The sequence below is a fragment of the Hevea brasiliensis genome, chromosome 7 (assembly GCF_030052815.1).
Source record: "Hevea brasiliensis isolate MT/VB/25A 57/8 chromosome 7, ASM3005281v1, whole genome shotgun sequence".
Classification (NCBI taxonomy): Eukaryota; Viridiplantae; Streptophyta; class Magnoliopsida; order Malpighiales; family Euphorbiaceae; genus Hevea; species Hevea brasiliensis.
In genome coordinates this window covers 36,721,052-36,865,230 of record NC_079499.1, presented here as the reverse complement: position 1 = coordinate 36,865,230, position 144,179 = coordinate 36,721,052, and the positions used below count along the sequence as shown (strand labels likewise).

Below are 144,179 nucleotides of genomic sequence, written 5' to 3'. Positions count from 1 at the left end.
ACAGGAGGAAATCTCCTTGTGTTATTTGTTCAAGAGGTGTAATATCCTTTAATTGACTATGGAAGAAGGGGACCGTTCAGTCGATCAATCAATAGAGGCTGAGGTACAACGGGAAGCCCCAGCCCTTCATAATGTGATTGGATCAGCCGCACTAGCCCCCTCAGTATCGCAGTTTCCTGCTCAATTTGCTCAACAGATAGCTGCAATGTTCCAACAGATGGCTGGTAACATGCCTACTCAAGCCCCACTGCAGATACCAGTGGTACAACCACAGCTTTCAGCTAGGCGGTATGACAAGCTGATTAAATATGGGGCTACTGAGTTCAAGGGGATAGGAGATCCACTAGAGGTAGAACAATGGTTGGAGAAAATGGATAGGGTGTTCAAGAAACTACACTATATAGAGGAGCTCAGATTTGAGTATTCAGTGTCACTACTATAGGGGGATGCATATGACTGGTGAAAAACCATTCCTCATAGTTTGGTGGAACCTCCAGTGCTAACCTGGGATGACTTTCTTTGAGAGTTCGGAAAAAAATATGTCTTAGATGCCTATGTGGACTAGAAGTTACAGGAGTTCTTAAGTCTGAAACAAAGAAGTAAATTAGTGCCAGAATATGAAAGGGAGTTTTTGTCACACTCTACTTCCCTGTAAGATGTAACATAATCCCGTAGTATACCTAATGAATTACCGTACTTCGCCTACCGATATCTCATTAGATATACTACAAGGGATTTTAAAACAATTTTCGTGAAATTTAAATCATCGATTAAAATCTGGTGCTATAAAATTTTTTTCAAAATTTCGGCAAAGTACCGGCTGTGTTTTGAGAAAACAGTTCTTCAAACCTGAAAAGGAAAACACTCCCAACATGTTTTCTCAAATACAACTTCAATAACTTCATTTCAACTCACAATTCAAATCTCAATAATCAAATCAATTCACTTTCAAACCAATCTCATCATAAAGAACATTTCATTGATTACAAGACTCAACATTAATATTACAAAACTATTCATGTAAATGAAATCTCAAATTTTCATTTACAATAATTTACATTTAATTATATACCAAAATATTTTACAAGAGTTTTTATACAACTGCTTAAATAATTTACATACATATTATTACATGCATACATCAAAACCTGTGTACATGGGTATACTTGGAGCTGATCTGAATGTCTCTTTAAAGAAGCTTACTCAATTGCACTATGCTCTTTTCACCAACGACAGCATACAAAGCTATCGCTGAGTGGTGAACTTAGTGGTGCACAACTATAATTTAAAACATAATACAATATACCTTAACAAAAATTATAGCAATTAATTTGGAAATCTAGATGCTCATCAAATTCTAAAACTCAAAATATTCATTGCCAATAATATAAATCATTGGTATAAAATGAATTTGATCACGAAATTCAATTTATCAAATTATAACTAACCATTTAAGGTAATTCCAACAAAATCAATTATACATAAATCATAATTGAAATCACAATTCTTTACTATTCAAAACCATTCTTTATCTTGAAAACCGTTCTTTATCTCAAAAACTATTCTTTATCTCACTAACTATGCAAGACTAATCCGAAAGGGCCATCTTCGGAGTGATTCTAACTCCCTATGGTCGGGGAGGTCGAATCATCGTGCACAATACACATCACAATAATGAATCTTCCGAAAGGGCCATAACAAATAAGAACTTAGATCTAACCTCTAATAAGAGGAAAATCTAAGCCTGTGCACGTACCATGGTAATCAAAACACAACTAACTCCATTGTCTTCTCAACAAATGAGAGAGACGAGTAATAACCTAGTCAAGCATCTATAGTGAGATATAAAACAATATCACAATCCTTTTAGTGAGCATAAATCACAATACAATTCGATTCAAAATCAATTCCAATATCCAATCATTTTTATGCTCATCACAATTCAAATCATAAATTTGCATTTTTCCATGCAAATTGCCCATCACAATTCAAAACATGTTCTATCACAATTTTCCAAAACATAATTTATTCAATCCACAACAATGCTTAATACTTGTGAAAATACCATTTCACAAAGCTAAATTCATACATACTATAACAATTTCAATAATCATTGAATTAAATCCAATGCTTGTTAAACATAATACATAAGAAAAATATGTCATTTAATCATATGAAATTTTTAGAACAAAATCAGTTAAAACCTAGTTGTGTACAAACCTCTGATAAATGCCTCTTGGCTCTGACTTAGTGTTTCCTTCCCCTTCCCTGAGTCTTTGCTAACTAAAACACACAATTTGAAGTGTTTCAGTACTCATTTAAACCGTCTCTAACAATAAGGCTTAATAATTAATTTATTGAATTCTATTATTTCCTTAGTCAACTTAAGATGTTGATCCTCGATGCATTCTAGGTGAATTAGGTTTAATGTTACTAATATGTCACATTTTATAGCCCTTTAGTGTTGGTATATATTACCAATTTCATTTTCAAGTATATTGCATTTTATTGCAATTTGCTGAATTTCGGTATACTAATTTCACCTAGCCGGATGACCTAGTTCCCTCGGTTTTCGGGTTTCTGTCCAAACTACAAACTTGTAGATCTATGTCTTATTGCACACAGGGAAAATTTTCAAATCATTCTGAGTTGTGTAGATCAAGTTATGGTCAATTTACCAATGCTGGATAGAATGCATCAAAATGGTAACTTTAGGTCATTTTTAGGTCACTTTTGGTTCGGCCAGTTTTGGTACCTGAACTTGTGCAAGCTATTTGGCTTGGTTCTGGCCATTTCTGGGCTGTGGTGTCTTCATAAGAATTGTCGATATATGTCTAAACTATTCATGGTAAAAATTTCAGGTCATTTGGACCTATTTTGAGTGAGTTATGGCCAAAACACTAACTACTGCCCAAATGGTCAATTTTCAGGCTTTCAAGTCACTAATCCGAATTTGGTCATTTTCAAGTCACCTTCTAGGCAGAATTTTGGTAAGCTTCCTTCATGAAAGTTGGCACATTTTGTGCCTAGTTTCACCTCCAATTGGTCTCATACCAATTGGAGTCACACACTTAAGGTTCTAAGCTAAAACATATATTGTCCTACTACACACTTCTCATCACTTACCAATTACATATTCAACACTTACCAACTTACTTCCTTCATGCCAATTCTGGTTTGTACCTTACCATTAACACCTTTAACAACACATTTTAGGTCATTTTGGACAGCTTGTAACCATTCTCAATAAGCACACTATAACTCAGAATTTTCCAAAGTCCATTTACATCATTAACCACATGAACATACCTAATTCTAAACCATTATACACATATCCATGCTGCCATCAATAACAACATCTTAAACAAACATAAACAAGTAAAAACAAGCTACATATACTGAATTTCCATGGCTGCCAAAATGTACATCTTTATTAAAACATCAAACTTCAAAAATTCTTCCATAAATCAACTACCCACAACCTTGGTTACACTTTTAATGAAACAAGAATTGAAAACACTCACTTCCCACTTTTGAAGTTCTTCAAAACCTCACCCAAACTTCTTCTTTTTGCTGCCAATGTTTTCCCCAAGCTGAGTATACAAGGTTTAATGAAGGATTTATGGTGAAAGGAAGCTTGAATCATGGACGCATGGCTGTGGATGTGAGTTTGGCCATGGAGTCTCCCATGGAGTTCATTTCGACCACTCTTCCAAAGGTTGAAGATGACAGAATTTTCTATCCAAAGGTTAATTAAAGGTCCACTTAAGTGATGTTAGTGGAGCACTAATTGATTAAAAATCTATTTTAGTGTTAAACTTTCCAATTTTTGCAATTTGGCCACCACACTTTCACTATTTACATAATGTATCTCATTTTAATTTTTCATGATATTTTCAAAGTTTAATATCATTTATTTTTAATGGACATTTAGGTCAAAAGACAACTCGGGGTGTCAAATGACCACAATGCCCCTATTCGGATTGCATTCCCGATTTTTCGGTAACACCGAGTTTTGTCATTTTCTCAATTTCTCGTTTTTCTTTGTACTAATTAATTAATTTTTCTTTGATATTTCTAATGACATTTATACTTCAATAGATGTTTATTTAAGTCTTAAAAATATTTTCCAAGATTCCCCGCAATCCAGGGCTGGTCAACGATCCACGCTGCAACTTCCTAGTGCGGTCACCCATCGCTATGGTTTTCGGCTCGTTTAACTTGGTTACATTCCATTGCTATTATTTTTTCTTTGTTTTTCTTGTATTTTCTTTTCTTGTATTTCATTATTTTATGTCTCCTCACCCATATCTAAGTGTAGTTCTAGGCATCCTAGGTATGCAGATGCACAACATCCGAAATGATGAGAACGCACTACCGAACATAGGAGTGTTACGATTCTCCCCCCTTTAAAATAAATTTCATCTTGAAATTTTACCTGGCATCGGTTTCTAAATAACTGTGGGTGTTGTCTCCTCATGTCCTCTTCCAAGGAGAAACTTTAAGGAATACCTTATTACCCACTACATATTCAATATCTCTTCTCTTCAAATGAACATAGGACTTCTGACGGTCTGATGCAGCCTTGAGTCTATCTTTGATCAATTTGATCTTTTCCTCTGTCTGCTAAACAATTTCTAGCCCAATCATCTTTCTTTCACCTACTTCATCCCAACATAGGGGATTCTGCACTTTCTGCCATATAAAGCTTCATATGGAGGCATCCCAATGCTTGATTGGTAGCTGTTGTTATAAGCAAACTCAATCAAAGGCAAGTGTATATCCCAACTACCTTCAAACTTAATCACACAAGCCTGTAGCATATCCTCCAATATCTGAATTGCCCTCTCAGACTGGCCATCTGTCTGTGGGTGGAATGCCGTGCTGAAGTTCAATCTAGTTCCTAGGGCTCTCTAAAGACTACCGTAGAATCTAGAAGTGAACCTAGGATCTTTGTCTGATACAATGGATACTGGCACTCCATGCAGTTTTACAATCTCATTTATATACAATCTGGCCAATCTCTCCAACTATAGTCCATCCAGACTGGCAAAAAGTGAGCAGACTTGGTTATTATTATCATTTCATTTCATTAGAGTTTCAGAATTTACTTGAATTACTTATTTCGACTGTCCATCCGTCTGAGGATGATAAGTCATACTGATATCTCTAAACTTATAGCAATTACTGTGGTACAGGTAGTTCACATTATTGTAACCGAGTTATTGACTTTAGCTACCTTACAAGTGTAGTCTTTCAATAGGCTAGTTCTGAAGTTTTAAATTTCTGACTAAAATTTTCACATTTATTTCCCATAATAGTACTCTATTCTGGCGTAACTCTATCAATTTATAGATTACTTACAAATATTCTTATTTTGTTGTACCATGAGGAAGCATGTAGCTCTACATAATAATCTCGTGTCGGTACTGTAATCTGCAGCTTACAATACAAACATCTAGAACATTACATAGTCACTACGTTATAACCTCATGGACTAGGTTTTCTAACATCTTATCTTTCTCGAATCCACTAATATCCTAAACCGATTCTGATTACAATATCCCTTGAAAATTACTAATAGTAACATCTTTGCCCTCATCTAGAGCAATTCTATTACTGTAACTTACTTTTAGGTCCTCTTGCCTTACATTAAGTAAGCTCGCTAATTAGCTTTATAATTTATGGTGTGTTAGAAAATACTTTTAGCTAACAATTCTTCCAAAATTAATGTCAATCATACTTGTTATTATAGTTTTTATCCTAAAGGACTAGTCACTAACACATCAAAATTCACTCCCATGTAAAGGAATAGCAACAGAACATATAGTTCTAACACTAGCACACAACTAAGTAGTGCTGGGATAAAATAATAACTAATTGTTTCTTTCAAAAATTAAGAACTTACCAACAGCTACATCCAAAGTTTCTGTTCTTTCCCCTTAGCGCACAGTGGATGCTCTGACTGGTGCGCTACTATATTCTGGTTGATTCACTGTGTTATAGTGGTGAGGAGTACCAACTCTATTTCTATCTCGACTCTGACTGACTATCTGTGAACTCCGGAGAGCAGATCAAGGTACTCTAGTACAATCTCTAACAAAGTGTCCAAGTTTTCCAAAATTGTAGCAGGCTTCAGAGGCCTTACGACAAATATCTCCATGTAGCTTACCACAAACATGGCAGAAACAGGCAGAATAGGAACTTCCGGTTGTTCGACGAATAGATTTTGGTGTTCTCTGCCCTGATGATCTGTCTCTGTCATATCCCTAAGCTCCGGGTTCCTCAAATTTTTTTCTCTTCCCCAAATTACTGCTTGAGCTCTGACCCATATATTTCTCCCTCTTCTTCATTTCATACTGCCTTTGTGGGGGTTGGGTTTATACTTGAGCTTGAGCTGACAGAGTATCAGCCATTTGTTGAAAGAAAGTGGCCATTTACTGGGCCATTTGTGCAGTAATTTGTACCGGTAAAACTGGTCCAGTCGAGCCTTTGACACTTTGTGGGGCTGGGGCCTCAACTTGTACTTCTGCCATCACAGACTGTTCTATTGTCTCATTCTTCTCTTCCATATCTTTTCACAGGATTTTCTATTCCTGTACAACTAACACAAGGAGATTCCTCTCCATTAGTTCATATTTATGATGTAAATGTACTATATGTATCAAACATTTGAGCAGTTGTAGCTACCGACAAAAGGATTTCAAATTCATAGTTCGAAATTTACTTTAAAACCATTGCTCTGATACCACAAAACATGTCACACCCTACTCCCCCGTAAGATATAACATGATCCCGTAGTACACCTAATAAATTACCGTACTTCGCCTACCGATAACCCATTAGATATACTACAAGGGATTTTAAAACAATTTTCGTGAAATTTAAATCATCAATTAAAATCTGGTGTTATAAAATTTTTTTTAAAATTTCAGCAAAGTGCCGACTGTATTTTGAGAAATATGTTTTCTCAAATACAACTCCAATAACTTCATTTCAACTCATAATTCAAATCTCAATAATCAAAATCAATTCACTTTCAAACCAATCTCATCATAAAGAACATTTCATTGATTACAAGACTCAACATTAATATTACAAAACTATTCATGTAAATGAAATCTCAAATTTTCATTTATAATAATTTACATTTAATTACATACCAAAATATTTTACAAGAGTTTTTATACAACAGTTCAAATAATTTACATACATATTATTACATGCATACATCAAAACCTGTGTACATGTGTAACACCCCTCACCCGACTACAGTGTAGCCGAGCAAAGTGTGCTACAATCGGTGCCGGAGCACCCTAACTTATCTTACCTTATTTTTCTTAAATAATTTTGAATTCATTTAATTTAATATCAATTATTTTTCAACAGAGAAACCAGCGGAGTTTCCCCTATTTTATTATCGTTTGGCATATTTCAATATTCACCTATTTGAAATTCACCAATATTTCTAAAATAAAATCTTATCCATGCTAATCATAATTATCTCATCAATCATTCTCATAATTTTCTCATATTTCAAATCTCATCCATACATTTTAATTTCATAATCATTTCCATACTCATATCATCATTTGAAAAATCATTATATAATTCAAATCTATACTCATTTGTACAAATTCATTTATGCTCCATTCTTATAGCAAAATTCTCAAATTTGTATTAATTTACATCATTTGAAATAATTAAATAAATCCTTAATTTACATGATATACAAATTAATTACAATTTGCTAATTTATATTACAATATAAGAAATAAATAACATACACAAAATACATGATATGCTTAATGTGAGCCCTATCTACATGCATTGCTGAGAAGGTGACAACCTTGAATACTTCAGATACTTCTGCAGATCAAAACTCCCAAAATTCCCAGTCAAACGTCCATTGGGTTCTAGCTTCAGTACCTGCGCGAAGGAAACAATTCCATCGCGCTAAGCATTGCTGCTTAGTGGTGCAATAATATAACAAGGAAATAATATACAAATAAAGATAAAAATAAAACATAATTCAAATAATTAAGATTTATTTATACTTCACATACGGTTTCTAAAATTTAATATGTTTTATCCTAATTTAGTCTTTTTGAAAGTGTTTATTTCGCCAATGTACAGTAATAATGTACAAAGAAAAATGATCTGAAAATAATAAATTTATGCTTATATTATTATATAAGTCACATTTGCAATATTTATTTATGTTATAATTTTTTTTGCTAATCTTTTAGCATTTTCTCTATACTTGCTAGGTTGTCTCAGATTGTTTCATAATAAGTAAATTTTGATATCGGTCCAGTTCATTTCGATTCTTTCTAATAAATAACTATTCTAATTTATTTTAGGTCATCTTACTCATTTATTTAATTTATAATATTTTTTTATTACTAATATTCTTATCTTATTTCAATAAATTTCACTGCCCAAGTAACCTATGACAGGCTGACTAAACTGGATAACGGATCGTTGGCACTGGACACCGCGGTGCCTCGGGCCGTCATACTATGGGACGCAGAACGTCAACCACGTATGCAGTCAGTATGGCTAAAAAGCCATGATAACACATAGTGGGGCATAAAAGCCATGAATGTTGGCATAAAGCCATGAATGCGGGCGTATAGCCATGAATACGGGCACAAAGCCATGAATACAGGCATAAAGCCTTTCGCAGTACTGCTAAAACAATACCCTATTGGCATGCCAAACTATCCAATCTGACACACATGTCTAGGCAATACAAGGGCACATAACATCATTAAATATTAATATATTGTGTTTTATGACTTTATTATTTCATGATAAATTTCAATTATAATTCATACATTCATTTGATCATTTATATTATCACAATTTACATCAATTATCCTTTTATACCATTTTACTCAAAATACTCCTCCTCTCTACAATAATGAGAACTAATGTCTCATTCATACATTAATATGGTTTATTTATTTATTCATTATGTTATTCATATTGATCACAATTCTAAACAATGGTTCACATGTACCATTGTATTCAAAACATTTTCCCTTTTCTCATTTATACATTCAAGAATCTACTTATGTAATTACAAATTTTATATTTCAAGTTGAATTATTAATATTTTATGAATTCCATTTGTGATCGGCATATAAGCCCTAACTATCTATTCACATCAATTAGGTGACTTATTTTTCATGTTTCAAGTAATCCATAAACATTTCATGGATTTCAAATTTATGGCCTTAATTCCTTTTTAACAATTTTGACTAGGATGCATAGTCTATATTTGTCATACAATTCTAAGCATTTAAGCTTAGAATTGGTTCTAGGTCTTCATATTAGTTCGCTAATTATTTTGATTACTATTCACCTTACTAGTCAACCAAAATGTTGACTTTTTAATTTTTGATTACTATTCACCTTACTAGTCAACCAAAATGTTGACTTTTTAATACATAATAAATTTATTGAACCTAAGTTCTCCAAGATACCACATTTTGAGTTTTACATTTGCTAGTATTAATTGCCAATTGCAATTTAAAGTCCCCTAGATGCATTTCTAATTTCAAATTTTGAATTTTAAGTTTTGGTGTCACTATTCACCTCATTGGTCAACAAAAATGTTGACTTTTGGATAGAAAATAGGTACATTGGTTTTAGCACCCCCAATGTACCACATTTTACATTTAAAACTTGTTGGAATTAACCACCAAATCCATTTCCAAACCTAAAACCAAGAGAGCAGAATTTTCAGTTTTTGTGACCCAACTTTACTGTTCCATTGGGTCCTGTTGCAGTGGGAATTTGAGGAAATGGTAAACATGAAAGTTGTTCCTTATTTTGTCTAGTTGAATTTATTTTTTTGAATTACTCCATTTGGAGTTTTGTAACTCCAGATATGGTCCAAAAACCACAGCTGGCCGGATTGCAAATCTGCAGAATTTACCAAATCTACAGTACCATGAACAGTGACTGTGACTGCCATTTGGGTTAGGTTCTGGTCATAATTTGGGATAGGTTTCTTCACGAAAGTTGTTTTTCTATGTCTTAACTTGTTTCTGTAAAAATTTCACTTCAATTGACCATTTCTACAGTGAGTTATGGCCAAATGAACAGTTACTGTTCATTTGGTCATTCTGCAGAATTGGCTTACAGGGTACCCGGATTGGGGCCAACTTTTGGTCCACTTACTTTGGTATTTTGGGCATGGTTTCTTCAGCAAAAATGTGCCATTATAAGTCTAGTTTCATGTCCAATTGGCCAAACACCAATTGAACCTACACAGCCAAAGTTATGGCTGTCCAAGTGGGCTAGAATCACAGCCACCCTGCTGGTTACCCTAGGCAGCATACCAAACCAGTTTGCAATGCTATAATTCACTCTAAGTCATGGTCAACTTACCTCAAATGGTCACTAATTGACCATTAAAATGTTCATTCACCATTACTTAAGCAAGGTCCAAGTTTCTCTCCAGAACCCTAACCCTAATTGACCAAGCCTCCAATTCATGCATCCCACTCCTAATTTGCTATACTAATCATATAATTTATAAGAGGGGCAGTAATATGTCACTTTAAACCAAAGATTTCTCCTAACCCTAACTCATGTCAAGGCTGCCAAAACTTCATGGAATATAACCATGCTTCATTAATTCAATTTTTGTCAAATTTTTAACTTAACTTAGCTCAAATTCATGATTAGAAAGATGTAAAAGCAAAGGTTATGGCACTAACCTCTTTGGTGATTTTCTAAGCTTGTTCACACCTCACTTTCTTCCACTTTCTCTTCTTCTAATTTCTGCCCAAGTCTTGCTCTAGTGGTAAGGGAAATTTTTAGTGAAGGGAGGACAAGGTTTTGAGGTGGTTTGAAGTGGGAAATGAAGCTTAAGGGAGCTTTAATGGTGGAACCTCTTCTCTCTCTCTCTCTCAACGGTTTTTAGGCTGCCCAAAGGTTGAAGATGCAGATTGGTTTTTCAAATTTTTGGTCACTTTTATCTCTTTTAATGAGTTTAACAAATTGTGATTGGTGGATAGGTTTTTAATGACATGATATGATGTCATTATTAGGTATTTTCTTTCATTTTCTTTTCTTTTCATCTCTACTCATTTTCAATTTAATTTTTAGTAATGTTTATTCATATTTTATGTCATAATAATTATTTACTTAACTGGACAAGTCGGCCAAAAATCGTCTCTGAAGGCGAAATGACCAAAATGCCCTCCGTTTGGCTTAACGGGTCAAAATTGTCTGTACCAATTGAAAATTTTTTCTAAATATTTTCTTGGCATTCTAATTCCATAGAAACCTCAATGACCCTTCTCTGGAGTCCCAAAAATTATTTTATGAATTTTTCCCCGGGTCTAGGGCTCCTCGTTGCGAGAACCACAACTTCCCTCTGGTTACCCATCGCTTGGGCACCGGCTCATTTAACTTGGTTGTATTTTATTTCAAAAATTTTTACTAAATTTTTCTTATTAATATTTGAGTTAATTATGGTTCCTGACTTTAGTTTAAATATTTTTCTGGACGTTCTAGCTGTCCGGACCGACACCGGTCACCGGAACAGTAGAATGTACGGAGTTGCTACCGAGAGGGTGTTACAACATGGGTATACCTGGAGCTTATCTGAATGTCTCTTCAAAGAAGCTTACTCAATTGCTCTATGCTCCTTTCACCTGCGACAGCATACAAAGCTATCGCTAAGTGGTGAACTCAGTGGTGCACAACTATAATTTAAAACATAGTACAATATACCTTGTCGCAAGGGATTTTGCGGTCGCCTGAACGAACCCTCACCGAAGTGGGAAAGAGTGAGGAGTCGCCACCTTAGTTTTGAGGGAAACTAAAGAAAACCATTTGTGAAAATAAATTGAAATGAAACCACTTCAAGACAGAGATTCTTGGTTCGGGGTCCGTAAACGGGTGGGGAAGGTGTTAGGCACCCCACCTCGTCCCTTAATAAGGGTAAGTAGATTTAATTTTGTATTAGTTAGGAGGGCTTGAATGGATATGTTGATCCTTTTGACTAAAGGAGCATTTGATTTTTCACTAAATTTGGATCACCCAGATACATAAGTAAATGAGACAACCTTAGTGACTTGACGTAGTGAATCATCTTTGGTTTTGGGATTATCTCGCGTACAAGTTAAGATTTGGTGTGAGAATCGGATAAGAACTCTCCTCCGATCTCTCTTTGGGGTATTTAAAATTTAGGATTGAGATCGGATAAGAACTCTCCTCCGATCTCTTTTAAGTATTCATAAAAATTTTAGCTTAGGGATCGGATAAGAATTTTCCTTCGATCTCTATTAAGTATTTATTTAAATTTTGATTTGAGACCGGATAAGAACTCTCCTCCGATCCCTATTTAATGTTTATTAAAATTTTGAGTTGAGACCGGATAAGAACTCTCTTCCGATCTCTATTAAGTATTTATTTAAATTTTGATTTGAGACCGGATAAGAACTCTCCTCCGATCCCTATTTAATTAAAGTTTTTAATTGAGAATCGGATAAGAACCCTCTTCCGATCTCCTTTTAAATTAACAGGAACCTTAATGGGATCTTTCCGATCTCCCAAATTTTAATTCCAACTACATGTCATAAGGTCCTAAAGCTAAAGATTCTGGCGTTCTAAGGTGCTGGGGATAAGGCTTCTTTTAACTAATTGATATTTTGTGACTAAAAAAGAAAAGCTGGAATAAATTTTGCTGACCTCCCCTAAGGTCACTTTACCAGTACCTATGAATGTCCGATCTATTCTGTTTCGTTTACTTTGATTTTATCCCACTTTATGGCATCTTGCCGAATTTCCGTTTACGTCAGTCTAATAGTTTGGCTATTTTCCTGACGTGTTATTCAGGCTCTCTCTCTTAAAAGAGACCCTTAAGTTGCAGTTACCTACGTTTTACCCGACCACTTGCACGCTACTAGGAGATAGAAAACTTGCTTTCCGAAATGATGAAGATTAATAAAATGATGGACTGATCACTAAAGAGACAACTCAAGAGAATAACATTCTTTGGGGTTCTTTTACACAAAATAAACTTAGAGAAAATTACATACGTAAGAAGAACAAAGAAAATGCGAAAAGTAAACGTAAACAGTTAATAAAACAACAGTATGAGCTCTTACCTGTAAGGAGCCAAATCTATTGAAATAACTATGGGGTGACAAATAGTAATAAGACAGCGGACTGATTAGCTTGAGAGCTGATGTTCGTTGTGGAATGAAAGGTACTTAGCTAAAATGCAATCAAGTTAAGATAAAAACCGAGTGAAATGAAGTTGAGCTCGGATAGTGGGAATGAAGGCAGAGATAATAAAGGGCTGAAAGTGAGAGTGTGACCAGATAATGAACAAACTGAAAATGTAGAGTTTCAGTATTCAGAATCCTTTTCAAGAAAATACTTCGGAAAATTAGTTTCAAAGGTCTTTCTAATCAAAACTTCAAAGTAGCAGAGTAACAAACTGAATCAAGTTCAGAGTTCTTCCGCTATAATAACTGCCTCTCTTTTTTTTTGCCCGTCCCTTGAACAGTTTTTCATGCAGGTATTTATAGGAATCGGGTGCTCCCTATGAAGGGTCAGGATTTATTTTGAGGGAAATGGAGGGTCAAGATTTCGAAGGACATGATCGGATGTTCAGGAATTAAAGAGAATCAAAATGAATGGCTGAGATCACTCTTCAGAATATTTGTCCTTTTCTTCTTTCAATCTGACGGTCCCAAATCTTCTCGTCCGAACGACCGAGGGCTAAGAGCGAAAGACGCTGGTATTGTCGTCTTCTCTCTTGATCCAAGGGTTCCGGGTTTGTCCTTACCAGTGAGATCAACGGTGGAGATTGGGATGTACAGGACTGTCATGACATACCCTGGCACCTGTCAGCATTGCGGGCGATTCTTAGGCGTGCGGTGGAGATCTCGTCTGCCACGCTTTAACTACGTCGGCTCTGATTCTGACGACGGTTATTTGGGATTTGTCTTATTCTTTTTGCCTTCCGATCCCTCCAATGCTCTTATTCCGATCTCTCATGATGATCTCCCATCTTCCGATCTCTTATTCCGATCTTTCCCTTTCTCAGGTCCGGTCTGGTCAAAGCATTAATTTCCCCTCGATTCCCGAGGCGTTCGCTTCGTTTTCTGCTCAGCAATAAATGCCCGTTTTCCCCTATATATACCCCCCGACGACAGAGACATTTCCTTCATCTGATTTTTCTCTCTTCCTTCTTTCTTTTCCAGTTCTAGCTGCTCCGGCGGTCGTTCCGGCCATGATGGTGGTTTTTGATCCCTCTCCGATGGACTTCCTCATTCCTCGACTGAAAATTTACGACCCCGGTGATGCTCCACTGACCCTTGGCGGTTGCTTCCTCAAGTTCATTCGGCTTCTCTCCACATTGAGTGTTCCGACAGCGGTTTCCTCCCACATTGGGTGTTCCGACAGCGGATTAAGCTCCGATCGGCGACACCCTTGGGATCAGTTATAAACCTGGGACTCTTTAGATAGGATGTCCCGCCGGTCTCTAGAGATCGCCCAAATGATGTAATCCTTCAATGTAATCAGATCTCTAGAGATCGCCCAAATGATGTAGTTAGAACTTTATTGTAATCCGATCCCTAGAGATCGCCCAAATGATGTAATCCGATCTTTTGGAAATAAAAATTTTGTTTCTCCAATTATTATCTTATTGATTATTTTCCGATCTCTGATATATTTGTCCGATCTGGTTCCTAACAAAACGACTCTTAACTAATCCTTCATTCAAAATATTCAACTTATTATGCCAATCTCCATTTAACCGATCTCTTTGGAATGTTCGAGAGACGTGTCAGAACAGCTGGCGAGCCCCACCAATCGATGCGTTGCCTAGAACCTCGCGAACATTAAATGCTCGGACAAGTATAAATAGGGGTGAGGGGTTAGCCATTTGCTCCTGTATGTCATTTTCAATCTCTCGTTCACGACCTCAAAGTTCTCTCGTTTGCTCAAGTTCTTCCGACGCCGATCAGACTCCGGTAAGGGCTTTGATCTTCTTTTTAGTTTAAGTTCTTTATTTTCTTTGAAAATGAGCGGTGCCGAGGGTCAAAGAGCGGCGAGTCCTCCTTCCATTCAGTTCTCGTGGTCGTCTGACGAAGAAGAGGTGGTCGGGCCAAACGTGCAAACAGAACCTCCTAGGGTCTCCATTCCAGGTCGGGGGCGGATCGTACCATCAAGGCACGTATCTTCTTCAGGGAGGGAGAATCTCCCTATGGACGAGCTGCCATCGATCTTACAAGAGTCCGATCTACAATCGTTTAGCCAGGAGTACGATATTCGCCCTGATTCATACGAACTTATCCGGTGCCACGGTGATCACCGAGCCGATCACTTCTTTGAAGAGAATGACCTGGTTATGGTATACGAGGAACAGTTAAAGGCCGGTCTTCGGTTCCCTCTGGACGACTTCTTCAAGGAGGTCCTAAAACTTCACCGGGTGTGCATTGCTCAAATTCACCCTAACTCGTGGAGGATCTTAGTAGCTTTCCGAGGCCTATGCCGATCTAAGGGAATCAGACCTACGGCTAAGGTGTTCGCCGAACTGCACAGGCTAACTCGCCGAAAGGACGATGATCACTGGTTCTTTCAGGCGAAGCCTCATTGCGGGCTCTTCACCGACCTGCCCTCCTCCCTTAAAAATTGGAAGAACCGCTTCTTCATTCTGAGGAGCAAAAATCCGACCTGCTTTGAGGACTTCCCTCGTAGCTGGTGGCACCAGGGGCCCTTGCTTCCGAAGCACATTAACCTGAACCAGGAAGAAAGCTTAATAGTGATGGATCTGAAAAATCATGCTGCCACTCAAAAGTATTCCTGTTTAGACGCAGTGACCGCCGAGCTGCACCATTGGACCCTACAGCTGCTCATCGGCCAAGATCGCGAACTTCCACTCTCTGACCTCGGCACTGGTATTTTCTACATCTCAGATCTCAGGACCTTAGCGATCTCACTGACCTCTTCTTTGTGCAGGTATGGCTGGTGATGAGGGTTCTAGGAAGCGGAAGAAAGAAAAGGAGATCTCCCGGAAAGTAAAGGAGATGAAGCGTTCGGAAAAGTTTCGAACTCCCGGCTGTGAACCAGGGGAGACGCAAGGAGGCCCGTCCCGACCTTCGGGTATGCCGATCACTGAAGCTGTCCGATCTCCTCCTCAACAGGAAGAGCCGGCTCCACCCCCTCCAGTTGCTCTAAGCACAGAAAGGGGTCCTTCTCAATCTTCTGTGAAATCCTCTTCTCGTGGCGCTCAAACGTTGATGGAGTCCCTGAAGAATAACCGGAATGTTCGGGAGAACCCCGGTTTTGCCAAAGTCTTGGGGTCTTCCATCTGCCTTCGGGAGGATCGGGACAGGCTATCCCCGGACAGTCTTGACGATATCCTGACTCGCGCCATGAGCCTGAACGTGGAGTGCCTGGTGAACCAGACCATAGTTCGGGAAAAGGCTCATCGCCTGGGCAAGGAGGTTGAGAAGAAGAATCAGGAAATGGCTTCCCTCCGATCCCAACTCGCATCCACTCAGGATTACATATCTCAAGTTGAGGGGCGGGCGAAGTTTTATGAAGACAGAGTGGCCGAACAGAATCATGTTCTGGCTGAAAGGGATCGTGCTCTCAGGGAAGTCGAGGCGCTCCGGGCCAACGAAGCTTCTCAGGTCGCTCAACTTATCGAGGAGCTTAAGGCGAAGGACGAAGAAATGGTGACAGGGATAGCTGGTGCCTATGTGAATGCTCACAAGGACCTCTTGGCCGAGCTCCAGAAGCGTTACCCAGAAGAGGACTTCTCTTGGATGGTCGACCTGGCTCCCGGGGGCGAGGGTAAGGATAGTGAAGAGGAAGGAGAGGATGAGCAAAATGTGGATCAGGCTGGGGGATCACCCCCAGCCGAATAACTTGTACAAATTTGCAATGAAATGAAATGAAATGACTCTTTTGTTCAATGAATGGTTATGATCGAAAAATTTCTAAACACTTGATTGTCTGAGTATATTGAAACAACTGAAAGCGATTATTATCCCAAGTGTGAGAGATCGGAAAACATGATATGCATGAAACTGGTAAGGAACCAACGCTGAACGGAACTCAATTGAAAATTTGAACATCTAAGGTCGGGATCTTCATTAAACCGGATTAGAACCTTGGCTTGGTTATTTCTAAACTTTTAAAAGAGAGGTCGATTATAAATACTGGCAGCAAGGCTCTAGTGTTAATTCGATTTCGGCTGACAAGAGAGATCGAGAATATAGTTAACTGGTCAGGATATTTGATAATTGGCTTGAGAGATCGGTAAATGACTTGAGAGACCGGTAAGGCTTAGCATTGACTCAATTCTCTGTGAAGAGAGATCGGAACTGTGGTTAAATAGCAAGGAGAGACTTAGTGCTAGGGATCGGTTTCGAAGTTTATAGATTCTGGGGATCGGCCAAAATATGGTGTCGACATACCTTAACAAAAATTACAGCAATTAATTTAGAAATCTAGATACTCATCAAATTCCAAAACTCAAAATATTCATTGCCAATAATATAAATCATTTGTATAAAATGACTTTGATCACAAAATTCAATTTATCGAATCATAACTAACCAGTTAAGGTAATTCCAACAAAATTAATTATACATAAATCATAATTGAAATCACAATTCTTTACTATTCAAAACCATTCTTTATCTCGAAAACCTTCTTTATCTCAAAAACTATTCTTTATCTCACTAACTATACAATACTAATCCGAAAGGGCCATCTTCGGGGTGATTCTAACTCCCTATGGTCGGGGAGGTCGAATCGGATTCTAACTCCCTGTGGTCGGGGAGGTCGAATCATCGTGCACAGTACACATCACAATAATAAATCTTCCGAAAGGGCCAAAACAAATAAGAACTTAGATCTAACCTCTAATAATAGGAGAATCTAAGCCTGTGCACGTACCATGGTAATCAAAACACAACTAACTCCATTGTCTTCTCAACAAATGAGAGAGACAGGTAATAACCTAGTCAAGCATCTATAGTGAGATATAAAATAATATCACAATCCTTTTAGTGAGCATAAATCACAATACAATTCGATTCAAAGTCAATTCCAATATCCAATAATTTTTATGCTCATTACAATTCAAATCATAAATTTGCATTTTTCCATGCAAATAGCCCATCATAATTCAAAACATGTTCTATCATAATTTTCCAAAACATAATTTATTTAATCCACAATAATGCTTAATACTTGTGGAAATACCGTTTCACAAAGCTAAATTCATACATACTATAATAAATTCAATAATCATTAAATTAAATCCAATGCTTGTTAAACATAATACGTAAGAAAAATATGTCATTTAATCATATGAAATATTCAGAACAAAATCAGTTAAAAACTAGTTGTGCACAAATCTCTGATAAATGCCTCTTGGATCCGACTAGTGTTTTCTTCTCCTTCCCTGAATCTTTGCTAATTGAAACACACAATTTGAAGCGTTTCAGTATTCATTTAAACCGTCTTTAACAATAAGGCTTAATAATTAATTTATTGAATTCTATTATTTTCTTAGTCAACCTAAGATGTTGATCCTCGATGCATTCTAGGTGAATTAGGTTTAATATTACCAATATGTCACATTTTATAGCCCTTTAGTGTTGGTATATGTTACCAATTTCATTTTCAAGTATATTGCCTTTTATTGCAATTTGCCGAATTTCGGTATACTAATTTGACCTAGCCGGATGACCTAGTTCCCTCAGTTTTCGAGTTTTGGTCCAAACAACAAACTTGTAAGTTTATGTCTTATTGCATGCGGGGCAAAATTTCAGGTCATTCTGAGTTGTGTAGACCAAGTTATGGTCAATTTACCAATGCTGGATAGAATGTATCAAAATGGTAACTTTAGGTCATTTTTAGGTCACTTTTGGTTCGGCCAGTTTTGGTACTTGAACTTGTGCAAACTATTTTGCTTGGTTCTGGCCATTTCTGGGCTTTGGTGTCTTCATAAGAATTGTAGATATATGTCTAAACTATTCATGGTAAAATTTTCAGGTCATTTGGACCTGCTTTGAGTGGGTTATGGCCAAAATACTAACTACTACCCAAATGGTCAATTTTCAGGCTTTCAAGTCACTAATCCGGATTTGGTCATTTTTCAAGTCACCGTCTAGATTTTTGGTAAGCTTCCTTCATGAAAGTTGACATATTTTGTGCCTAGTTTCACCTCCAATTGGTCTCATACCAATTGGAGTCACACAATTAAGGTTCTAAGCCAAAACATACACTGCTCTACTACACACTTCTCATCACTTACCAATTACATATTCAACACTTACCAACTTACTTCTTTCATGCCAATTCTGGTTTGTACCTTACCATTAACACATTTAACAACACATTTTAGGTCATTTTGAATAGCTTGTAACCATTCTCAGTATGCACACTATGACACAGAATTTTCCAAAGTCCATTTACATCATTTAACCACATGAACATACCCAATTCCAAACCATTATACACATATCCATGCTCTCATCAACAACATCTTAAACAACCATAAACAAGTAAAAACAAGCTACATATGCTGAATTTCCATGGCTACTAAAATTTACATCTCTATTAAAATATCAAACTTCAAAAATTCTTCCATAAATCAATTACCCACAACCTTGGTTACAATTTTAATGAAACAAGAATTGAAAACACTCACTTACCACTTTTGAAGTTCTTCAAAACCTCATCCAAACTTCTTCTTTTTGCTGCCAATGTTTTCCCCAAGCTGAGTATGCAAGGTTTAATAAAGGATTTATGGTGAAAGGAAGCTTGAATCATGGATGCATGGGTGTAGATGTGAGTTTGTCCATGAAGTCTCCCATGGAGTTCATTTCGGCCACTCTTGCAAAGGTTGAAGATGACAGAATTTTCTGTCCAAAGGTTGATTAAAGGTCCACTTAAGTGATGTTAGTGGAGCACTAATTGATTAAAAATCTATTTTAATGTTAAACTTTCCAATTTTTGCAATTTGGCCACTACACTTTTACTATTTACATAATGTATCTCATTTTAATTTTTCATGGTATTTTCAAAGTTTAATATCATTTATTTTTAATGGACATTTAGGTCAAAAGACAACTCGGGGTGTCAAATGACCACAATGCCCCTATTCGGGTTGCATTCTCTATTTTTCGGTAACACTGAGTTTTGTCGTTTTCTCGATTTCTTGTTTTTCTTTGTACTAATTAATTAATTTTTCTTTGATATTTCTAATGACATTTATACTTCAATAGATGCTTATTTAAGTCTTAAAATTATTTTTTAGGGTTTTCCGTGATCCAGGGCTAGTCAACGGTCCATGTCGCAACTTCCTAGTGTGGTCACCCATCGCTATGGTTTTCGGCTCATTTAACTTGGTTACATTCCATTGCTATTATTTTTCCTTTTATTTTTCTTGTATTTTCTTTTCTTGTATTTCATTATTTTATGTCTCCTCACCCATATCTAAGTGTAGTTCTAGGCATCCTAGCTGTCCGGACAGACACTCTCACCGGAACAGTAGAATGCACTACCGAACATAGGGGTATTACAGTTTTCCCACCTGAGCCACTATGCACGAAGTCTCCTTTCCACCAGCAGAGAAAGATGTAATAGGTTTGAAATCGGCTTGAAGCCTAGTCTCATACTACAAGTGGTCAGATTCAAATATAATAACTTCTCTGAGCTTAGTTCTCAAGCACTTGAATTAGAAAGAATTGAATCAGAAGTGGCCCTAGATAAAAAGAAATCAGAGAAGACAGAAAAAGAGAAGGAGGGGAAGTCAGTAGATCAGAGTTCCAGTAGTCCTTCTGGGAAGTGAAAGAACTTTGGGGGACACAACAGGAGTGGTAAAAAGTCTGGTAGGGGAAGATTTTTAGGATAGAGACCTCCTCCATCTAGTCAGCAGACTACCAGAAGTTCCTACCTTCCCGTCAATGTGAAACTTGTGGAAGAAATCGTGGTGGAGTGTGCTACAAGGCCACAGGAGCCTGTTATAACTGCAGAGGCACAGGACACTTTGCCAAAGACTACACCAGTGCCCATAGAATTAGGCCACCTCCTACTACCACAGAAAGATCAGTTCAGAATCCTGCCACCAAAGGTTCACAACCACCTAGCAAAGGTAGAGGTAGGGGTAGAGGTAGTCCATCAGGCAGCCAAGGCACAGTAAATCAGTCAAAGCAAGGCAGTACTTTAGTCGAAGTCTACGCAATGAGACAGAGAGAAGAGGCTGAGACATCTGATATTGTATGTGACACCCCTTACCCGTCTACAGTATATCCGAGTAAGATATGTCACACGGTGTACTGGAACACTCTACTTTATCTCAATCATTTTTATTCTTCCTTAATTTACTTTTATCATAGTTTTGAATATAATTTATGAAATATAATTCATTTAAGCCATTTATTGAAATTATAATTTATTTGAGGTTCCGAAAATTTTATAGAAAATCCGACAGAGTACCGGCTAAAAATGGAGAAAACAGTTCTTCAGAACCTGTGAAAAACACTTCCAATAATCATATTCAATCATTCTCAAACTCCAATATCAAAATCTCAATATGTTTTTCAACAACATTTCCATTTCTCAATCATTCATCTCATGTAATAATCATATAAAAGTCATAAATAAATATTCACTTTTCCATTCACAAACACAATTTCCATTATTTACATGAACATCAAAATAAATTACATAAGTTTCAATTATACAAAAGAAAATAAAAGTTAGTTACAAAATACCAAAATGAGACCTAGTGTCCTACCAATGCACTGAAGATGGTGAGGTGACACGGACACTATGCAGAACTGCACGAGGTCTCACCCAGCCTGTAGTCTACTTGGCTCTCGGTCAGTATCTCCAGAACCTACGCGTGGCAAAAGTAACGCGCTAAGCAATAATTCTTAGTGGTGCCAATAATAAAATAAAAAGAAATAACAGGAAGTAAATATGCAGTGAATGTATCGGTGTCTTATTGCAAATAAATTTTCGATGAGTATTTGTAGTCTTACTTATTTTGTACTTGTTATATTCATTATTTCATTAAATTTATCCACTTTCATTTTTGGTTGCCCAAGTAACCTATACTGGATGACTGGACTGGATAAACGGGTAAACTGGCACTGGGTATCTAGTACCTCGAGCCATCACACCATCGGTCACATATGCATCTCCGGCAGGCAATGTAATAATAAGTCAGAATAACAATATGCACAAGGCCAAATATCAACACAATGTCGAATGGCTAAAAGCCATGAAATCACGTAATGGCATAATGCCATGTGCGATCGCTAACTGAACCCTATTGGCATGCCAAACTATCCAAACCAATCTTGTTAGGTATACTAGGGCATTTGATACTTTTGAATTTTACAATTTTTGAATTTCAAGTTTTGGTGTTACTATTCCCTTCATTCTTCAACAAAAATGTTGACTTTTGCATAGAAAATAGGTACATTGGTTTTAACACTCTCAACATACGACATTTTGCATTCAAAATTTGTTGGTATTGGTTAACAATACCATTTCTAAGCTTAAAATTAATGGAGCAGAATTTTCAGTTTTCATACCCAATCTTTACTATTCCATTAGTTGCTGTTGCAGTGGGAATTTGGGAAAATGATAAACATGAAAGTTGTTCTTTTTTTTGTCTAGTTGAATTTCTTTTTTTGAATCACTCCATTTGGAGTTTTGTAGCTCAAGTTATGGTCCAAAAACCACAACTGGTCGGATTGAAATATTTCAGAACTGACCATATCTACAGTACAGTAAACAGTAACTTCCACTCTCTTGTTGAATAGGTCTGGTCATAATTTGGGATAGGTTCCTTCATGAAAGTTGTTGGTCTATATCTCAGCTTGTTACTGGTAAAATTTCAGGTCAATTGGGCCATTCTACACTGAGTTATGGCCAAATGAACAATCACTATTCATTTGGTCATTCTGCAGAAACTGGTTGCAGGACACCGGGATTGAGGCAAGTTTTTGGTCCACTTGGTTTGGTCTTTGGGCATGGTTTCTTCACCAAAGTTGTGCCATTATGTGTCTAGTTTCATGTTCAATTGGCCAAATACCAATTGAACCTACATAGCCCAAGTTGTGGCTTTCCAAACAGGCTGGACTTACATCCAAACCTGCTGCTCTCACTAGGCAGCATACCAAATCAATTTTCTAATGCTATAATTCACTCCAAGTTATGGTCAATCTCCCTCAAATGGTCACTAATTGACCCTTAGAATGTTCATTCAACATTACATAAACAAAGTCCAAATTTCTCTTCAAAACCCTAATTCCCTATTCCAATTCACACAACATGCATTAGTTAAACACACTAATTCATTATCAATATGTATATACACTTCAAACACCATCTCTAATCCATTCTAAGCCCATCAAAACAATCAAATCCCCACTCCCAATAGGCTGCCAAAATTTACCTCTACCCTAGCATGCATAATTCCCTTCAAATCCCACAATTTCTTAGCCTAACTTAGTGCCTTAACATGATTATCCAAAGAAAAAAAAGAAAGATGGCACTAACCTCACTTGTGACCTAACTTGGACTTGCCCAACTTCAAAATTTCCTCAAATTTCTGCTGCCTTATGCTTCCTCAAGGTTTAGGGATAATTTTTTGTGAAGAAAGTTTAGGGTTTTGGGGTGGAGAGCTTAGGGAAAATCAAGCTTGAACAAGAGCTTTCATGGAGTTTTTTTTCTCCTCTCTCTCTCTCTCAACGTTTCTGCAGCCCAAAGATTGAAGATGGCTGTCCACTTTTTCAATTTTTATCTCCTTTTATTCATATTTAAGTAGTTTTTAATGATGTGTCAAAATTTAGTTGGGTGAAAATATTTTAATTGCATCATGCTCATGTCATAAATATGACTTTTATTTCATTTTCTTTTCTTTTCTTTTCTACTCATTTTTAATTTAATTTTTAGCAATATTTATTAATATTTTATATCATAATAATTATTTACTTAACTGGACAAGTCGGCCAAAAATCGCCTCTGAAGGCGAAATGACCAAAATGCCCTCCGTTTGGCTTAACGGGTCAAAATTGTCTGTACCAATTGAAAAATTTTTTTAAATATTTTCTTGGCATTCTAATGCCATAGGAACCTCAATGACCCTTCTATGGAGTCCCAAAAATTATTTTATAATTTTTCTCTCGGGTCTAGGGCTCCTAGTTGCGAGAACCGCAACTTCTCACTAGGTTACCCATCACTTGGGCACCGGCTCATTTAACTTGGTTGTATTTTATTTCTAAAATTTTTTCTAAATTTTTCTTATCAATATTTGAGTTAATTATGGTTCCTCACTTTAGTTTAATTATTTTTCTAGACGTTCTAGCTGTCCGGACCGACACCGATCACCGGAACAGTAGAATGTACGGAATTGCTACAGACATTGTAACTGGTACCTTCTCAACTTTTAATCAAGATGTGTTTGTATTATTTGATCTAGGTTCTACCCACTCCTATGTGAGTGCTAGCATCATTGATTGCATTGTTGTTCCGTGTACAAAAATGGACTTTGAGATGCTAATAACAAGTCCGCTAGGACAAGAGGTCAGGGTTAATAAAATGTATAGGGATTGTCCTTTGGTGATCCAAAGACATACTTTTCTATCTGATCTCATTGAAATGCCCTTCAGAGATTATGATATCATCTTGGGCATGGATTGGTTAGCCAAGCATCACGCCATGATTAACTGTAGACTGAAGATAGTCACTTTTGGTCTCCCTCATTATAGTGATGTGGCAATACATGGGGAGAGGCAGCTATTGCCATCAAACATCATTTCGGCTACACTAGGCAGAAAAATAATCAGAAAGGGGTGTGAAGTATACTTGGCACATGTGGTAGACACCCAAGTGGGGAGTCCAACATTGAGGGACATCCCTACAGTATATGACTTTCCAGATGTGTTTCCTGATGAATTGCCAGGATTACCTCCAGAAAGAGAAGTACAGTTTGAGATTGATGTTATGCCTGGTGTGGATCCAATCTCCATAACACCATCTGGAATGGCATCAGCAGAATTGAAGGAGTTGAAGGTACAGTTGCAAGAACTACTTGAAAAGGGCTTCATCCGCCCTAGTGTGTCACCTTGGGGAGCACCAGTATTGTTTGTTAAGAAGAAAGATGGCACTCTCCGCTTATGTATTGACTACCGACAATTGAATAAGGTGACAATAAAGAATAAATATCCGTTGCCTCGCATTGATGATCTGTTTGATCAATTGAAGGGTACAGCTGTGTTCTCCAAAATTGATTTGTGATCTGGTTATTATCAGTTGAAAGTGCAAGAGCAGAGTATTCCAAAAACTGCTTTCAAAACTCGATATGGCCACTATAAGTTTCTGGTAATGCCATTTGGGTTAACTAATGCTCCAGCTGCTTTATGGATCTGATGAACACTATCTTTAGACGATATCTCGACCAATTTGTGGTGGTATTTATTGATGATATTTTGATATATTCAAAGAATGCAGAGGAGCATGATAGACATCTATGGATTATGCTGCAGACTTTGAGGGAGAAACAGCTATACGCTAAATTGTCGAAATGTGAATTTTGGCTGAAAGAAATCTCTTTCTTGGGACATGTTGTGTCAGTTGAAGAAATCAAGGTAGATTCCAGCAAGGTAGAAGCTATCCTTAATTGGAGGCCACCCAGGAATATCACTGAAATTTGTAGTTTTCTGGGTTTAGCTGGATACTACAGTCGATTTGTGAAAGGGTTTTCTATGTTGGCTTCTCCACTGACCAAGCTACTTCGGAAAGATGTGAAATTTTAGTGGACGGATAAATGCCAACAAAGTTTTGATGAGTTGAAGAGGTATTTGACTGAAGCTCCAGTCCTTACTTTACCTACCCCGGGTAAAGAACATATAGTTTATAGTGATGCTTCTCACAATGGGTTAGGCTGTGTACTGATGCAAGATCGGAATGTCATTGCTTATGCATCACGCCAGCTGAAACCGCATGAGAGGAACTTTCCAACACATGACTTGGAACTAGTAGCTATTGTTTTTGCTTTGAAGATCTGGAGACATTACTTATATGGGGAGAAGTGTTATATCTACATAGATCACAAGAGCATAATGATTATGATGTTATACTTGGCTTTATGCCTTATTGCTTTTATGGCTTACCAGCCATTCTGTCTGCACACCGGGAGACACATTGTGACCAATGGTGTGACGGCCCAAGGTACCTGGTACTCAGTGCTAGTTTACCTGTTTATCCAGTCCGATCAATTTGTGTAGGTTACTTGGGCATGGAAAAGTATAATTGTAATTGAATTGATTTTTAAAGGACGTAAGGAAATTAAATATCAAAATAAAGAACAAGAATGATTACAATGAAAAGAGGCTCAAAAATTATCGAGAAAATGATCAATAAATCCTAGAAAGAGTTAATATCATAAAATGTAATTAGCTTTCGACTAAACAATAAGTTAGTAATTATTAATTATTCATTTCTTATAAACACAATAACTAGAAAATTTTTACTTTTATTTGTATATTATATTTCCTTTTATTATTGGCACCACTAAGCTTTATGCAATGCGTAGGTACTGAAGATTTGGACAGAGAGCCAAGTAGACCACAGACTGGGTGAGGCCGTTCACAATTCTGCATAGTGTCCGTGTCACCTCACAGACTACAGTGCATTGGTAGGATACTAGGTCCCATTTTGGTATTTTGGTATTGTTTGTATTTTATAATTAAACTTTTATTTTCTCATGTATAAATTGAAACTCATGTAATATATTTTAGTATTAATGAAAATATTTATAATTTGTGTTTATTAATAAAAATTTAGTATTTATTGATGATTTGAACATGATTATCATATGAAATGAATGAATGTCAAATAGAAGAAGTTGTGAGAAATGATTGAGAATATTGAGATTATGTTGATACACATGGAGTTTGAGAATGATTAGAAATGTATTGGAAGTGTTTTCCACAGGTTCTGTAACACTCCTCACCCGTCTACAGTATAGCCGAGCAAGGCATGCTACACGGCGTGCCGGAACACCTAATCTGTGATTATTTCATTTCCTGAACTCAATTTGATTTTAAGAAGTCTTTTATGTAATATTCATATCATTCTTATACTATTTTCATACTTTGATAAAATCAGTGTTTCAAAAATTGTAATAAAAATTTTGCAAGGTGCCGTCTGTATTTCGGACAAACTGTACTTCCAAACCTGTTGAAAACAGTTTAATATAATAATATTAAAATCTCAAATATTTCACAGTCTCTATTTCTCAGTAAAGTCAATAGACTTTTACAGTCATTAAACAGTTCCATAGTACAGTCCATAATAATTTAAATATATCCAGAAAATCTTCATGTTATTTAATATGTACAAAATATTACAAACTTTAGAGCTTTCATAACATTACAAAATACAAGGCCGAATTCCAAAAATACAACAAAAGTACAAAATACAAGATATCTTAAGTCCTACCATATATGCAATGCAATGCAGATGACTCTGGACTCCTGTGCAGATCAGATGTCTCACCCAGTCGTAGGTCTGCTAGGCTCCCCAGCTGTGTCTCCAATACCTACGCATTACAAAAGCAACACGCTAAGTAATTTTGCTTAGTAGTGCCAAATATAAAGAAATATACACTAAAATAAAGTAAATAAAGTGTTTACGAATTTTTGGTGGTGCTGTATGTCAGTAGACTGGATTTAGCTATTTGAATTTAATAGTACTTGAATTATTGCCCATGTAGCCTATATACTGACCAAACTGGATAAACGGATATACTGGCACTGGGTACCTAGTACCTAGGGCCGTCACAACATCAGTCACAAAGTGTCTCCCGGTGTGCAAATAGTGTGGCTAAAAGGCCATATAGTCAATCTGGCAATAAGTCAATAATAAATATACAATATGTATAGCCATAGGCTATTAAAGTCACAGTGCGGCATAATAAGCCATAAAAACACAGTATGGCATAAAGCCATTTATAGAATAGCTGTCAGAATCCTATTGGCATGCCAACCTATCCAAAATAGTCAACTAGGCAAACCATGGCACATAATAAATTAAATATTTAATTCTTCAATTTTTAGAGTTTACTAACTATTATGTAATTCATAAGTCAATGCATATGTTGACCTTTTTAGGTACTATGAATAAATTGTTTCTAGCCTCAACATGTCACATATTGTAATTCAATATGCTGCCAATATAGTGCAATTTACCATTTTTACAAGTTGGCATTCGTTGCCAAATTGCTTCAAGCATTATTGTATGTAAATGTCAAATTCTCAATTTTTGGTGTGCTAGATTAGTCTAGCATAAAGTCCTATTTCTCTTGGTTTTTAGCTTCCGGTCAAAGAAGCAAAATTGTAGCTCTATGTCTTATCGCACGTGGGGCAAAATTTTAGGTTATTCTGAGTTTTAGAGACCAAGATATGGTCAATTTACTAAAGCTGGACAGATTGCACCTTTAGTGCAAGATTTGGTCAATTTTAGGTCACTTTTAGTTCTGGCAATTTTGGTACTTGAACTTATGCAAGCTATTTGACTTGGTTCTGGCCATTTCCAGGCTTTAGTGTCTTCATAAGAATTGTAGCTCTATATCTAAGCTATCCATGGTAAAAATTTCAGATAAATTGGACCTGTTTTGAGTGAGTTATAGTCATCCTAATGATTACTGTTCATATGGTCAAAAATCTAGGTTGCAAGGTTACTATTCCGGATTTGGTCATTTTTAAGGTCAGTTTCTAGGTAGAATTTTGGCAACATTTCTACATGAAAGTTGGCCTATTTGGTGTCTAGTTTCACCCCCCATTGGTCTTATACCAATTGAGTTTACAGTTTGGCACTTGTGACCTAATTTAGGTACTGCCATCAATACACAACCTGCACAAAACACATACACTTCCAATTTGATATTCCCTCTCCTCCTCATTACTTCAATATTCAATCAATGACACTTCCATATATATATTGTACACAATTCTAGCAACAATTTTTGGGCAGAACATTTAAGTGCTCAATGTACACAATTCATTATTAAGTTCAACATTCACTTCCACTAAAATTCAATATATCTCAATGTCAATATTACACATACACTTCAACATACTCATACTTCAATATCACTTACAGATGCTACTCATAATTTAACACTAGCATATTTTATTAATAAACTTCATATTCACACACAAATTCATGATTTAATAGGCTGTCAAACATGGCAGTTTACCCAAAGCATTAAGGTTCCATTTCACACCCTTAAGTCAAGCACTACATGCACATACTTAGATTTTAACTTACTACATCCTCCATTTGAGTTAATCAACCTTAATTTTCATCCATTAGAGGTAAGAAAAGCTCAAATACAACACATATTCCTGGCTGCCAAAAATGGACCATTTCATTTCTCAATGTTTTCTTCATTTCTCTTCATCAAAATACTTACCTCAACCTAAATACAAGGTTTACTAAAGCAAGGGAGAGGTTTTGGACACTTACCACTTTTGAAGCTTGTTAAAACTTCACTAAATCTTATTTTTATTATTGCCAATATCTTCCCCAAAGTGAGTAGGCAAGCTTTAATGAAGGAATCAAGTGGAAAGGAGGCTTGGAATGGGGTAGCATGGAGGTCCTTCCATGGCCGGCTATGGAGTTCTTTCAATGGTGGTTCACTTCGACTGGTTTTTCTTTCAAGGTTGAAGATGATGATTCTGCCCACAAATGGCTTAGATAGGTGTCCAAAGGTTTGAGTTAGTGGAGCACTAACTTTAAGTTAAATGTTTAATTATTTCAAGTTCCATTATTTACACATTTATCTTCCCTTTTTCACTATTTACATAATGTGTCACAATTTAATTTTTCATGATATTTTCTAAGTGCAATATCATTTATTTTTAATGGACATTGAGATCAAAAAGCAAGTCTAGGTGTCAAATGACCAAAATACCCCACTTCTGGTTATATTCCTGATTTTTCGATAACACCGATTTTTGTCTATTTCTCGATTTTTCATTTTTCTTTGTACTAATTTATTAATTTTTATTTGATATTTCTAGTGTCAATTATATTTCAATAGACCTTTACTTAGGTCTCAAAATTAAATTTCAAGGGTTCCCCATAGTTCTGGGGTCGGCAACGGCCTTCCCGGTGCAATAACCCATCGCTGCGGTGCCAGCTCGTTTAACTTAGTTTCATTTTCTCTCTTTTATTTTTCTTTGATTTTTCTTGTATTTTATTTTTATTTATTTCATCATTATATGTCTGTTCACTATTCCAGAAGTGTAGTTCCAGACATCCTGACTTGCCTGGACTGTTATTTGGCCACTAGAGCAATAGAACGTACAGAATACCTACAATGGGGATGTTACAACTCTTCCCCTCTAAATAAAAATTTCGTCCTTGAAATTTACCTGATGTGAAGAGCTGAGGGAACTGTTGCCTCATTGTCACCTCGCTCTCCCATGTTGCCTCTTCCATGTTGTGGTGTCTCCATAGGATTTTCACTAGTGGAATTGTCTTATTTCTTAGCTTTTTTACCTCTCGTGCCAAGATTTTAATTGGTTCTTCTTCATATGTCAAGTCAGGTTGTACCATAATTTCTTCTGCTGAGATGACATGTGAAGGATCTGATCTGTATCTTCTGAGCATTGAGACATGGAACACATTATGTATCTTGTCCAGCTCAGGTGGTAAGGCTAATCGGTAGGTTACTGGTCTCACACGTTCTATAACTTCATATGGGCCAATGAACCTAGGGCTTAATTTTCCCTTTTTCCTAAATCTCAACACTTTCTTCCACGGTGATACTTATAGAAATACCTTCTCACCAACTTCATACTCAATGTCCTTTCTCCTCAAGTCAGCATAAGATTTCTGTTGGTCTGAGGTAACTTTCAAATTGGCCTTTATTAGTTTCACCTTTTCCTCTGACTGTTTTATCAGGTCTGGCCCCACTAGCTTATCTTCACCCAATTCAGTCCAACATACAGGTGTTATGCATTTTCTCCCATACAGTGCTTCATAGGGTGCCATTTGTATGCTAGCTTGATAGCTATTGTTGTATACAAATTCTGCCAGTGGAAGGTATTTGTCCCAACTTCCCTCAAACTCAATAACACAACTTCTCAGCATATCCTCGAGGAACTATCACATATGTTCGGTTATTATTATCATTATCAGTTCAATTATTATTTACAATAACTCAATGAGTTTCAAAATTTATCTGGATTATTCTTTGACTGTCCATCCGTCTGAGGATGAAAAACCATCCTAAAATGGAGTTGTATGCCCAAGGATTCTTGTAATTTCTTCCAAAATCTAGATGTAAACCTCGGGTCTCTATCAGATATAATGGAAAGTAGAATTCCATGTAGTCTAACTATCTCACTGATGTACAATTCTGCTAGCTTTTCTAATTAGAATTCAGTTCTGACTGGCAGAAAATGTGCTGTTTTGGTCAACCTATCCACAATCACCCATACTGCATCATGCTTCTTCTGAGTGAGAGGTAGACCACTGACAAAGTCCATAGTGACTCAGTCCCATTTCCATTCAGGTATGTTTATGGGCTGTAACAAACCTGATGGAACTTGATGTTTTGCTTTGACTTGCTGACATGGCAAGCATCTAGTTACATAGTCAACTATATCCTTCTTCATACCTGGCTACCAGTATCGGAGTTTCAGGTCATAGTACATTTTTGTGCTTCCTGGGTGCATAGCATACACACTGTTATGTGCTTCTCTCAGAATACTGGTTTTTAATTCTTTATCATCTGGAACACACACTCTTTCTTTATAGTACAGGCACCCATTTTCTTTCACTTCATATTCAGTTTCCTTCCCTTCAGTGATTTTGCACATAATAGCCGTTAATTTCTCATCTGTCTTCTGCCCATCCTGTATCTGTTATAATAGATTCGGCTTCACTTGCAACTCAGCCAAAATAACTCCATCATGAGTTAAGGATAGTTGGGTATTCAGAGATCTTAATGCTACAATAGATTTTCTGCTTAAAGCATTAGTAACTACGTTTGCCTTCCCAAGGTGATAGTCAATCACACAATCATAATCTTTCAGGAATTCAATCCATCGCCTCTGTCTTAAATTAAGTTCCTTCTGGGTTGGCAGATACTTCAGACTCTTATGGTCTGTGTATATATAGCATTTTTCTCCATACAAGTAATGCCTCCATATCTTCAATGCGAAGATAATTGCTGTTAACTCTAAATTATGAGTAAGGTAATTCTTTTCATGTGGCCTTAACTGCCTGGAAGTATATGCGACCACTTTCCCTTTTTGTATGAGTACACACCCTAACTCATTGTGTGAGGCATCACTGTAGACTATAAAGTCTTTTCTCGATACTAGCTGTGTTAACACTGGTGCCTCTATCAACATAGCCTTCAGCCTCTCAAAACTGGCTTGACACTTGTCATTCCAGTCAAATTTCATATTCTTGTGTAGTAATTCGGTGATTGGAGCAGCTATTAGGGAAAATCCCTTTATAAATCTTCTATAATATCCAGCTACCCCCAAGAAACTTCTGATCTCAGTTGTATTTCTGGGAGGCTTCCATTCCATCGCTGCTTCAATCTTCTTGGGATCCACTCTAATCCCTTCAGCTGATATTACATGTCCAAGGAATGCAATCTTATTCAACCAGAACTCACACTTGGACAATTTAGCATACAGTTTCTTCTCTTTTAGAGTATGCAGAACAATTTTCAAATGCTTATCATATTCTGCTTTATCCTTGGAATACACCAGGATGTCATCAATGAAGACCACTACGAACCGATCTAAGTATGGATGGAAGATACGGTTCATCAGATCCATGAATGCTGCTGGAGCGTTTGTTAGCCCAAATGGCATCACCAGGAATTCATAATACCCATACCGAGTTCTAAATACAGTCTTAGGCACATCTGCATCCTTAACCCTTAGCTGATGATACCCTGATCTGAGATCAATCTTAGAAAACACACCGGCTCCCTTCAACTGATCAAACAGATCGTTAATTCTAGGTAACGGATACTTGTTCTTCACTGTTACTCTGTTTAACTGTCGATAGTCAGCACATAACCTCAGTGTCCCATCTTTCTTCTTAACAAACAGTATCGGAGCTCCCCACGGTGACACACTGGGGCATATGAACCCCTTGTCTAGTAATTCTTGTAGCTGGATTTTCAACTCTTTCAATTCAATGGGTGCCATCCTATACGGAGCAATTGAAATTGAAGCTGTACCTGGCATAGTCTCAATAGCAAATTCAACTTCCCTTTCTGGTGGCAAACTAGGCAATTCCTCAGGAAATACCTCAGAGAAATCCCTTACTGTGGGTATGTCAGACAAGTCAAGTTTACCCTGCCTAGTGTCAACCACGTGTGCCAGATAGGCTTCACACCCTTTTCCCAACCATCTCCTTACAACTGTGGCTGAGATGACATTAGACAAAAAATCTGTCCTTTCACCCACAACTGTTATTTCTTCGTTCTCAGCATTTTTCAGAGAGATTCTCTTCAATTTACAATCTACTATTGCCTGATGATGGGATAACCAGTTGATTCCTAAAATCACATCAAACTTATGGAAAGGCAGTTCGATTAAGTTTGCTGAGAACTCTTTCCCTTGAATCTTTAATGGACAGCCCTTATACACCTTGTTTACTACCACACTATGGCCTAGTGGATTTGTGACCAAGATGTCTTTGTCACTTTCCTCTACTGGTATTCCTCTTTCTACGGGCAGCTTGATACAAATATATAAATGAGTAGATCCAGGATCCACTAATGCATGCACAAAAGTATTATAGAGGAGGAACGTACCCTTGATGACATCTGGAGCATCCTGTTCCTCTTGTGCCCTTATAGCATAGGCTGTGGCTGGTTTTCTGCCTTCTGCTCTCTCCACAGATTCTGACACAGGTTTCTAAAAGTACCGACTGCCTCAGCCTTACCCGGCTTTCTACCCCTTGGAGCTGAGGGGCAGGCCTATCAGTTGATATTGGAGTGGATGTAGCAATTCTGCGAGGACAATCTCAGACTAGGTGGTCTGTAGATTCATACCGTAAACAAGCACCAATCATCCTCCAACATTCGCCCTTATGCCCTTTTTGGCAATATGGGCAAGCAACAGATACTGCTGGGGCTGGTCTCCTAAATCCTGTCCCTGGAGAGCTAGCCATTGAAGGTGTGGACTGGCCTCTCCTTGGTGCAAACTGAGATTTGGGCCTCTCGTGGATCGACTTCGAGTTGGTGCTCTATCAAACTCTAAGTAGGCGAACCTCTGAATTTCTTACTAGGGGCGTAAGATGTACCGGTCACTCGACCTCTTTTCTCGTCATCTCTTCGTCGCTCATTCATTCTAACTTTTTCAACCTTTAGTGCAGCTTCCACTAATTTGGCAAACTCTGTAATCCACAAGGCTGTAATCATTACTTTAATGTTATTATTGAGTCATTCCTCAAATCTCTTGCATCTCTCTGCCTCATTAGGGACTATTTTCGGCCCATAGTGGCTCAGTCTGACAAATTCTCTTTCATATTCAGCCACTGTCAGCTGTCTTTGGAGTAGGGTAATAAACTCCCTTCTCTTCTCTTCTAGGTATACACTGGCCACATACTTCTTTCTGAACTCAGTGAGAAAGAAATCCCAAGTTATCTGTTCTGGTGGCACTTCACTAGTTATTGTATCCCACCACTGGTATGCATCATCTTGCAGTAGTGATACAGCAGCTTCCAAATTCTACTCTGGAGTACAATGAAGTTGTTTCAAGACTCTTCCAGTTCTGTCCAACCAGTTTTCAGCTGTGACAGAATCATCTTCCCTTTTGCCCAGAAAATCCACTGCTCCAAACTTCCTGAGTCTTTCCATATGAGATTTTTAATGTGGAGGTGGTGGTGGTAGCATAACTCCTGCCATCTGTCTAAAGAACTCAGTCATTTGCTGAAATGTGGCTGGTGCATTTGTTACTGGTGGAGCAGGTTCCCTCCTGTCTTCTGGTTCAGTCATAGATGGAGCATGACTTTCCACTTTCTCATCGACCGCTCTTTGTGATGTGGAGTCCATATTCTGATCAAAATATCAAATCAAAAGATCTACATTAGACTCGTCTTAACACTTACAATGCAATGCATGATATGCAATCTATCTAGGTCCAGAAATGCCTAAACCGTGCTCTGATACGACTAAATGTAACACCCCTCACCCGTCTACAAAATAGCTGAGCAAGGCATGCTACGGCGTGCCGGAACATCTAGTCTGTGATTATTTCATTACCTGAGGTCAATTTGATTTTAAGAAGTCTTTTATGTAATATTCATATCATGCTGATACTATTTTCATACTTTGATAAAATCAGTGTTTCAAGATTGGTAATAAAAATTTGGCAAGGTGCCGTCTGTATTTCGGATAACTATCCTTCCAAACCTGTTAAAAACAGTTTAATATGATAATATCAAAATCTCAAATATTTCACAGTCTCTATTTCTCAGTAAAGTCGATAGACTTTTACAGTCATTAAACAGTTCCATAATGCAGTTCATAATAATTTAAATATATCCAGAAAATCTCCATGTTATTTAATATGTACAAAATATTATAAACTTTAGAGCTTTCATAACATTACAAAATACAAGACCGAATTTTAAAAATACAACAAAAGTATAAAATACAAGATATCCTAAGTCCTACCATGTATGCAATGCAGTGCAGATGACTCTGGACTCCTATGCAGATCAGATGTCTCACCCGGTCAGAGGGTCTTTGGGCTCCCACCGTGTCTCCAATACCTACGCGTTACAAAAGCAACGCGCTAAGCAATTTTGCTTAGTGGTACCAAATATAAAGAAATATACACTAAAATAAAGTAAATAAAGTGTTTACAACTTTTTGGTAGTGCTGTATGTCAGTAGACTGGATTTAGGTATTTGAATTTAATAGTACTTAAATTACTGACGTGTAGCCTATATACTGATCAAACTGAATAAACGGATATACTGGCACTGGGTACGTAGTACCTCGGCCCATCACCATTGGTCACAAAGTGTCTCCCGGTGTGCAAATAGTATGGCTAAAAAGCCATATAGTCAATCTGGCGATAAGACAATAATAAATACACAATATGTATAGCCGTAGGCTATTAAAGTCACAGTGCGGCATAATAAGCTATAAAAACACAATATGGCATGAAGCCATTTACAAAACAGCTGTCAGAATCCTATTGGCATGCCAACCTATCCAAACTAGTCAACAAAGTAAACTAGGGCACATAATAAATTAAATGTTTAATTCTTTAATTTTTAGAGTTTACTAACTATTATGTAATTCATAAGTCAATGCATATGTTGACCTTTTTAGGTACTATAGATAAGTTGTTTCTAGCCTCAACATGTCACATATTGTAATTCAATATGCTATCAATATAGAACAATTTACCATTTTTACAAGTTGGCATTCGTTGCCAAATTGCTTCAAGCATCATTGTATGTAAATGTCAAATTCTCAATTTTTGTTGTGCTAGATTGGTCTAGCTTAAAGTCCTATTTCTCTTCATTTTTAGCTTCTGGTCAAAGAAGTAAAATTGTAGCTCTATGTCTTATTGCACGCGGGGAAAAATTTTAGGTCATTCTGAGTTGTATAGACCAAGATATGGTCAATTTACTAAAGCTGGACAGATTGCACCTTTATTGCAAAATTTGGTCAATTTTAGGTCACTTTTAGTTCTGGCAGTTTTGGTATCCGAACTTGTGCAAGCTATTTGACTTGGTTCTGGCCATTTCTGGGCTTTGGTGTCTTCATAAGAATTGTAGCTCTATATCTAAGCTATCCATGGTAAAAATTTCAAGCCAATTGGACCTATTTTGGGTGAGTTATGGTCATCCTCATGATTACTGTTCATCTGGTTAAAAATCTGGCTTGCAAGGTTGCTATTTCGAATTTTGTCATTTTTAAGGTCAGTTTCTAGGCAGAATTTTGGCAACATTTCTCCATGAAAGTTGGCCTATTTGGTGTCTAGTTTCACCTTCCATTAGCCTCATACCAATAGGGTTTACAGTTTGGCACTTATGACCTAATTTAGATACTGCCATCAATACACAATCTACACAAAACACATACACTTCCAATTTGATATTCCTTCTCCTCCTCATTACTTCAATATTCAATCAATGACACTTCCACAGATATATTGTATACAATTCTAGCAACAATTTTTGGGCAGAACATTCAAGTGCTCAATGCACACAATTCATTATTAAGTTCAACATTCACTTCCACCAAAATTCAACATATCTCAATGTTAATATTACACATACACTTCAACATACTCATACTTTAATATCACTTACACATGTTGTCCACAATTTAACACTAGTATATTTCATTAATAAACTTCATATTCACACACAAATTCATGATTTAATAGGCTGTCGAACATGGTAGTTTGCCCAAAGCATTAAGGTTCCATTTCACACCCTTAATTCAAGTACTATATGCACATATTTAGATTTTACCTTACTATATCCTCCATTTGAGTTAATCAACCTTAATTTCCATCCATTAAAGTTAAGAAAAGCTCAAATACAACACATATTCATGGTTGCCGAAAATGGACCATTTCATTTCTCAATGTTTTCTTCATTTCTCTTCACCAAAATACTTACCTTAACCTAAACACAAGGTTTACTAAAGCAAGGGAGAGGTTTTGGACACTTATCACTTTTGGAGCTTGTTAAAACTTCACCAAATCTTATTTTTATTGTTGCCAATATCTTCCCCAAAGTGATTAGGAAAGCTTTAATGAAGGAATCAAGTGGAAAGTAGGCTTGGAATGGGGTTGCATGGAGGTCCTTCCATGGCCGGCTATGGAGTTCTTTCAATGGTGGTTCACTTCGGCTGGTTTTTCTTTCAAGGTTGAAGATGATTATTCTGCCCACAAATGGCTTAGATAGGTGTCCAAAGGTTTGAGTTAGTGGAGCACTAACTTTAAGTTAAATGTTTAATTATTTCAAGTTCCATTATTTACACATTTATCTTCCCTTTTTCACTATTTACATAATGTGTCACAATTTAATTTTTCATGACATTTTCTAAGTGCAATATCATTTATTTTTAATGGAAATTGAGATCAAAAGGCAATTCTAGGTGTCAACTGACCAAAATACCCCACTTCGGGTTATATTCCCAATTTTTCGATAACACCGATTTTTGTCTGTTTCTCGATTTTTCATTTTTCTTTGTACTAATTTATTAATTTTTCTTTGATATTTCTATTGTCAATTATATTTCAATAGACCTTTACTTACGTCCCGAAATTAAATTCCAAGGGTTTCTTGCAGTCCTGGGGTCGGCAACGGCCTTCCCGGTGCGATCACCCATTGCTGCAGTGCCGGCTCGTTTAACTTAGTTTCATTTTCTCTCTTTCATTTTTCTTTGATTTTTCTTGTATTTTCTTTTTATTTATTTCATCATTATATATTTGTTCACTATCACTGAAGTGTAGTTCCAGACATCCTAACTTGGCTGGACTGTTATTTGGCCACTGGAGCAATAGAACGTACAGAATACATACAATGGTGATGTTATAGGTTCCGAAGAACTGTTTTACCATTTTTAGCCGGTACTCTGCCGGATTTTCTATAAAATTTTCGAAACCCCAAATGAATTTATAATTTCATTAAATGACTTAAATGAGTTAAATTTCACAAATTGCACTTCATATCCATGAAGAAATAAATTAACGAAGGATAAAAATGATTGGGATAAAATATGGTGTTCTGGTACACTGTGTGATATATCTTGCTCAGCTACACTGTAAACGGGTAAGGGGTGTCACATTTAGTGGTATCAGAGCACGGTTTAGGCATTTCTGGGTCTAGATCGAGTCCATACTATGCATTGCATTTGTAAGAGTCGAGGTGACACTAATGCAGATCTGTTCGGTTTTCTTATTTTGATTAGGATATGGACCCCACGTCACAGAGAGCAGTAGATGAGGAAGTAGAGAGTCGTGCTCTACCTGTAGCTGAGATTGGGAGCCAGGGAGAACCTGCTCCACTAGCACCAGTAGTACCTATACAGCCTTCGCCGACTATGTTTTAGCAAATGGCTAAATTCTTTAGATAGATGGCTGGGGTTATGCCACCACCACCACCTACACAGCAGAAATCCCATCTGGAAAAACTGAGAAAATTTAGAACTGTGGTGTAACACCCTCCCCGTAGCAACTCCGTACATTCTACTGTTCTGGTGACCAGTGTCGGTCCGGATAGCTAGAACGTTCGGAAAAATATTTAAACTAAAGTGAGGGACCATAATTAACTCAAATATTAATAAGAAAAATTTAGAAAAAAATTTTAGAAATAAAATACAACCAAGTTAAATGAGCCGGTGCCCAAGCGATGGGTAACCCAGAGGGAAGTTGCGGTTCTCGCAACTAGGAGCCCTAGACCCGGGGGAAAAATTATAAAATAATTTTTGGGACTCCAGAGAAGGGCCATTGAGGTTCCTATGGCATTAGAATGCCAAGAAAATATTTAGAAAAATTTTTCAATCGGTACAGACGATTTTGACCCGTTAAGACAAACGGAGGGCATTTTGGTCATTTCGCCTTTAGAGACGATTTTTGGCCGACTTGTCCAGTTGAGTAAATAATTATTATGACATAAAATATGAATTAATGTTGATGAAAAACTAATTTAAAGTTAGTAGAAAAGAAAAGAAAAGAATTTATACTTCTTTTATTCCATATTAAGGACTTAAAATAAGTAAGGAATTGTGAATTAAATGAATGAAATTTATGTATATGTACTCCTTGAATTTTGGTATCCCTAAGGAAGGGATAAGAATGATTGTTTTGATGGACTTAGAGTGGACTAAAGATGATGTTTAAGGTATATATACACATGTATAATGAATTGGTGTGCTAACTAGGGTAATTGGTGTAAACCTTGAATTTGAGCTAGGGTTTGGGAGTGAAAATTTGACTTGGCTTATGAAATTATTAAAGAACATTCTAATGGTCAATTAGTGACCATTTGAGGTAAGTTGACCATAATTTGGACTGAAATATAGCATGGCAAAGTGAAATGGTAGGCTGCCTAGGACAAGAAAGAAGGAGGCTGTGAATCCAGCCTGTTTGGACTGCCATATCTTTGGCTGTGTAGGTTCAATTGGTGTTTGGCTAATTGGACATGAAACTAGACTTATAATGGCACAATTTTTCTGAAGAAACCATGCCCAAAAGACCAAAGCAAGTGGACCAAAAGTTGGCCCCAATCCGGATACCCTGCAAGCAAATTCTGCAGAATGACCAAATGAACAGTAGTAACTGTTCATTTGGCCATAACTCAGTGTAGAATGGTCCATTTGACCTGAAATTTTTACAGAAACAAGATGAGATATAGACAAACAACTTTCATGAAGAAACCTACCCCAAATTATGACCAGAACCTATTCAACAAGGCAGTGGCAGTCACTGTTCATCAGATCTTTAGATTTGGTAAATTCTGCAGATTGGAAATCCGGCCAGCTGTGGTTTTTGGACCATATCTGGAGCTATAAAACTCCAAATGGAGTGATTCAAAAAACGAAATTCAACTAGACAAAATAAGGAACAACTTTCATGTTTACCATTTCCTCAAATTTCCAATGTAATAGTCCCTAATGGAACAGTAAACTTATGGTACAAAAACTGAAAATTCTGCCCCTTAGTGCTAAGCTTGGAAATGGATTTGGTGATTAATTCCAACAAGTTTTAAATGCAAAATGTGGTACATTGGGAGTGTTAAAACCAATGCACCTATTTTCTATCCAAAAGTCAACATTTTTGTTGACTAATGAAGTGAATAGTGACACCAAAACTTGAAATTCACAAATTGAAGAATTTTAAAGTATCAAATGCCCTAGTATACCTAACAAGATTGGTTTGGATAGTTTGGCATGCCAATAGGGTTCAGTTAGCAGTACTGCACATGGCATTATGCCATTCTGTGATTTTATGGCTTTTAGCCATTTTGATATTGTGTTGAGACTTGGCCTCGTGCCTAATATTATTTACAGCTTGTTAGCTGTTCTGTTGCACACCGGGAGATGCATATGTGACCGATGGTGTGACGGCCCGAGGTACTAGATACCCAAAGGCCATCTGCTTATCCAAATTACTGCTCAAGATAGGTTACTTGGGCAACTAAATGAATGAAAATGGACGAAGTTAAAGAAATAAACGAATATAACAGATACAAAACAAATAAGACATATACATTAAATACATATTTATTTTCTGCTATTTTCTTTTATTTTATTATTGCACCACTAAGCATCATTGCTTAGCGTGTTGCTTTTGCCACGCGTAGGTTCTGGAGATACTGATCGTGAGCCCTGTAGACCGCAGACTGGGTGAGTCCATCCTGCAGCTCTGCACAGTATCCGTGTCACCTCACCACCTACAGTGCATTGGTAGGACACTAGGCTTTATTTTGGTATTTTATAATTGATTTTTATTTTCCTTTGTGTAAATGAAACTTATGTAATGTATTTTGATTTTCATGTAAATAATAAAAATTGTGTTTGTGAATGGAAAAGTGAATGTTTATCTTTGATTTATACATGATTATCACATGAGACGAATGATTGAGAAATGAAATTGAAAAATGTTGAGATTTTGATATTGGAGTTTGGGATTGATTGAATATGAATATTAGAAGTGTTTTTCACAGGTTCCGAAGAACTGTTTTCTTCATTTTTAGCCGGTACTCTGCCGGATTTTCTTTAAAATCTTCGGAACCTCAATAAATTATAATTTTGAAAAATGGCTCAAAGATATTATATTTCACAAGTTATATTCAAAAGCATGATAAAAGTTAATTAAGGTATAATAGAGTGTGCCGGTACACCATGTGACATTGCTTACTCGGGTATACTGTACACGGGTAAGGGGTGTCACATTTAGTGGTATCAGAGCACGGTTTAGGCGTTTCTGAGCCTAGATTGAGTCCATACCATGCATTGCATTTGTAAGAGTCGAGGTGACACTAATGCAGATCTGTTTGTCTTTATTATTTTGAATAGGATATAGACCCTACGTCACAGAGAGCAGTTGAGGAGGAAGTGGAGAGTCATGCTCCACCTGCAGCAGCTGAGACTGGGGGTATGGGAGAACCTGCTCCGCCAGCTCAAGCAGAGCCTGCTCAGCCTCCACAGGCCATGTTTCAGCAAATGGCCGAGTTCTTCAGACAAATGGCTGGGGTAATGCCAGCAGCACCACCACCACCACCTCCACAACGAAAATCACACCTGGAAACATTGAGAAAGTATGGAGCAGTGGACTTCTTTGGCAAGAGAGAAGATGATTCATTGCGATGAGAATTGGTTGAATGCAGTGCAGAGTCTTAAAACAACTCCACTGCACCCCAGAACAAAACCTAGAAGCTGCCATATCTCTGTTGTAAGATGGTGCTTATGAATGGTGGGATACGGTGTCCAGTGAAGTACAGCCAGAAATGGTAACTTGGGACTTTTTCCTCTCAGAATTCAAGAAGAAATATGTGAGTACTGTATATCTAGAAGAGAGAAGAAGGGAATTCATTAACCTGAGGCAGAGACAGTTGTCAGTGGCTGAGTATGAGAAGGAATTCGTAAGATTGAGCCGCTATGGAAGGGAGATAGTCCCTAATGAGGCTGAAAGGTGTAAGAGATTTGAAGAGGGATTAAATGACAACATAAAGATCCAGATCACCCCCTTGGGAATCACTGACTTCACCAAGTTAGTGGAAGCTGCATTAAAAGTGGAGAAAGTAAGAATCAGTGAGCAGACTAGAAGGGAAAGACAGCAGAAGAGGGGCCCAGGTCAGTCTAGTTCAGCTCCTGCATCTGGGAAGAGGTTCAAGGGTCCACTTGCACAGAGTTCAAGTCAGCCACACGGTCAGGGTCAGTCTTAGGGGCCCAGGCCACAGTTTACCCCTAGGAGAGGTCAGTCCACACCATCAGTGGATAGCTCTCCAGGGATGGGGTTCAGGACCACCCAGATCTTCTCGCATGTCCACACCGTCAAGTGGCACAAGGGGGAGTGTTGGAGAGTGACTGGTGCTCGCTAAGGTGTGGGTCAACAGAGCATCGATTGAAGAACCGCCCACGCAGAACTACTACAAATGCTCCAACACAAGCGCATGCACTGCTCCAAAGACCACAAAGGGGTAGGAAATCCGCAACTGACGCAATGGGACCATCACAGAGGCTCAGATCCGAGCCACAGAGAGGCCGGATAATGTACCACCGCCAGAGCTTATGCCCTGAGAGCTCAGGAGGAGCAAGATGCCCCGGACGTCATCAGGGGTACGTTCTCCCTCTACAATGCATCTGTGCATGCATTAGTGGATCCAGGATCCACTCATTCATACATCTGCATCAACTTACTCGTAGAAAGGGGGATACTAGTAGGGGAGAGTGACCAAGACATTCTGGTCACTAATCCATTGGGCCACAGTGTAGTGGTGAACAAAGTGTATAAGGGTTGCCCGTTAAGGATTCAGGGGTATGAATTCTTGGCAGACCTGATTGAGTTGCCTTTCCATGAGTTTGACGTGATTTTGGGAATGGACTGGTTGTCACGTCATCAGGCAATAGTTGATTGCAAATTGAAGAGAATTTCTCTGAAAACTTCTGAGGGTAATGAAATCACTATTGTGGGTGAAAGGACAGATTTTCTGTCCAATGTTATCTCAGCCACAGCTGCAAGAAGAATGATGAGAAAAGGCTGTGAAGCCTACCTAGCACATGTGGTGGATACTAGGCAGGCTAAGCCAAACCTGAGTGATATACCCACAGTAAGAGACTTCCCAGAGGTATTTCCTGAAGAGTTGCCTGGTTTGCCACTAGAAAGGGAAGTTGAATTTGCTATTGAGACACTGCCGGGTACAACACCCATTTTCATTGCTCCTTATAGGATGGCACCCACTGAATTGAGGGAGTTGAAAACTCAGTTGCAAGAGTTGCTTGATAAGGGGTTCATACGCCCCAGTTTGTCACCATGGGGAGCTCCAGTGCTGTTTGTGAAGAAAAAAGGATGGGACTTTGAGGCTATGCATCGATTACCAGCAGTTGAATAAAGTGACTGTGAAGAACAAATATCCGTTGCCTAGAATTGATGATCTGTTTGATCAGTTGAAGGGAGCAGGAGTATTTTCTAAGATTGATCTCAGATCAGGGTATCATCAGTTGAGGGTGAAGGATGTAGATGTGCCAAAGACTGCATTCAGGACCCGGTATGGGCATTATGAGTTTCTGGTGATACCCTTTGGCCTAACATATGCACCAGCTACATTTATGGACCTTATGAACCGTATCTTCCATCCATACCTAGATCGGTTCGTAGTGGTCTTTATTGATGATATTTTGGTGTATTCCAAGACTAGGGAAGAACATGATGAGCATTTGAGGATTGTTCTGCAAACCCTGAGAGAAAAGAAACTGTATGCTAAGTTGTCCAAGTGTGACTTCTGGTTAAATGAAATTGCATTCCTTGGACACATAGTGTCAGCTGATGGGATTAGGGTGGATCCCAAGAAAATAGAAGCAGTGATGGAATGGAAGCCTCCCAGGAATACAACTGAGGTCAGAAGCTTCTTGGGGCTAGCTATGTATTACAGGAGATTTGTGAAGGGATTTTCCTTAATAGCTGCTCCAATGACCAAGTTGTTACACAAGAATGTCAGATTTGATTGGAATAACAAGTGTCAGACCAGTTTTGAGAAGTTGAAGGCTATGTTGACAGAGGCACCAGTGTTAACACAGCCAGTGTCAGGAAAGGACTTTGTGGTCTATAGTGATGCCTCTCATAATGGGTTAGGGTGTGTATTGATGCAAGAGGGGAAGGTGGTCACTTATGCTTCCAGGCAGCTAAGGCCACATGAACAGAATTACCCTACCCATGATCTAGAGCTTGCAGCAATTATCTTTGCACTGAAGATATGGAGACATTACTTATATGGTGAAAAATGCTACATTTACACAGACCACAAAAGTCTAAAATATTTGCCAACTCAGAGGGAGCTCAACCTTAGACAGAGGTGATGGATTGAGTTCCTGAAGGACTATGATTGTGTAATTGACTACCATCCTGGGAAGGCAAATGTAGTTGCTGATGCTTTGAGCAGAAAGTCCATCACAGCTTTGAGATCATTGAATGCCCGTCTATCTTTGATTCGAGATGGAGCTATTTTGGCTGAGTTGCAAGTGAGGCCAAACCTGTTACAGTAGATTTTAAATGGGCAAAAGGTAGATGAAAAGTTAATGGCTATTATGAGCAAAATCCCAGAGGGAAAAGCAACTGACTATGAGATGAAAGCAGATGGGTGTCTGTATTACAAAGGAAGACTGTGTGTACCAGATAATGGGGAATTGAAGGCCAGTATTCTAAAAGAGGCACACACCAGTGTATATGCTAGGCACCCAGGAAGTACAAAGATGTATCATGATCTGAAGCTTCAGTGTTGGTGGCCTGGTATGAAGAAGGACATAGCTGACTATGTGACTAAATGCTTAACATGTCAGCAAGTCAAGGCAGAACATCAAGTTCCATCAGGTTTGCTACAGCCTATACGCATACCTGAATAGAAATGGGATCGGATCACCATGGATTTTGTAAGTGGCCTACCTCTCACCCAGAAGAAATATGATGCAGTATGGGTGATAGTGGATAGATTGACAAAGTCAGCACACTTTCTGCCAGTTAGGACTGACTACTCACAGGAGAAGTTAGCAGAATTGTATATCAGTGAGATAGTTTGACTGCATGGAATTCCACTTTCCATCATATCTGATCGAGACCCAAGGTTTACATCGAGATTTTGGAAGAAGTTGCATGAGTCCTTGGGTACACAACTCCACTTCAGCACAGCATTCCATCCTCAGACGGATGGGCAATCCGAAAGAGTAATCCAGGTCCTTGAGGATATGCTGAGGAGTTGCGTCATTGAGTTTGAGGGAAGTTGGGATAGATACCTCCCACTGGCAGAATTTGCATACAACAATAGCTACCAAGCTAGTATCCAAATGGCCCCATATGAAGCACTGTATGGAAGGAAATGTAGAACTCAGCAGGCCGGATCAATTGGGCGAAGACAAACTGTGGGGCTGCACTGTGAAACAGATCGAGGAGAAAGTAAAACTAATCAAAACCAATCAAGGTTGCCTCGCATGCATGTAAATCTTATGCCGACCTGAAGAGAAAAGAAATAGAATATGTGGTTGGCGACAAAGTGTTCCTCAAGGTATCACTGTGGAAGAAGGTATTGAGGTTTGGAAGAAAAGGTAAGTTAAGCCCTAGGTTCATTGGCACATATGAAGTCATTGAACGTGTGGGTCCGGTGTCCTATAGGCTAGCTTTACCACCAGAGCTGGACAAGATCCACAGTGTGTTCCACGTGTCCATGCTCAGAAGATACCGCTCAGAACCTTCACATGTCATCTCCAGGGACGAAATTGAAATACAGCCGGATTTGACATATGAAGAAGAACCTCTACGGATCCTAGCTCGGGAAGTAAAACAATTGAGGAACAAGCAGATTCCACTGGTGAAAGTGCTTTGGAGGCACCACAACACCGAGGAGGCAACTTGGGAAAGTGAAGAGACGATGAGGCAACAATTCCCTCAACTGTTTGCATCAGGTAAAATTTCGAGGACGAAATTTAAATTAGAGGGGAAGAGTTGTAACACCCTCCCCGTAGCAACTCCGTACATTCTACTGTTCCGGTGACCAGTGTCGGTCCGGACAGCTAAAACGTTCGGAAAAATATTTAAACTAAAGTGAGGGACCATAATTAACTCAAATATTAATAAGAAAAATTTAGAAAAAAATTTTAGAAATAAAATACAACCAAGTTAAATGAGCCGGTGCCCAAGCGATGGGTAACCTAGAGGGAAGTTGCGGTTCTCGCAACTAGGAGCCCTAGACCCGGGGAAAAAATTATAAAATAATTTTTGGGACTCCAGAGAAGGGCCATTGAGGTTCCTATGGCATTAGAATGCCAAGAAAATATTTAGAAAAATTTTTCAATCGGTACAGATGATTTTGACCCGTTAAGACAAACGAAGGGCATTTTGGTCATTTCGCCTTCAGAGACGATTTTTGGCCGACTTGTCCAGTTGAGTAAATAATTATTATGACATAAAATACGAATTAATGTTGATGAAAAACTAATTTAAAGTTAGTAGAAAAGAAAAGAAAAGAAAATATAATAAAATGCCAAATATGACATCATTATGATGTCATTTAAAAGTTTCCACCAATTATAATCAAACAACCATTTCATTAACTAATAAAAAGAGATAATTGAGACAAAAGAAATTAAAAACACCATATGCTTCCTCCTTCCTCAAACCAGCCGAAATCATACCCTTGCCCTAAACCTCCATTAACACTCCATTCAAGCTTAAAAATCTCTCAAACCTCACCCTAAAACCCTAAGTCACCTTCACTAAAACTTATCCACACACCCTAAGGAAGCTCTAGGCAGCCACAAAGAGGAGAAATTTTAGAGTTTTCACAAGTTCAATAAGTTGAGCAAAGAGGTTAGTGCCTATTTATATTTATACTTCTTTTATTCCATATTAAGGACTTAAAATAAGTAAGGAATTGTGAATTAAATGAATGAAATTTATGTATATGTACTCCTTGAATTTCGGTAGACCTAAGGAAGGGATAAGAATGATTGTTTTAATGGACTTAGAGTGGACTAAAGATGATGTTTAAGGTATATATACACATGTATAATGAATTGGTGTACTAACTAGGGTAATTGGTGTAAACCTTGAATTTGAGCTAGGGTTTGGGAGTGAAAATTTGACTTGGCTTATGAAATTATTAAAGAACATTCTAATGGTCAATTAGTGACCATTTGAGGTAAGTTGACCATAATTTGGACTGAAATATAGCATGGCAAAGTGAAATGGTAGGCTGCCTAGGGACAGTAGCAAGGAGGCTATGAATCCAGCCTGTTTGGACTGCCATATCTTTAGCTGTGTAGGTTCAATTAGTGTTTGGCCAATTGGACATGAAACTAGACTTATAATGGCACAATTTTTCTGAAGAAACCATGCCCAAAAGACCAAAGCAAGTGGACCAAAAGTTGGCCCCAATCCGGATACCCTGCAAGCAAATTCTGTAGAATGACCAAATGAACAGTGTTCATTTGGCCATAACTCAGTGTAGAATGGTCCATTTGACCTGAAATTTTTACAGAAACAAGATGAGATATAGACAAACAACTTTCATGTAGAAACCTACCCCAAATTATGACCAGAACCTATTCAACAAGGCAGTGGCAACACTGCTCATCAGATCTTTAGATTTGGTAAATTCTGCAGATTGGAAATCCGGCCAACTGTGGTTTTTGGACCATATTTGGAGCTATAAAACTCCAAATGGAGTGATTCAAAAAAAAAAATTCAACTAGACAAAATAAGGAACGACTTTCATGTTTACCATTTCCTCAAATTTCCAATGTAACAGTCCCTAATGGAACAGTAAACTTATAGTACAAAAACTGAAAATTCTGCCCCTTAGTGCTAAGCTTGGAAATGGATTTGGTGATTAATTCCAACAAGTTTTAAATGCAAAATGTGGTACATTGGGAGTGTTAAAACCAATGCACCTATTTTCTATCCAAAAGTCAACATTTTTGTTGACTAATGAAGTGAATAGTGACACCAAAACTTGAAATTCACAAATTGAAGAATTTTAAACTATCAAATGCCCTAGTATACCTAACAAGATTGGTTTGGATAGTTTGGCATGCCAATAGGGTTCAGTTAGCAGTACTGCACATGGCATTATGCCATTTGTGATTTTATGGCTTTTAGCCATTTTGATATTGTGTTGAGACTTGGCCTCATGCCTAATATTATTTACAGCTTGTTAGCCGCTCATGCACACCGGAGATGCATATGTGACCGATGGTGTGACGCCCGAGGCACTAGATACCCAAAGGCGGTTACCCGCTTATCCATCAGCTTGTTCAAGATAGGTTACTTGGGCAACTAAATGAATGAAAATGGACAAAGTTAAAGAAATAAACGAATATAACAGATACAAAACAAATAAGACATATACATTAAATACATATTTATTTTTTGCTATTTTCTTTTATTTTATTATTGCACCACTAAGCATCATTGCTTAGCGCGTTGCTTTTGCAACGCGTAGGTTCTGGAGATACTGATCGTGAGCCCAGTAGACCGCAGACTGGGTGAGTCCATCCTGCAGCTCAAGATGTTGTCCGTGTCACCTCACCACCTACAGTGCATTGGTAGGACACTAGGCTTCATTTTGGTATTTTGTAATTGATTTTTATTTTCCTTTGTGTAAATGAAACTTATGTAATGTATTTTGATTTTCATGTAAATAATAAAAATTGTGTTTGTGAATGGAAAAGTGAATGTTTATCTGTGATTTATACATGATTATCACATGAGACGAATGATTGAGAAATGAAATTGAAAAATGTTGAGATTTTGATATTGGAGGTTGGGATTGATTGAATATGAATATTGGAAGTGTTTTTCACAGGTTCCGAAGAACTGTTTTCTCCATTTTTAGCCGGTACTCTGCCGGATTTTCTTTAAAATCTTCGGAACCTCAATAAATTATAATTTTGAAAAATGGCTCAAAGATATTATATTTCACAAGTTATATTCAAAAGCATGATAAAAGTTAATTAAGGTATAATAGAGTGTGCCGGTACACCGTGTGACATTGCTTACTCGGGTATACTGTACACGGGTAAGGGCTGTCACATGTGGACTTTGTGGGTAAGAAAGAAGATGATTTGGTATGTGGCTGAGAATTAGCTAGACCGCACTATAAGGGTATTGAAGCAACTGCATTGCACCCTAGAGCAGAACTTAGAGGGTGTTGTGTCTCTATTGCAAGACGACGCCTATCAGTGGTGGGACACTGTATCTAGTGAAGTCTGCCTAGAACTGGTAACTTGGGATTTCTTCCTTGCTGAGTTCAGGAAGAAGTATGTGGGAAGTGTGTACCTGGAAGATAGAAGAAGAGAGTTTATTAGTCTGAGGCAGAGGCAGCTATCAGTAGCGGAGTATGAAAAGGAGTTTATTAGACTAAGCCTCTACGGAAGAGAGATAGTCCCCACAGAAGCAAAGAGGTGCAGAAGGTTTGAAGAGGGCCTAAATGACAACATTAAAATAATGATCACTGCCTTGGGGATTACGGACTTCACAAAATTAGTTAAAGCCGCATTGAAAGTGGAAAGAGTAAGAGTAAGTGAACATAATAGGAAAGATAGGAAGTGTAAGAGGGAATTTGGACTAGGGCAGTCAAGTATACCGATTGATAGTAAGAAGCTTAAGGGTTCTGGTTCACAAGATCAGACACAGGGCCAGAGAGGCCAGACTGGGATATCTATAGCTAGCTCCCTAAGCACAGTAACAAGGGGATCAGCTCCAGTGCCTGAATGTATGCATTGTGGTAGGAGACATAGAGGGGAGTGTCGACTGTTAACTGGAGAGTATTTCAAGTGTGGGGCTAAGGATCATTTCATAAGAGATTGCCCACAGAGGAGTGGTTTAATAGCTCCAGTACAAGTTGATAGACCTGCCCCTACAGTTCAAAGGGAAAAAAGATCGAGTAGAGCAGAGACGTCTGACATTTCACAGAAGATTATTTCTTAGACAGTCGAAAGGCCCGAAGTCAGGGTGGCACCACGGGTATATGCTATGGAAGCTCAGGAGGAGCCGAACCTAGACATTGATGAGGTGATATAAGGAAGTGAAGAAGCAAGGAGGTAGCAACTCCATGATTACTTAAGTTAGGTAAATTTTGAGGACAAAATTTAAATTAGAGGGGAAGAGTTGTAACACCCTCACTATAGCCATTCCGTACATTCTATTATTCCGGTGATCGGTATCGGTTTAAACAGCTAGAACGTCTGGAAAAATATTTAGACTAGAGTGAGAAGTCATAAATAACTCAAATAAGTGTAAGAAAAATTTTGAAAAAAATTTTAGAAATAAAATACAACTAAGTTAAATGAGCCGGTGCCCTAGCAATGGGTAACCCAGTGGAAAGTTGCGATCCTCGCAGCTAGGAGCCCTAAACCCAGGAGAAAATTCATAAAATAATTTTTAAAACTCCAAAGAAGAGTCATTGAGGTTTCTATGGCATTAGAATGCCAAGAAAATGCTTAGAAAATTTTTTAGATCGGTATAGACGATTTTGGCTCAATAAGCCAAAATGAGGGCATTTTAGTCATTTCGTCTTCAGAGATGATTTTTGACCGACTTGTCCAGTTAAGTAAATAATTATTATAACATAAAATGTGAATAAATATTGCTAAAAATTGAATTGAAAATCAGTAGTAAAGAGAAAAAAAGAAAAATGAAAGAAATTGGGAATTATGACATCACATTATGTCATTAAAGCACTCTCACCAAATCACATTGTGACACATGTCCATAAACCACTTAAAAAGCATAAAATGGGCAGAAATTAAAGAGAAACAAATCAGTTTCATCTTCTTTATTCAAAGTGCCGAAACCCATTTCTCCTTCCACCTCCAAGGATGCTCATCATTCTCACTAGATTTCTTTGTAAATACACCATAAAATCCTTACCTTCCTTCATAAAAACTTGATATTACATCTTGAGCAAGTGTTTGGCTGCCAAGAAAAGCCAAGAAAGTGAAGGAAAAATTGAAGTTAGTTAAGGGAAAATTCTGCACATAAAGGTTAGTGCACTAAACCTTCTTCCTTTCTTTCTTAACTAGTTGAAATATGTTAAATTAAGTATAAATTTTATGAAATTAAAAGAAAATTTGGAGCATGTGGGGACTAAAATTTTCAGCAGCCTTGGTGACCATAAGGTCTTGATTATTTTGATTGACTTTACTTTGTTTAGTGATGATGATTAAGGATACTAAGTGTATTAGAAGTTGAATGAAGTGTGTTGCATAAATTGAAATTGTTGGAGTTAGGGTTTGGGCACCACAATTTGGATTTTTGTTATGTATTAATGAAAAGAAGTTGTAATGGTCAATTAGTGACCATTTGATGAAGTTTGACCCTAAATTGGAAGTGATTGTGGCCTTGAAATTGAAAGTGGTATGCTGCCCCATTGTGCCAGAATACTGGACTTGAGTCCAGTGTATTCTTAGGGTTATAACTTGACCTATGTTAGTCCAATTGGTTCAAGGCTAATTGGAAATGAAATTAGACATAAAATGGCATAACTTTGATGAAGCAACCTGGCCCAGAAAATCAACCTAAGTTGCCCTAAAAATTGACCTAATCCGAGTGATCAATATGCAGTCCCTAGAAAATGACCAAATGAATAGTGTTTATTCATTTAGTCATAACTCGGTGTAAAAGGTCCAATTGACCTGAATTTTTATCATTAGAAAGCTGAGACATAGCCCTACAACTCTCATGAAGAAAACAAATCCAAAATTTGACCATAACATGTCCAAAAATTGACCTGCAGTCAGTATACAAAAAAATTACAGAATTGATTCTATCCAGAAATTCTGGAAAAATTGTAATCCGGCCAATTATGGTGTTTGGGTCATAACTTGAGCTACAAAACTCCAAATAGAGTGATTCAAAAAAAGAAATATAACTAGACACAATAAGGAACAACTTTGATGAAGAACACTTGGCCAAATTCTCATTGTAGAATGGCCTAATGGAACAGTGAACTCTAGCACCCAAAACTGAAAATTTTGATTTATTCTCCATTGGTTAGAAGCAATGATTGGCAACTAATGCCAACACTTTTGAGAACTAAAATGTGATAAATCTATGTGATTAAAACTCATGTAACTATTATATATGAGAAAGTCAATATTTTGACGTAAATGATCAAATGAATAGTAACCTTACATGTTAAGTACAAACATTCAAGAAATAACTTTGTAATATGCCCTAGTAGGCCTAATGTGATTGGTTTGGATAGGTTAACGTGCCAATAGGATTCTGATAGTAGTTGTAACACCCTCCCGGTAGCAACTCCGTACATTCTACTGTTCCGGTGACCGGTGTCGGTCCGGACAGCTAGAACGTTCGGAAAAATATTTAAACTAAAGTGAGGAACCATAATTAACTCAAATATTAATAATAAAAATTTAGTAAAAATTTTAGAAATAAAATACAACCAAGTTAAATGAGCCGGTGCCCAAGCGATGGGTAACCCAGAGGGAAGTTGCGATTCTCGCAACTAGGAGCCCTAGACCCGGGTAAAAATTCATAAAATAATTTTTGGGACTCCAGAGAAGGGTCATAGAGGTTCCTATGGCATTAGAATGCCAAGAAAATATTTAAAAAAAAATTTTCAATCGGTACAGACAATTTTGACCCGTTAAGCCAAACGGAGGGCATTTTGGTCATTTCGCCTTCAGAGACGATTTTTGGCCGACTTGTCCAGTTGAGTAAATAATTATTATGACATAAAATATGAATTAATGTTGATAAAAAATTAATTTAAAGTTAGTAGAAAAGAAAAGAAAAATAAGGGAAATTAGGGATAATAACATCACATGATGTCATTTAGTTACTCCCAACCAATCAAAATTTAACAAGCCTTCTTAAATCACTTAAAAGAGTCAAAATGGACAAAAAAAATTCTGGTCTTCTTCTTCTTCTTCTTCAGCCAGCCGAAAATCCCCTCCCTTTTCCTCCATAGCTCTTATTCTCTTATACCTTAAAACCTTTGATTTCTCACCCCAAAATCTATAAAGTCATTCACTAAAATTTGTCACTCAACCTTGCTAGAGTGTTTGGCAGCCTAGAAAAAGAAAGAAAGTGAAGTTCAAGCTTGGGAAAATTCTGCCCTACTAAGGTTAGTGCATATTTGTACATATATCTCTCTTATTCCATGTTAGAGACTTAAAATGAGTAAGAATTTGTAAATTAAATGAATAAAATTTATGTGTATGTACACCATGGATTTCGGCAGCACTAAGGAAGGGATGAGATTGATTGTTTTTGATGGACTTAGAGTGGACTAGATATCATGTTTAAAGTGTATATATATAGGGATAATGAATTAGTGAGTTAACTAAGGTATCTTGTGAAAATTTGAAATGGGAATTAGGGTTTTGGGAGAGAAACTTGGACTTTGCTTATGTAATGGTAAATGAACATTTTAATGGTCAATTAGTGACCATTTGAGGGAAGTTGACCACAACTTGAAGTGAATTATGGCATTGCAAACTGATTTGGTATGCTGCCTAGTGTAACCAGCAGGGTGGCTGTGAGTCCAGCCTGCTTGGACAGCCATAACTTTGGCTGTGTAAGTTCAATTGGTGTTTGGCCAATTGTACATGAAACTAGACACGTAATGGCACAATTTTGGTGAAGAAACCATGCTCAAAAGACCAAATCAAGTGGACCAAAAACTGGCCCCAATCCGGATGTCCTGCAACCAGATTCTTCAGAATGACCAAATGAACAGTAATTGTTCATTTGGCCATAACTCATTGTAGAATGACCCAATTGACCTGAAATTTTTACAGCAACAAGTTAAGATATATAAAAACAACTTTCATGAAGAAACCTACCCCAAATTATGACCAGAACCTATCCAACAAGGCAGTTGTAGTCACTGTTCACTGCACTGTAGATATGGTCAGTTCTGCAATTTTTCAATCCGGCCAGCTGTGGTTTTTGGACCATAACTGGAGCTAAAAAACTCCAAATGAAGTGATTGAAAAAAAGAAATTCAACTAGACAAAATAAGGAACAACTTTCATGTTTATCACTTTCTCAAATTCCCATTGCAACAGTAACTAATGGAACAATAAAGTTAGGGTACAAAAACTGAAAATTCTGCCCCCTTAGTTTTAAGTTTAGAAATGGTATTGGTGATTAATGTCAACAAGTTTTGAATGCAAAATGTGGTATGTTGGGAGTGTTAAAACCAATGTACCTATTTTCTATGCAAAAGTCAACATTTTTGTTGACCAATGAGGTGAATAGTGACACCAAAGCTTGAAAATCAAAAATTACAAAATTCAAAAGTATCAAATGCCCTAGTATACCTAACAAGATTGGTTTGGATAGTTTGGCATGCCAATAGGGTTCGATTAGCGATCGCACATGGCATTATGCCATTCTCGTGATTTCATGGCTTTTAGCCATTCGACATTGTGTTGAGACTTGGCCTTGTGCCTAATGTTATTTACGACTTATTAGCCGCTCATGCACACCGGAGATATATATGTGACCGATGGTGTGACGCCCGAGGTACTTGATACCCAATGCGGCCATTACGTTTATCCATCCGATGCCCAAGATAGGTTACTTGGGCAACCGAACATAAAAGTGGCCAAATTTAATGAAATAATGAATATAACAAGTACAAAATAAGTAAGATTACAACTACTCATCGAAAATTTATTTGAAATAAAACATCAATACATTCACTGCATATTTACTTTCTGTTATTTATTTTTATTTTATTATTGCACCACTAAGCATTATTGATTAGCGCGTTGCTTTTGCCACGCGTAGGTTCTGGAGATACTGACCGAGAGCTCAGTAGACCGTAGACTGGGTGAGATCTTCTGCAGCTCTGCATAGTGTCCGTGTCACCTCACCATCTACAGTGCATTAGTAGGACACTAGGTTGAATTTTGGTATTTTGTAACTAACTTTTATTTTCTCATATGTAATTGAACTTATGTAATGTATTTTGATGTTCATGTATATAATGAAAATTGTGGTTATGAATAGAAAATTCGAGTATTTATTTATTGTTTGTATATGAGTACCATGAGAAATGAATGTTTGAGTAATGGAAATGTTGTTGAAAATCATATTGAGACTTTATTGATGAAATGGAGTTGGGATTGTTTGGAAATGATTTTGGAAGTGTTTTTCACAGGTTCCGAAGAACTGTTTTCTCCATTTTTAGCCAGATCACTGGGATTTTCTATAAAATTTTCGGAACCTCAAATAAATTATAATTTCAATAAATGACTTAAATGAATTATATTTCACAAGTTATATTCAAAACTATGATAAAAATTAATTAAGAAAAAATAGAGTGTTCCGGTACACCGTGCTACATAACTTACTCGGATATACTGTAGACGGGTAAGGGGTGTCACAGCAGTACTGCGTATGATGTATGGCTCTATGCCATTCTGTGATATGATAGCCTATGGCTATATTGATTATGATGTTATACTTGGCTTTATGCCTTATTGCTTTTATGGCTTATTAGCCATTTTGTCTACACACCGGGAGACACATTGTGACCGATGGTGTGACGGCCCGAGGTACCTGGTACCCAGTGCTAGTTTACCCGTTTATCCGGTCCGGTCAATTTGTGTAGGTTACTTGGGCATGGAAAAGTATAATTGTAATTGAATTGATTTTTAAAAAACGTAAGGAAATTAAATATCAAAATAAAGAACAAAAATGATTACAATGAAAATAGGCTAAAAAATTATCAAGAAAATGATCAATAAAATCTTAGAAAGAGTTAATATCATAAAATGTAATTAGCCTTCGACTAAACAATAAGTTAGTAATTATTAATTATTCATTTCTTATAAATACAATAATTATGAAATTTTTACTTTTATTTGCATATTATATTTCCTTTTATTGTTGGCACCACTAAGCTTTATGCTTAGCGCGTTGCTTTTGCAATGCATAGGTATTGATGATTTGAACAGAGAGCCCAGTAAACCATAGACTGGGTGAGGCCGTTCACAGTTCAGCATAGTGTCCATGTCACCTCACAGACTACAGTGCATTGGTAGGACACTAGGTCCCATTTTGGTATTTTGGTACTGTTTGTATTTTGTAATTAAACTTTTATTTTCTTATGTATAAATTGAAACTCATGTAATATATTTTAGTATTAATGCAAATATTTATAATTTGTGTTTATTAATGAAAATTTAGTATTTATTGATGATTTGAATATGATTATTATGTAAAATGAATAAATGTCAAATAGAAGAAGTTGTGAGAAATGATTGAGAATATTGAGATTATGTTAATACAAATGGAGTTTGAGAATGATTGGAAATGTATTGGAAGTATTTTCTACAGGTTCCGAAGAACTGTTTTATCCATTTTTAGCCGGTACTCCTCTAGATTTTCTATAAAATTTTCGGAACCCCAAATGAATTTATAATTTTAATAAATGACTTAAATGAGTTAAATTTCACAAATTGCACTTCATATCCATGAAGAAATAAATTAAGGAATGATAAAAATAATTGAGATAAAATATGGTGTTCTGGTACACTGTGTGGCATATCTTGCTCAGCTACACTATAGACGGGTAAGGGGTGTCACAAATTTGGCCAAATGTTGTTAATCAAAGTTGTTCCTTTAAGTGTCTTCTTTAATTCCCTTTTTGAATTACTCCATTTTGAGTTTTCTAGCTTAAGTTATTCTAATTTCTTTAGGGCTGGCCGGATTGCTTTCTACCCAGAATTTCTAAGCAGAATTGGTTATGGCAGATTGGGTATCCTGACTTTGGCTAGCATTTCGAATAGGTTAAGTTTAGAATCTGAGTTGGTATTCTTCATGAAAGTTGTTCTAAATTACCCAAGCTTTCTATTGATATAAAAGTTAAGTCATTTGCACATTTCTACACTGAGTTATGGCCAAATGATCATTTGGTCACTTTTACCAGGTCCAGAATTGATTACCCGGATTTGGTCAATTTTTAGGGTATTCTAAGTTTGTTTTCTGGGTAAGGTTTCTTCATCAAAGTTGTGCCATTATGTGTCTTTTCATGTCCAATTGGCCTGGTACCAATTGAACCTACACCTCTCAAGTTAGAGCTATCCAAACTTACTGGACTCATATCCAGCCCTGCAGGTCACCTAAAGCAGCATACCTAACCTCAATTATATTGGCATAAATCACTTCAATTCCTCATCAAATATAGCCAAATGGTCACTAATTGACTATTAGGACTTCCATTCACCAACACATGATTAAAACCCTAATTCATGATCACTAACCCTAATTTCAAATTTTCAAATTGGTGCAAACTCAATTCATTCTACTTCCTAAGCATATCAACTTAACAAGCATCATCACGGGACAAATTTTCATCAAATAAAAACATTAAATCCTAAAGGATTTCATGGCTACCAAATTTAAGAAGTTTAACTCCTTAGTCATTTCTTTAAATTTTCTTGCCATTCACCCTTATTTAGGCATATTCACCATATCTAAAGTTAGAAAAGAAGAAGTTAGTGCACTAACATTTTGTTAACAATTTTTTCTTCTCACTAAATCTTCAATCTGCTTGCTCTCTTTTGCTTCTAATCTCTTAAGTTAGGTCTAAAATCAAGTTTTTGTGTTTGATGATTGGAAAAATATGAATGATTTTGATAGAAAATTGGAGCTTCAAAAAGCATCCATGGAGGAAAGCTCAAGAGGTGGTTTGGCCAACATGAACCAAATGAAGAAGATGAGCTAATTTGTTTCTAATTAATATCTTTTATCCCATTTTAATTAGTTTGTCAAGTTGTGATTGGGTGGAGAGTTTTTAATTGCATCATAGTGTTGTCATAAGTTCCATTTACTTCATTTTCTTTTCTTTTCTTTTCTCTTCTACTCATTTTCAATTAAATTTTTAGCAATATTTACTCATATTTTATGTCATATAATTTATTTACTTAATTGGACAAGTTGATCAAAAATTGTCTCTAAAAGCGAAATGATCAAAATGCCCTTCATTTTGCTAAATGGAGTAAAATTGTCTGTATCGATCTAAAAATTTTTTTAAGCATTTTCTTTGCATTCTAATGCCATCGAAACCTCAATGACTCTTCTCTGAAATCCCAAAAATTATTTCACAGAATTTTGCTCTAGTTTAGGGCTGCTAGCTGTGAAGACAGCAACTTCCCGTTAGGTCACGCATCGCTAGGGCACCGGCTCATTTAATTTTATTGTATTTTATTTTTAAAATTTTTTTTTAATTTTTCTTATACTTATTTGAATTATTTATGACTTCTCACTCTAGTCTAATTATAGTTCAAAATATTATGACTGTCTAGATCGACATTAATTACCAGAACAGTCAAATCATAGACTAGTTAAAGTGAGAGTGTTACAATTATCTATCTATATGCAATACCACCAATCGATAATAAATGATGTCTAGACTAAATAAAGTATAAATAAATTACAATGGTCATTAGCTTGAAAATATAGTGTAGAAAAGAGTTTTTGTGAATATAGAGAAATGAAAAAGAGCTATACAATGGCTAGGGAAAATTACCACAAGCTTTACTTTCAATTCTTCTAACTTCCTTCAAGCAACTTTATTACAATTGTTTTACTCATAGTAAATCAAATTTGTTCTCCATTTTCATTAGATACCAAGAGTATGTGATTTTCACATTTTAATTTTATAAGATTATATAATTTATAAATAAGCAGTCTTTTTTTTTTGTATTGCTATATAAGATTATAATTTGTTATTTTATTATTTTATTTACATTTATTAATTAAAAGTATATAACTCCTAATTATTATGATAGAAATATATGTTATATAATTATTGTTAATTAACTCTACTAATACACACATATATATTATTTTATATAGAATACTTTTCACCTCACTAGTATTTTATTTTTAGAATAACATTAATATTATTAAATAAAAATAATATTTAAATATATTATATTTTTTTAATATATATATTAAATAAATATAAAAGATTTTGATATTTTAAAATACTAAAATGATCAATTTCAAAATTTTCTATATTTCTACTCTAGTGTTATATTTTTTATTATTTATATTTTCTTTCGAGAAAATGTTAAAAAATTAGACTATATAAATATTATTAAGATAAAATATAAAATAATTAATAATAAATTTAAAATGTTAATTTATTTTTAAACTAAATTATTTATATATCAAAATTATTAATAACATCGAGCAAAACTTCCACAATTTGTCAATTATTCATAAAATTAAAATAGTAATAAAACTAATATCTTTATTTATTTTCATTTTATTTGATTTCTTTATTTAACATTTTCCTAGATAAAACCAAATCATTAATTAACACCCATGTCCTATGGTGTACGCACTTCCACGTGTTTTATTAAGGAAGAGATGCCGTGTTTTATATTCCCACGTGGACAAACCAACTGAACTCGGTTGCACTGAACCACTCATTAGGCTCAGGCTATCACCTTCAAACAAAATGAAATAAAATAAAATAAACAAGAAAACAAAATTCGTGGGCATAAATGAGCAAGCAACGGTCGTTTAAAGCGAAGCGAGTTTCGCCTCTGGAATCCATTTACAGGGCTCTCTCCAGAGTTCAGTCTCGATGATCTCCTGCAAAGCTTCAAGCTTCGTATTAGAAAATCCCATCTGCCAGCAGAAGGAGAAGAATTATTCTTTGAAAGGAGCAGTAGGAAATTTCCAGCTGAGACCCTCTCATTATCATCATTATCAGCCTGCAATAAGATGTTGTTCCTCATCAATTGATGGTCATTTGACAAGCACAAGTCATGATTATCATGACAATGTCAAGAAGAAGAAGCTCCTCCAGACAGAAGAAATTAGAAAGGTGAATTGCCAAGTAGAAGTGATATCGTGGCGGGAACGTAGAATTAAGGCCCAAATTACTGTCAATGCAGACATTCAATCCGTCTGGACTGCTCTCACTGACTACGAGCGTCTCGCTGATTATATTCCGAATCTCGTTTGCAGGTATCATTTAGTAAAAGCTTATTAGTTTAAGCTCAACTTTTTACTATTATAGTTATTTGGACTTGAAATTCTTTGATTTTCAGCGGGAGAATTCCTTGCCCTCATCCTGGGAGGATATGGTTAGAGCAGAGAGGCTTGCAGAGGGCACTCTATTGGCATATTGAAGCTCGTGTTGTGTTGGATCTACAAGAATTTCCCATTTCAGTAATCTTCTTAATCTTATTCTATTTCAGTTTGCTATTATAATGATAATGATCTTTAGCAACTTTCCTAAGTAAATGTACTAAATGATCTTTTATACACGCTAACATAACAGGAAAACAGTTTTTGCAACCTTTTGGCCTTTGGGGAACACAACACATTTGGGCAATGAAAAATTATTTCTTAATTGAAGGGATGATTGAGATACTTCCAAAATGATTTCTTGGTTGAGAATGGAAAGTTGTCTTCATCTCCAAATATCTTCAACCCTAAAAACAATGTATGGAATCCACCAGCAAAATTTTGAAAATAATTTCTTGTTAATTTTCAGTGTCGGAACCATATATATATATATATATATATATATATATATATCATTTTCTCTCTGTTTTTTTTTTCCAAAAAATATTTTTCTTAGACAAGTCAAATGCAAAATAGATGGAAGTTAAGGCTAGTAATTTGAGATGGAGAAATAGTATATGATATCTCACATATTCATCTTGTAAACTAAACCATAGAAATATATGCTACTAATTCCCTTAGTGAAACTATTAGCTAATTGGAGTAATTTAAGATGGAGTAATAGTATATGATATCTCACATATCCATCTTGTAAACTAAACAATTCCAATGTGCTTTGTTTGATCATACTAAATTGGATTGTGAGCAATAGGAATAACAAATTTATTATCAGAATATAAGAATAGTTTTTTTTTTTTCCTTCTCTCTCTCTCTCTCTCTCTCATCCTATAGCTGTAAATGTTGCATCAATTTTTGAATCTATAAAAGTTCACAAACACCTTGATGCTTGGTTCTATATTCAACCTTTCAACCTCTGCACTTAATCTTGCTACTGTGCATTCTTTTTGCTTCTCCAAGTGACTAGATTTTCACCAACAAATGTGCAATAATTCAACGTAAACCTCCTATCATCAAGGAATATAGCCACATCTGCATTTGTATAGCCTTCTATTTTTAGGTGGCCATATTTAGAAACAATTCTTTTTCTAGAGCAGATATTAGGTATCTCAAAGTTCGAAGGACAACATCTAAATGTGAATCTCGAGGATTATACATAAATTGACTAAATACATTTACAACATGGACTATATTTTGGTCTAGTCTAAGAAAGGTAAATCAACTTTGGTCTAGTCTAAGAAAGGTAAATCAACTTTCAAACCAATGTTTGATACTGGCCAATATCGATAGGTTTCCCAATGCCAACTTGCAATTTATGATTGGATTCTATTGAAGAGTCAAATGGTTTGCATCCCAATATACGTGTTTCCTTAAGAAGATCTAAGGCATATTTTCCTTGAGAGATAAATATTCCTTTCTCAGATTTAGCACCTTTTATCCCAAGAAAATATTGTAGCTTACCAAGATTTTTTTATTTCAAATTCATAAGTTAGATATTTTTTCAACTTAGCCGTTTACTCTAAGTTATCTCCTGCCATTGCTATATCAACATAAATCAGTGTTGTCAAAGGCACTAGGTGCCCTTAAGGCGAGAAGGCCCTTCATCACCCAAGGTGCTAGGCGCTCGTCCGAGCGGAGTGAGGTGCTAATTTATTCTAAAATAATAAATAATTAAATATACAATATAAAAAGTCTAACATATTACAAAATCAATACATTGTCAAATTTCATAATATATTATATGTTTTAAACTTCAAGATCAAAAGGCACAAAAGATAGAAAACAACTCAGAACGATTCTTCATTAAATATAACCAGGTAACACGAGAGTAATCATCAACAAAAGTAACAAAATAACGAAATTCAGTTTTAGAAGTAACAGAACAAGGACCCTAAACATCAGAATGAACTAACTCAAAAGGGGATGAAGCCCGTTTATTGACTCTAGACACAGAAGGCAAACGATGATGTTTTACAAACTGATACGACTCACATTCTAGTACTGATAAAGACTGAAACTGAGGACATAGCTTCTTCATGGTAGACAAAGAAGGATGGCCAGATCTACAATGAGCTTCAAGAGGTGTCAAGGTACTGGAGCAAACAAGCGACCGCGGTACATGATTTTCTAGAGTGTAGAGACCACCTGACTCACGTCCTCTACTAATAATCTGCTTCGTCTTAAGATTCTGAAACAAACACTGGTCAGGAAAAAAGGAAACAGAACAATTTAAGATGTAAGTTTACTAACAGAAAGTAGATTAAAAGAGAATTTTGGTAGACACAAAACAGATGACAAAGAAATTGATGAAGTCGGGTTCGCAGTTCCAGAACCCATGACACAAGAAGTAGAACGATCATCTAAAGCAACAGTAGAGGAAGTGAGATTAGACTGAAAAGCAGATAGAAGACTAGAATTACCTGTCATGTGATCTGTCGCACTAGAATCAATAACCCATTTGGATGAGGAAGATACAAGGCATGTAGTGGATTTACCTGACTCAGCGATCGCAGTGATAGGGAAACTGGTAGGCTTTAGAGATGCCTGATACTGGAAAAACTGTGCAAAATTCTCTACAGATACCAAAATAGTTTTCTTAGAGGAAGATACTGTAGAATCCTTTGCTGCCATATTTGCCATCTGTGATCGCTGATTTTTCCTCTGAAGTTGTGGACAATTATATTTTGTATGGCCAGGCTCATGGCAATAATAACAAATGACTCCTCTTGAGTCCTGATTAAAACTAGCCTCTCCATTACGCTGATGACTTCTGTTGCCTGTAATTCCTCCTCTACTTCCTCTTCTATTACCCTGTTGTTCATTTGGATTACGGCTAATAAGAGCACTATTGGCAGGCTGTGAAGATTAAGTACTCTCTGTACGAAGGACCCGTGTGAACTTTTCATTCAAAGAGGAAATCTCAGAACTGGAGAGAATCTGAGATTTAGCAGTCTCATGCTCTGAAGGAAGGGCTGCAAGAAAACTCATAACAGCCAGTTGCTCCTGTTGGGCCTGCTGAACTTTCACATCAGGACTAAAAGGCAACAATACATTAAGTTCCTCATATACCCGTTTAAAATCCATAAAATAAGCCGTGAGAGACTTATCCTCTTTCTCGACGTGAGAATGCCTTACAAACATCATAAATACGGGAGATATTCCCTTTACCAGAATACAGAAAATCTAAGTAATCCATCAATTCTTTAACAAATTCACAGTGATTAATTAAACTAATTACCTCACTGTGAATCGAGTTCCGAAGGTGTAAAAACAACTGAGCATCCTCCCTTAGCCAAGTTTGTCGTGTATCATCCGTAGGTGGATCTTTAGTAAGGTGATCATCCTTATCAATGCTACGCAAATAGACCCTAACAGTCTTACTCCACTCCAGGTATTTCGAACCATTAAGTTTGTGTCCCGTGATCTTAGTTATCACCGAAATCACATCAGAAATAACATTCTTATTGTCTGCCATTTGTTGAGACAAAGAAAACTAACCAAACACTAATCCAAAGTGCTTACAGCAGCAAAATAATCCAAAATCACAAATCAAGCAAATACCGAAATAGGATCTGAGAGCCAAATCTCAGAAGTCCTTTAATGGTATACTGGATCAGGCAACAACACACAGCGGTGGAATGAGGGGGTTGAGGCGACGCCGGCAATGTTGATCGGAGTCGAAACGGCCGGTCGGCGGCCAAGGTCTCTCCTGAGCTGTATGGTGAGAACAAATAGTCACCCTAGACAGATGATTTGCTCTGATACGATGTAGAAATAGATGATTCTCCTTAATTTCAATTACTGTACATGGGTATATGTATACAATTGATTCCTATAATTGTGTTCTACTGATTAGGAAGAAATCCTAAATAGGAATACATAATACAAAATATACAGAGAAATAATATAGTGATTGACTTTCCATAACAATACCGTAATAGGATCTGAAAGCCAAACCTTAGAAGTCCTTTAATGATGTACTGGATTAGACAACAGCACACAGTGGTGGAATGAGGGGGTTGAGGTTACGCCGGCGATGTTGATCGGAGTCGAAACGGCCGGTCGGCGACCAAGGTGTCTCCTGAGTTGGGTGGTGAGAACAAATAGTCACCCTAGATAGATGACCTGTTCTGATGCCATGTAGAAAGAGATGATTCTCCTTAATTTCAATTAATCTGTACATGAGTATATATATACAATTGATTCCTATAATTGTGTTCTACTAATTAGGAAGAAATCCTAAATAGGAATACAGAATACAGAATATACAGAGAAATAATATAGTGATTGACTTTCCATAACACAATGCTTCCCTAATAGTCTTACATATGGGGATATTAGTTAAGGTAGAAACAAAGATATAATAGGATGGGGATAAACGATGATAATTCAAAAAATTATAAAGGGTATGTGGGTTGCGAGATGAATGAATACCTTTTCCAATAGCAATAGGAGGAGTTGCTGCTTCTGTTGAAGGCATGACTGGAGCAGGTGACGGAGGGACAGAAGAGTCATCAACACCTGTATCATGAATGGTAGTGTCATTGATGTTAGTAGGAGTGTGTAGATGACAGGAGTAAACTCAAAGAGGTGGAGCATGATTTACTGGTGGAGGTGGAAGAGTAGGAACAAGAAGAGATTCAGAGATGAAATTTTTATTTATGGTGCTTGGTGAGAAATATAGGGAAGTTTCAAAGAAGGTTACATCGACTAAAATAAAATATTTTTTTATTGTTGGATCATAGCACTTGTAACCTTTCTAAAAGCCGAGAGTAGCCTAAAAAGACACACTTAATTGATTTAGGTTGGAGTTTGTCTTTTTCAGGAGTATGATTATGAACAAAATAAATGCAACCAAATACACGTAATGGCAAATGATGAGGATTTTCTTTTGGAAATAGAATTGAATAAGGACTTGGGTGCTGCAAGATAGAAGAAGGCATTCTGTTAATCAAACATCATGTTGTTAGAATGGCATCCTCCTAGAAACAAAGAGGAACATTATGGTGTATTAATAAGGTATGAGAAAAAGCTAGGCACATGTAAGACAGAACTAAGACTTATAGTAGGAGTGCATTTAACAGAACCTGTTCTAGAAACATTAGATAAGGATCTATCCGCAATGCAGACTTGTCCTTTGCCTGAATATGGAGAATAGAATATGAATTTATTCGAAGAGCCTGTCATGTTTATTTGCTCCAGAATCTATAACCCAAAATGAATTATTATGATTGGCAAGAAAAGCATTACCTGAGTTGATGAAGTTAGAGGAGGCAACTGTAGTGGATTGTGATTCAAGCTGTGATAGGAGTCGTCTCAGAGTCTGTGCCTCTTCATTGGAAAACATCCCAGTGATGGCAGTATCTTCAAAAATACTCACAGTCTCAGATACATTTGCTTGTGATCTAGTAGAGCCCATCCTTTTTCCTCCATGCCCTTTAGTTGGGCGGTTGTGCAGCTTCCAACATTGTTCTTTGCTGTCCCGAGATTTCCCATAGAAGTCACAATGCAAGTGATCCTTATCTGATGGACCCTGTGACTGCTTTCATAAAGAGTTAGCAGCTAGCTCCGCCTTATCAACAGCTGTAGAATTGATCATGACACTCATTCTGGTCTCCTCCTGCTGAACATAAGAGTATGTCTGCCTTAAGGTGGGCAAAGGATTCTTACCAAGCACTTGGACCAAAATCTGATCATACTTCACATTTAGCCCAGTAAGAAAATCATATATGTGCTCCTTCTCAATCAATTTCTAGAACTTAACTGCATCAGCCGGACATGAAGCCTCTAAGTCCTGATAGAAATCCAATTCTTGCCATAGATCACTCAGTTCCGTATAATACTGAGCAATAGTCAACTCACCTTGTTTCATTCCATGAACCTTGTTTCTAAGCTCATAAACCTGTGCATCATTCCCAACTTGAGAATAAGTCTAAGAAACAGCACTCCAAATGGTAGCGGCACTGTCCAACAGTAAATACCCATGAGCTATATGAGGTTGCATAGAATTGATGAGCCATGACATAACAATAAAGTTCTCCGACTCCCACTGGCTGTAAGTAGAAATAGTATTTTCTGACTTTTTTCTATCTCTAGTGATATACCCCTGCAGTCCTCTAGCCTGAATGAACAGTAGACAAGATCTAGATCATGTCAAATAATTAGTTCCATCCAACTTTACAGGACTGATTTGTAAAGAGGGATTATCACCAATAAATTCAGCCTTTGTTTCAGAGGCTTTCTTCCTTTCATCAGTCATTTTTCAATTAAAGAAATAAGTATTGAGACAGAAAGCAAGAAACTTGGCAACGGAAGGTACCAAAAAAAATAAATGTGCAAACCAGGTGTGGAAACACGTTGGTCAAAGCGCGCCGGACAGGGAAGGTCGTCAGCAAGAGTTGCGGTCAGAGAAATCACCGAAAAAAAGGGTGCATACTTTTGGAGGCGCATGAGCTCAAGCGCTTCACCGGACGGCGGCGGGACTCCATGCGTAGGCTGATCGGCTGGTGTCCTTCCTCCTCAAGTGGGTGGTGACAGTCACCTCCTTCCTAGAACGACGTAGAAGCTTGCCAAAATGTGGATTAGTTACAATTTGTTGCTGAAGTTGGCACTTGTTATTGTAACTAAATGTGGAGAATAAACTCAATGTATTAGCAAGTATAAATACTGTACAAATCTTGGATTAGAGATTATCTGATCAATAATATAACAATTCACTCTCTTTCTCTTCACTCTCTTTCTTCCTTCTTAGGTCTTCTTCTCTTCCTTTATTCTTCCTTTCTTCTCTTCTTTTGTTACTCATGTTGGTTCTCTGTGATTGAAGGAGCTGTTGGTCTGAGCTCCATTGTCAGGTCGTGATAGGTCTATAAGATCTGTCCCTGACACAATAAAAGTAACAAACTATCTATATCCATATAAAGACAGTTTTGGTTGGACCCCATACATCAAAATGATCAGTCATGAAAAGAATCAAAGTTTTATTATTTATTGATGTCTTGTGTGTTTAGCTAGCTCACGAGCATCACAAACTAAATATTCTAATTTGCATTTTCTAAAAAAAAAAAGGATATAACCTCTCCAAAATTTAAAAAGAAGAATGTCATAATCTCTTATGCTATTGAATGATCTCTTAGTAAGCACTCACAGATTGCCCTAACAAAGCTTGGTTTGTATTAGGATTTGAAAAATCACCATGGTTATCCAGTAGATATAGGCCATCTTGTAATCTAGCACTGCCTATCATTCTCCCTATTTTCAACTCCTGAAATACACAATAAGTAGGAAAAAATGAGATCTAACAATCAGGGGCTTTTGTAATAGAACTAATAAATAAGAGGTTGATGGAAAAATTGAGCACATGCAAAACTGAGATGAGTTTCAAAAGAAGGGTTGCATTCAATAGAATCTGTTCTTGAAATATGGCAAAGGAATCTGCTATACAGACTTTCTCCATTTTTAAACATGGTACATAGGTTGTAAATTTATTGAAATAGCCTATCGTGTGTTTATTTGCTCCAAAATTTGTAACCCAAAGTGTTTTTTCAAGATTGGAAAGAAGAGCATTACTTGATTTAACAAAGTTGGAAAAGGTAACCGTAGTAGATTGAAATTTTAGCTATGACAGCAAACATCTTAAGGTTTGTACTTCCTCATTGGAAAGGCTTCCATTTGTAGCTGTATCCTCAGAAAAATCCAGTCTCAGATATATTTGCTTGTGGTCTTGTTAGGCCTGCTTTTTTTCCTATGTGCCTTGGTTGGACGGCCATGGAGGTTCCAGCAATGTTCCTTGGTATGGTGAGATTTTCCACAATAGTCACAGTGTAGATGATCCTTGTCTAATGGACCAGAGTTGTGTGACTATTCCTTGAAGGCAATAGCAACTAGCCCTGACTTGTCAACAAGCATAGCATGAACCACAGTACTTCTTCTGCTCTCCTCTTGTTGAATGTAAGAATAAATCTACCTTAAGGAGGGTCAAGATCCTTACCAAGTACCTGGCCCTAATTTAGTCATATTCTACATTTAGTCTAGCAACAAAATCACAGATTCGCTCGTTCTCAACCGACTTCTGAAATTTAATAGCATCACTAGCGCATGTAATATGAAAATTTTGATAGTAATCCAATTCTTAACAATAAACCACTCAATTCAGTAACATATTGCAACAGTCATCTCACATTGTTTTGTACCATGGACTTCGTTCTTTAATTCATAGACTTGTGCATCATTGCCTATTTAAGAGTTGGTCAGGGAAACAAAGCTCCAATTGGTGGTTACACTATTTAATAGCAAACACCTATGGGCTATATGAGCTTGCACTGAGTTAATAAGCCATGACAGCACCAGGGAATTTTCTGATTCCCATTAGTTGTAGACAGAACTGGTTGTCTCCAACTTTGGTTTGTCGCTACTGCTAACACCTTATGATCCCCTGGCTTGAATAAACAGAAAACAAGAACTTGACAATGCCAGATAGTTAATCCCGTCTAGCTTTACAGGGTTAATTTGTAAAGATGGGTTATCAAAATAAATTCTTGTTGCAGTAATCTCCTTTTTCCTATCTGTCATGGTTTTAAAAAAAGCAAAAAAGCACCAAAGGAGAAAAGGCAAACCAACATGGAGCAAAGCAGTGACATACGAGGAGGACCGCTGAGAAGAAGAATTGCGGGAAAAGTGATTCACACACTAGCGTGTGAGAAAAGGTGAAAGTCTTGTGGCGTCGCGTGGATCCATTCACTTCACCAGACTGTGTTGGTTTTCTGTCGATAGGCCGATTAGCGGTCGAGCTTTCTCTTGGGACAGGTGGTGTTGATTAACTTTCCCTTGAGAGTCGCCTAGAAGCTTGACCCTCCTAAACCCTAAAACTCAGATCTAAACCTTTGCCTTGAAATCACAGGCAAGGCTCTGATACCATGTTGTAAACAATAGTCTTTAGGAAAAATTTTCAATTTATTTCTCTATATAAACCTTGTATAAAATATCTATTTATACGCATGTAATCTACCTTACGTGGAAACCTACAAACAATAGGAAACTAAAACTAGAAGGGAAGAAATATATACTGGAAAGGAATAATCTAACAATCCCTATAATGTAGGGACGTAACGTAAATGGGATGCCAACAATTGTGTTAGCAAACGTCCATCTTAACTTTCTTAATTCCACCACACTCGTCTTGTGGGTATGTTGTCCTTTAAATGCCCAACATTCACTCAAATATTATTAAATTCGGAGAAAGTGTTGATAAGATTATAATTTAATTCATTTTAATTTGAATTTATATAAGTGATTAGATTGTTTTACACGTTAAAATGATTAGCTAAGTTAATGTTGTAATGTAATCACTTATATTTACTCTTTTATGTTTATATTTTTCCGATGAGGGATTTATAATCCCAACACTTGAAGGTCACTAGACAATTAGTTTGTATTTTTAATATAATATGGGCCTAATTATACTGCCTTATGGGCAGTTGAAACTCACAACCCAATATGGGCTCTGATACCATATTAAATTTAGAGAGAGTGTTAGTCAAATTACAATTTAATTCATTTCAATTCGGACTTGTATAAATGATTAAGTTGCTTTATACATTAAAATGACTGGTTAATTTAATGTTGCAATCTAACCACTTATATTTATACTTTTCTGATGTGGGATTTATAATCCTAACAAATAAAACATAGCTGGTCTGACCACAGTCCTAGAGAACGAACTTTTTACTTTGTTGGGAAATATACAATAAAGGAAAAAAAAAAAATCCTAAACAAGAAGAATATTATCAACAAATCATTTCAATCTTCCCTCTATCAACTTTTCCTTAATTGATGCTACTTGCACTATAAAACAAATTCATTTGTTATCCATTTAATAACTAGTAATTTAAAGATGAACTTTTCATGATTATAGCCAATAATCATTTACTCCATTTATCTTTGGTTGACAGTTATCTTTTGGTATGACAACTTTGTTAGCATTCATGTCTATCTATATCCTTTTAAACATGCATATCTCAAAAAGTGTCCTTTTATCATTCACTGTTGGATTCTACATTCTCAAGCATGCATGTCTTAGCTTTGTCTTAGTTTTTTTTCCCTAAATGATGCCTTTTGATTTAGGCTAATAATCATGAACTGCACTTTTCGATGGTTGATGGAGACTTTAAGAAGTTTGATGGCAAGTGGTCATTAAAATCAGGGGCAAGGTAGATCCATGAATTTGATATAAATCTTTCATGTTTCGGCATTCAACATATTTATACTATCTTAATTTATTCTAAATGCTCTATTATTATAGATTAGCCATCTCAATACTCTTAATTTCCTCTTTGTTTGCTTTTAGTTCATGGGGTTGCTTTATATATATATTTATAAAGAAGACAGTCATTCACTATGCATAAATATAAATGCTACATGTTGTAGGAATTAACAAATTTACCTTACAAGCTTATTTTCAACCCTTAACAGTTCCACTAAAGTGGTTGGCATTTTCTGAAATGTCAATCCTTTTTGTGTTTTCTTCCTGTCTATGGAATGAATGAAGCTCAATTCCCAAAAATGTTAAGTATACAAGTTGAGCTTATGCACTTAGTTATGATGGTCTTCAGCCCAGGAGCAGTCTTAATCTCTTTTCTTGTTCCTTTTTCCCTAGTTATTATGGTCTTCCGAGTTCTGCCCGGGAGGAGTCTCTGACTCTCTCTCTTTTTTTTTTTTTTTCAGTTCCTTTGTCCCCCTTTGTTTTGCCTTACCATTTATTGTAATTTTTTTTTGCAGACATTGCAAATGACCTTCTATTTTTGTCCTCACCTAATTTCAATTTTTTTCCAGGCCTGGAATGACACAATTATCATATGAAGTTAATGTAATTCCAAGGTTCAACTTTCCAGGTATTTTCTTGGAGAGGATTATTAGATCAGATCTTCCTGTTAATCTTCAAGCCTTGGCTTGTCAAGCAGAGAGAGATTTTACAGGGAATCAAAAGACATCAATTGCAGAAAGTGGAAAATCCATGGCCATATTTACTTCTCTGGACACAAGTCTACCTGATGCTTTTAATGAGAAGGATAATTTGTTTACTGGAGACTTTAAAGAGAGTTATCCTGGCTCAAATTTTGGCCCCATGCCATCATCTTCAAGTGAGTTAAATGCGAACTGGGGTGTGTTTGGAAAAGTTTGTAGACTTGACAGCCATTGCACGGTGGATGAAGTTCATTTGCGCAGATTTGATGGCCTATTGGTAACTAGTTGACTCCATATGACTCCCATTTGAATTTTACTGTTTCAGTGAGCTTCTTTTGTTATAGCAATAGTCAGTGGATTTCTTTTGAACTACAGGAAAATGGAGGGGTTCATCGTTGTGTTGTTGCTAGCATAACTGTTAAAGCTCCTGTTCGTGAAGTCTGGAAAGTTTTGACTGCTTACGAGAGTCTTCCTGAGTAAGCTGCCTTCTTTTTTCCCTCACTTACTTTCACTTTAAACATTAATATATGATTCTTCAAACATGGATAGATTCTATGAATTTCTGCATAAATTTATTTTATTCTGTGAACCTCAAGCTTTTTTTCTTTTTCTTTATTTCTATCTCTGTCTGTGATTTTTAAACTTGCTACTGCTTTACTTGGTTTATTATTTATTTCCAAGGAACTATATTTGAGGTGCTGGATTACTAGAGTAAGAATTTGTTGTTTTTTTAAGTGTATTGGTTTTCTACATTTGAATGTTCATGTGTGTTTGGTGTGGTATCTTTATGTACTAAATGCAAAATTGATTAATATTAAACTAACTTTGAAGTGAAATTAGGTATTGTTGAAACAGGTTTGGGCGGAAAAATCTTTGTATTTTCAATGTATATTGTCTTTGTAGATAGTCCTAGATACAATAGGTGATACCGTATCCGCAAGTATACGGATTCGTATAAGTAATAAAGTATCGTTTCTACAGGAATTGTCTTTAATTACTAAAATTTATATTAATTTTATTAATATTTAGCCTATCAAATTGGATTAAATTTAAAAAATTAAATTTGAGCTAAAAATGAAATTAGCTAAAAATGAAATTAACTAAAATTGAAAATTAACTAATAAAAGCAATGAAAATTTTGGGTTTAAAAACCAATTAAAAAGTGGTTAGGGATATTAATTTCACTTAACTCAATAATTAATCTCAATTAATTTTATCTAATAATAAATTTTAACTATTCTTGCAAGGGTTAATAATAAAAAACATTTAATAATCTTGTCCGAGCATTATCATACCTTTTAATTAATGAATTAACCCATATTTCCTAAAAGAAAGTTACTCAATTAATTAGAGCATTAAGATAGTATTATTTCACAAAACCTCATGGATCCAAGTTTAGTTTCGACTCTTAATTGAAATCTATGATAGTTGTTATTAACTCCAACTCATAATCATGTTTTCCAATCATAGAATATAAATCTAGCATCATTCAAGTACTTGGCCAAGGTACTCAAAAGTATTAAACTCAAAAGTAACAACTATTAGCAAAGTAGAGAAAATTAGATCAAAATCTAGAGATAAAATCAAGTCAAACTGCATCAATTTCCTCGCTAAAATATCTAGCCACTCATAATGTCGAAAGTCTCAATAAAACTCAACAAATCAAAAATCAATATTATTCAATGAAAATGGATTTTCCCCAAAGAAAATAAATTAAAAGGGAAGAAAATAAAACTCTATAAGATGGAGATTGGTGTCTTCCTCCCTCAAACTTCTAAAATCCCTCTTTCAAGATCCTTGCTCTAGTAGAAATTGGTGAATTTTGGAGTGTTTGGTAATGTTTTTTCCTCTTCATTTGGTGACGTGTTACAGGCTTATTGGGGTGAGAAAATACTCTCAGAGAGCATCTCATGGCCAGCCATGTTTGTAGAGTGATTCCCATAGGTGGCCATGCGCGTTTCTTCAATTCTACATGTAGCCATGCTTGTTCCTTCAGTCTCACAGGCAACTGTGAGAATCTTATAGCTGGTGATGAGATCTTCTGCCCTTATTAGACTTTCTTCATTTTTCACCATTTTTTTAACCAATTCTTGCATAAAGTAGATAAACTTCAAATAGACAAAATGTATTCATTTTCAATGTAATTACTATAAAATTTAAATAAAAATTAATTAAGAGACCAAATATTTACTTGAATTAATAAAATTTACTCTATAAAATTATTATATATCAATAGGTAACCTAGATATACTAGGAAACCAATAAAAAGGAAGAAAATAAATACAAGAAGGAAAGGGAATATATAATACAGGGATTCCAATAGGTATAACTTTTAAAGTAAAAGTCTCCTATACTGTGCAATATCTATCATCAACCTAGTAAGCAGTGTTGGCAATGAGTAGAGTTCGCATGAAATTGAAGGTACTCAAACCTGCATATTATATATACTATCTAAACCATTTCCAAACCTAATTGAAATTTATTTTTGCTACCCGTACTCTTTTCAAACCCAATTACTAATACCCGCATACGGCCTAACCTGCCTGAACCCATTTAATTTTTGTATCGTTTAGAGTGGAGAAAGCGAATCCATATAGCCGATCCCAAATTTTTTGGATAAAGGCTTAGTTGAGTTGAGTTGTAGGAAATTCAATAAAAAAAAAAGTGTAAATGGGTTGGTTCTCGAACTCGACTACAACTTAACTATAATTTTTTACTAACATTTTAATACTAAATCATATAATTGAAAAAAATTACTATAGCTAATACATAAATAAATTTATTAAAATATTAAATTATAATAAATATATATATACAAACTAATTTGTGAGCCAAATTCTAAATCATTCTTCTCAAATTCTTTATGGTATTAGAGCCTCATAAGGTCTTATTTTCTTTTCTTCTCCTATTTTTCTTCTTCCTAAGAGAAATACAACCACATGTTTCTCAAGTAATTTTTGGTATATGGTTTTCTAAGAGACAAAAAGTCTCACCACCCACCTCATTAATCTTGTCTGAAGCTGACTAGAGCCTCCTTGGAGTTTCACTATCAAAGTCCTTGTCTTTAGTCGCCACATGTTGTTATAAGGATTCTCGACTTTTCCATGCGTCGACATGTGGACACATTTTTGGCTACCATTTTCTGGTCTTCCACTTCTAGTGACCTCAACTTGAAAAGTAGATTTCATCCTAGCCACATCTGGGTTTGTCATCTTCTTAGCCCTGGGCGTCATTAGGAGAGTTCCATAACCACTTGGAGTAACGGCTGTTGGGTGTCGCTAAGTGTTCACAATTGAGGCAAGATCAAAAGGAAAGGTTGATTGTCTCAAAGCTTGACTGGTTGCCAAAGGATATACTTAGGTATTGGGCCTTGATTATGTTGATACTTTTTCTATCGTGGGAAAAATTGCATATGTTCGTCTTTTACATCAGTTAAGACATAAAAAAATGCCTTCTTACATAGAGAACTTGCCAAAGAAATATATATGAAGCAAACACCAGGGTTCATTGCGCAAGGGAAGTCTGGAGTAATGTGTCTATTATGTTGATCTCTTTATCATCTAAAGCAATCCTTGAGGGCATCGTTTAGTCGGTTAGTATTGTTGTTCAACAATTTGGGATGCTTTAAAGTGAAGCAGATCAGTCAATGTTTTACTGACATTCATCTGGCAAGCATATTTATTTGATAGTTTATGTTGATGATATTGTCATAATAGGTGATGTTCATGAACACATTATTCAATTCAAACAACATCTCACTAGTCATTTCTAGACTAAAGATTTTGGAATTGAAATATTTTCTAGACATTGAGGTGGCATAATCTAGTAGTGGTATCGCCATTTCACAAAGGAAGTGTGTATTGTATAAACTGGAAGAAACCAGTATGCTAGATTGCAAACATGTTGATACTTGTTATGGAAAGTCAATCACTATGTTATGGAAAGTCAATCACTATATTATTTTTCTGTATATTTTGTATTCTGTATTCCTATTTAGGATTTCTTATTTAGGATTTCTTCCTAATTAGTAGAACACAATTATAGGAATCAATTGTATATATATACCCATGTACAGATTAATTAAAATCAATAAGAATCATCTCTTTCTACATGGTATCAGAGCAGGTCATCAATCTAGGGTGACTGTTTGTTCTCACTACCCATTCCAGAGAGACCTTGGTCGCCGACGGCCGCTTCAACTCCGATCAACATTGCCGCGTCGTCTCAACCCCTCATTCCACCACCGTGTGTCGCTGTTGCACGATCCAAAGATAACCATTAAAGGACTTCTGAGATTTGGCTCTCAGATCCGATTTCGGTATTTGCTTGATTTGTGATTTTGGGTCATTTTGCTGCTATAAGCACTTTGGATTAGCGTTTCGGTTAGTTTTCTTTGTCTCAACAAATGGCGCACAATAAGAATATTATTTCGATGTGATTCCTGATGACTAAGATCACGAACACAAACTTAATGGTTCGAATTACCGGAGTGGAGTAAGATCATAGGGTCTATTTGCGTAGCATTGATAAGGATGATCACCTTACTAAAGATCCACCCACCGATGATACACGACAAACTTGGTGAGGAGGATGCTCGATTGTTTTACTTCTAACTCGATTCATAGTGAGGTAATTAGTTTAATTAATCACCGGAATTTGTTAAGGAATTGATGGATTACTTAGATTTTCTCAGATTTCGTAAAGGGAATATCTCCCGTATTTATGATGTTTGTTAGGCATTCTACCGTGCTGAGAAAGAGGATAAGTCTCTCACGGCTTATTTTATGGATTTTAAACGGGTATATGAGGAACTTAATGTATTGTTGCCTTTTAGTCCTGATGTGAAAGTTCAGCAGGCCCAACGGGAGCAACTGGCTGTTATGAGTTTTCTTGGTGCCTTCCTTCGAGTATGAGATCGCTAAATCTCGATTCTCTCTAGTACTGAGATTTCCTCTTTGCATGAAACGTTCACACGGGTCCTTCGTACAGAGAGTACTCAATCTTCACAACCTGTCAGTAGTGCTCTTATTAGCCGTAATCCAAATGGACAACAGGGTAATAGAAGAGGAAGTAGAGGAGGAATTACAGCAAATGTAAGTAATCAGCGTAATGGAGAGGCTAGTTCTAATCAGGACTCAAGAGGAGTCATTTGTTATTATTGCCATGAGCCTGGCCATACAAAATATAATTGTCCGCAACTTCAGAGAAAAAATCCGCTATCACAGATGGCAAATATGGCAGCAGAGAATTCTACAGTATCTTCCTCTGAGAAAACTATTTTGGTATATGCAGAGAATTTTGCACAATTTTCCCAGTATCAGGCATCTCTAAAGCCTACCAGTTCCCGTGTCACTGCGATCGCTGAGTCAAGTAAATCTACTACATGCCTTGTGTCTTCTTCATCCAAATGGGTTATTGATTCTCGTGCGATGCATCACATGACAGTAATTCTAGTCTTCTATCCGCTTTTCACCTAATCTCACTTCCTCATCATACTTTAGCTGATGGTTCTACTTCTTGTGTCATGGGTTCTGGAACTGCGAACCCGACTTCGTCAATTTCTTTGTTTTCTGTTTTGTGTCTACCAAAATTCTCTTTTAATCTACTTTCTGTTAGTAAACTTATTCGTACCTTAAATTATTCTGTTTCCTTTTTTCCTGACCAGTGTTTGTTTCAAGATCTTACGACGAAGCAGATTATTGGTAGAGGACGCGAGTCAGGTGGTCTCTACATTCTGGAAAATCATGTACCGCGGTCGCTTGTTTGCTCCAGTACCTTAACACCTCTTGAAGCTCATTGTAGATTGGGTCATCCTTCTTTGTCTACCATGAAGAAGCTGTGTCCTTAATTTCAGTCTTTATCAGTACTAGAATGTGAGTCGTGTCAGTTTGCAAAACATCATCGTTTGCCTTCTGTGTCTAGAGTCAATAAACGGGCTTCATCTCCTTTTGAGGTAGTTCATTCTGATGTTTGGGGTCCTTGTTCTGTTACATCTAAAACTGGATTTCGTTATTTTGTTACTTTTGTTGATGATTACTCTCGTGTTACCTGGTTATATTTAATGAAAAATCGTTCTGAGTTATTTTCTATCTTTTGTGCCTTTTGTAATGAAATCAAAACTCAATTTAATATTTCTGTGCGCATATTAAGAAGTGACAATGCCAAAGAATACTTTTCAGCACAATTTCAGCCTTATATGACACAAAATGGCATTCTTCATCAGTCTTCCTGTGTGGATACCCCATCCCAAAATGGCGTGGCCGAAAGAAAAAATCGTCATCTTCTTGAGGTAACTCGTGCTCTTCTTTTTCAGATGAAAGTACCTAAACACTTTTGGGCGGGGCATGTTTTTTGATCAATCGTATGCCGTCTTCTGTCCTTAATGGGGATATTCCTTATACTACTTTGTTTCCTACAAAATCTTTGTTCCCTATTGAACCTCGTATTTTTTGTTGTACCTGTTTTGTGCGTAATGTTTGTCCACAGGTTACTAAATTGGATCCAAAATCTCTCAAATGTGTCTTCCTTGGGTACTCCCGGCTCCAAAAAGGGTACCGTTGTTTCTCTCCTACTCTTAATCGTTATCTTGTTTCTGCAGATGTCACATTTTTTGAGTCCACTCCATTTTTTCCTCCATCATCTGTGTATGAGAGTCAGGGGGAGGAGGATGATCTCTTAATATATACTGTCCAACCAATGTCTAGTACTCTCCCACAGCCTATTCCTTCTGTCTCTAGACCTACTCGACCTCCCGTTGTTCATGTTTATTCCAGGAGATTGGAGATTCCTGACTCAGATCCTCCACCAGCTACTTCGTTGGGAGATCCTGTACCTCATACTGATCATGATTCTGATCTAGACTTACCCATTGCTCTTCGTAAAGGTAAACGTTCATGTACTTACCCTATCTCTTCTTTTGTTTCTTATAATCAATTGTCTTCTTGTTCTCGGTGTTTTGTTACTTCTTTAGACTCTGTCACTATCCCTAATACTATTAATGAGGCACTGTCTCATCCTGACTGGTGTGATGCTATGAAAGAGGAAATGGAGGCTTTAGATGCTAATGGTACATGGGAACTATTGCCTTTACCCACTGGTAAGAAAGCTATTGGTTGTAAATGGGTATATACAGTAAAGGTAAATCCTGATGGTTCTGTGGCTAGGTTAAAAGCACGCCTTGTAGCAAAAGGATATGCTCAGACATATGGGGTTGATTACTCTGATACTTTTTCTCCTGTAGCTAAACTTACTTCTATTCGCTTGTTTATCTCTTTAGCAGCTACATATGATTGGCCCCTGCATCAATTGGATATCAAGAATGCTTTCCTTCATGGTGATCTTCAGGAGGAGGTGTATATGGAGCAACCACCTGGGTTTGTTGCTCAGGGGGAGTTGGGTAAAGTTTGTAGGCTTCGAAAGTCTCTTTATGGCTTGAAACAAAGTCCTAGGGCATGGTTTGGGAGATTCAGTGAAGCAGTACAGGAATTTGGTATGCAAAAGAGTAAGTGTGATCACTCAGTATTTTATAGGCAATCTGAGGTTGGTCTAATTCTCTTGGTAGTCTATGTGGATGACATTGTCATCACTGGGAGTGACTCTGCAGGTATTTCATCTCTTAAAACCTTCCTCCAAACTCAGTTTCAGACCAAAGACTTGGGATTGTTAAAGTATTTCTTGGGTATCGAAGTTATGAGAAGTAAGAAGGGTATTTTCTTATCTCAAAGAAAATATGTCCTCGATCTATTGACAGAGACAGGAAAATTAGGTGCTAAGTCTTGTAGCGCACCAATGATTCCAACTTTACAACTGTTAGCAGGGGATAGTGAGTTGTTTGAAGATCCAGAGAGATGCAGGAGATTGGTAGGAAAATTGAACTACCTTACAGTCACTCGTCCTGACATTGCTTATGCCGTTAGTGTGGTAAGTCAGTTTATGTCTTCCTCAACTGTTGCTCATTGGGAAGCCTTGGAACAAATCTTGTGTTATCTGAAGGGCTCTCCAGGAAGAGGTTTGCTATATGGTAATCATGGGCATTTGAATGTTGAATGTTTTTCAGATGCCGACTGGGCTGGATCTAAGGTTGACAGGAGGTCAACTACTGGATATTGCGTTTTTATTGGAGGAAATTTGGTGTCTTGGAGAAGCAAGAAGCAGAGTGTAGTTTCTCGATCTAGTGCTGAATCCGAATACAGAGCCATGGCACAATCAGTATGTGAGGTAATGTGGATACTTCAATTACCAGATGAGACAGGTTTTAAGACCTCCCTGCCTGTGAAATTGTGGTGTGATAATCAAGCTGCTCTTCATATTGCTTCTAATCCGGTGTTTCATGAGCGAACCAAACATATTGAGATTGATTGTCACTTTATTCGTGAAAAGATTCAACAACAGATCATCTCAACAGGACACATCAAAACTGGAGAGCAGTTAGGAGATATTTTCACAAAAGCTCTGAATAGAGCTAGGATTGACTACATTTGTAACAAGTTGGGCATGATTAACATCTATGCTCCAACTTTAGGGGGAGTGTTATGGAAAGTCAATCACTATGTTATGGAAAGTCAATCACTATATTATTTTTCTGTATATTTTGTATTCTGTATTCCTATTTAGGATTTCTTATTTAGGATTTCTTCCTAATTAGTAGAACACAATTATAGGAATCAATTGTATATATATACTCATGTACAGATTAATTGAAATCAATAAGAATCATCTCTTTCTACAATACTCTTATGGACTCAAATGTTAAAGCTTGTTTATGGATAGAGAGAGCCACTGAAAGACCTTGGTTGATATGGAAAAGTTGTTAGCAAATTTAATTATCTCATAATCCCAAGACCAAACAACTTTTTTTGCAGTAAGTATGGTTAGCCATCTCCTTCGGGCTTCTTGTGACAATCATTGAAATGCAGTAATTTGCATTCTTAAGTATATTAAGGGGCTTCGACATAGGAGGGTATGGATTATGATGACAAGGGACATATTCTGATTGAGACTGGGTAAGATCTCCTTCCAATAAACAATCCACTTTAAGGTAGCATTCTAATCGAAGGGAATCTAATATCCTAAAAAAGTAAAAAGCAGGATGTAATGGCCAGATCAACTACAAAAGTAGAGTATTGAGTTATGGCTTTGGCCACATGCTAGGTTGTATGGTTAAAGCAACTTCTTAAAGAGTTAAAATGTGGAGGAGATTAATAAATGAAGCTAATTTGTGACGATCAGGTACCATTGCATATTGCTTCTAATCATGTGTTTCACGAAAGAACGAAACACATAGAGATAATCACTTTATCCGACAAAAGATTGAGTCACGATTGATTACTAATAGTTTTGTTAATTTAAATAAACAGTTGACAGAAATTCATACTAAATCTCTCCGAGGGTCTAGAATTGGTTCTTTTTGTAATAAGCTAATAGCATACAATATGTACACTCTAGCTTAAGGGGGAAATCATACTGGATTTGAAAGGCTTTTTTGCACTTAATTAGGAATATTATTTGCTTGTAATTAGGATTTTCTGTACTCTATTTAATCCCCAAGTTTTGAGGGAATAATTAAGCAATTCTAAATTCTTCTTGTTCTCTTCTCAAATTCAATTTTTTTTTCTCATGTCCATCACAATATTTTTATTATTATTTTTATATCACTATTTTTTATGAACAAATTTATGACATAAATTGATAGCTTAGTTGCATTTGAATTATTGAAAACAGTAGTTTAGATAGTACTAAATTCTCTTATCATAATAAAAATTGAATGTTAAAGGTAAGACTACCTGGGAGCAAACACTGTAGTTCAAATTTCTTTAATGACGAATTCTCTCCTCCAATATTTCAAAAAAAAAAAAGGAAAAAGAAAATTAACACAATAATTGCATAAAATTATGAATATTATGAAATTTTACAAGAAAAAGAAATATGTTTTGTATATACACACAAACACACTATGCGCACAATATGCATATACATACTAACAAAAATTTCTAGATTCATCCCTAGTCTACATATTTTATAAGTCACCTCTTATGGCTCACCTTGTCTCCCTAGCCGCTAGCCCCTTAGAAAGGAGGAAAAATAAAGGAAAGTTAGAAAGACTATATCACCTTATCCATTTAATAAAGGTATTATGGGAGTATATGAGAACATTATCCTTGAAATCTAAACATCTTGAAAAATGTAATGCTTGGCCTTTCTACTTTTGCAAGTTAGTTGATCTTATTCCTAATTTCCTTTCCTCATTATGTTACTTATTTGCAGGATAGTTCCAAACTTGGCCATTAGTAAGATTATATCACGAGAAAACAACAAAGTTCGCATACTTCAGGTATAAAATGATTTGTTTGTGTAATTATCCTTTTATTAATATAGTTCATTTACAAAGTGCCTGATGAGATGAAATTTCCCTTCTTTCTACTTGGCTAGGGTTAAACTAGGCAAATTAACCAATGGCCCTTGGATAAGTACGATAGATAACATTTAAGGGATAAACTGATAAAAGAATGCAAGCTTGTGACAAGTAGTGCTTCTAGCATTTCCAAACTCCTTAACATGCATGTAATTTATGTTAATACTCCCCGAGTAGTATTGGCCCTCTCTTTTGTGTTTTCACATGGTTATTATGTTGGAACATGGATATTATATTGTGTTACAGGTTCACCACTAAACTCTAACTTAACCCCATATAAATATTTAATTATTCTACTTAAGAGTAATTTTTTAAAAAATGTCAGATTTAAATTTGTGATTTTGAAGATAAAATGATAAAAAATATTAACCAAATAAATAATTATGTTATCCATCTTCAATGGTTGTTTTATGTGCATCTTGACTTGCCAACTCGTTAAATGAGTTGTGGACACCACTAATTTGGAGGAAATTTTATGTATTTCTCTGTAATTCAAACTTTTCCATGGATCCTACTTATACACAAGTATTTTAGGGAAATTAAAACAATAGGAAACTAATAAATACAATCGAGAAGAATAAATACAAATAGGAAAGAATAAACAATTAAATCCTACAAGTTAGGGACTCTAATACTCCCCTTCAAGTTGGTTAATGTATATTACACATGCCTAACTTGCAAACTCTAGTATGGAATAATTTGCTACTTAGAGTAAACATGTCGACCAACTGCTTATTTGAAGTCATATGAGAGACACTTAAAGATACATCACTATTTTCTCCTTTATGAAGTGTCAATCGATTCGATCATGCTGGACTGGATTATGCACTATATTGATAACAGTTGTTTGTTTATAATAACTTCATTTCCTCCATCAATTTTCGTAACCACAATAGCTCGCAGATACCTGTGTCATGGCTTTATATTTCGCTTTTGCACTGGATATTACTATCACATTTTGCTCAAGTGACTAGATTACCACCAATAAAGGTGCAATAACCTGATGTTGACCTCTTATCATCAAGAGATCTAGCCCCATCTTCATATGTAGAGACTTTTATTTGGAGATATCATGCTTTAAAAATAGAAGTCCTCTTCCAGATGAAGATTTCAAATATCTTAAAATGTGGAAGAAGCTTCTAAGTGAGTTTCTCGAAGATCATGCATATATTGGCCAGTAGACTCACTGCATAGGCTATGTTAGGGCTAGTATGAGAGAGATAAATCAATCTCTCAACTAACCTCGGATATTGCTCTAAGTCAACTGATTCACCAACTCTTGCTTGTAGTTTTGGATTAGTTTCATTAGGAGATTCTACAGGTTTATAGCCCGATATGCTTGTTTCGTCTAAGAGGTCCAGTGTATACTTTCTTTGAGAAATGTAAATTCCTCTATTCGTTCTGGCAACCTTTATTCCAAGAAAGTACTGTAATCTACCCAAGTCTTTAATCTCAAATTCCTGAGCTGGAAGTTATTTAAGATGGGCAATTTTTTTCTTATCATCTCCTGTCACAACTACGTCATCAACATAGATAATAAGCAGTATGATCTTGCCTTTATGGTGTTTAATAAATAGGGTATCAACATTGCTTTGGTGAAACCTAAAGGAAATCCTGGCTTACTAAATTTGTCAAACCATGCTCTCGGTGACTACTTCAGTAAAGGCGCGGAAGCACAAGGCAATCAAAATTAGACAATTTTAAAAATCAAACTACCTAGGTGACATGCAATAAATTCATTACATATTAAGCATCAAATATACATAATAAGGATGGTCACAACACTTTGTGACTTCAATTTGTCCTCTAGTGCATTTTGAATTAGGAAACATAGCATAATAAGAAATTAACAACCAAAGGCCTGTTACATTACAACCAATTGAAGTAATATAGCATCAATAGAATTGTAATTCCATTATAGCTATCAAACATAGCTGTAATGTCTTCTTTGATGTGGAGACGATGCATGCCATAACATGCATTGAAACACTATTAAACTTCCATAATTTGATGTGACAAAAAAAAACCTCACATATTTGTTAACAATTTAAAGAATTGAGCAACCATTTTATCTTCAATAGGAGTAATTATTTTCCATGGTTAGATATCTACTTTTTTTCTTTCGCAAACATTTGACGAGAAAAACTTGTATTGATTAAAGAATTTCCCATTTTGCAGGAAGGATGCAAGGGTCTGTTGTACATGGTTCTTCATGCACGGGTTGTTCTAGATTTATGTGAACATTATGAACAAGAGATTAGTTTTGAGCAAGTAGAGGGGGACTTTGACTCATTTCAGGGCAAGTGGCTTCTAGAGCAATTAGGAAGTCATCACACGCTACTGAAATATAGTGTGGAGTCCAAAATGCATAAAGATTCTATTCTTTCAGAAGCTATCATGGAGGAGGTACTTCAGCTTGACATTTTCAATGGATTTTCGCTCTTTAATCATTTTATGTAGAACTTCAGGATATAGTTTGGTATGATGGCATGAGTGCTTAAATTTTAAATGTTCCTTTCTGTGGAATGATGAGCACTATTTTGGCTTTATAAGGAAGTTGAGTTTATGAAATTACTTCTGTTTGAGAAGTTTTGAAAAGCAAAAAAGAAATTCAGTTGCCTAATTATGTTCTCAAGGCCAATGAACAAAAAAGTCAAATGTTTGCACCAATGTGCACTTTTATCCAAAAGTTTTAATTTTGGACTGGTTATCCAAAACTTTAAATTTTGAAAAAAAAAATTAGCCAAAATTGAAGATCAATTGACCAATTGACAACATTACACTTGAGCTATGTTTTTATTAATGCTTAACAGATCACTTGTGATCTTATTTCACAAAATCCTCACGTGCAAAATCAAATTCTCCCCAAATTGAATTTCAGTTTTGGCTAAAATTTCTTCAAAATTGAATGTTTTGAATAATTGGTGATATGACTTGGTTCAAATATTTGGCTTTTCTAGTCCAGAAGGCCTTTTTGCAAAGATTTTTGTGACTAATAGATGCTCACATGCTTCAATTATGAAATGACAGCCTTCAAGCGGACATTTATAGATAATTGTTATAGGAAGTCAATATAGATAATTGTTATAGGAAGTCAATCCTATAATTATGTAAATAATATTCTTTCTTAATTAGTTAGCTAATTAGTTAGTATAATTATTGGGTGATTAATTATAGGATCCTTTGTATATAAATACCTTGTATCTCATTTAATAAAATATACAGAAAAATATTCACTTCATGGTATCAGAGCCTTGTTCAAAAAGATTTTTTTTTTTCTGAGAAAACTATCAGAATCGTTACTGTGGAGTTAGGTCACCATCTCAAGGTGACATTTAAGTCTCATCGGCCCACCTAGGAAGGAAGATCCCTTGCCAGCGACCTTACCTAGAAAATCTGGTCACCAGAAGACCAGCGAGTGAGGTTGAAGCGCCAGTAGAAGCTCTTGTCGCCGTCCCACTCGCCAGTGCGTCCGACGTCCTCTGCCACTCCGATTGCTCTTGACGGCGTCGCCTTGGGTGTATACTGTATCCCTGTTAGTTGTTTTGCCATTGGGTGTCTTTGTGGAGATGATTTGTCTTGGTCCTATTGTTGGGTATGTTTTTGGCTTCTATTACACTGAACTGCTTTAAAATTGTGTCTTGAGCTGTGTTTGCTCTGTGTTTATTGGTTTAGGAAAGGAGATTTCTGTGATTTGCTGCTGTGAAAATTTTTTTGTAATGGTGAAAAGTAAAAGTGTAATAGCTGATGTGATTCCTGTGATGACTAAAATCGCGGAACACAAATTTAATGGTTCTAATTATCTGGATTGGAGTAAGATGGTTCAGGTTTATTTACGGAGTATCGATAAGGATGATCATCTCACCCAAGATCCACCTACTGATGATACAAAGCAAATTTGGATGAGGGAGGATGCTCTTTTGTTCTTACAAATTCAAAATTTCATTAACAGTGAGGTTATTAGGTTAATTAATCACTATAAGTTTGTTAAAGAATTGATGGATTATTTAGAATTTTTATATTCGGGTAAAGGAAATATCTCTCGTATTTATGAGGTATGTAAAACATTTTATCATGCAGAGAAACAAGATAAGTCCCTCACAGCCTATTTTATAGATTTTAAAAGGATCTATGGGGAACTTAATGTCTTAATGCCGTTTAATCCTGATGTGAAAGTTCAGCAAGTTCAACGAGAACAAATGGTTGTCATGAATTTTTTGGCAGGTCTGCCCCAGAGTATGAGGCTGCTAAATTTCAAATTCTTTCTGGTTCTGAAATTTCATCTCTGCATGATACTTTCTCAAGAGTACTTCGTACTGAAGCTCCCTAATTCTCTCAATCTGTTAATAGTGCTCTTGTTAGTCTTACTGATAGTGGCAGGCAAAGTCATAAAGGAGGCAATAAAAGAGGGTATAGTGGCAATAGGCGTAACCAGCATAGTGGGGAGGTTGCCCTTAATCGTGACTCAGGAGGAATTGAATGTTACTATTGCCATGAGCCAGGTCATACAAAAAGATATTGTCTGAAACTTCAGAATAAGAACCCATGATCTCGGATGGCCAACATAGTAGTTGATGACTCTTCAATAGCTCCTTCTGAGAAACAGTTTTAGTATCTGCTGAAGAATATGCACAGTTCTCACAGTATCAGGCCTCTCTAAAGTCCTCTAATTCCCCAGTCACTACAATAGCTGAGTCACGTAAATGTACTATATGCCTTGTCTCCTCTAAATGGGTCATTGATTCTGGTGCTACAGACCACATGACAGGTAATTCTAACATTTTGTCTACATTTAAACCTCATCATCCTTCATCCTCTGTTGTTTTGGCCGATGGGTCCAAGTTTTGTGTCATTGGTTCTAGCATTGCAAATTTCACACCATCCATTTCTGTATCATCTATTTTGTGTCTACCCAAATTCGCCTTTAATTTACTCTCTGTTAGTAAACTTGCTCGAGTCTTAAATTATAGTCTCATTTTTTCCTGATCATTGATTGTTCCAGGATTTACGACGAAGCAGATTATTGATAGAGGATATGAGTCTGGAGGCCTCTACGTCCTTGACAAACAAGTGCCAATATCTCTTGTATGTTCCAGTATTTTAACTCTTATTCAAGTCCATTGTCAATTGGGACATTCGTCTTTATCTGTCTTGAAGAAGTTATGTCCACAGTTTCAGTCTTTGTCAGTTTTAAATTGTGTCGTGTCAGTTTGCCAAACATCATCGTTTGTCTAAAGTGTCTCGAGTCAATAAACGGGCTTCATCTCCTTTTGAGTTAGTTTATTCTGCTGTATGGGGTCCATGTACTGTTATTTCAAACTCTAAATTCAAGTATTTTGTTATATTTGTTGATAATTATTCCCGTGTTACTTGGTTATTTTTAATGAAGAATCGTTCGGAATTATTTTCTATTTTTTGTGCCTTTTGTGCTAAGATTCAAAATCAATTTAATACGTCTGTGCATATATTGAGAAGTGATAATGCTAAGGAATATCTTTCTGGCAATTTTCAAACCTATATGTCACAAAAAGGTATTCTTCAACAAACATCTTGTGTTGATACTCCATCCCAGAATGGGATTGCTGAAAGGAAAAAATAGACATCTCCTTGAGGTAGCATGGGCACTCCTTTTTCAAATGAAGGTTCCCAAACAATTTTGGGCTGATGCAGTTTTTACAGCTTGTTTCCTGATTAATCGTATGCCATCATCTGTCCTTAACGGTGACATTCCTTATACCATTTTATTTCCTTCTAAATCTTTGTTTCCTATTGAACCTCGTATCTTTGATAGTTGTAATTGAGGTTATTTTTTTCATATTTACAAAGTTGTTAATACACAGATATATATATATGTATACAATCGTCTCCTATTCTATATGGATTAGAACTCTAATTCTACATGAATTAGGAATCCTATCCTATAGGAGTCAATCTCCTAATTGGAGTAGACTTCCTCATTAAGAAGACTTCTATAACACTCCCCCTGAAGTTGGAGCATATATATTAATTATGCCCAACTTATTACAGATGTAGTCAACCCGAGCTCCATTTAGAGCTTTCGTAAACAAATCTCCTACTTGGTCTCAAGTTTTGATGTGTTGTGTTAAGATAATCCCTTGTTGAAGCTTTTCCTGGACAAAATGACAATCAATTTCAATATGCTTGGTCCGTTCATGGAACACAAGATTAGAAGCAATATGGATAACAGCTTGATCATCACACCATAACCACGCAGGCAAAGAGGTCTTAAGGCCAACCTCATCTAATAATTGAAGTATCCATTCTATTTCACACACTGATTGTGCCATAGCTGTGTATTCCGATTCAGCACTAGATTGCAAAACTACGCTTTGTTTCTTACTTCTCCATGTCACTAAATTACCTTCAACAAAGACACAATATCCAGTAGTTGATCTTCTATCAGCTTTAGATTTTGCCCAATCTGCATCTGAAAAGCATTCAACATTCAAATGCCCATGATTACTATATAATAAGTCTCATCCTGGAGCTCTCTTCAAATAACACAAAATTAGTCCCAAAGCTTCCCAATGGGCAAAAGTTGGAGAAGACATAAACCGACTTACCACACTAACTGAGTATGCAATATCAGGACGAGTTATTATAAGGTAGTTCAATTTACCTACCAACTTCCTGTATTTTCTGGATCTTCAAATAGTTTACCATCCTCTGCTTCAAGTTGGAGGCTCGGGGTCATTGGTGTAAGGCAAGGCTTAGCGCCTAATTTTTTAGTTTCTATTAGTAGATCAATAACATACTTCCGCTGAGACAAGAAGATACCTTTCTTACTTCTCATAACTTCAATACCCAAAAAATATTTGAGTGGACCTAAATCTTTTGTATGAAACTGGGTCTGAAGAAAGTGTTTAAGAGATGAAATGCATACAGAATCACTTCCAATGATAACAATATCATTAACATACACTATCAGTAGAATTAGGCCAGTCTTGGACTATAAATAAAACACTGAATAATCGCACTTACTCTTTTGCATACCAAAATCTTATACTACTTTACTGAATCTCCCAAACCAAGCCCGAGGACTTTGTTTCAAGCCATAAAGAGACTTTCGAAGTTTGCAAACTTTACCCAACTTCTCTTGGGCAACAAACCCTGGTGGTTGCTCCATATATACCTCATCTTGGAGATCACCGTGAAGGAAGGCATTCTTTATATCTAATTGGTGTAAAGGCCAATCATGTGTAGCTGCTAGGGAGATGAACAATCGAACTGAAGCTAGTTTAGCTACAGGAGAAAAAGTATCAGAATAATTTACCCTATATGTTTGAGCATATCTTTTGGCTACAAGACGTGCTTTTAATCTAGCTATAGAACCATCAGGATTCGTCTTTACCGAGAAAATCCATTTGCACCCAATAGTCTTTTTACCAGTAGGCAAAGGCACCAGTTTCCATGTATCATTTGTATCTAAGGCCTCCATCTCCTCTTTCATAGCGGCACACCAACCAGGATGAGATAATGCCTCAATGACTGTTTTAGGAATTTTTATAGAATCTAAAGAGGTAACAAAACATTGAGAAGGAGAAGACAAATGATTATAAGAAAAAAAGAAGAAATAGGATAAGTACATGTATGTTTACCTTTACGAAGAGCAATGGGAAGATCTAAAGTAGGATAATGATCAGTGGTAGTAGCTGGATCTTTAGACGACGAAGATGTTGGAGGATCTAAGTCTGGAGTCTGCAATCTCCTTGAATAAATATGAATAACAGGGGGTCAGACTGAGACAGGGACAGAAGTAGCAGGAATAGGAGATTATGTTTGTTTAGCAGTGTAGACTAAAAGGTCATCATCCCCCCCCCCCCCCCCCCTTGATTCTCATACATAGATGTTTGAGGAAATAATGGAGTAGACTCAAAAAATGTAACATCAGTAGAAACAATGTAACGATTAAGAGTTGGAAAAAAACACCTGTATCCTTTTTGGAGCCGCAAGTATCCAAGGAAAACACATTTAAGAGACTTTGTATCCAATTTAGAAATTTGTGGACGAACATCTCGCACAAATCAAGTACAACCAAAGATTTTGGGTTCAACGGGAAATAATGATTTAGATGGAAATAAAATAGTATAAGGAATATCTCCATCAAGAACAGAAGATGTCATGTGATTGATTAAAAAATATGCTGTAGAAATTATATCGGCAAAAAAATGTTTAGGTACTGTTATGGAAAGTCAATCACTATATTATTTCTCTGTATATTCTGTATTCCTATTTAGAATTTCTTATTTAGGATTTCTTCCTAATTAGTAGAATACAATTATAGAAATCAATTGTATATATATACCCATGTACAGATTAATTGAAATATATGAGAATCATCTCTTTCTATATGGTATCAGAGTAGGTTCATTAAGGAATCTAAATCTTGAATTTTTTTTCTGAAACCCACTGTTACCTTAGGTCATCTATCTAGGGTGACTATTTGTTCTCACCATCCAGCTTAAGAGAGACATTGGCCGCCGATTGGCTGTCGCCTCTGATTCGGTCGCTGGAATCAGTATCTTCCTATGTTGATACCCCATCCCAAAATGGCGTGGCCGAAAGAAAAAATCGGCATCTTCTTAAGGTATCTCGTGCTCTTCTTTTTCATATGAAAGTTCCTAAACACTTTTGGGCGAATGCAGTTTCTACAGCATGTTTTTTGATCAATTGTATACTGTCTTCTGTCCTTAATGGGAATATTCCTTATATTGCTTTGTTTCCTACAAAATCTTTGTTCCCTGTTGAACTCTGTATTTTTTGTTGTACCTATTTTGTGCGTGATGTTCATCCACAGGTTACTAAATTGGATCCGAAATCTCTCAAATGTGTCTTCCTTGGGTACTCTCGGCTCCAAAAAGGGTACCTCTGTTTCTCTCCTACTCTTAATCGTTATCTTGTTTCTGCAGATATCACATTTTTTGAGTCTACTCCATTTTTTCCTCAATCATCTGTGTATGAGAGTTAGGGGGAAGAGGATGATCTCTTAATATATACTGTCCAACCAATGTCTAGTCCTCTCCCACAGCCTGTTTCTTCTGTCTCTAGACCTACTCGACCTCCTGTTGTTCATGTTTATTCCAGGAGATTGGAGATTCCCAACTCAGATCCTCCACCAGCTACTTCGTTGGGAGATCCTGTACCTCATACTGATCATGATTCTGACCTAAACTTACCCATTGCTCTTCGTAAAGGTAAGCGTTCATGCACTTACCCTATCTCTTCTTTTGTTTCTTATAATCAATTGTCTTCTTGTTCTCAGTATTTTGTTACTTCCTTAGACTCTGTTCGTATCCCTAATACTGTTGGTGAGGCACTGTCTCATCCTGGCTGGTGTGCTGCTATGAAAGAGAAAATGGAGGCTTTAGATGCTAATGGTACATGGGAACTATTGCCTTTACCCACTGGTAAGAAAGCTATTGGTTGCAAATAGGTATTTACAGTAAAGGTAAATCCTGATGGTTCTGTGGCTAGGTTAAAAGCACGCCTTGTGGCAAAAGAATATGCTCAGACATATGGAGTTGATTACTCTGACACTTTTTCTCTTGTAGCTAAACTTATTTCTGTTTGCTTGTTTATCTCTTGAGCAGCTATATATGATTGGTCATTGCACCAATTAGATATAAAAAATACTTTCCTTCATGGTGATCTTCAGGAGGAGGTGTATATGGAGCAACCACCTGGGTTTGTTGCTCAGGGGGAGTTGAGTAAAGTTTGTAGGTTTCGGAAGTCTCTTTATGGCTTGAAACAAAGTCCTAGGGCCTGGTTTGGGAGATTCAGTGAAGCAGAACAGGAATTTGGTATGCAAAAGAGTAAGCATGATCACTCAATATTTTATAGGCAATTTGAGGCTGGTCTAATTCTCCTGGTAGTCTATGTGGATGACATTGTTATCACTGGGAGTGACTCTGCAGGTATTTCATCTCTTAAAACCTTTCTCCAAACCCATTTTCAGACCAAAGACTTGGGATTGTTAAAGTATTTCTTGGGTATTTAAGTTATGAGAAGTAAGAAGGGTATTTTCTTATCTCAAAGAAAATATGTCCTCGATCTATTGATAGAGATAGGAAAATTAGGTGCTAAGCCTTGCAGTGCACCAATACTCCAAATTTACAACTGTTTGCAGGGGATAGTGAGTTCTTTGAAGATCCAGAGAGATACAGGAGACTGGTAGGAAAATTGAACTACCTTACAGTCACTCGTCCTGACATTGCTTATGCCGTTAGTGTGGTAAATAAGTTTATGCCTTCCCCAACTATAGCTCATTGGGAAGTCTTGGGACAAATCTTGTATTATCTGAAGGGTGCTCCAGGAAGAGGTTTGTTATATGGTAATCATGGGCATTTAAATGTTGAATGTTTTTCAGATGTCGACTGGGCTGGATCTAAGGTTGATAGGATGTCAACTACTGGATATTGTGTTTTTGTTAGAGGAAATTTGGTGTCTTAGAGAAGTAAGAAGCAGAGTGTAGTTTCTCGATCTGGTGCTGAATCGGAATACAGAGCTATGGCACAATTAGTGTGTAAGGTAATGTGGATACTTTACTAGATGAGACAGGTTTTAAGACCTCCTTGCCTGTGAAATTGTGGTGTGATAATCAAGCTGCTCTCCATATTGTTTATAATCTGGTGTTTCATGAGCGGACCAAACATATTGAGATTGATTATCATTTTGTTCGTGAAAAGATTCAACAATAGATCATCTCAACAGAACACATTAAAACTGGAGAGCAGTTAGAAGATACAAAAGCTCTGAATGGAGCTAGGATTGACTACATTTGTAACAAGTTGGTCACGATTAACATCTATGCTCCAACTTGAGGGGGAGTGTTGTGGAAAGTCAATCACTATATTATTTCTCTGTATATTCTGTATTTCTATATAGAATTTCTTCCTAATTAGTAGAACACAATTACAGGAATCAAGTGTGTATATATACCCTTGTACAGATTAATTGAAATAAATGAAAATCATCTCTTTCTACAGGTACTTTCATTTGGAAAAGAAGTGCCCTAGCTACCAGATAGGAAAAAAGGAAATAGAACAATTTAAGTTTCGAGTGAGTTTACTAACAGATAGTAAATTAAAAGAGAAGTTAGGTAGACGTAAAACAGATGACAAAGATATGGATGTGGTTAGATTCATAGTTTCAGAACCAATGACACACGAAGTAGATCCATCAGCTAGCGTGACTGTGGAAGGAGAGGTAAAAGACTGAAAATCAGATAAAAGAGCAGAATTACCTGTCATATGATCTGTAGCACCAGAATCAATGACCCATTTGGGCGAGGAGGACACAAGGCATGTAGTGGATTTATGTGACTCAGCGATAGCAGTGATTGAGGAGTTGGTAGGCTTTAGAGATGCTTGATACTGGGAGAACTGTGCAAATTCTTCTACAGACACTGAGATAGTTTTCTCAGAAGAGGAAGACACTGTAGAATTTTTTATTAATATATTTGCCACCTAGGATCGCTGATTTTTTCTCTGAAGTTTTAAGCAGTTATGTTTTGTGTGTCTAGGCTCATGGCAATAATAATAAATGACTCCTCTTGAGTTTTGATTAGAATTAGTCTCCACATTACATTGATTGTTTCTGTGGTTAGTAACTCCTCCTCTATATCCATGTTGTCCACTTATATTTCTACTAATAAGAGCACCGTTAGTAGGTTGTGAAGAATAAGTGCTTTCTGTACGAAAGACACGTGTAAACGTATCATGAAGGGAGGAAATCTCAGAACTAGAGAGAATTTGAGATTTAACAGTTTCATATTCTGAGGGCAAACCAGCAAGAAAACTCATAACAGCCATTTGCTCACGTTGAGCTTGTTGCTCCTTTACATCAGGACTAAATGGTAACAGAACATTAAACTCTTCATAAACACGTTTAAATTTCATAAAATATGCTGTAAGAGTCTTGTCTTGTTTTTAAGGTCGATAAAATGCTTTGCAAACATCATTATGCGAGAAATATTGTCTTTGCCAGAGTATAAAAATTCTAAGTACTTCATCAATTCTTTAATATACTCACAGTGATTAATATGGCTCATTACCTCACTATGAATTGAATTCCGAAGTTGTAGAAACAAACGGGCATCTTCCTTTAACCATGTTTGCTTAGTATCATCATTCGGTGGATCTTTTGTGAGATGATCATCTTTGTCAATGCTCCTTAAATAAATCCGAATAGTTTTGCTCCACTCCAAGTAGTTTAAGCCATTAAGTTTGTTTTTAGTGATTTTAGTCATCACTGGGACTACATCAATGATTATAGCATGGTCTCACCCTCAGCCATTGCACCTTGAAGTCCACAAATAGCCCGAGCTATCGAACACTAGCAGATCCAGTGACCCGAGAGAAGCGATTCTTCAAACACTGCCAAGAACGCAGCGCCAAAACCAAACACGGCCTGCAGGGATGGGATCACCTCGTCGAGGCGACGCTGGGGAAGAATGTTCGGCCATCAGGAGTCGCCGAAAAACACCACACGCGCGGACACGCGTTGGTGCATGGAACAGTAGCCGAAACACAGAAGTGGCGCGTGGAGGCCACTTTCTCCACGTCTGGTCACCAGACTTTGAGGGGCGGCCGATCTGTACCTGGGCCTCTTTCTGAGGCTGGCTGTGAGGTACCTTGATAGGCCTAGGTAGTCCTCCAAGGTTACAGTGTGCCAATGAACTAGAACAAGGAACGGGAGAAAATTTTCAACGGAAAAAAAAAACACTTTGAAACTAGGGACTGGTGGCTCTGATACCATGTAATTGAAGTACCTTTTTTCATATTTACAAAGGTGTTAATACATAGATATATATGTGTTATGGAAAGTCAATCACTATGTTATGGAAAGTCAATCACTATATTATTTTTCTGTATATTTTGTATTCTGTATTCCTATTTAGGATTTCTTTCTAATTAGTAGAACACAATTATAGGAATCAATTGTATATATATACCCATGTACAGATTAATTGAAATCAATAAGAATCATCTCTTTCTACATGGTATCAGAGCAGGTCATCAATCTAGGGTGAATATTTGTTCTCACTACCCAGCTCAGGAGAGACCTTGGTCGTCGACCGGCCGTTTCAACCCCGATCAACATTGCCGGCGTCGTCTCAACCCCCTCATTCCACCACCGTGTGCTGTTGCCTGATCCAGTATAACCATTAAAGGACTTCTGAGGTTTGGCTCTCAGATCCTATTTTGGTAGTTGCTTGATTTGTGATTTTGGGTTATTTTGCTGCTATAAGCACTTTGGATTAGCGTTTCGGTTAGTTTTCTTTATCTCAACAAATGGCAGACAATAAGAATATTATTTCTGATGTGATTCCGGTGATGACTAAGATCACGGAACACAAACTTAATGGTTGAATTGCACAGGTGGAGTAAGGCTGTTAGGGTCTATTTGCGTAGCATTGATAAGGATGATCACCTTACTAAAGATCCACCCACGATGATACACGACAAACTTGGCTAAGGAGGATGCTCGATTGTTTTTGCGGCTTGAACTCGATTCACGGTGAGGTAATTAGTTTAATTAATCACCGTGAATTTGTTAAGGAATTGATGGATTACTTAGATTTTACGTATTCGTAAAGGAATATCTCGTATTTATGATGTTTGTAAGGCATTCTACCGTCTTTGAGAAAGAGGATAAGTCTCTCACGGCTTATTTTATGGATTTTAAGCGGGTATATGAGGAACTTAATGTATTGTTGCCTTTTAGTCACGATGTGAAAGTTCAGAGGCCCAACGGAGCAATCGTGTTATGAGTTTTCTTGTAGGCCTTCCTTCGAGTATGAGGCGCTAAATCTCGATTCTCTCCAAGATCGAGATTTCCTCTTTGCATGAAACTTTCACACGGGTCATTCGAACAGAGAGTACTCAATCTTCACAACCTGTAAGTAGTGCTCTTATTAGCCGTAATCCAAATGGACAACAGGGTAATAGAAGAGGACGTAGAGGAGGAATTACAGGCAACAGAAGTAATCAGCGTACTGGAGAGGTTAGTGTTAATCAGGACTCAAGAGGAGTCATTTGTTATTATTGCCATGAGCACAGCCATACAAAATATAATTGTCGCAACTTCGGAGAAAAATCAGCGATCACGGATGGCAAATATGGCGTGAGAGAATTCTCTGATATCTTCCTCCGAGAAAACTATTTTGGTATCTGCAGAGGATTTTGCACAATTTTCGATGTCGAGCATCTCTAAAGCCTACAGTTCCTGTCACTACGATCACGAGTCGTAAATCTACTACATGCCTTGTGTCTTCTTGATCCAAATGGGTTATTGATTCAGTGCGGCGGATCACATGACAGTAATTCTAGTCTTCTATCCGCTTTTTGGTCTAATCTCACTTCCTCTCATTACTTTAGTGATGGTTCTACTTCTTGTGTCATGGGTTGCAGGCTGAACCCGACTTCAATTTCTTTGTTTTCGCTTTGTGTCTACCAAAATTCTCTTTTAATCTACTTTACTGTTAGTAAACTTACTCGTACCTTAAATTATTCTCGTTTCCTTTTTTCGACCGGTGTTTGTTTGAGGATCTTACGACGGCCATTATTGGTAGAGGACGCGAGTCAGGTGGTCTCTACATTCTGGAAAATCATGTACCGCGGTCGCTTGTTTGCTCCAGTACCTTAACACCTCTTGAAACTCATTGTAGATTTGGTCATCCTTATTTGTCTACCATTAAGAAACTGTGTCCTCAATTTCAGTCTTTATCGATCTAGAATGTGAGTCGTGTCGGTTGCAAAACATCATCGTTTGCCTTACGTGTCTAGAGTCAATAAACGGGCTTCATTCCCTTTTGAGTTAGTTCATTCGATGTTTGGGGTCCTTGTTCATTACTTCTAAAGCTGGATTTCGTTATTTTGGTACTTTTGTTGATGATTACTCTCGTGTTACTTGGTTATATTTAATGAAGAATCGTTCTGAGTTGTTTTCTATCTTTTGTGCCTTTTGTAATGAAATCAAAACTCAATTTAATATTTCTGTGCGCAGAGTAAGAAGTGACAATGCTAAAGAATATTTTTCAGCACAATTTCAGTCTTATATGACACAAAATGGCATTCTTCATTAGTCTTCCTGTGTGGATACCCCATCCCAAAATGGCGTGGCGAAAGAAAAATCGGCATCTTCTTGAGGTAACTCGTGCTCTTCTTTTTCGGATGAAAGTTCCTAAACACTTTTGGGCGGATCACGATTTCTGGCATGTTTTTGATCAATCGTATGCCTTCTTACATCCTTAATGGGGATATTCCTTATCTTTGCTTTGTTTCCTACAAAATCTTTGTTTCCGTTGAACCGTATTTTTGTTGTACTTGTTTTATGCGTGATGTTAAATCATGATTTACTAAATTGGATTCAAAGTCTCTCAAATGTGTCTTCCTTGGGTACTCCGGATCCAAAAAGAACCGTTGTTTCTCTCCTACTCTTAATTGTTATCTTGTTTCTGCAGATGTCACATTTTTGAGTCCACTCCATTTTTTCTCAATCATCGTGTATGAGAGTCGGGGAGGAAGATGATATCTTAATATATCTTGTCCAACCAATGTCTAGTCCTCTCTCACACCTATTTCTTCCGTCTCTAGACCTACTCGGCCTCCCGTTGTTCATGTTTATTCCAGAGATTGAGATTCCCGACTGATCCTCCACCACTACTTCGTTGGGAGATCTTGTACCTCATCTCGATCATGATTCTGATCTAGACTTACCCATTGCTCTTCGTAAAGATAAACGTTCATGTACTTACCCTATCTCTTCTTTTGTTTCTTATAATCAATTGTCTTCTTGTTCTCGGTGTTTTGTTACTTCTTTAGACTCTATTCCCATCCCTAATATCATTGGTGAGGCAATGTCTCATCCTGGCCGGGTGTCTTTGCTATGAAAGAGGAAATGAAGGCTTTAGATGCTAATGGTACATCTGAATCCTTTTTGCCCACCGGTAAGAAAGCTATTGGTTGCAAATGGGTATTTACTGAAAGGTAAATCTGATGGTTACGTGGCTAGATTAAAAGCACGCCTTGTAGCAAAAGGATATGCTCGCATATGGGGTTGATTACTCGACACTTTTTCTCCGTAGCTAAACTTACTGCATTCGCTTGTTTATCTCTTTAGCAGCTACATATGATTGGCCCCTGCACCAATTGGATATCAAGAATGCCTTCCTTCATGGTGATCTTCAGGAGGAGGTGTATATGGAGCAACCACCTGGGTTTGTTGCTCAGGGGGAGTTGGGTAAAGTTTGTAGGCTTCGGAAGTCTCTTTATGGCTTGAAACAAAGTCCTAGGGCCTGGTTTGGGAGATTCAGTGAAGCAGTACAGGAATTTGGTATGCAAAAGAGTAAGTGTGATCACTCAGTATTTTATAAGCAATCTGAGGCTGGTCTAATTCTCCTGGTAGTCTATGTGGATGACATTATCATCACTGGGAGTGACTCTGCAGGTATTTCATCTCTTAAAATCTTCCTCTAAACCCAGTTTCAGACCAAAGACTTGGGATTATTAAAGTATTTTTTGGGTATTGAAGTTATGAGAAGTAAGAAGGGTATTTTCTTGTCTCAAAGAAAATATGTCCTTGATCTATTGACAGTGACAGGAAAATTAGGTGCTAAGCCTTGTAGTGCACCAATGACTCCAAATTTACAATCAAGCAGGGGATAGTGAGTTGTTTGAAGATCCAGAGAGATACAGGAGATTGGTAGGAAAATTGAACTACCTTACTGTCACTCGTCCTGACATTGCTTATGCCGTTAGTGTGGTAAGTCAGTTTATGTCTTCCCCAACTATTGCTCATTGGGAAGCCTTGGGAAAAATCTTGTGCTATCTGAAGGGAGCTCCAGGAAGAGGTTTGTTATATGGTAATCATGGGCATTTAAATATTGAATGTTTTTCAGATGCCGACTGGGCTGGATCTAAGGTTAATAGGAGGTCAACTACTGGATATTGCGTTTTTGTTGGAGGAAATTTGGTGTCTTGGAAAAGCAAGAAGCAGAGTGTAGTTTCTCGATCTAGTGCTGAATCCGAATACAGAGCCATGGCACAATCAGTATGTGAGGTAATGTGGATATTTCAATTACTAGATGAGACAGGTTTTAAGACCCCCCTGCCTGCGAAATTGTGGTGTGATAATCAAGCTGCTCTCCATATTGCTTCTAATCCGGTATTTAATGAGCGGACCAAACATATTGAGATTGATTGTCACTTTGTTCGTGAAAAGATTCAACAACAGATCATCTCAACAGGACATATCAAAACTGGAGAGCAGTTAGGAGATATTTTCACAAAAGCTCTGAATGGAGCTAGGATTGACTACATTTGTAACAAGTTGGGCATGATTAACATCTATGCTCCAACTTGAGGGAGAGTGTTATGGAAAGTCAATCATTATATTATTTATGTGTATATTCTGTATTCTGTATTCCTATTTAGGATTTCTTATTTAGGATTTCTTCCTAATTAGTATAACACAATTATAGGAATCAATTGTATATAAATACCCATGTACAGATTAATTGAAATATATGAGAATCATCTCTTTCTACACATCTAACTGGTTTTTTTCCCTGTGGAAGAGTAACAAGTTCCCATGTCTCTTTCTTTGCTAGAGCTTTCATCTCCTCCACTATGGCTGCCTTCTATTTTTGATTAAGACATGCTTTCTTCCAATCATGTGGGATAAAAACAAAGGAAACAAACAATAGAAAGGCTCTATAGGATGGAGACAGAGAATCATCGGAAATGAAGTTAGAGATAGCATGTTTAGTATAAGTTCTAACACCTTTTCGGAGAGCAATAGGAATATCAATATCTTTATCAGAAGAAGGAAGAGTAGACTGAGAATTAAAATTAGACTTTTCAGGAACCAAAGGAGACTCATCACATACCTCAGGATATTCAGGAATTAAATTTAGAGATTCTGATTGATCAGCAATCTCTTGCTCGATGGCTATATCTGTCTTATTCAGCTGAGTATAGATTCTCAAATCTAGTCTATTCAGTCTCCCTCGAGATTTAGGTGACTCCCCCTGAGTATCATTATCAGGTATAGTTTTAAACCCAGATTTTCCCTTTGAAGTTGAAAGTTGGGAGAGGACAAAAAAGAAGGGAAAGACACCTCTTCTTCATTCCTATGCTCCCCCTGAAGAGGTGGATGGAAATAAGATTCAGATTCCTTGAAGGTAACATCCATGCTTATAAAATATTTTCGTATATGTGGGTGGTAACACCTATACCCCTTCTGAGTACTAGAATAACCAACAAAGACACATTTGAGGGCCCGATGTTCTAACTTTCCCCTATTAGGCTGATGAACAAAGCAAACATAACCAAAGACCTTTAAAGAAACAGTATATGAATTTTTACCTTGCAAAACCTCTAAAAGACTCTTAAACTCCAAAGTCCGGAGTGGCATCCTGTTGATAAGATATGCAGCAGAAAGAATTGCATCCCCCCCAGTAAGGTTTGGAAATATTCATTGTAAATTTCAGAGACTTAGCAACCTCAAGTAAATGTCTATTTTTTTCTCTCAGACACTCCATTTTGAGCACTAGTGTTAACACAATTAGTCTGATGCAAAATTTTGTGTGACTTCAAATATTCATGAAAATCTTTATTCATATACTTTGTGCTATTATCAGTTCTCGGTATTTTAACATGAGCATCAAACTGGGTGCTAATCATTTTGTGAAACTGCTAAAAACATAAAAATACTTCATTTTTCCCTTTCATCAGATATACCCGAGTTAACCTACTGCAACAATCAATAAATGTTACAAACGATCTATAACCTGATAAAGACACGATTTGAATAGGCTCCCACACATCAGAATGGATAGTCATAAAAGGAATTGAAGCCTTATTATTTATTGCAGGATAAGATTGTCTAGTATGTTTGGCAAACTCACAAGTATCACATACTAACAATTCAGTTCTGTATTGCTTAAACAAAAGAGGATAAAGTTTCTTTAAAACAGTAAAGGAAGGATGTCCAAGTCTCCTATGACACTGGATAATTTCTTCCTCAGCACCCATTGACTGTCCCAATATGGCCTGATCAACACAATCTTTCAATAGATATAGCCCATCTTGCAGTCTGCCACTGCCAATCATTCTCCCTGTTATCAACTCCAGAAATACACAGTGAGTAGGAAAAAAATTCAATTTTGCAGTTGAGAACCTTTGTGATAGAACTGACAGATAGAAGGTTAATAGCAAAGTTAGGTACATGTAAGACAGAACTAAGACTTATAGTAGGAGTACATTTAACAGAACCTGTTTCAGAAACATTAGATAAGGATCCATCTGCAGTGCGAACTTTTCCTTTGCCTGAACATGGAGAACAGGATATGAATTTATTCGAGGAGCCTGTCATATATTTGTTTGCTCCAGAATCTATAACCCAAAATGAATTATTATGATTGACAAGAAAAGTATTACCTGAGTTGACGAAGTTAGAAGAGGCAACTGTAGTGGATTGTGATTCAAGCTGTGATAGGAATCGCCTCAGAGTTTGTACCTCTTCATTGGAAAATATCCCAGTGATAGTAGTATCTATGGAAACACTCACAGCCTCAGATACATTTGCTTATGGTCTAGCAGAGCCCATCCTTTTTCCTCCACGCCCTTTAGTTGGGTGGCCATGTAGCTTCTAACATTTTTCATTGGTGTGTCAGGATTTCCCACAGTAGTCACAATGCAAGTGATCCTTATCTGATGGACCATGTGACTGTTCTCGTAAGGAGTTAGCAGTCAGTCCAGCCTTATCAACAGCTGTAGAATTGATCATGATATTCCTTTTGTTGTCCTCCTGCTGAATATAAGAGTACGTCTGTCTTAAGGTGGGCAAAAGATTCTTACCAAGTACTTGAACTCGAATCTAATCATACTCCACATTTAGCCAAGCAAGAAAATCATATATGTGCTCCTTCTCAACCAATTTATGGAACTTAACTGCATCAACCGGACATGAAGCCTGATAGTCCTGATAGAAATCCAACTCTTGCCATAGACCACTCAATTCAGCATAATACTGAGCAACAGTCAACATACCTTGTTTCATTCCATGAACCTTGTTCCTAAGTTCATAAACTTGTGCATCATTCCTAACTTGAGAATAAGTCTGAGAAACAACACTCCAAATGGTAGTTGCATTGTCCAACAGTAAATACTCATGAGCTATATGGGATTGAATAGAATTGATGAGCCATGACATAACAAGAGAGTTCTCTGACTCCCACTGGCTGTAGGTAGAACTAGCACTTTCTGGCTTTTTCCTAGCCCCAGTGATATACTCCTGCAGTCCTCTAGCCTGAATGAACAATAGACATGATCTAGACCATGCCAAATAATTAGTTCCATTCAACTTTACAGGATTAATTTGTAAAGAGGGATTATCACTAACAAATCCAGCCTTTGTTTCAGAAGCTTCTTTCTTTCCATCAGTCATTTTTCAATTAAAGGAATAGGTGCTGAGACAAAAAGCAAGAAATTGGGCAACGGAAGGTACCACACAAAAAAAAAATAAATGTGCAGACCAGGTGTGGAAACATGTTGGTTAGAGGCGCACTGAACAGGGAAGGTTGTTGGCAAGAGATACGGTCGGAGAAATCACTGGAAAAAGGGTTCACGCACCGGCGCATGAAGAATGACACGAGACTTCTGGAGGCCCGTGAGCTCACACGCTTCATCGGACGGCGGCGGGATTCTGAGCGTAGGCCTATCGGCTGGTGTCCTTCCTCCTCAGGTGGGTGGTGACAGTCACCTCCCTTCCTAGAGTGATGTAGAAGCTTGACCCATAAAAAACTGCCCAGAACTATACTGTTCACGCCAGAAAATTTTGGCACAGCTCTGATACCATGTAGAAGATAGAGAATTTTGAGAATGTAGAAAGAGATGATTCTCCTTGATATCAATTAATCTGTACATGGGTATATATATACAATTGATTCCTATAATTGTGTTCTACTAATTAGGAAGAAATCCTAAATAAGAAATCCTAAATAGGAATACAGAATATACAGAGAAATAATATAGTGATTGACTTTCTATAACACTCCCCCTCAAGTTGGAGCATAGATGTTAATCATGCCCAACTTGTTACAAATGTAGTCAATCCTAGCTCCATTCAGAGCTTTTGTGAAAATATCTCCTAACTGCTCTCTAGTTTTGATGTGTCCTGTTAGATGATCTGTTGTTGAATCTTTTCACAAACAAAGTGACAATCAATCTCAATATGTTTGGTCCGCTCATGAAACGCCGGATTAAAAGCAATATGGAGAGCAGCTTGATTATCACACCATAATTTCGTAGGCAGGGGGGTCTTAAAACCTGTCTCATCAGTAATTGAAGTATCCACATTACCTCACATACTGATTGTGCCATGGCTCTGTATTCGGATTCAGCACTAGATCGAGAAACTACACTCTGCTTTTTGCTTCTCCAAGACACTAAATTTCCTCCAACAAAAACGCAATATCCAGTAGTTGACCTCCTGTCAACCTTAGATCCAGCCCAGTCGGCATCTGAAAAACATTCAACATTCAAATGCCCATGATTACCATATAACAAACCTCTTCCTGGAGCGTCCTTAAGATGACACAAGATTTATCCCAAGGCTTTCCAATGAGCAACAGTTGGGGAAGACATAAACTGACTTACCACACTAACGGCATGAGTAATGTCAGGACGAGTGACTATAAAGTAGTTCAATTTTCCTACCAATCTCCTGTATCTCTCTGAATCTTCAAACAACTCACTATCCCCTGCTAACAGTTGTAAATTTGGAGTCATTCGTGCACTACAAGGCTTAGCACCTAATTTTCCTGTATCTGTTAATCGATCGATGACATATTTTCTTTGAGACAAGAAAATACCCTTCTTACTTCTCATAACTTCAATACCCAAGAAATACTTTAACAATCCCAAGTCTTTGGTCTGAAACTGGGTTTGGAGGAAGGTTTTAAGAGATGAAATACCTGCAGAGTCACTCCCAGTGATAACAATGTCATCCACATAGACTACCAGGAGAATTAGACCAGCTTCAGATTACCTATAAAATACTGAATGATCACACTTACTCTTTTGCATACCAAATTCCTGTACTGCTTTACTGAATCTCTCACATCAGGCCTTAGGACTTTGTTTCAAGCCATAAAGAGACTTCCGAAACCTACAAACTTTATTCAACTCCCCCTAAGTTACAAACCCAGGTGGTTGCTCCATATACACCTCCTCCTGAAGATCACCATGAAGGAATGCATTTTTGATATCCAATTGGTGCAGGGGCCAATCATATATAGCTGCTAAAGAGATAAATAAGCGAACAGAAGTAAGTTTAGCTACAGGAGAAAAAGTGTCAGAGTAATCAACCCCATATATCTGAGCATATCCTTTTGCTACAAGCCGTGTTTTTAATCTAGCCACAGAACTATCAAGATTTACCTTTACTGTAAATACCCATTTGCAACTAATAGCTTTCTTACCAGTGGGCAAAGGCAACAGTTCCCATGTACCATTAGCATCTAAAGCCTCCATTTTCTCTTTCATAGCAGCACACTAGCCAGGATGTGACAGTGCCTCACCAATAGTATTAGGGATAGGAACAGAGTCTAAAGAAGTAACAAAACACCGAGAATAAGAAGACAATTGATTATAAGAAACAAAAGAAGAGATAGGGTAAGTACATGAACGTTTACCTTTACGAAGAGCAATGGGTAAGTCTAGATCAGAATCATGATCAGTATGAGGTACAGGATCTCCCAACGAATTAGCTGGTGGAGGATCTGAGTCAGGAATCTCCAATCTCCTAGAATAAACATGAATAACGGGAGGTCGAGTAGGTCTAAAGACAGAAGGAACAGGCTGTGGGAGAGACTAGACATTGGTTGGATAGTATATATTAAGAGATCATCCTCCTTCCCCTGACTCTCATACACAGATGATTGAGGAAAAAATGGAGTGGATTAAAAAAATGTGACATGCAGAAACAAGATAACGATTAAGAGTAGGAGATAAACAGCGGTACCATTTTTTGGAGCCAGGAGTACCCAAGAAAGATACATTTGAGAGACTTTGGATCCAATTTAGTAACCTGTGGACGAACATCACGCACAAAATAGGTACAACAAAAAATACGAGGTTCAACAGGGAACAAAGATTTTGTAGGAAACAAAGCAGTATAAGGAATATCCCCATTAAGGACAGAAGACGGCATACGATTGATTAAAAAACATGCCGTAAAAACTGCATCCGCCCAAAAGTGTTTAGGAACTTTCATCTGAAAAAGAAAAGCACGAGTTACCTCAAGAAGATGCCGATTTTTTCTTTCGGCCATGCCATTTTGGGATGGGGTATCCACACATGAAGACTGATGAAGAATATCATTTTGTGTCATATAAGACTGAAATTGTGCTTAAAAGTATTCTTTGGCATTGTCACTTCTTAATATGCGCACATAAATATTAAATTGAGTTTTGATTTCATTACAAAAGGCATAAAAGATAGAAAACAACTTAGAACGATTCTTCATTAAATATAACCAGGTAACACGAGAGTAATCATCAATAAAAGTAATAAAATAACGAAATCCAGTTTTAGAAGTATCAGAACAAGGACTCCAAACATCAGAATGAACCAACTTAAAAGGGAATGAAGCCCGTTTATTGACTCTAGACACAGAAGGCAAACGATGATGTTTTGCAAACTGACACGACTCACATTCTAGTACTGATAAAGACTGAAATTGAGGATAGAGCTTCTTCATGGTAGACAAAGAAGGCTGACCCAATCTACAATGAGCTTCAAGAGGTGTTAAGGTACTGGAGCAAACAAGCGACCGTGGTACGTGATTTTCCAGAATGTACAGACCACCTGACTCAGGTTCTCTACCAATAATCTGCTTCGTCGTAAGATCCTGAAACAAACACTAGTCAGGAAAAAAGGAAACAGAACAATTTAAGGTACGAGTAAGTTTACTAACAGAAAGTAGATTAAAAGAGAATTTTGGTAGACACAAAACAGAAGACAAAGAAATTGACGAAGTCGGGTTCGCAGCCTGCAACCCATGACACAAGAAGTAGAACCATCACTAAAGTAATGAGAGGAAGTGAGATTAGACTAAGCGGATAGAAGACTAGAATTACCGTCATGTGATCCATCGCACTGAATCAATAACCCATTTGGATGAAGAAGACACAAGGCATGTAGTGGATTTACCTGACTCAGCGATCGCAGTGACAGGGGAACTGGTAGGCTTTAGAGATGCCTGATACTGGGAAAATTGTGCAAAATCCTCTGCAGATACCAAAACAGTTTTCTCAGAGGAAGATACTGTAGAATCGTCTGTTGCCATATTTCCCATCTGTGATCGCTGATTTTTCCTCTGAAGTTGTGGACAATTATATTTTGTATGTCCAGGCTTATGGCAATAATAACAAATGACTCCTCTTGAGTCCTGATTAGAATTAGCCTCTCCATTATGCTGATTACTTCTGTTGCCTGTAATTTCTCTTATACTTCTTCTTCTATTACCCTGTTATCCATTTAGATTACGGCTAATAAGAGCACTACTGGCAGGCTGTGAAGATTGGGTACTCTCTGTACGGAGGGCTCGTGTGAACGTTTCATGCAAAGAGAAAATCTCAGAACTGGAGAGAATCTGAAATTTAGCAGTCTCATACTCTGAAGGAAGGCCTGCAAGAAAACTCATAACAGCCAGTGCTCCCGTTGGGCCTGCTGAACTTTCACATCAGGACTAAAAGGCAACAATATATTAAATTCCTCATATACCCATTTAAAATCCATAAAATAAGCCGTGAGAGACTTATCCTCTTTTTCAGCACGGTAGAATGCCTTACAAATATCATAAATACGGGAGATATTCTCTTTACCAGAATACAGAAAATCTAAGTAATCCATTAATTCCTTAACAAATTTACAGTGATTAATTAAACTAATTACTTCACTGTGAATCGAGTTCCGAAACTGCAAAAACAACCAAGCATCCTCCCTTAGCTAAGTTTGTCGTGTATCATCAGTAGGTGGATCTTTAATAAGGTGATCATCCTTATCAATGCTACGCAAATAGACCCTAACAGTATTACTCCACTTCAGGTAATTCGAACCATTAAGTTTGTGTTCCGGAATTACATCAAAAACAACATTCTTATTGTCTGCCATTTGTTGAGACAAAGAAAACTAACCGAAACGCTAATCTAAAGTGCTTACAGCAGCAAGATAACCAAAAATCATAAATCAAACAAATACCGAAATAGGATCTGAGAGCCAAACCTCAGAAGTCCTTTAATGGTGTATTAGATCAGGCAACAGCACACAGTGGTGGAATGAGGGGGTTGAGGTGACGTTGGCGATGTTGATCGGAGTTGAAACGGCCGGTCAGCGGCCAAGGTCTCTCTTGAGTTGGGTGGTGAGAACAAATAGTCACCCTAGATAGATGACCTGCTCTGATACCATGTAGAAAAAGATGATTTTCCTTGATATTAATTAATCTGTACATGGGTATATATATGCAATTGATTCCTATAATTGTGTTTTACTAATTAGGAATAAATCCTAAATAAGAAATCCTAAATAGGAATACAGAATACATAATATACAGAGAAATAATATAGTGATTGACTTTCCATAACAGAGAATATAGAAGACAGAGAATTTAGAGAATTTCTTTTATATTTCTTCATACAAAAATGATTTACAAGCATTCTAATTTATATACAAAGGTTAGGACTAAATAGGAAACTAATAATGGCCAATAAATACAATAATTCCTAATTATATTCTAATTTATGGCTAATTTATATTAATTAAGGGATTTACACTAATTAAGGGATTCTAACAATATCCTTGATTTATTGGCGAAAATAGGAAAAATAGGTGCCAAACCATATAATGCACTAATGACTCCAAATCTTCAACTCACAACAGGAGATGGTGAACTATTTGAGGATCCTGAGATGTATAAGAGATTTGTTGGCAAGCTTAATTATCTCACAGTGACTCGTTCGGATATTGCAAGGACATAAATTAATTTTAGGTATTGCAAGATGCGGAAAACAACCTCCAAATCAGATTAACGAGGATTATGTATATATTGGCCCACTAAACCAACTGCATATGCTATGTCCGGTCTAGTGTGTGAAAGATAAATTAGTCTACCAACCAACCTCTGATATCTCTCTAAGTACACTGATTTTCCAACTCCAGCTTGCAATTTATGATTGGCCTCAATGGGAGATTCTGCCGGTTTACAGCCCAACATTCTTGTTTCTTTCAACAGATTCAAGATATACTTTCTTTGAGAAATAAAGATTCCCTTATCTGATCTGGCAACCTCTATTCCAAGAAAGTACTTAAGCCTTCTCAAATCTTTGATTTCAAACTCCTGTGCTAGGTGCTCCTTTAAAAGACTGATTTATTCCTTTTCGTCACCAGTTACCACAATATCATCCATATAGACAATAAGTAGTGTGATTTTGCCTCTATGATGCCTCATAAACAAAGTATGATCAGCTTTGCTTTGGCAGTATCCAAAGGAGATCATAGCTTTACTGAACTTATCAAACCATGCTCTAGGTGACTATTTTAGACCATACAAAGCCTTTTTCAATTTACAAACTTTTCCTCTGTTCTTCTCATCCTTAAACCTTGGAGGAATTTCCATATACACTTCTTCTTCCAAGTCACCATGTAGAAAGGCATTTTTAACATCAAATTGCTGCAAGTCCCACTCAAGATTCGCTGCAAATGACCGCAAAATTCTGATGGTATTCATTTTAGCAACAAGAGCAAAGGTCTCTTGGTAATCTACTATGTACGTCTGTGTGAAGCCTTTTGCTACTAGTCTGGCCTTATACCTCTCAATTGAACCATCTGCTCTATGCTTCACAGTGAACACCCACTTGCATCCAACTTGCTTCTTTTCCAGTGAGAGTGTAACCAGTTCCCATGTCTCATTCTTTGCTAAAGCTTTCATCTTCTCTACCATAGCTGCCCTCCATTTTGGATTAAGGCAAGTTTTCTTCCAATCCTGTAGGATAGAGACAGAGGAAGTAGACAATAGAAAGGCTCTATAGGATGGAGACAGAGAATTATAGAAGATTGTAGAAAGAGATGATTCTCATATATTTCAATTAATCTGTACATGGGTATTTATATACAATTGATTCCTATAATTGTGTTATACTAATTAGGAAGAAATCCTAAATAAGAAATCCTAAATAGGAATACAGAATATACACAGAAATAATATAATGATTGACTTTCCATAACACTCCCCCTCAAGTTGGAGCATAGATGTTAATCATGCCCAACTTGTTACAAATGTAGTCAATCCTAGCTCCATTCAGAGCTTTTGTGAAAATATCTCCTAACTGCTCTCCAGTTTTGATATGTCCTGTTGAGATGATCTGTTGTTGAATCTTTTCACGAACAAAGTGACAATCAATCTCAATATGTTTGGTCCGCTCATGAAATACCGGATTAGAAGCAATATGGAGAGCAGCTTGATTATCACACCACAATTTCGCAGGCAGGGGGGTCTTAAAACCTGTCTCATCTAGTAATTGAAATATCCACATTACCTCACATACTGATTGTGCCATGGCTCTGTATTCGGATTTAGCACTAGATCGAGAAACTACACTCTGCTTCTTGCTTTTCCAAGACACCAAATTTCCTCCAACAAAAACGCAATATCCAGTAGTTGACCTCCTATCAACCTTAGATCCAAATCGGCATCTGAAAAACATTCAACATTCAAATGTCCATGATTACCATATAACAAACCTCTTCCTGGAGCTCCCTTCAGATAGCACAAGATTTGTCCCAAGGCTTCCCAATGAGCAACAGTTGGGGAAGACATAAACTGACTTACCACACTAACAGCATAAGCAATGTCAGGACGAGTGACAGTAAGGTAGTTCAATTTTCCTACCAATCTCCTGTATCTCTCCGGATCTTCAAACAACTCACTATCCTCGCTAATGCTTGTAAATTTGGAGTCATTGGTGCACTACAAGGCTTAGCACCTAATTTTCTGTCTCATCAATAGATCAAGGACATATTTTCTTTGAGACAAGAAAATACCCTTCTTACTTCTCATAACTTCAATACCCAAAAATACTTTAATAATCCCAAGTCTTTGGTCCAAACTGGTTTGGAGGAAGATTTTAAGAGATGAAATACTGCAGAGTCACTCCCGGTGATGATAATGTCATCCACATAGACTACCAGAGAATTAGACCACCTCAGTTGCTTATAAAATACTGAGTGATCACACTTACTCTTTTGCATACCAAATTCCTGTACTGCTTCACTGAATCTCCCAAACCAGGCCCTAGGACTTTGTTTCAAGCCATAAAGAGATTTCCGAAGCCTACAAACTTTACCCAACTCCCCCTGAGCAACAAACCCAGGTGGTTGCTCCATATACACCTCCTCCTGAAGATCACCATGAAGGAAGGCATTCTTGATATCCAATTGGTGCAGGGGCCAATCATATGTAGCTGCTAAAGAGATAAACAAGCGAACAGAAGTAAGTTTAGCTACAGGAGAAAAAGTGTCAGAGTAATCAACCCCATATGTCTGAGAATATCCTTTTGCTACAAGGCGTGCTTTTAATCTAGCCACAGAACCATCAGGATTTACCTTTACTGTAAATACCCATTTGCAACCAATAGCTTTCTTACCAGTGGGCAAAGGCAACAGTTCCCATGTACCATTAGCATCTAAAGCCTCCATTTCCTCTTTCATAGCAGCACACCAGCCAGGATGAGAATAGAGTCTAAAGAAGTAACAAAACACCGAGAACAAGAAGACAATTGATTATAAGAAACAAAAGAAGAGATAGGGTAAGTACATGAACGTTTACCTTTACGAAGAGCAATGGGTAAGTCTAGATCAGAATCATGATCGATGAGGCAGGATCTCCCAACGAAGTAGCTGGTGGAGGATCTGAGTCAGGAATCTCCAATCTCCTGGAATAAACATGAACAACGGGAGGCCGAGTAGGTCTAGAGACGGAAGAAATAGGCTGTGAGAGAGGACTAGACATTGGTTGGACAGTATATATTAAGATATCATCTTCCTCCCCCTGACTCTCATACACAGATGATTGAGAAAAAAATGGAGTGGACTCAAAAAATGTGACATCTGCAGAAACAAGATAACGATTAAGAGTAGGAGAGAAACAACGGTACCCTTTTTGGATCCGGGAGTACCAAGGAAGACACATTTGAGAGACTTTGGATCCAATTTAGTAACCTGCGGACGAACATCACGTACAAAACAAGTACAACAAAAAATACGGGGTTCAACGGGAAACAAAGATTTTGTAGGGAACAAAGCAGTATAAGGAATATCCCCATTAAGGACAGAAGAAGGCATACGATTGATAAAAAAACATGCCGTAGAAACTGCATCTGCCCAAAAGTGTTTAGGAACTTTCATCTGAAAAAGAAGAGCACGAGTTACCTCAAGAAGATGCCGATTTTTTCTTTCGGCCACGCCATTTTGGGATGGGGTATCCACACAGGAATACTGATGAAGAATGTCATTTTGTGTCATATAAGACTGAAATTGTGCTGAAAAATATTCTTTAGCATTATCACTTCTTAATATGCGCATAGAAATATTAAATTGAGTTTTGATTTCATTACAAAAGGCACAAAAGATAGAAAACAACTCAGAACGATTCTTCATTAAATATAACCAGGTAACACGAGAGTAATCATCAACAAAAGTAACAAAATAACGAAATCCAGTTTTAGAAGTAACAGAACAAGGACCCCAAACATCAGAATGAACTAACTCAAAAGGGGATGAAGCCCGTTTATTGACTCTAGACACAGAAGGCAAACGATGATGTTTTGCAAACTGACACGACTCACATTCTAGTACTGATAAAGACTGAAACTGAGGACACAACTTCTTCATGGTAGACAAAGAAGGATGACCCAATCTACAATGAGCTTCAAGAGGTGTTAAGGTACTGGAGCAAACAAGCGACCGCGGTACATGATTTTCCAGAATGTAGAGACCACCTGACTCACGTCCTCTACCAATAATCTGCTTCGTCGTAAGATCCTGAAACAAACACTGATCAGGAAAAAAGGAAATAGAACAATTTAAGGTACGAGTAAGTTTACTAACAGAAAGTAGATTAAAAGAGAAATTTGGTAGACACAAAACAGATGACAAAGAAATTGACGAAGTCGGATTCGCAGTTCCAGAACCCATGACACAAGAAGTAGAACCATCAGCTAAAGTAACAGTAGAGGAAGTGGGATTAGACTGAAAAGCAGATAGAAGACTAGAATTACCTGTCATGTGATCTGTTGCACCAGAATCAATAACCCATTTGGATGAGGAAGACACAAGGCATGTAGTGGATTTACCTGACTCAGCGATCGCAGTGATAGGGGAACTGGTAGGCTTTAGAGATGCCTGATACTGGGAAAACTGTGCAAAATCCTCTGCGGATACCAAAACAGTTTTCTCAGAGGAAGATACTGTAGAATCCTCTGCTGCCATATTTGCCATCTGTGATCGCTGATTTTTCCTCTGAAGTTGCGGACAATTATATTTTGTATGGCCAGGCTCATGACAATAATAACAAATGACTCCTCTTGAGTCCTGATTAGAACTAGCCTCTCCATTACGCTGATTACTTCTGTTGCCTGTAATTCCTCCTCTACTTCCTCTTCTATTACCCTGTTGTCCATTTGGATTACGGCTAATAAGAGCACTACTGGCAGGCTGTGAAGATTGGGTACTCTCTGTACGAAGGACCCGTGTGAATGTTTCATGCAAAGAGGAAATCTCGTAATCGAAAGAATCGAGATTTAGCGATCTCATACTCAAGGAAGGCTCGCAAGAAAACTCATAACGGCCGATTGCTCGTTGGGCTCTTTGAACTTTCACATCGTAACTAAAAGGCAACAATACATTAAGTTCCTCATATACCCGCTAAAATCAATAAAATTAGCCGTGAGAGACTTATTCTCTTTCTCAAAGACCGGTAGAATGCCTTACAAACATCATAAATACGGAGATTTTCCTTTACCGAATACGTAAAATCTAAGTAATCCATCAATTCCTTAACAAATTCACAGTGATTAATTAAACTAATTACCTCACTGTGAATCGAGTTCCGAAGCTGCAAAAACAACCGAGCATCCTCCCTTAGCCAAGTTTGTTGTGTATCATCAGTAGGTGGATCTTTAGTAAGGTGATCATCCTTATCAATGCTACGCAAATAGACCCTAACAGTCTTACTCCACTCCGGATAATTCGAACCATTCGGTTTGTGTTCCGTGATCTTAGTCATCATCGAATCACATCGTAAATAACATTCTTATTGTCCGCCATTTGTTGAGACAAAGAAAACTAACCAAACGCTAATCCAAAGTCTTGTGACAACAAAATAATCCAAAATCACAAATCAAGCAAATACCGAAATAGGATCTGAGAGCCAAACCTCAGAAGTCCTTTAATGGTGTACTGGATCAGGCAACAACACACAGTGGTGGAATGAGGGGATTGAGGCGACGCTGGCAATGTTGATCGGAGTCGAAACGCAGTCGGCCACGCCAAGGTCTCTCCTGAGCTGGGTGGTGAGAACAAATAATCACCCTAGATAGATGACCTGCTCTGATACCATGTAGAAAGAGATGATTCTCATATATTTCAATTAATCTGTACATGGGTATTTATATACAATTGATTCCTATAATTGTGTTATACTAATTAGGAAGAAATCCTAAATAAGAAATCCTAAATAGGAATACAGAATATACACAGAAATAATATAATGATTGACTTTCCATAACAAAGATAAAATTAGAAATAGGATATTTAGTACAGGTCCTAACACCTTCTGGAGAGCAATAGGAATATCAAGATCATTATCAGAAGAAGGAAGAACAGACTGAGAATCAAAATTAGACTCATCAGGAGCCAAAGGAGACTCATCACATACCTTAAGATGTCCAAGAATTGAATCCAGGGATTCCGGTTGATCAGCAGTCTCCTGCTCGATGGCTATATCTTTCTTGTTTCACCGAGTATATGTTCTCAAATCTAGCCTTTTTAGTCTTTCTTGAGATTTAGGTGATTCTCCCTGAGTATCATTGTTAGGTGTAGACTCTAAACTCAGATTCTCCCCCTGAAGTTGAAGGTTGGGAGATGATGAGGATGAAGGAAAATACACCTCTTTCTTCCTATGCTCTCCCTAAAAAGGTGTATAGAAATAAGATTTAGATTTCCTGAAGGTAACGCCCATACTCATAAAATATTTTCGTGAAGGACGATAATAACACTTATATTCCTTCTGAGTACTAGAATAAGTAACAAAAACACATTTCAGGGCTCGAGTTTCTAATTTCCCACTATTAAGCTTATGAACAAAGCAAATACAACCAAATAACTTTGGAGGAATGGTATATGAATTTTTACCTTGCAAAACCTCTAAAGGACTCTTAAACTCTAATGTCCGAAGAGGCATCCTGTTAATAAGATATATAGTAGAAAGAATACTATCCCCCAGTAAGGTTTAGGAACATTTTGTACTATTATCAATTCCCAATATTTTAATATGAGCATCAAACTGTGTACTAATCATTTTATGAAACTGTTAGAAACAAGATAAAACTTCATCTTTCCCTTTCATCAAATATACCCAAGTTAACCTATTGCAACAATCAATAAAGGTCACAAACCATCTATAACCCAATAAAGATACAGTTTGAGTAGGCCCCCATATATCAGAATGGATATTCATAAAAGGAACTGAAGCCTTATTATTTATTGCAGGACAATATTGTTTAGTATGTTTAGCAAACTCACAAGCATCACATACTAACAATTCAGTTTTCCATTGTTTAAACAGAAAATGATAAAGTTTTTCTAACACAGTAAATGAAGGATGTCCTAATCTCCTATGCCACATGATAATTTGTTCCTCAGCACCCATAGATTGTCCCAACATGGCCTGGCCAATATAATCATTCAAGATATATAGCCCATCTTGCAGTCTACCACTGTCAATCGTTCTCCCTTTTGTTAATTCCTGAAATACACAGTGAGTTGGGAAAAATTTAATTTTGTAGTTTAGAGCTTTTGTGATTGAACTGATAGAGAAAAAGTTAATAGAAAAGCTAAGCACATGTAAAATAGAACCAAGACTTATATTAGGAGTGCATTTAACAGAATTTGTTCCAGAAACACTAGATAATGATCCATCCGTAGTGCGGACTTTTTCTTTTTTTGAACATGGAGAATAGGATATGAATTTATTTGAAGAGCCTATCATATGCTTATTTGCTCCAGAATCTATAACCCAAAGATTGGCAAAAAAAGCATTACCTGAGTTGACGAAGTTAGAAGAGGCAACTATGGTGGATTGCGATTCAAGTTGTAATAGCAAATGCCTTAGAGTCTGTACCTCTTCATTGAAAAACATCCCAATGGTGGCAGTATTTTCAGATAGATTCACAGTCTCGGATACATTAGCTTGTGGTCTAGTAGAGCTCATCCTTTTTCTTCCATGCCCTTTAGTGGGGCGTCTATGCAGTTCCAACAATGTTCCTTAGTATGCCAATTTTTTTCCACAATAGTGACAGTGTAGTTGATCCTTATTTGATGAACTATGTGACTGTTCACCGGAGGAATTAGCAGTTAGCCCTGCCTTATCAATAGACATATAATGAATCATGGCACTTCTCCTGCTCTCTTCCTGCTGAGCATAAGAGTATGTATGTCTTAAGGTAGGTAAAGGATCCTTCAAAAGTACTTGGACCCTAATTTGATCATATTTCACATTCAACCTAGCAAGAAAATCATAGATCCGCTCTTTCTCAACCAACTTCTGAAATTTAACTGCATCATCAGGACATGAGGCTTGAAAGTCTTGGTAAAAGTCCAATTCCTGCCATAGACCACTTAATTCTGCATAATATTGAGCAATAGTTAGCTCACCCTGTTTCATGCCATGAACCTTGTTTCGAAACTCATACACTTGTGCATCATTCCGAACTTGATAATAGGTTTGAGAAACTGCACTCCAAATGGCAGCTACACTATTCAATAGTAAATACCCATGAGCTATATATGGTTGCATGGAATTGATAAGCCATGACATGATAAGAGAATTTTCTGACTCCCACTAACTGTAGGTAGAAGCAGACTTTTCTGATTTTTGCTTATCTCCAGTAAGATAACCCTGCAACCCTCTAGCTTAAATAAAAAGGAGATATGATCTAGACCATGCAAGGTAATTTGTCCCATCAAGCTTTACGGGGCTAATAATTAATGAGAGATTTTCAGTTATAGTAGTCATTTTCCCTTCAACTACTGAATTTTTTCCATGAGACATGATTCAGAGAACTGGTTAAAAGAAATAGTAGGCAAAACAAATACCCAAAAAATAAAATTGCAAACCAAGAAATAGGAATGGGTTGGGTAGAGGCGCGGTACACTAGGGATGTAGTCGGAAAAAGGTGCGGCTGGAAAAACTGACCAAGAACAGGTGACGAGGTGCTCTTCCTTCCAAGAGGGGCGGTGACAACTACCTCTCTCGACAGACCCGCTTTCAAGGCTTACCCACACAAACCCTAACTATTTCTCACAGTCTCTGTGAAAAAAAATTGCCAAATAAAATGGCTAAAGCTCTGATATCATGTTTAGATTAGAGACAATTGAAGAATTTCTAGATATATTTCAATAGATATATTTCAATGTATTACAATGATTCAATTTATACACAAAGGCTAGAACCTTAATAGGAAAAAAATAAAAGCTAATAAATACAAATATCTCCAATATCACTAGTTTACATTATAATTTACAGCTAATGCACTAATTAAGAGATTCTAACAGTCTTCTCCTACTGATAACCACTGGGAAGTTTTAGGGCAAATTTTATGTTATTTAAAGGGTGCTCCAGGTCGTGGTCTCTTATATAGCAATCATGGGCATTTAAATATTGAGTGTTTTTCAGATGCAGATTGTGGCAGGTTCAAAAATTGATAGGAGATCCATTATAGGATATTGTATCTTTGTTGAAGGAAACTTAGTATCTTGGAGAAGTAAGAAACAGACTATAGTTTTTCGTTCGAGTGCTGAATTAGAATATCGAGCTGTGTGTGAAGTAATGTGGACACGTCAGTTATTAGAAGAAGTGGGTTTTGAGTCCTCATCTCCTACCAAACTATGGTGTGACAATCAAACCGCTCTCTATATCACCTCAAATCCAGTGTTTCATGAGCGTACTAAGCATATTGAAATTGATTGTCACTTCCTTTGAAAAAAGATTCAATAGAAGATTATCTCAACAGGACATGTCAAAACCGGAAAGCAGTTAGGAGATATCTTCACAAAGGCTTTGAATAGGGCTCGGGTGGATTACATTTGTAACAAGTTGGGCGTGATTAATATCTATGGTTCAACTTAAGGTGGAATGTTATAGGAAGTCAATCCTATAATTATGTAAATAATATTTTTTCTTAATTAGTTAGCTAATTAGTTAGCATAATTAGTGGGATATTACCACAATTAGAATACTTAATTATAGTATCTTTTGTATATAAATACCTTGTATCTCATTCAATAAAATAAACAGAAATATATTCACTTCAATAATAAAACTTGAAATGCAGGCAGTTAAATTTATACATTGAAAACATCTAATACTATTTGGTAAAACAGCATGTATAATTAAGTTACTCAGTTTTAGGATTCTGTTATAGATTATTGAGCATCAGAAAATCTAATCTTAGGTTGTACATCTTATTCATTTTTTTTTCTTTGTTCTTGTGATTTTGTTTTAAATAGATTTACTAGGACCTTTGTTTTGAAATTTGATATTGACTGATGAAGATTCTGTCTGTGTAGGTTATATATGAAGATCTCCCATCAAACTTATGTGCAATTCGAGATTATATTGAGAGAAGGGAAGATACAAACTCAGTAGAAATGAATGAGCCCACGCAATATTCCAAGGAACTAGATCCATCTAATGGTATGGGAGATACTGAGTATAGCAAGAAAATTGTGAAGGTTATTGATTTGAATAACCCAAATTCACAAAGACAAAGACCTAGGGTTCCTGGCCTGCAGAGGAATATTGAAGTTCTGAAGTCTGAGCTCCTGAAGTTTATATCAGAACATGGACAAGAAGGATTTATGCCCATGAGAAAGCAGCTTCGTCTGCATGGTAGGGTAGATATTGAGAAGGCTATAACACGCATGGGTGGATTTAGAAGGATTGCAACGTTGATGAATCTTTCTCTTGCATACAAGCGCCGGAAACCAAAGGGATACTGGGATAATCTCGAGAATTTGCAGGAAGAGGTAGCATCTTAACTTTAATTGAGCTGTTAGTTGTCAATGTTTACTGATCTTCTGTAGCTTTGACAAATTTTAATATGCTAATATTATATTTTAGGTGCATAATGAACTTGTGTCTTGGAGACAACAGAAAGTAGAAAATAATCTTCCAAAAGAATTGCCACAGCTATTCTCTTGGACAATGATAAATAAAAATTATATATAGAGAGAGAGAAGAATTGATAATTTTCTGAAGTTGTTTGTTCATTACTAGCAATAAATGTTTGCAGGGATTTAGTGTTTGAAATAAAAAATAACATAGAAAGTGCATGAGATTTGGAGCATGATGATTAGGATTTGCAGATGTTTGCAATTAATGGTTGGTAACTTGCTGTTGGGATGATTTCCTTAGTAAAATTTATTGCTAAAAAAACCTGTGGCTTGTCATTTCTCATTTTACTTATATTAAGAAAACATAGGATTTTAACCAAAATTTTTGTAGAAAAAAAAAAGCAATCAAAGTAACTGGTCGATTCAAAAAGAATTCAATCAATCATCCCTATGGGCACATTTGATTGATTTAAGTATCTCATTGTGTATGATGATTCTTCGAGTTTAATTACAGCACTTCAATGCACTTCTCATCAATACAGATTAATAGATTTCAAAGGAGCTGGGGAATGGACCCTTCATTTATGCCAAGCAGAAAATCCTTTGAGCGGGCTGGTAACTTAATTAGAAGCTCTTTGGACTGCAGTTTTAGAACTATATGGAATGATATTTTCTTTTTCTTATATTTTTCTATAATTTGTTGTTTACAAATGTTACAGGGCGTTATGATATTGCGCGAGCATTGGAGAAATGGGGGGGACTCCATGAAGTTTCCCGTCTTCTAGCTCTAAAGGTGAGGCACCCTAATAGGCAGGCAAATGTTGTTAAGGATAAGAAAAATGATCATGTGGCATTTACTAATGTGGAAGGAGAAGATAGCATTTCATCAAAACCATATGTATCACAAGATACACAAAAATGGCTCATGAAATTGAAAGATTTAGACATTAACTGGGTTGAACGAGGATGTTAGTTGATTGCCCCTCATAATCCTTATCTTACAATCTCTTTGCCACAGCTTCGTAATTGCTTTGATATATCATATCTTTTCTATCAGACAACACGTATTGATTTTCCCCTCTAAATTCTTTTCTTTGCAAAATTCAGTCATTGTGATCTTATGAAAATTGAAAATTAATTGTTACCCATTTTCCAGAGTGCAAAGTTATTTGGGTGGTCTAATTTATACTAGTCATGAGCTTTTTTATTTGTTGTTATTTTTATGTTCTGTTCAATTTTGTAGAGAAAAGATAAAAAAGGATAATTGTTGTGTAAAATTTTTGTTTTTAATGATTTCGTATAATCTGAATGTTTTGGTTATTAAAGCTTCATTTAATATTGAGGTTCATATTTTCAACTTTTATTTTGTCAATTAAGCCCTTTAAATTTTAGTAGCATATTTTTTCATACCTTAATTTGTTATGGCTAGAACAAATCGTTTTATAGATTTTTATATTGAAAATATCAACCTCCCACTTTCATGTCATCTTCCTGTTAACTATAATCATAGTTACTATTTAAGTGACACTTACTATAGTATTTTCTAAAATATTATCAACTCTTTGTTAAATGCGTTGTTTTTATATTTATTTTATTATATTTTTTAAAATAATTATTTCAATATTTTATTTTAATAATTCTCTATATATATAACTTAATATTTATTTTAAAATTTAATGTTTTAGTGTTTTATTATTAATATTAATGTAAATTAATCCCTAGATAATTATTAAAATTAAATTTTTATGTAATTAATTTTAATATATATATATATATATATATATATATATATATATATATATATTCTTCTTTTATATGAATGATATTAAAATCTATAATGAAAACAAATCTAGAAAACTCTGTAATCAAATCGCAATAAAAATGTATGTGTAATCAATTCTAGTATAGTGTGTATGTGAATATCAAATCAAACGTTTGCGGAGGAGAATTACTAGAATTGAGTTGCTGTTACTAAAATTGAGTTGCTGTATGGTACAATCAGTAAGCATTTTTTTATTATTTTATTATTATAATTGGTATTTTCCCATTAGCCGGTTGAGAGACTTTTTTTTTTCTAACTGAGAATGAAGAAACTATTATTCATTAAAAGAGACATTACAGCCTATCCTTATTCATGAAATGGGGGATTGGAGATCCACCCTACAGGTAAGTTTCCCTTTCTTACTGCAATTGCCACCCAATTTGCACAAACATTGCAAATTCTAGGAGAAAACTAGACAGAATAAAAAGGATAGGTTGCTAAGATACAACTGATGTCATGAATAATAGCCCCTACCTCCCAAAGAGCATGAGCTAGGGGATCAGAAATCAAATGAACTAATTGCAAGGAATCTGTTTCTAGTAAGACTGCTGATAACCTCTGTTCCGAATGTAGAGCAGAGGTGCTCTAAGCGCATACGCCTCAGCTGTAAGAGGGGATGCTGATGCAAACTTGACAGTACAACCATCAACAAGAAACACCCTCGTATTTCTCACAACAAAACCATAACCTGCTTGAGATGTGTACCTATCATAAGAGGCATCCACATTAACTTTCCATATTCCTTGAGCTGGGGGTTGCCATTTATGACAAGTAAAATCTTGTTGTGTAGGAAGATGTAACACAGAATGCTGTTGCGGAAGAGCTAGAGGAGGCAGTTCTTCAATAGCATTCTGAGCTTTTTTGAATGTAGCTATTGGATTAGGAGTGGTGGACTTAAAAAGCAGCTTCGTTACAGGCTTTCCAGATATACCAACATAAATAAGCAGCCAATTTCATCTCCCTTTGATCTGAGGATAAAGAAAACAAACTCTGCCACCAGTCACCAAAGGATCGAAAACAACGTTCATCAGGGGTCAATCCCAAATTCGATCCAAACCAAGTGAGCTTTGCATGGTGACATAAGAAAAGCAGGTTGGTCAATAGTTTCCATAGGGTGATGACATATGGGACACTTAGCAGAATCCACAAACTTACTTTTGAGTAAATTCATGCCACATGCCAGGGAATTACTACACGCTCTCCATAGGAACATCTTTACCTTCTGAGCAATTTGGAGGGACCATATGCTATTCCAAAAAGACTTAAAAAAACAACTTTTCACGGAGACGTTTGGTCCTACATGACAATTAAAGATCAACTTACAATATTAGAATTCTGTTAATAGGTGGAATACATATTTGCTTTAAACCCTTATTCTATTATTTATGTTTTTTTTTTTTAAAAAAAAAATCTATTATTTATGCAATAAATTGGGCAGTGAAGAGAGATTTTTTTTTTTTCCCGAAGCTAGTGAAGAGAATTAATACCCGTGCACATGGGTTCAGCATTTGTCTATATTAGCTGCAATTTTTTTTTTATAACTGCTGTGTCAATTTTTTTACACAATAATTTTTAATGATTTTTAATTAAAAAAATATTAAATACAAAAACTGATTTTTTAATTATACATAATTATCACATTAATCTACCATTAATGATATTAATCAATTAATTAAAGTGTTAATCACATGTTATTATTCTAGTTAAAAAAATTTCTTAAGTATGAAAGCATAAAAATCCATTAAGATAGCTTAATTGGTCACGTTCTTCATATTAACGGCATTAAGCTAACTACTCATCCACCACGTGGGAGTGTGGCCAAACAGTGGCCACATCCTGGTCAAATTGCCATGTAAAGACAGTGCACCAAATCTAGACCATCGTTCAGGCCAGGAAGCTACTTGGGAACGTGAAGAGGACATGAGGAGACAGCACCCACAGCTATTCAGAAACTGATGCCATATAAAATTTCGAGACGAAATTTATTTTAAGGGGGGGAGAATTGTAACACCCCTATGTTCGGTAGTGCGTTCTACTGTTCCGATGACCAGTGTTGTCCGGACAGCTAGGATACCTAGAACTACACTTAGATATGGGTGAGGAGATATAAAATAATGAAATACAAGAAAAATAAACGAAAAATAATAGCAATGAAATGTAACCAAGTTAAACGAGCCGAAAATCATAGCGATGGGTGACCGCACTGGGAAGTTACGGCGTGGACCGTTGACTAGCCTTGGACTGCGGGGAATCTTGAAAAATATTTTTAAGAATTAAATGAACATCTATTGAAGTATAAATGTCATTAGAAATATCAAAGAAAAATTAATTAATTAGTACAAAGAAAGACGAGAAATCGAGAAAACGACAAAATTCGGTGTTATCGAAAAATCAGGAATGCAACCCGAATAGGGGCATTGTGGTCATTGGACACCCCGAGTTGTCTTTTGACCTAAATGTCCATTAAAAATAAATGATATTAAATTTTGAAAATACAATGAAAAATTAAAATGAGATACATTATGTAAATAGTGAAAGTGTGGTGGCCAAATTGCAAAAATTAGAAAGTTTAACATTAAAATAGATTTTTAATCAATTAGTGCTCCACTAACATCATTTAAGCGGATCTTTAATCAACCTGTGGACAAAAAATTCTATCATCTTCAACCTTGGGACAAACCAGCCGAAATAAAGTGAGAGAAAAACTCCATGGCCGAGCTTGAAGGACCTCCATGCAACTTTGGTTAAGTCACTCTTTCCACTAGCTCGCTTCATTAAACTTGACCTCCATACCTTGGGCAACATACTAGGAGCAAGAAAGTTAAGTTTTGGTGAGGTTTTGAATAACTTCAAAAGTGGTAAGTGAGTGTTTTCGATTCTTATTTCATTAAAAGTGTAACCAAGGTTGTGGGTAGTTAATTTATGGAAGAATTTTTCAAGTTTAATGTTTTAATGGAGATTTACATTTTGGCAGCCATAGAAATTCAGTATATGTAGCTTGTTTTTACTTGTTTATGGTTGTTTAAGATGTTATTAATGGCAGCATGGATATGTGTATAACGGTTTGGAATTGGGTCATTAAACTTGACCTCCATACCTTGGGCAACATACTAGGAGCAAGAAAGTTAAGTTTTGGTGAGGTTTTGAAGAACTTCAAAAGTGGTAAGTGAGTGTTTTCGATTCTTATTTCATTAAAAGTGTAACTAAGGCTGTGGGTAGTTAATTTATGGAAGAATTTTTAAAGTTTGATGTTTTAATGGAGATTTACATTTTGGCAGCCATGGAAATTCAGTATGTGTAGCTTGTTTTTACTTGTTTATGGTTGTTTAAGATGTTATTAATGGCAACATGAATATGTATATAATGGTTTGGAATTGGGTATGTAAATGGGGTATGTTCATGTGGTTAAATAGTGTAAATGGACTTTGAAAAATTCTGTTTTATAGTGTGCATATTGAGAATGATTACAAGTTGTCCAAAATGACCAAAATGTGTTGTTATATGTGTTAATAGTAAGGTACAAACCAGAATTGGCATGAAGGAAGTAGTTTGGTAAGTGTTGAATATGTAATTGGTAAGTGATGAGAAGTGTGTAGTAGGGCAGTGTGTATTTTGACTTAAAACCTTAAGTGTGTGACTCCAATTGGTATAAGACCAATTGAAGGTGAAACTAGGCACAAAATGTGCCAACTTTCATGAAGGAAGTTTTTCAAAATTCTGCCTAGAAGGTGACTTGAAAAATGACCAAATCCGGATTAGTGACTTGAAAGCCTGAAAATTGACCATTTAGGCAGTAGTTAGTGTTTTGACCATAATTTACTCAAAACAGGTCCAATTGACCTAAAATTTTTACCATGAATAGTTTAGACATATATCTATAATTCTTGTGAAGACACCAAAGCCCAGAAATGGCCAGAAGCAAGTCAAATAACTTGCACAAGTTTAGGTACCAAAACTGGCCGAACCAAAATTGACCTAAAAATGACTTAAGCTTACCATTTTGGTGCATTCTGTCCAGCATTGGTAAATTGACCATAACTTGGTCTACACAACTTAGAATGACCTGAAATTTTGCCCCGCGTGCAATAACACATAGACCTACAAGTTTGTAGTTTGGACCGGAACCCGAAAACCGATGAAACTAGGTTATCTGGCTAGGTCAAATTAGTATACCAAAATCTGACAAATTGCAATAAAATGCAATGTACTTGAAAATGAATTTGGTAATATGTACCAACACTAAAGGGCTATGAAATGTGACATATTGGTAACATTAAACATAATTCACCTAGAGTGCATCGAGGGTCAACATTTTAGGTTGACTAAGGAAAATAATAGAATTCAATAAATTAATTATTAAGCCTTATTGTTAGAGACAGTTTAAATGAGTACTGAAACACTTCAAATTGTGCGTTTCAGTTAGCAAAGACTCAGGGAAGGGGAAAGAAACACTGAGTCAGGGCCAAGAGACATTTATCAGAGGTTTGTGCACAACAGTTATTTCTTTTGACTTTTCAATTAAAATAAATTATGAGAATTTTGTATATTATTATTTTGAATTGTGAAAATTTGTTTGAATGAAAATTTGATGGATACTTATTGCTTAAAAAACATTACAAATGGTTTGAAACTACAGCTATCATGTATATTGATTGAATTCCTTGCTAGCTTGTTTAGTGGGACGAATTGACTTTGAATTCCCTCTCTGGCTGAAGTGTTGAGGTTGTGCCTGTTGAGGACGAATAGAATGAGTACTCATATTATTGCTAGCTAGCTATGTTATTCCTTACTAGCCATCGGCTTTTGGGATGAATTGAGCTTTGGAATATGATTAAGCTGTGTGTGTGATTTATTGACATTTATTGTGATATTGTGAAATGGAGTTTAAATTTTTTGTGACATTTACTGTCTTTTGAATTTAACTATGGTTTTAAGTATCCACTATTTGTACGACTTATGATTTGTGATTTAAAGTTGCATTTTGTTAATGTTGTGCACCACTGAGACATTGGCTCAGCGATAGCTTTTCATTACTATCGCCGGTAGACAGACTGACAGATCAGCAGAATAGGCTGCTAGTGCTACATTGAGAGTTCATCGGGTATATTGAGTATACCATATTTTGCATTTTGTATTGTAATGTATGTTCACTGTATGTATATATTGTTCTTGATTTTGAGCAGTTGTAAATTAAAATTGTACATTAAAGTTGTAAACTAAGTTTGTAAATTATTTTGGCTTGTAAATATTGTGATATATTTCTTTTATCTCAGCTTTTGAAAACATTGGAAAATTATTGTAGATTTGAGTTTGCAAATGTTGAGAAACTTATTGTGTTGATTGGATATTGGAGTTTGGGATTGAGAAAAATATTGGAAGTGTTTTTTATAGGTTTTTGAAGAACTGTTTTATTCAAAATACAGATGGCACTCTGCCAAAATTTTTACAGAAATTGTTAGTACTTCAAATGTGTTATCTGGTTTCACTTCAGTTAAAAAAATTTTTTTAACACCTGTAAATAGTACTCACCACTGTAAAAAGAAGTAAGAAAAGGTTTAAAATCCCTCGTAGTGTATTTAATGGGTTATCAATAGACGAAGTTGATAATTCATTATGTATACTTCTGGATCATGTTATGCCTTATGGAGGGGTAGGGTGTGACATAGGAAGTGCCATTGATGTGTCAATGCTAAATTATTGTAACACCCCTATTTGCATAGCCTGGTATATTTCACTATTTCGGTGACCGGTGTTAGTCTGGACAATTAAGGGGATTAAAACCATACTTAAGACAACTAGATAAGCCATAAACACAAATAATTAGTAATTGTCAATTAGTTAAGTATAAATAAGAAAAACAGAACATAAGAAGTTAAACGAGCCGAGAGTCATAGCGATGGGTGACCTTCTTGGGAAGGACTGCGAAGTCGATTTAAACTCAAATTTCAAACCGTAAAATGTGACGTTGTGGTTCTTAGGACTATTACGAACATATTGGAAAAGAGAAAATCACGAAAAAGAATTGTTAAGCCAGTCAAATAATTAGTTCAGGGAGCCGGAAGAAGTATTGAATTATTTGCAAACCGGGTTATACCGGCGAGGGGCAATTTGGTCAATTGACCCCGAGAGCTGACTCTTGACCTAACTGTCAAATAAATTAAAGAAAAGAAAATTTTAGAATCGAAAATTAAATTAAAGAACTAATTGAAAAATAAATAAAAAAAAGGAAAGAAAAAGTAAAAAGTGATGACATCATGCATGAGGTCATGCATGATGCAATAAATATATAATTAATAAATTTAATTAATTTGATTTTTTGGTCTTCCATAAGACTAAAACATTAAGAAAAGAAAAGGAAAAAAAAAAAAAACAAAAAACCATCTTCTTCCTTTGCCGCCCCATATCCCTCTCTCAACTCTCCCTCACCAAATCACTATTAAAGCTCATCTTTGAGCTTGAAAACTTCAAGATCCCACCATAGAAAATAATCTTGCCAAGGTTAAAAAGTGTTTGGGCAACTAGAAAACAAGGTCTAAGAAGGAAGAAAGAAGAAAAGAAGAGGTTTGAAGAGGAAAAATTTTCTGCACTAAGGTTAGTAAACTAAACTTAACTTTCTAGTTGAATTAATGGTGATTATAGCATGAAGAACTTAGAAATATGGTTGAAATGAAATAAAAACAATTGTGAGGGACCAAATGTAAATTTTGGCCAGCCATGGTACCTTGAAATTTTGATATGTTCAATTTAGTTTAGACATGAATTTGACATTGGTTAAGGTTGAATATGTGATTAGTGTAGTAAATTGGGTATGAATTAATCAATTGCATGAATTAGGGTTTTGGGCACCTAGGGTTTGGGAGGCAAAAATATGAGAATTAGTCAAATGGTGTGTTTGACCTTGTTTGAGATGAAAAATGGTCATTTGTGACCAATTGAGATGTGTTGGCAGTGTTAGAAGTGAGTTTAAATTCGGATTGAAAATGGCCATGCTGCAGGCAGCAGGACCAAGGTCCCTTTAAGGGACCAAAACTGAAAATTTACAAGTCCAATTGGTGTAAGGCCAATTGGGAATGAAAATAGACACAAAATGACACATTTTTCATTTAGGAATCATGCCCAAAAAGTGATCAAAACCTAGTGAATAAATTGACCAAATCCAGATTTATGCAGTCTGATCTGTACAAAAATGACCAAATGAACAGTGTTTGTTCATTTGGCCATAAATTGGGCTAGGTAGGTCTAAATGACTAGTGGACAGCTGAGATATAGACCTAAAACTTTCATGAAGAACATAAACCCAAATTATGCCCTTAACCAAGTCATTTGGCCAGCCAAATTTGGTGACCTAAAACTGCCAGAACCAGTTTGGTGCCCAGAAATCTGGGTTAAGTCTAATCCGGCAGCCATGATTCAAATGGCTATAACTTGAGCTAAAAAACTCCAATTGGAGTGGTTCAAAAAGGAGAATAAAGTTAAGACAATAGGGAACATTTTCTATGAAGAAAGTTTTATCAGATTCTAATAGAAAAATGACCAATGGAATAGTGCAACATAAGACACTAAAACTAAAAAATTGCAAATTTGCCTAAAAGACTTAGATTTTGAGTAAACAACCAAAACAAATAAATTTAGTAACCAAAATGTGGTATGTGGGTGAAGTTGGAATTCCCATACCTATTAAGCCTTAGAAAGTCAATAAATTGACTTGAATAGTGTAGTAAATAGTAACCCCGAAACATAAATTTTAAAGAACGTCAAGTTTAGCATATTAAAGCTAGGTATAAGTGAATTTAAATTTATTTTTGGACTAATGATGAGTTATGATACTGAAACACTGTGAAACTGTGTGTTCTAGTGAAAAAGAACACCGGGAAAGAACCCGAGAGATCGAGTCAAGGTCAAGAGGCGACTCGTATAAGGTTTGTGCACAACGTAGAATTTCTGTAAATTTTCTTTAGCATATTGTTTTGAATAATTTGAAATATTGAATTGTGACATCATTATGATGAAGTATTTATGATGCTTTTGATTTAAATTATTGAAAGTTATTTGTGTATATTTGAATTGGCAACGTTTAGTTAATTGTTAAGATAAGTTTTGAAACCACAGTGTCATGACCATATATTTGAACACCTCACTAGCATGACTAGTGGGGGTAATCAGTTTTGAATTTTATTTCCTTCTCTAGCTAAGTGTTGAGGTGTGTGCCAGTAGAAGAAGAAATTGAATGGATATCCATATATTTGAGCTAGCTAGCCTTGTGATGTGACTTCTCCTTAGCCTCTGGCTATTGAGATTATATTTGTTTCGAATGGCATGATATAACTGTGGGTTTTATGAAATTGGTTTTGACACTTCGAAATGAACTTGTTTGGATTAAAATCTCATAATTCATGTTTTGTATTTAATTTTCATGTTCAATTCAATTTTTGAATAAATATGATTTAAATTCTGCATAAAGGTTATTTTAGTATGTTGTGCACCACTGAGTCATTGTACTCAGCGATGGCTATTATTGCTGTCACAGATATCGAGACTAGAGGAGCAGCAGAGTGAGCTGCTAAGGATTGTGGAGCCACCTCCCCTGAAGTTTTATCGGGTATATTTTATACCCTGACTGTAAAAATTTATTTTGATGTATGTAATGTATGTAAAGGTATGGACATGTAAAACTGGTCTTGAGCAGTTTGTATAAAGTTTGTAAAAAATTTTAGTTTGAATTACTCTTAATGTAAATTTTTGTAATGATGTATATAAATTATTTTATCTTTAATAAAATATGAATGGAAGTATTTTGTTTTAAATTGAATGAAATTAATTAATGGTATTTTGATGATTGTTGAATATTGGAAATTGTGGATTTGAATTTTTGGAGATTGATAAATGGTGTTGAAATTGATTGGGATGATTGTGAATTTGAAGAAGTTGTTGAGACAAATTATTGGAAGTGTTTTTTACAGGAATTTGACGAACTGTTTTCTCAAAATATAAACGGTACTCTGCTGAAATTTTTATAAAATTTGCGGAAAAATAAAATGAGCCAAAAATTTTAACTAGTTTTCAACTTTAATTAAATGTTTTAATACCTATTAGAAAATGCTCACCACTTATAAAAAGTAAAAAAATTGATTTTAAAATCCCTTGTAAGGTACTTAATGAGTTATCGGTAGTTCATTAGGTATTCTACGGGATCATGTTATGCCTTACAGAGGAGTAAGGTGTGACAATTATAGTCATTTTGGGTGAATTAAATGTGAATTGAGGTTGGTTAGTGGAAATAATTGAAGAAATGAAAAATTGAACCTAGGGCAGAATTTGCACATTGAGTTCAGTATGTTTGATAGCCCATAAATTGAGTTACACAACTCCAATTAGTGTGAAATGAATTGGGGATGAAACTTAAGACATAGGGCTAGAATTTTCATGAAGAGACTCAACCCAGAAACTGCCTAGAAATTACCTAAAACTTGCCTTGAACTTAGAGACAAAATTCTGGAACTGCAGAATTTGACCATATGAACAGTAAACTTTGCATGGCCATAACTCTCTCTAGAAAACTCCGATTTAGGTGATTCTTGAACTGATAGAAACTTAAAACATAGTAGAACATTTCACATGGAGAACTTGAGGCCAAATTTGTCACACCCTACCCCTTCGTAAGATGTAACATGATCCCGTAATACACCTAATGAATTTCTGTACTTCGCCTACCGGTAACCCATTAAATATGCTATAAGGGATTTTAAAACAATTCTCATGAAATTTAAAGCATCGATTAAAATCTGGTGTTATAAAAATTTTTCAAAATTTCGACAGAGTGCCGACTGTATTTTGAGAAAACAGTTCTTCAAACCTGAAAAGGAAAACACTCCCAATATGTTTTCTCAAATGCAACTCTAATAAACTTCATTTCATCTCACAATTCAATCTCAATAATCAAATCAATTCATTTTCAAACCAACCTCATCATAAAAGAAACATTTTATTGATTACAAGACTCAAAAATTAATATTACAAAATTATTCAGGTAAATGAAATCTCAAATTTACATTTAATTACATACCAAAATATTTTACAAGAGTTTTTATACAACTGCTCAAATAATTTACATACATATTATTACATGCATACATCAAAACCTATGTACATGGGTATACCTATGATATGCCTGGAGCTGATATGAATGTGTCTTTAAAGAAGCTTACTTAACTGCTCTATGCTCTTTTCACCTGTGACAGCATGTAAAGCTATCGTTGAGTGGTGAACTCAGTGGTGCACAACTATAATTTAAAACATAGTACAATATACATTGACAAAATTATAACAATTAATTTGAAAGTCTCAAAATTCAACAAAATTCCAAAAGTCAAAATCTTCATTGCCAATAATATAAATCATTAGTTAAAATGACTTTGAGTAAGAAATTCAATCAAATCACAACTGGACATTTAAAGTAATTCCAGCAATCATGAAAATAAAGATTAATTCCAACAAAATCAATTATGCATAAATCCCATTTGAAATCGAAATTCTTTACTATTAAAAAACCATTATTTATCTCACTAACTATGCAAGACTAATCCGCAGGGCCATCTTCGAGGTGATTCTAACTCCCTATAGTCGGGGAGGTCAAATCATCGTGCACAGTACACGTCATAATAATGAAACTTCCGAAAGGGCCATAACATAAAAACTTAGATCTAACCTCTAATAAGAGGAGAATCTAAGCCTGTGCACGTACCATGGTAATCAAAACAAAGCTAACTCCATTGTCTCCTCAACAAATGAGAGAGATGGGTAATAACCTAGTTAAGCATCTATAGTGAGATACAAAACAATATCATCAATCTCTTTATCCTTTTTGTGAGCATAAATCACAACACAATTCGATTCAAAGTCAATTCCAATATCCAATAATTTTTTTGCTCATCACAATTCAAAACATAAATTTGTATTTTTCCATGCAAAGTGCCCATCACAATTCAAAACATATTCTATCACAATTTTTCAAAACATAATTTATTAAATCCACAACAATGCTTAATACTTGTAGAAATACCATTTTACAAAGCTAAATTCATACATACTATAACAATTTCAATAATCATTAAATTAAATCCAATACTTGATAAACATAATAAATAAGGAAAATAACGTCATTTAATCGTATAAAATATTCAGAACAAAATCAATTAAAATATAGTTGTGCACAAACCTCTGATGATTCACCTCTTGGCCTTGACTGAATGTTCCTTATGCTTTTCAATATCCTTTTCAACTGAAACACACAATTTAAAGTGTTTCAGTACACAGTTAAATCGTTTCTGACAATAAAATCCAATATCTAAATTTTCTTGGTACTATTTCCTTCAATTCATTTCATTAGTCAACCTATAATGTTGACCTTTGATGCACTCTAAGTGAGTCAATTTTAATGTTCCCAATTTGTCACATTTTATAGTCTCTAAGTATTTGTATATGTTACCAATTTCATTTTAAAGCTAATTGCATTTTATTTTAATTATTCAGATTTCATGGCCAATGTTTACTATCTATTGGACCAAGCTACAGTGTAAATTTAATAGATTTCTCTTCATTAAATTTTTTCTCATTGTGTCTTCTTTAATTTCCTTTTTGAATCATGTCATTTGGATTTGTATAACTCAAGTTATGGTCAATTTTGAATTTTGGTTCCCTTACTAGGCAGTTTTAGTATTACACTTTGCCAATTTTATTTGAGTAGGTTGCTGCTATATTTAGGTCTATTACTCTTCATAGGATATGTTACCCTATGACTTGTGGTCACTAAGAATTTTTTATTGTAATTTTTTAAGTCTTGTAGAGTTACTTATGGCCAAGTTATTGGACTGGACTCAATGGTCTTGTAGTGACAGGATTTTCAACTAGGGCAGTAGCTTTGATCCAATATTTGAGCTTCTTGCATTCATAAGGTGAGGGAGAGGTCTAAAACAAAGTTGAAAGTCTATTTCTTAGCTTTCCAAAATGGTATGGCTCATTTTGTTTGAAGACTTCTAGTGGGAGTTATACTTAAAACACTTTGCTGGAGTTAATGGTCATTTGAACCATTTCCAGATTTGGTATGCCAAATTAATCAAGTTAATTGACCTAGTTCCCTAAGTTTCTTAGTTTTGGTCAAAATACAATTATTGTAGGCCTATGTCTTAGTGAAAATTTGGCACTAGTTTCAGGGCATTTGGAGTTATATGGACCAAGTTATGATCATTTTACTATTGCTGGTCAAGTTGCACTTATATTGCAAAGTTAGGTCATTTTTAAGTCAAAGTCAATTTGGCCAGTTTTTGTAACCCAACTTTTGCAAGCATTTTGACTGGGTTATGGTCATTTATGGGCTTTGGTGTCTTCATAATAGTTGTATCTCTATGTCTAATCTTTCCATGGTATAAATTTCAGGTCATTTGGACCTGTTTTTGAGTGAGTTATGGCCAAAATACTGACTACTGTTCATATCGTCAAAATTCTAGGTTTTCATGTCATGCAATTCAGGATTTGGTCATTCTTTTAGGTCACTTCTAGGTAGAATTTGGACAACAATTCTCCATGAAAGTTGGCCTATTTTATGTCTAGTTTCATGTCCAATTGGCCTCATACCAATTGGAGTCACAACTTTACACTTATAACCTAATTTATACACTGCCTTTATCAATCACACAACCTGCACACAAATTGCACTTCCAATGTTTAATCCTCCTTCTCCCAAACTACAATACCATATTCATAACACTTTTAATCTCATTCATCAAGTCAAGTTGGTAAATTCCCAACAGTTTACTCAAGTCCTTATTAATCAATACAGAACCCTAATTCACAAAGTCAAGGTCAACAATATATACTTGCAAATAATTAGTTAATACTTGAAATTTCCACTAACAACTTACAATACACTCCCACTAATCTATCAATACCATAATTCAACAATAAAATTCATGAATTACCAATCCCTTAAGTGCCTCAAGGCTGCCACATTTAAGCTCAATTGTCCAAAGTCTCTAACACTTATTCAAACCCCTAATTCAATTATCATTTCAAACATACATGCCCATAAGCTCTAATTCATTTATTTACTTAAATTAACATGTCTAACCATCAATTACAAGTAGAATTAACTAACTTCCCATAAACTTCCTTGGCTGCTGAATTTAAATCCCCACAAATACTCATCCAATTATTTCAATTTCTCCACAATTTAACTCATCACAACATCAATTCAAAGTTTAATTAAGCAAGGGAGGAAAAATAAGCACTAACCTTTTTTGAGCTTGAATAAAACCTCACCAAACTTCCTTCTTTTTGCTCCCAATATTCTGCCCAAGATGTGTACACCACTTTTAATGAAGACACTTATAGGAATCATGGCTTGATTATGGAGGAGAGGAAGCTTACATGTGGGATGGCCATGGAGGACAATGGGAGAATTTGGGAGAAATGGAATTCGGCTAAGATGAAAAATGAAGAAGAAGATGTTATTGTTGCCCTCTTTGTCCACTAATGGCCTTAAATATGTCCACTAATTCCCCCACTAAGTATAATTAATATTATAATAATCCAAGTTTTTCCTAATTGCAATTATGCCCTCATTTTTCACTATTTACATTATGTGTAATTTTTCTTATTTTCATGGCATTTTCAAAATTTAATACTATTTATTTTTTATGGAAATTTAGGTCAAAAGTCAACTCGAGATGTCAAATGACCAAGATGCCCCTCTTCGGGTTATATTTTGGATTTTTCGTTACTACCAATTTACTCCTTATACTGCCGATTTCTTTAATTTTCATTTTTCATTTATATTGACTCACTAAATTTTCTTTGACATTTCCAATGTCAATTACACATCAGTAGACCTTTAATTATGTCCCGAAAATATTTCCCTGAATTCCCCGCGGTCCAGGGCTAGTTAATGGTTCTCGCCGTAACTTTCCGGTGCAGTCACCCATCGCTATGGGTTCAGCTTGTTTAACTTAGTCACATTTTATCTATTTTATTTTTCCTTAATTTTTTTCATCACATATTTCATTATTTTATGCTTCCTCATTGTCATTACAGTGTAGTTCCAGACATTCTGACTTTTTGGGGTAGACATTAGTAGTCAAAACAGTAGGATGTGCGGACTATGAAAATGAGGGTGTTACAAAATTATGGACTTAACCCAATTAAATTGCTAAGCAAAGTTGAATCACCGAATCTGTAGAAATCTGGAAATCTTCAGATTTACCATATGAACAGTAAATTTTTCATGGCCATAACTCTCTAAAAAACTCCGATTTAGGTGATTCTTAAACCGATAGAAACCCAAGACATAGTAGAACATTTCGTATGAAGAACATTAGACCAAATTATGGACTTAACTTGATCAAATTATTGAATGAAGTTGGATCGATAATCTACCAGAACTAAAACTGCAGGGTGAACAGTAACATAAACAATAACTGTTTTTTGGTCATAACTTGAGCTACACAGCTCCGAATTATGCGATTCAAAAAGAAAAACAAAATTAAGACCCAGATGAACAATTTTTGTGAAGAACACCTCACCAAATTTTGATCGAAACTAGGTAAAAATTGGGTTTAAAGATTAGGGCACTAATCTGCCCAAAACCAAAATTTTCTAAAAATTGCAAAGCTAACTTGGGATGCATTAAACATTCATGCAATAAGTTCTTGGCAGCAATTGAGATTAGTATTGAGGTATTCTATTTGTGTATTTTTAGTAGAAAAAGAAATTGGAATGGACAAAGAGAAGTAGGTAACAAGAAAGGAGAATTATTAAAGGTTTGTGCACAACTAACATTTTTCTTTGTTTTAACTTTGTAAATGGATTTGAATGAGTTTATTTGAATGAGTTTGATTTGGAATGAGTTTATTTTGAATGAGGTATGGTTTTTCTCTTGCATTTGAGAAATTTGTTTGTTGCCACCCCTTTTATAGGTTTTATGATGATTTGAATATGTTATTGTTTTGCAAATGTGATTATTGATTTAGAAACACTTGAAAGTTGTTTTGAAACCACAGTTAGCATGACAGTCGCTTCGGAACTCTCGAGTAGTAACTGCTACTTGGGGTTTGATATTTAATATGATTATGTCTCCCATTAATAACGGTTAGTGGGGTAAGACTACATGAGTACTCATTAGCTAGCTAGCCCTTCCCTCATTAATTGAGATTGCTTTATCGTGGTGTACAACACGGCACTAATCGTGAAATTTTGTGTCATGGCCTAAACTGTGTATTGATGTTGGCAACACTAATGCTTGTGAATTGTGATTTATGAAGTGTGATTTCTCTTTTGAAATGTTATTCTAATAAATGGCTCTTATAGACTTAGAACTATTATGAAGTTTTCATTCTTAAGAAAAATGTGATTTATTATGCTTTCACAAATTGTGTTTTACCTTAGGTTTTAAAGTTATTAGTTGTGCACCACTGAGTGATATACTCAGCGATAGCTTCTTTATGCTGTCGCAGGTAAGGGAAAGGTTAAAGATACCGAGTGAGAGACTTGGAAGCAGCATTTTAGTATTGATTGTGGGTATTTACGTTAGGTATACCCTTGTGATTCCTATGGATGTATTTTGTACCTATATGTATGGATGTACGGACATTGAGCAGTTTGTATTAAAAAGTACTGCATTACTAAAGTATTTTGAGTTTGTAACTATTTGTATTTTATTTTGATACTTATGGAAATGTAACTTTTGTAATATTTAGTCTATCATTATTTCCAATGATTGTTTACATGGAATTTTAACTATCCTCATGCAGTTTTCCACAAAAGAATTGATAAGATAAAAGCTATGATTTGTTTAAAATTCTTTGTAGCATAACTAATGGGTTATCGGTAGGTGGAGTTCGGTAATTCATTAGGTATGCTACGGGAACATGTCATGCCTTACCAGGGATAAGGTGTGACATGTTTTAGTGGTATTAGAGCTTTGGTTTTTATATAATTTTGAAATTACATGTTTGAAAATTTTTGATAAGTACAACTGCTCAACTGTCATTAATTGATACATATAGTGCATTACATCATAAATATGGACTAATAGAGGGAAATCTCATTGTGTTGGTTATCTAGGGAGTAGAATTCTTTGTGATTCAGTATGGAAGAGGAGGATCACATAGTGGAGTAATCAGTAGTAGCTGAGGTACAGGGGGAGGCCCCAGCTCCTCAGAATGCCAGTGGATCGGCTGCACCTATCCCACCCATGCAGTTTCCTGCTCAGTTCGCTCAGTAGATGGCTGCACTCTTTCAGCAAATGGCTGGCAATATACCAGTCCAAGCTCCTGTGCAGGCACCTCTAGTGAAACCACCATCCCCAGCTAGTCAATATGATAAGTTAATGAAGTATGGGACAACAGAGTTCAAGGGTATAGTGGACCCATTGGAAGCTGAGCAATGATTAGAACGAATGGATAGAGTATTCAAGAAACTGCACTGCACTGATGATTTGAAGTTCGAATACTCGATCTCTCTACTGCATGGAGATGCATATAAGTGGTGGAAGACCATTCCTCATAGTTTGGTTGAGCTTCCTATGTTGACATGGGATGACTTTCTCGGAGAATTTAGACAGAAGTATGTTCCCGACACATATGTAGATATGAAGCTACAAGAGTTTCTTAGTTTGAAGCAAGGGAACAGGACTGTAGCCGAGTATGAGAGAGACTTTTCCCACCTCATCCACTATGTTGGAAGCCTACTTACTACCAGTAGAGATATATGCAAATGGTTTGAGGCCGATTGAGGCCTAGTTTGAGATTGCAAGTGGTTGGGTTTCAACATGACAACTTCTCTGGGTTAATATCACAGGCCCTTGAATTGGAAAGGATAGAACTGGAAGGGGCATCTGAGAAGGTAACCACTAAAAAAGAGAAGAGCAGTAAGCCTACAGGTCAGAGTCTAAGTAACAATTCGGATAAGAGAAAGAGCTTTGGGGGACCAAGTAACAGAGGATCTAGTAGGGAAAGATTCTCAGGGCAGAGGCCACCTAGATCCAAACAGTAGACATCTAGGGGTTCCTTTCCTGCTCGTACCTGTAAGACCTATGGTAGGAATCATAGAGGAGTATGTTATAAGGCCATAGGAGCCTGTTACAACTGTGGTGGAAGTGGGTGTTTTGCTAGAGATTGTACTAGTGCTCGCAGGTCTGGGCTGTCTACCACCACTGAGGGATCTGTTCATGGTTTTGCTTCTAGAGGACAACAGACAGCTAGTAGAGGTCAAGGCAGGGGTAGAGGTAACTCTTCTGGCAGCCGGGCACAGCGAGCCAACCAGAGCAGAGTGGTGCATCAGTCAGGGTGTACACCATGCGCCAAAGGGAGGAAACTGAGACATCAGATGTTGTAGCTGGTACTTTCTCCATCTTTGGTAGAGATGTATACATGTTGTTTGACCCTGGTTCTACACATTCTTATGCTAATGCCAGTATTGCATGTTCTGTTGCTATTCCTTGCTTGAAAATGGATTATGATGTGCTAGTGACTAGCCCCTTAGTGCAAGAGGTTAGGGTAACAAATTGTATAAGGATTGTTCTTTGGTGATCCAAGGACATACATTCTTGTCAGACTTAAGACATGCCCTTCCGAGATTATGATATCATCTTGGGCATGGATTGGTTAGCCAGGCATCACGCCATGATCGACTGTAGACTGAAGACAGTCACTTTTGGTCTTCCTGAGTATGCAGACATAGAGATACATGGGGAGAGACAGTTATTGCCATCCAACATCATTTCAGCTGCACTTGCTAGAAAGCTGATTAGAAAGGGATGTGAAGCTTATCTAGCTCATGTGATAGACACCCAGGTGGAGAGTCCAAATCTTAAAGATATTCCTATGGTATGGGATTTTCCGAATGCCTTTCCGGAAGAATTGCAGGGATTGCCTTCGAAAAGAGAGGTGCAGTTTGAAATTGAGACTATGCCTAGTGTGGAACCAATCTCCATCACTCCTTATAGGATGGCACCTGCTGAGTTGAAAGAGTTGAAGGTGCAATTGCAGGAATTGTTAGATAAGGGTTTCATCTGCCCTAGCGTGTCACCTTGGGGAGCACCAGTATTATTTGTAAAGAAGAAGGATGGTACTCTCCGCCTATGCATAGACTACAAGCAGTTGAATAAGGTGACCATAAAGAATAGACAACTTCTGCCATGGATCGATGATTTGTTTGATCAGTTGAAGGATACAACTGTATTCTCCAAAATTGACTTGAGATCGGGCTACTACCAGTTGAGGGTGCAGGAGCAAAGTATTCCTAAAACTGCCTTTAGGACTCGGTATGGCCACTATGAGTTCTTGGTAATGCCATTCGGATTGACTAATGCTCTAGCTACTTTTATGGGCTTGATGAACACTATCTTTAGGCCATGTTTGGACCAGTTTGTTGTGGTTTTCATTGATGATATTTTGGTGTACTCAAAGAATGCAGAGGAACACGACAAGCACTTGAGGATAGTATTACAGACTTTGAGGGAGAAGCGGTTGTATGCCAAACTATCGAAATGTGAGTTTTGGCTAAAGGAGATTACATTTTTGGGGAATATTGTATTTGCAGAGGGTATCCAAATGGATCCTAGCAAAGTAAAAGCCATTCGTAATTGGAAGCCACTTAGAAATGTCACAGAAGTTCGGAGTTTCCTTGGTTTAGCCGGGTATTAACGAAGGTTTGTGAAGGGATTCTCCATGCTAGCATCTCCACTGACCAAGCTACTTAGGAAGGATGTAAAATTTTAGTGGACTGATCGGTGCCAAGAAAGTTTTGATGAGTTAAAGAGGCATTTAACTGAAGCTCCAGTCTTAACCTTGCCCACTTTGGGTAAGGAGTATACCATATACAGTGATGCTTCTCATAACATATTAGGCTATGTGTTGATGCAAGATAGAAACGTCATTGCCTATGCTTCACGCCAGCTTAAACCGCATGAGAGGAATTATCCTACACATGACTTGGAGCTAGCAGCCATTGTCTTTGCCTTAAAGATCTGGAGACATAACTTGTATGGAGAGAGATGTTATATATACATAGATCATAAAAGTTTGAAGTACTTGGGCACAAAAAAGGAGTTAAATTTGAGGTAGAGGAGATGGTTAGAGCTGATAAAAGATTATGATTGCTTGATAGGCTATCAGCTTGGAAAGGCAAATGTTGTAGCTGATGCTTTAAGTCGCAAGACTATGGCTGGTTTGAGGGTTTCTCCATTGTACATGGTGCATGAGTTAAGGACATTGTATGCTAATTTGGAGATTAATGAAGATGGGCAGGTGGTAGCTACTTGGCAAGTGAAGCCAATGCTGGCAGAACAAATTAAAGCAGTTGCACAGAAGGATGATAAGTATGTGAAGTTAATGGAAGAGGTTCAAATGGTAAGAAGCTAGAATTATCAGTAAATGATGAGTGCTTGTTGTTATATAAGGGCAGAATGTGCATTCCTAAGAATGTTGAACTGAGGCAGACCATTTTAAAGGAAACACATGATTCACCTTTTACAATGCACCCTAGTGGAACCAAAATGTACAGAAATGTGAAGGAGCACTATTGGTGGAGAGGAATGAAGAAAGACATTGCAGAATATGTTGCCAAATGGCCAACTTGTTAGCAAGTAAAGGCAGAACACCAAGTGCCTGCAGGGTTGCTACAGCCATTGCCAATTCCTGAGTGGAAATGGAAAAGAATCACTATGGATTTCGTGACAGGACTTCCACATACACAAAAGAATCATGATGCAGTTTAGGTTATTGTTGATAGATTGACCAAGTCTGCACACTTTTTGCCAGTGAGGATGGGTTACAGCCTGGAAAGATTGGCCAAACTGTACATTGATGATGTGGTGAGGTCTATTGTGTCAGACAGAGACCCAAGGTTCACTTCTAGATTCTAGGGTAGTCTCCAAAAAGCCCTAGGAACTAGATTGAACTTCAGTACAACATTCCATCCACAGACAGAGAGCCAATCTGAAAGGATCATTCTGATTTTGGAGGATATACTTCGGGCTTGTGTGATTGAGTTTGAAGGGAGTTGGGACACACACTTGCCTTTGATTGAATTTGCGTACAACAACAGTTATCAGTCAAGCATCAGGATGCCTCCATATGAAGAACTTTATGGCAGAAAGTGTAGAACTCCCTTGTGTTGCGATGAAGTGGGCGAGAGGAAGTTGATTGGCCTAGAATTAGTGCAGCAGACGGAAGAAAAGGTTAAGCTCATTAGAGACAGATTCAAAATTGCAACAGATAGACAAAAGTCCTACATTGACCTAAGGAGAAGAGATATTCGGTACAGTGTAGGTGATAAGGTGTTCCTCCATGGAAGAGGATCATGAGGTTTGGTAGAAAGGGGAAACTAAGTTCTCACTTCATTGGGCCATATGAGGTTCTGGAAAGAGTGAGTCCATTGGCATATAAACTTGCATTGACTTCGGAGTTGAAAAAGATTCACAATGTCTTCCATGTCTCCATGTTGAGGAGGTACAGATCAAACCCCTCTCACATTTTTCCAGTAGAGGAGACTGAGGTGAATCCAGACCTGACATATAACGAAGAGCCCATAAAGATCTTGGCGTATGAGGTGAAGTAGCTGAGGAATAAGCAAATACCTCTGGTGAAAGTGCTGTGGAACCATCATTCAGGCCAGGAGGCTACATGGGAGCGTGAGGAGGACATGAGAAGGCAGCACCCACAGCTATTCAGAGAATGAGACTAGGTAAATTTCGAGGATGAAATTTTATTGTTAAGGAGGGGAGAATTGTAACACCCCAAACCTCTAAGTTATGAATAGTACTATTTTTTGTCTGTGACTAGTACTTTTCAAAGACATCTTGAGGACCGAAAATAAATGAAAAATTAATTCAAATAGACACAATAAAAATTCAAGTGAAAAAAAAAATCTAAGGATTCATCGGATATTATAAAAAAAAGGATTATGACCCGATGGGGGCATTTTGGTCAATTCACCTCAAGAGTTGACTTTTGATCAAAATGTTAATTAAATTAATTGAAATTAATGAATTAAATTATGAGGTAAAAATTGAAGAAAAATTCAAGTAAAAATATGTAGGAAAATTTAAGAAATGAAAACTTAAACTTTCATTTCCATTATGAAAAAATTAAAATGAAGGACTTATGGGCTTTTGATAATTAAATTTAATTATTTAATTAAAAGGAAAAATTAAGTGTAAATGTAAAAAAAAAAAGGGAATAAAAATTTAAGTTTAATTATCCTTATGACACAATTAAAATTTATAATTTTAATAAACTAATTTTGGGGATAAATAAATAAATAAATAAATATATATATAAGAAGACAAATGTCTTCTTCATTTTTTTTTTCATAAGGTGTCACCACCCTCTCCTCTTTCTTCCTCTCTCTCTCTTTTTCTCTTCTTCTTCCACTTCTTCCCCTCATTGATTTCCCCTCCCAAGTTTTAATTCCCTTAAATTCCCTTCATAAAACATCAAAGAGATCTTTGATTAAGAGATTGAAACAAGAAGAACAAGATTTGGAAGAGATTGAAAGTGGAAAAAATCATCAAATGAGGTAAGCTCTCTCTTTCATGCTTGATTAACCAAATATGCTTTGAATCAAGTTTGGGTGTGATGAATTTACATGAGAAAGCATGAAATTTCATAAGAAAATGAAAGAAAACATCTATGGAATCTAAATTAGGGTTTTGGCCAAATTGGAGAAAAGTTAGGGTTTGATGTCTTTGAATGAAATTGATGATGAGATTAAGCTTAGTTGAAGTAGTATACATGATTGGGGCAAAGAAATTGCATGAAATATGTATAAATTTAATTATGGGAGATTAGGGTTCATGGGAAAATTGGATCTTTGGTGCTAGAGAGTGAAATTGGAGTGTGTAGTATTAAATTATAATAATTTGAGGTTTATTTAATTTGAATTGACATTGGATTGATGAATGGAGGTAATAAAATGGTAGGATTAGGGAAAAATTGCAAACTTTGGTGTTTGAAAATTATGGGATTTGTGTTAGGAAGTGCCATTGATGTGTCAATGCTAAATTATAGTCATTTTGGGTGAATTAAATATAAATTGAGATTGGTTAGTGGAAATAATTGAAGAAATGAAAAATTGAACCAAGGGTAGAATTTGCACACTGAGTTCAGTGTGTTTGACAGCCCATAAATTGAGCTACACAACTCCAATTGGTGTGAAACCAATTGAGGATGAAACTTAAGACATAGGGCTAGAATTTTTATGAAGAGACCTAACCCAGAAACTGCCCAAAAATTGCCTAAAACTTGGCTTGAACTTAGAGATAAAATTCTGGAACCTGCAGAATTTTACCGTATAAATAGTAAATTTTGCATAGTCATAACTCTCTCTAGAAAACTCCGATTTAGGTGATTCTTGAATCGATAGAAACATAAAACATAGTAGAACATTTCACATGAAGAACTGGAGGCCAAATTATGGACTTAATCCAATCAAATTGCTAAGCAAAGTTGAATCACTGAATCAGCAGAAATTTGAAAATCTGCAGATTAATCATACGAATAGTAAACTTTGCATGGCCATAACTCTCTCTAAAAACTCTGATTTAGGCGATTCTTGAACCGATGGAAACTTAAGACATAGTAGAACATTTCGTATGCAGAACATTAGACCAAATTATTGACTTTACTTGATCAAATTGCTGAACGAATTTGGATCGATAAATTTGTTAGAACTGAAACTGCATGGTGAATAGTGACATAAACATTAACCTTGTTTTGGTCATAACTTGAGCTACACAGCTCCGAATTAGGCGATTCAAAAAGGAAAATAAAGTTAAGACCCAGATAAACAATTTTTGTGAAGAACACCTCACCAAATTTTGATCGAAACTAGGTAAAAATTGGGTTCAAATATTGGGGCACCAAGCTGCCCAAAACCAAAATTTTCTAAAATTTGCAAAGCTAACTTAGGATGCATTAAACATTCATGCAATGTGTTCTTGGTAGCAATTGAGATTAGTATTGAGGTATTGTATTTGTGTATTTTCAGTAGAAAAAAAAGTTAGAATGGACAAAGAAAAATAGGTAACAAGGAAGGAGAATTATTAAAGGTTTGTGCACAACTAACCTTTTTCTTTATTTTAACTTTGTAAATGGATTGGAATGAGTTTAATTTGGAATGAGTTTGTTTTGAATGAGGTATGGTTTTTCTCTTTCATTTGAGAAATTTGTGTGTTGCCACCCTTTTTATGGATTTTATGATGATTTGAATATGTTATTGTTTTGCAAATGTGATTATTGATTTAGAAATACTTGAAAGTTGTTTTGAAACCACAGTTATCATGACAGTCGCTTCGGAACTCTCGAGTAGTAACTGCTACTTGGGGTTTGATATTTAATATGATTATGTCTCCCATTAATAACGGTTAGTGGGGTAAGACTACATGAGTACTCATTAGCTAGCTAGCCCTTCCCTCATTAATAATGGTTAGTGAGGTTGAGATTGCTTTATCGTGGTGTACAATACGGCACTGATAGTGAAATTTTGTGTCATGACCTAAACTGAGTGTTGATGTTAACAACACTAATGCTTTGTGAATTGTGATTTATGAAGTGTGATTTCTCTTT

At 36.4% G+C, this 144,179-nt stretch overlaps 1 protein-coding gene and 1 long non-coding RNA gene across 3 annotated transcripts; both read left to right on the top strand.

Moving 5' to 3' along the window:
- Positions 1 to 60,275: 60,275 nt before the first annotated feature.
- LOC110669488 (uncharacterized) lies at positions 60,276 to 119,930 on the top strand. 2 transcript variants are annotated; one of them, XM_058150069.1, is made up of 10 exons: positions 60,276 to 60,773; positions 60,857 to 60,977; positions 71,013 to 71,098; positions 71,721 to 72,129; positions 72,228 to 72,328; positions 82,116 to 82,182; positions 84,442 to 84,669; positions 118,194 to 118,652; positions 119,282 to 119,354; positions 119,459 to 119,930. In XM_058150069.1, the coding sequence occupies exons 1-10, from the start codon at positions 60,388 to 60,390 to the stop codon at positions 119,710 to 119,712; spliced, it is 2,184 nt and encodes a 727-aa protein (XP_058006052.1). In that variant the 5' UTR covers positions 60,276 to 60,387; the 3' UTR covers positions 119,713 to 119,930. The 2 variants fall into 2 exon arrangements, with proteins under 2 accessions (XP_058006052.1, XP_058006053.1); XM_058150070.1 differs by lacking the exon at positions 84,442 to 84,669 and having other exon boundaries at positions 60,287 to 60,773.
- Positions 119,931 to 123,291: 3,361 nt separating this feature from the next.
- On the top strand, positions 123,292 to 129,365 carry LOC131181670 (uncharacterized). Its single transcript, XR_009150167.1, has 2 exons — positions 123,292 to 125,043; positions 129,089 to 129,365. It is a non-coding gene; the product is annotated as an uncharacterized LOC131181670 (long non-coding RNA).
- Positions 129,366 to 144,179: the final 14,814 nt, after the last annotated feature.

Excerpts from the sequence above, each read along its gene's own strand:
- LOC110669488 (XM_058150069.1), top strand. The coding sequence starts at position 60,388 with ATGATCTCCTGCAAAGCTTCAAGCTTCGTATTAGAAAATCCCATCTGC. Across the intron at positions 60,774-60,856 it reads ATTCCGAATCTCGTTTGCAG|CGGGAGAATTCCTTGCCCTC; the intron begins GTATCATTTAGT and ends TTTGATTTTCAG. Across the intron at positions 60,978-71,012 it reads TACAAGAATTTCCCATTTCA|GCTAATAATCATGAACTGCA; the intron begins GTAATCTTCTTA and ends CTTTTGATTTAG.